Source organism: Papio anubis, chromosome 10 (assembly GCF_008728515.1).
Source record: "Papio anubis isolate 15944 chromosome 10, Panubis1.0, whole genome shotgun sequence".
NCBI lineage: Eukaryota > Metazoa > Chordata > Mammalia > Primates > Cercopithecidae > Papio > Papio anubis.
In genome coordinates this window covers 103877589-103987214 of record NC_044985.1, presented here as the reverse complement: position 1 = coordinate 103987214, position 109626 = coordinate 103877589, and the positions used below count along the sequence as shown (strand labels likewise).

General features: G+C 42.1%; 3 long non-coding RNA genes across 4 annotated transcripts; 2 read left to right on the top strand and 1 right to left on the bottom strand.

Annotated features, from left to right (window-relative positions):
- Positions 1-40394: 40394 nt before the first annotated feature.
- Positions 40395-89720, bottom strand: LOC116269193. Of its 2 annotated transcripts, none has more exons than XR_004176645.1 (3): positions 88450-89720; positions 78211-78279; positions 40395-42060 (listed from the first exon to the last, which is right to left on the bottom strand). It is a non-coding gene; the product is annotated as an uncharacterized LOC116269193 (long non-coding RNA). The 2 variants fall into 2 exon arrangements; XR_004176644.1 differs by lacking the exon at positions 40395-42060 and adding an exon at positions 67561-70762.
- On the top strand, positions 45876-58026 carry LOC110740945. Its single transcript, XR_002516293.2, has 3 exons — positions 45876-46267; positions 54217-54295; positions 57949-58026. It is a non-coding gene; the product is annotated as an uncharacterized LOC110740945 (long non-coding RNA).
- LOC108581420 lies at positions 88738-92381 on the top strand. The gene is made up of 3 exons (XR_001893614.3): positions 88738-88795; positions 90607-90682; positions 92366-92381. It is a non-coding gene; the product is annotated as an uncharacterized LOC108581420 (long non-coding RNA).
- The last annotated feature ends 17245 nt before the right edge of the window (positions 92382-109626 follow it).

Below are 109626 nucleotides of genomic sequence, written 5' to 3'. Positions count from 1 at the left end.
AAAAAAAAAAAAAAAAAAAAAAAAAAAAAAAAAAAAAAAGAAACTTCAAATCTCAAAAACTCAAAAAGATTAGGGAAGTTACACCCTTCCTTCTACCCCAGGTCAGTGGGTCAGTGGACTTCTGCCTTTTTTATTCCTTGGGACACTGCCCAGTCCCCTATAAGCTCTCTAAAATGCCAATTTGAACCTAGCTAGGGGTCAGAACTTCAAATGCCCGTGGGGATCCAGGGGATCATTTGATTCCTTAAGCATTACAGCATTACAGTCACACTATCTCTGGCCTATGTAGTTTTTTTTTTTCTTTTCTTTGAGACAGGGTCTTGCTATGTTGCCCAGGCTGAATTCTAACTCCTGAGCTCAAGCAATTTTCCCCCCTCAGCATCCCAAGTAGCTGGGTTTACAAGCACATGCCACCGTGCCCGGCCTGGGCTTTTTCATGGCCTGTGATAATTGCCTGAAAACTGAAAAAAAAATATGTGTGTGTGTATGTGTATATAACAATATAATATATGTATTCCACAATATAAAAAATAAAAATGAAAAAATGGAAATTATTTTCAAAAATAAAATTATACAATCCTTACTAAACCATTTATGACCAAAAAAGAAATTCCATATTTAATGTGGGATATAGATTAAATACATTTCATATGATGTGAAGCAGGACCTTTTAAAGTAAGAATGCCTAGAGCCCATGAAATTCTTAGACAATCTTAGAAGCAAGCAGGAAATTAAAAAAATGGAGAAAGGTATAAAATAATGATCAGCAACTGACACTGAGCTTCCGTGTTGGCTCTGGAAACGTGGCAAGTGCATGTTCCTTCTGAAGGAGACACTTGTCACTTCGCTCTAGCTAATTATCTCTCGGGAAAAGGGTTTTCATGTTGCCAGTAGTCCAATTTCCAAGCAAAGTCAGGCATCCGGATTCTTATACAGAATTTCCAATTTCCAAATGTTGACAGCCGATTCAACATTTTAATCTACAGTCTTTCAGCCACAAGCAAAGCTGGGCCACACTGGCCTTGGAAACACGAATGCAGATCACTAATTCTTATCCAAGATAGAAAACATAAAAAATGTCCCCGAGCAGTTGAAACATGCAGTTTCTCTACTATGCAGTGTGGGGTTGGGGTACAGGAATGAGCAGGAGCCCCTACTATAAACAACTTAAACCTATATCTATAGGTTCAGAATTAGGTTCAGCATGAATATTATAAAATTATTTGAAGAATAATTAGTTCGATAATGAGTCTGCAGGTGAAAAGCAGCTGTTTTGCCCCTGGGCTTAGGGTCACTGTCTCTGCTGTGTGAAGAGTCAGCAATAATTAGAAGAACCCACGGTGCCAAACTAAATTAAAATTTTTCAAACCGTTACTCACTGTATGATATAATTCTGTTTCATGTTCCCAGGATGAGAAAACTCAGATTAAGTCTCTGTTCATTACAAAAATAGGCTAACTAATTTAAGGCTATGAACTATCTGTTTGTCGATGGTATTGAATGGTTTATATCTACTGTAACAGATCATTTCACACTAAAATAAATGGCAGTTGATCATATGCCAATGATTTATTTAATAGCACTCAATTGTGCTGAACTCTGAAAATTTAATGGGTCTCAGTGGACCCTCCTGCTTGCTATTTTTCTGAAAATAAAATATTGATGTAATTGGATTTCCCACCCACATTGATCCTTGAATGCACAGATGAGATCAGTTTAAGCAAAAATTGGGAAATGAAGAATTTGTGATAATCACTGAATAGTTAGTTAACTCAAGATACTGGGGGTACATTCAATTAAGCTGCCCTGAAATCCATAGAAACCTTTGCATGATGGTTTCAAAAGTCCTAGGCATTGTTGTAGAATCCAAGATAAAAGAAAAGAAATCTACAAATGAATATTTAAAAGCAAAGAGAAGCAGCCTTCAAAAAGACTTCATAGATCATCTCCCTGAGATACCAGACCAACTGGTTGGCTCAGTTTAATGAGGAAAATGTCACAAAACCAGTTGTTCAGCATCCTTTGGGAGAAAAATAAAAGTTTACAAATTGAATCTTCCACTTTTCCACCTAGTATTTTGCTATTGTATTGACATAGCTTTAATCACACCCTACCAGCGGCCAATTTCAGTGATGTGATGGTGTCAGCAAGAGCGCAGAGTTGAGCTTTTAATAAGACGGGCTTACCCTAATGAAAGTTCTTTTGGCCTTTCCTTTTAGTTTTTCTGTTTTCTTTAGTCATCAACCACTGGACTAATCCTGTTGATAGAATGATGTTGCCCGATTTCTTAAACGTCTTCTCTGATCCGATCCAACTTGAGCAATTGAAATACTTTCTTTCATCAGCACTCAAAAGGTAGCTTTAGCAACAATGACAATAAAAAGGCTGAAATCCCTGCAGAAGTTTCCCATCACTCCTAAAACGAGATAAACAACTCCCTGGAGTATTTAAGTTCTGAGCATTTGGATAATTAAATATTTTTTGACTTGAACATAGACCATACCCTCACAAGGGTATTGGTCAAATGGTGCCACCCAAAGGTTATTTTGAGATCTACCAGTGTTTTGCTATTGCAAACAAAAATGGCTCCCTTCCCTCACCTTCAGCCCTACTGTGTGAATAAATCTTCAGGCTGGAGTTGTGTTCCTAAAGTGATATGAATAGTGGCTTGTAAATTAGACCACATTTTAACTACACGGGATATCCTAATAGTTTAAAGAAGTTTGCTGTGAATTGTTTTTAAAGTGAATAATATATTTTCTGTGAACTTGGATTAGATTTCCTTTAAGTAAATTTACTTTAAAAGAGTGTTTTCCCCCAGACCCCAACAGATAAAATGTGATTAAGAATACAAAGTGGGCTAGGTACAGTGGCTTACACCTGTAATCCCAACACTTTGGGAGGCTGAGGCAGGTGGATCACCTGAGGTCAGGAGTTCGAGACCAGCCTGGCCAACATGGTAAAACCCCTTCTCTACTAAAAAATACAAACAGTTAGCCAGACAGGGTGACGTGCATCTGTAATCCCAGCTACTTGGGAGGCTAAGGCAGGAGAATTGCTTGAACCTGGGAGGCAGAGGTTGCAGTGAGCCGAGATTGTACCGCTGCACTCCGTCCCCAGAAAAATAAATAAATAAAAATACAAAGTGCAGGCCGGGCACAGTGGCTCATGTCCATAATCCCAGCACTTTGGGAGACTGAGGCAGGTGTATCACTTGAGGTCAGGAGTTTGGGACCAGCCTGGCCAACATGGTGAAACTCATCTCTACTAAAAATACAAAACTTAGTCGGGTGTGGTGGTGTGCGCCTATAATCCCAGCTACTTGGGAGGCTGAGGCAGGAGAATCACTTGAAACCTGGGAGATGGAGGTTGACGTGAGCTGAGATCACACCACTGCACTCCAGCCTGGGTCACAGAGCAAGACTTTGTCTCAAAAATATACACATACAAAGTCTGTAATCACATAACCTGGGTCTTAGTCTAGCTCTTTTTCTGACTGAACCTATCTGAATTTCCCCATCTGTGAACGGAGGGTAATGATCATTTTTACTTCCCAGACTCTTCAAGGAATTAATAAGATTTTTATTTTTAATGTCAGGGTGTTTCATAGACTATTACAGACTACTAGTGCTATACAATATAATTGTTATTAATTTGAATTTTGGTCACAGTGTGGAGGAAAAATAGTGCTAGCTGGTCATCAAAGCAACTGTAGGGTGGACTGAAATTTCCAACCTGATCCTTCGAACATCGATGGGAATAACCTTATTGATTTGAAGAGATCTGTGACAGTCACTCACCTGGCCCCCAGTAGTCCCTTAAAATGTCTTATCAAAAACCAGTTCAGCTGGAGCCTCCCTCTGAGATTGTATCGAGTCTCTGAACATACACATAGATGCAGACCGCTGGCATATTATTAAATTAGCTCACGAAGGAGTCCCTTGTGTTTCCCAGGGCAAACTAAAGAAAATCTAGTTTCATGTTTTTAACATTTGAGTAGTTCATTTTTTTTTCTCTGAGGAATCTTATGCACATTCTGTACAGTAAAGAGGTAATTGGTAAATATTTTAGATTTTATTTTTCCCACCTGATCCATGGAGAAATGTGAGTGTGGTGGGCAGGTAGGCATCCAAATGGCAACCAGGTTAGATGGGAGAGCTTATACAAATTAGTATGCCAAGAGTCTAATATTAGTATTGGTATTAGACTCTTGCCCATAATATTACAGGCAAGCCAAATGTATTCCTCCAATTGTATTCTGAAAAAATGTACCAACACCTTGTAAAAGTCTGAATCAAGGCTGTGTAAGGGCATTTTCTGAAGCCACTTAATGGGAGAAGAATGACTAGTAAAAAGAGGTCTAAAATTAGTTTCTTATACCAAGTCTCCCCAAGAAATGGTAAAACCAAGCACTCGGGGGGTCTCCACCCTGTTCTCTACTCCACTTCCCTGAAGCCTTATGTAATGTGTGAGAGTTATTTCACCGATGTTTTTCTCTTTGCTCCACCAAGAGAAAAGAGAAAAGAACTAAAGAGGAGTTGAGCTTTAGTTCCAAGCCTAAAAGGTACACAAGTTGAGTTACATGCTTTAATCCAAACCCAGGTTACGGGTGAAATGTGTTAAATCATAGGATAAAGATTATCACAAAATCCAAAAAAAAAAACACCACGTTAGAACATTAATACTGGAAAGCATTTGAATAAACCTTTGAGTAGCCTGGGTCAGTCCCCTAGGGATTGATCATTCTGAACTAACTGACAAAAATTAACCTGAGTATCTCCAAATCTGAAGACTTTAAACTCCCGGATACGGAAGACTCAGCCTCGTCAACGTCCTGCCATCAATGAGACTCTGCCCTGGAAGGGTTTCATGCCCTGGTAGCCACATTCATGCTGCACCATCTACAAACACCCACTATTTCCATGGTGTCTTTCACTCTTCTTTTCATTGCAACCAAGTCTTGTATTTGTACAGCTTTTGTATTTATGAGGCACCTAAATACACATTATCAGAGTGGGATTATTCATCATTGACAGAGGAAGAAGTCATTTCTGAGGGCCCAGGTAATACCTCCATGGTTTACATTACAATGAAGTAGTGGAACATAGTGTAGAATCCTTCCAGAGGGGGGTTTCCAAGCACTGCTTAGACCACATGGCTGCTGACGTATCTGAAATTATAGGGTTTACTACTATAGAGCACCTGAAAATGTGTCGCCCACAATGCCTAAGATAATCTGGAGCAAATCATACACATTGAGCTAATACTCTCTGATTTCCTTGGACCATCTCCCAGAGCCCTCACACACCCAACAACTAAACAATCCCACCACACTCTCCCCTTTCCTTGTGATGATTCAGAGTGTGTTCCGAGGCAGACCCAAGGCTTCCCTCACAAACAGCTCCATTCAGTGACAGAACCAGCAACTTTCAGACTCAACACCAAGACAGCAGACACACTATTGAGAGGATGTGTCTCAGAGAATCCATCCAGCCCCTTAACCTCCCTTCCCCCCACCTTTGGATCTCCACTGTTGCTTATTTTTTCCATTTCTGACCTGCGGCACAAATCCTCCCATTCTGCCTTAGCCCTTGGTTTTGTCAAGGTTGTCTGCTCATTCACCTATTTTGGTCCCTCCACTTAGTGTTGTCTTCCGTGCAACAAAGTCCCAATGTCCTCTGTGGCTAGAAAGAATTATGGGTTGTTTTTTTCAGAGATGGGGTCTCTGTCACCCAGGCTGGGGTGCAGTGGCGTGATTATAGCTCACTGTAACCTCAACCTTCCTAGTAGCTAGGATCTCAGGTGCATGCCACCATGCTCAGCTAATTTTCACGTTTTTTGTAGAGATGAGATCTTACTATGTTGCCTAGGCTGGTCTCAAACTCCTGGGCTCATGGGATCCTCCTGCCTCAGCCTCCCAAAGTACTGAGATTATAGACCGGAGCCACCACGCCTAGACAGAAATATTTTTTAAAAAGCAGGATTATCTCTGCTCACATCAACCACAGTGTTATTTTGTGTTATTTCAAGGGTCTAATCTGCATACTTCCCAAATCTCAGAGATGCATGCCTGAGGTCCAGAAAGTGGCTGCTGCATAGAGCCTGCTGAGCCAGGTACAGGAGCTGAGCCAGGAGCTAGCAACCTGGCAGGTCCTTAGGAGGTGGTGAGCACACAGCCAGCACCCAGCATCTGAAGTCTTTGAAGTCAGGCCTGGGACCCCAGAGCCTAAAGAAGAAATGGGCAGAATTTGCCACAGCTGTCGTTCATCAGTGTCTTCTCCAAATTCTGGATTTCCAAATAGATTTTCAAGTACCTGGACACCATTCTCCAACATCTTCACAGGCCTAACTTCCCCTTGCTCTGGTGTTTACTCAGATATCAAATTCTCAGGGAAGAATCCCCTAACCACACTGAATAACTGCCAAAGAGCAAGCCTGGCCTCTATCTGCATCACCTTCTAGCCAACTGCCAACATTATTTGCTTTCTGGCGTTGGATAACTTGCAGAATTGTTTATGTTTTTCTCTTTATTGTCTCTCTTCCACAACTAGGCTGTGAACTCGATGAGGACAAAACCTTTGTCTATCTCATTTATAGCTGCTAGAAGAACCCCTGGCATAGATGGGGTTTTCAATAAATATTTGTTTAAATAAATGATTAAATAGATGATGAATGAATGGATGAATTGGTTGTGAATGAACAAATTTACTACTACTGATGCCCTTACATGTGCCAAGCACTGTATTGAGTATTTTTCATACATTCTCACAGGGATTTCCATAAAACCAATTTTGTATTCAGGCAAAGCCTAGTAGGAAATTCAATACATGACCCAGAAAATGAACCAAAATGAAAAGGCCAAAGGAAGCAATAATAGATTCCCCAGCTCTTCTTTCCCCCTTCAAAGTCTCTTATTATCTCATTTAATTATCTTACCAATCTGCTGGATATGAACTAGCATCAGTTCCATTTTACATATTAGAAACCTGGGGTTCAGGAAAATTAAATGACTTGTCCAAGGTCATATAAGCCAAAAAGTCACAGGACAAGATTATAAACCAGTTTCGTCTGACTCTACTAAAACCCTCTTTAAAACATGATTCTAAAGAGGTTGAACCTTCTCTGAAATCCTGGGGAACTCTTTCCAAAATAGGTTAACATGAGGCTGGTATTTTCAGTGCTTGTTTAAATAAGATTGCAATAGCTTATTGTAGTGTTTAATAATTAATTGCTGTAGGTATATGAAGAATGACTTTTTCTTAATGAAAATTTTCAGGATGATATTATAATGTTAACATTCTCAGAAAGTACTCTCATGTGACATGGACCTCAACGTTAACGGCAGAAAGTATATTCTTTTTTTTATCACTTATAATTCTTGAAAGCCCAAGTATTTAAGAATCTTTATTGAGGCAAATTCTATCGTATGAGAAAAAAGCTACTTGGCAGTTTCTAAGAATTTAATAAATCTCTCCAAGAAAATGCTAGTTTCAAAACAAAATTTCAAAAGGGACTCAAAAATACTCCGTTTTCTTGTATTTGCATTACAAATAAAGAACCCACCCCCCCCACCCCCCCACCCCCGCCTTTTTTTCCAGCCGGCTGTGAGAAACCAGAGAAAACAAGAATGTTCATTTTACATTATTTGGTGAGTGGTATTGTGTTACCTTTTTTTCCTTTTAATATGAGAAGCCCACAGATTTCATGGTGCAGATTCGCAGCTCCAGAACTCTTGCTAAAAGGTCTGTGGAATATCACTTTCACCAAGCCACATTACCTCAGAGTCATCTGTTTTTGAGATGACCTCCATGACAAAGGAAGACAACCAAAAGAGTGGTGCCTTGCAAGACCTGCTCCGGGCACCTTACACCTTACACTCATCTGCTTTTTACCCTTACTTTTGGCCATGCATTTCTCAGTGTGTGTGCGTGCATGTGTGTGTGTGTTAAAATATAGATAACATCAAATTTAACACTTTAACCACTTTAAGAACACGGTCCAGTAGCATTCAGTACATTTACATTATTGTGCAACCATCACCACCATCCATCTCCAGAACTTTTTCGTTTCCCAAACAGAATGTCTGTAGCCATCAAACAATAACTCCCGGCTGGGCACGGTGGCTCACACCTGTAATCCCAGCATTTTGGGAGGCCGAGGCAGGCGGATCATTTGAGGTCAGGAGCTCAAGACAAGCCTGGCCAATATGATGAAACTCCGCCTCTACTAAAAATACAAAAATTAGCTGGGTGTGGTGGTGGCTGCCTATAACTCAAGCTACTCGGGAGGCTAAGGCAGGAGAATTGCTCGAACCCGGGAGGCAGGGGTTGCAGTGAGAAGATCACGCCATTGGACTCTAGCCTGGGCGACAAGAGTGAAACTCTGTCTCAAAAAATAAATAAATAAATAAATAAATAACTCCCATTCCTTCCTCCCTTCCACTCTCTGGTAACCACTGTTCTACCGTCGGTCTATATGAATCGAACTATTTTGGTACCTCATATAAGTGGAATCATATAATAGTTGTCCTTTTGTCATGCCATGTTCATCATATCTTTGACCTTTATTTCCTCTGAAAAAAAAAGGACATTCTCTTGTGTCCTCAGTGAAGTTGTACAGAGTCCTGGCACTCTGAAAAGGTTATTTTTATTATTTAATGCTGGGTTGATATTCAGTAGTAATAGTGCTAATGGCTCTGCAATATTTTGACAAACAAATTAAGATTGTATCATTTGGTCTTTCCTCCATTAAAAACAAAAAAGTTGGGGAGGGGGGGAATTAGTAAGCCCCTTTCTCAAGGATAAACGGACAATATTTGACACAAGTCATCCTATAGAACTATCTAGAAAGTCAGGAACTGCAGTCACAGAGAATTAAAATGGGAAAAGACCAAAAGAAATAATTTTTATCCCTACAGCCTTTTGTGAGCTTCTGTAACTTTGTTCATGAGTTTTACTTTGTAACCTTGTCTGTTTCCCCTGTGATGGTTAGCAAGAAAAAAAAAATAGAGAGAAAAAGAATCTTCCTGCAGCTGGAGGTGGAGGTTAGATGTGGAGAAAAAGCTTGAGAAACAGCAAAAAGTTGGGAAGCCTGATGTTCTCATCCACTTTGTAGCCGGTCTGGGAAAATGAAAGCGCCAGAAGGAAAAGCAAGTGGTGGTAGGGAGAGGCAAGCAGGTAGCATCCCAGGGCCTTTGAGGAGGAAGAAGGCATCCCGGAGACTGTGGCCCGGGATGGAAGACAGGCCTCTTGGGCGGCCTAGCTGGCAGCTATGTCAGCCTCTGTTCAATTCAGGGGCAGCTCTGGTACTCAGATCAGGACAACCCAAGGTAAAAGTCTCTGCAAGGAGTCAGAGCATGCGGTTTCCTGCGGTGCTACATCAGATGCCAGTTTAGGAACCAAGAGATGATTCTAGTTCTGGATCTTCCCAGCATATCTGCATTGGAACTCTGGTGCTTGGACAGAATTCAGCCTGCTGGTATTGGGGGCAGCAGGGAAAGAGGGCAGTGGCATTTGAAGAATCCTTTCCAGTTTACCACCATCCCCACCACTTCTAACCGCATGGTGCTCAGGCAGCTTCTATTCCTGCATTCACCAACTCAATGCAGACAACCAAGAATGGATTCTTAAGTCTTGTTTTGGGTTGACTTGTGCCCTTCAAAAGGTATGCCGTAGTTCCAAATCCCGGTCGGTACCTGTGAATGTAGCCTTATTTGGAAATAGGGTCTTTGTGATGTAATTAAGTTAAGATGAGGACACTAGAGTGGGTCTTAATGCCAAGATAACTAGTGTCAGCATCTCTCTGTGCCATGAGCACTCCCTGAAGACTTGGGGATGATTTCTAAAAAAATTGTATTGTGTTTCTGCCAACAGGGACCTCTCTGCCTTTCTGTTCTACTATATGGATAACATAAGATGATTCATGTAAGAATGCAAAAATGGAGAAATACAGTGAGGTATACAAGCATTTTTTACATTGTGCTCTTCCTGTTCACACTTCAAGCATAGGAGTTCTTTGCCCACCCAAGATGCTCATGACATGGGCAGAGGAAAGATCGGTCAGCCCTCAGGTTTATGATCGGTTAATGTAGAAAAGAACTGCCTTGTTCCTCACCCTCTTCCCATTTCCCACTTCTATTGGGGGCCCCAGTTTGCCACCATGCAAGGAATTGGATCTACCCATGGTTTCAGCCAGCACAGTGGGAAACATACAAGGAGACTTGCCTTAGTTTCCCAGGGCTGCATAACAAAGTACTACAAACTGGTTGGCTTAAAGCAACAAATTGATTGTCTCACAATTCTGGAGGCTGGAAGTCCAAAATCAAGGTGTCAGTGGGGCCGTGCTCCCACTGAGGCTCTGGGTAGAATCATTCCTTGCCTCTTCTTAGCCTCCGGTGGTTGGGAGGTAGACCCTGGGCTTTTTTTTTTCTTTCTTTCTTTCTTTTTTTTTTGAGACGCAGTCTCACTCTCAGGCGGGAGTACAGTGGCATGATCTCAGTTCATTGCAACCTCTGCCTCCTGGGTTCAAGCCATTCTCATGCCTTAGCTTCCCAAGTACCTGGGATTACAGGCGCCCACCATGCCTGGCTAATTTTTGTATTTTTAGTAGAGACGGGGTTTCACCATGTTGGCCAGGCTGGTCTCGGACTCCTGACCTCAAGTGATCTGCCTGCCTCGGCCTCCCAAAGTGCTGGGACTGCAGGCATGAGCCCCACCCCACCGGCCAACCCTGGCCATCCTTTGGCTTGCAGCTGTATCGCCCCAGTCTCTCCCTCTGTCCTCACGTGGCATTCTCCCTGTATGCTTGCCTTCACGTGACATTTTCCTCTTCTTATAAGGACACTCATCATCTTGGCTTAAGACACACCCTAATGTCCTCATCTTAACTTGATAACATCACAAAAATCCTATTTCTAAATAAGGCCACATTCATAGTTCCTGGGGTTTGGGACTATGTCTTTTGAGGGGCGCAATTCAACCCATGACAAGACTCTGACCTCAAACTCTTGCCTCATCTGGGGCCCAGCTTCTTTGCCTGGCTTCTGACTTGCTGATTCCAAAATCCTTTCCAAGACTTACCTCCTGTTACTCTTTTTTGTATTTTTGTTCTTCTTGGCTGACAAATCAGACTTGTATTCACTGCACCCAACCTGAAAAATCAATTGATCCTTTGCCATTGGCCTGACTACCCAGATTTTGAGGCTAATACAGTTGGCTTCAGGGAATAAGTCAGATCTGTCTGCATCGCGAGGCCTCAGGTTCTGCCACAGCCACTGTCTCTAAGTCCACCCCGGGTTCAGCCCTTCTCTGGCCCACTAGCCTCCTGAGACCTCCCTTCACTGGATCCAAAACTGGCTTCTACCACCTGCTAGACCTGGCACAGTCCAACCAGAGCATTCATTTTCCAGAAGTGAATTTTTCAAGTTTGCTTTTTATACATTTCAAATAAGGATCACATTCATGATGGTGAAAACGATAATCCCTCCACCTGTACCCCATGCAATTCTCATACAGCTTTAGACATCCATATATAGTTACCATAGTTTCTCAAACTAATTTTGAGAAGCAGAAAAAAATTAGTTAACTTTACATTACAGCAAGGCAGGAACTAAAATAGACTAGCGGAGGGGCCAGTTATGAGAAATAAATTAATTCCTTCAAAGATGAAATAATTAAATTAGTTCAGGTTTATACTAACAAAAATGTACATGAAAAGCTGCAGCAATTTTCCATGTTTTGGATCTTAAAATAAGTCTTAGCCACAAAATACTAGATTGCAAATTTTGCTTTAATTATCAGATTAATTCTATCAATCTTCTATTTACCATTTTGACAGAGACCTGTTCTAAAGTAAGATGGGCCTATAGTAGCAACCACAGCTAATCCAATAACCCACCACCCTTGATCTAAACAATAGTGCTGGGTCAGCTTATAGAGAGTTTAGTATCTCTCGGGTCCACAAAAAGACATTTTCTAAGAAGCCACTATTTCCATTCCTTCAGCACAGAGAGATGGCCAATAGTAGAATTAAATAGGCTAAACTTGCCAGGAGTCATGTCATTTAAAAGCTGCAAAATATCCTGTTGCTTACAATTTATAAAAAGATTAACAGCTTGGCCATGCTTACAGTCTACAGACATAAACTTAATGACATCATTAGAATCTTCCAGTTGACCACATACATGAACCAAAGGAATAAAGCTAACAATTTTCCCACTACTAGTCATTCTGATTATTGATATGTATGTGTGTGTGTGTGTGTGTGTTTCTCTCATCTGCCTGATCCTCCCTTGTGAAATTTTAAAATAAATCATCTTCATTAAATAGAAAGGAACTCGGACAGTACACTGACCATCATGCACACGCTTTGTTGCAGTCCAACCCACCAATTCTCCGGCCACTATTTCTGCTCATGGGGCCACCAGAGTCTAAATGGAATATTTTCATCCCCTGCCAGGAACACATGCCAGTATTTACTAGTACTTATGCAAAATAATTTTCCAGAATCATTTTTCAAAAGCTGAATGCTCAGTTGACTTATAAAGTCTAAAATGGATTAATAGGAAAGAAATAGACAGTCCCAGATGTACAAGTTATCAATTTTATGCACAGGATGAGTAAGCCTTACGTATTTCAACTAAGAATTACAATAACCCCATTTCTCTCAGGAGAAATGGTGGCTGCAGTAAAAATGAAGATGTGCTTTGTTTTACTTGCATAACAGGAAGTATTCTTGGCTGAATTAAAATGATTGGCATGAAGGCTTAAAGATGCTGCCTTACTAACTGATTTGCCTTACCATCAGTTAGTAGCCATGCCTACATGACTACAGTGCGCTGAATGATGTAAGTCTTCTTTGTATTCATTTATTTACTTGTTCATTAAACCAACACTTACTGAGCCCTTATCATGTGGAAGGCATTGAACTAGGACCTCTGAAATCCAACAAGAAAGTGTTCCTTCTTGCAAGAAACTCATCGTCTGGGCCTTTTACAATCCTCATATGTATTGCCTTTGAATCAGACAGGGTTTTTAGGTTGTAAGCAACAGGAAACTTCTCTACCTATCTTTAAAATACAGAAATCTTCAGAAGGATGAGGGTGAGCTCATAGAATCCAAGAACAAGGCAAAGAACAAAGTCTCAGAAAGGACAGGAGCCAGATCCCTTTTGGGTTTCTAGGTTGTAAGAAAAATGCATGGAGCCTTCAGGTTGCTTCTCCCTAGTTCAATGCTTTATTTTTTCAGCCTTTGTCACACCACTGGGGATTTTAGTCAGCTTCTGTTGTGCCACATAGCCACCTCTTTACCACATAAAGGTGGAGCACCTTGATTGATAGACTCACTAAGATTGTTTCAAAAGGAGAAGCAGCAGTTCCCCGAAGCAAACCCACGCGCTCCTTTTAGAACAGGCAATGGATGCTGGGCAAGCAGAATAGCCCTGGCCCAGCCTTTGTCCTTCCCATATCCCAAAGTGCACTTCCCCTATGGCTAAGGCCACTTGATCCTTCACCCGAACATTAATTTTTCAGGCTTTGAGAGATGCAGCTGAATAGCTCAGAAAATTATTATTAGTTCATCTTTATGTTTGATGCATTTCCAGCACAGGGTTCCATCTTCTTTCCCTATATTGCCACCTCTGCCCTGAATACCTGTGCAAGTATTCTAGTCCCTACCAAACTAGGCCTGCTCCTCTTCCCAGGCCTGACCTTCCTCCTTACTTTCGTCTAAAAACTGGAATTCTGCACTTGAATCTGGGCTATAAAACTGGATGGGGTGCAGAGGTTCATGCCGAATCTCGGCACTTTGAGAGGCTAGGGCAGGAAGATGTCTGTAGCCCAGGAGTTTAAGACCAGCCTGGTCAACACAGTGAGATTCCGCCTCTAAATAATAATATTAATATTAATAATAAAGCTAGCCAGGCATGGTAGTGCCATCTGTAGTCCCAGCTACTCGAGAGGCTGAGGTGGGAAGACTACTTGAGCCCAGGAGTTTGAGGCTGTAATGAGCTATGATCATGCCACTACACTTAGCCTCGATGATCAAACAAGACCCTGTCTAACAAAAAAAAAAAAAAAAACTGGTAGTTAAGAAACATTTTTGAATCAGAAAAGCTATGTGATTTTGAATGAATTATACCTTGCTGAACTTCAGCTCCTCATCTGTGAACAGGTACAGTAATATTTACCTTATTAGGTTGTTGTGGGTATTAAATGAGATGAGTATTTTTAATTACTTTGAAAAATGTCTGCACCTAGTAAAATGCTTAATAAACCAGCCTTGATCCTTCAACCAAACATGTTTCAAAATTTTACTTATTGTCATATTCCTGCTATTTGACTCCCTGGGTTTCAAACCTCTGCTTACATTAATCACCAATCCCCGACTGCTCCCATGCTTCAACCTTCTATTTCCCACACTTTGGATTGACCCTAGCAACTGATATCTAGACTGCCTACTGGTGGCTGTGGCCTCCTCTCCCAGCACTGCACCCACTTGGTTCACCCCAGCGCCTTCAAACCAAGTTCCCTTCACTGCAGCTTGATGGGCTCAAGCACAAACCTCTCTCTGCCTTCTCCCCACTTGCAGCCTGACAGGCCTGACCAAGGGACTTGACCCCTTGGATTTACTCATCCTCATTAGGACTGCTGTGAAAACAGTTGGTCCTCTTCCAGAGAAACAGCTCTCCTGGGACCACTCAATACTCACCACGTTGCTAAGCAAGTCTTATTTATTTATTTATTTGCTACAATTATTTGGATGAATCCTTAGCTACCTAAATCCTAGAGAGGACTTTTGCCCTCTTCAGCAAATAGTTTATCTAAACACATTGATCACTTGGTATGTGCCAAGCACTCAGGTAAGCCACAGGGCCAGAGAGATATGTAAGACACAATCTTGCATCCTACTAAGAGATAATACCAAGACAGAAGAATCACAGACAGAGATGCCATCACTAGTCATCTCTTTCCATTTTAACTGCCAAGCCATGCTGACACAGGTAGCCAAAAAAATAAAAAATCCTAAAGTATAGATAACTCATCGCTTAGGCTGAGTTCTGGAATATTCTTTGTCGATTACATTTGCAGAGAAGTACACCAATCATAAATGTGCAGTTCAATGAATCTTCACATCCAGCACCCAGATGAAGAAATAGAACATTGTCAGAATGCCAGCAGCCTTCTCATCCTGTCTCCCATCCATTTCCCACCACTAGGAGCCATTGGGCTGACGTTGCATGGATGCACACAGTGTGCGCTCCTGTGTGATTGGCTTCTTTCATTTATCATTATGGTTGTAAGGTTCATTCACGGGGTTGTATGTACCTTCAGTGTGTTCATTCTTATTTTTGAATGATACTCCTTTCTATGAATATTTTCTACTTTACTTATCCATTGTCCTTAAATGGACATTCTTTTTCCAATGTTTGTGGTATTATGAATAGTGTTGCTATTAACATTCTAGCACAATGTGTTTTAGTTGATATAGGAACTCCTTTCTGTTAACATCTAGGAATGGAATTGCTAAGTCATAGTATATGCGTAAATTCAGCTTTAATAGATAGTTCCAAATGGTTCTCCTCTTCTGCAGGTGTTTTTGAAGAAGATGATGCTATTCTAGAGAAATAGCAGTTCTTTCATGGAGGTTTCACTCTGTGGGATCTAAGAAGCTGATGCTAGGACCTGCACTCATAGCTCTCAGTTCAGTTCCCCTCTTTGTGTTGGCTCTTTGTGCTCAGGGGAGACTGTTTTTATTACCTGCTGAGCAGGTGCAAAATGCCAGCATCAAATTGAGAGCTTAGGTACTCCCCGGGAAGGCTGGTGGAAATTCCCCACAGCCGAGGATAGTTTAACCTGGGCTTCAGGAGCCACCTGGCGTCAAGTGAGGGAGGATTTGATTGGAGATAAGGTGGGGAAGGGTGGTATAAAGAGTCAGGTTAGGAAACCAGGACATGGGATCCAAAAACAGGCTTCCAAGACCTGAGAACTGCCTGGGCAAATACTGAGGAATAAGTTGAGAGTGAGCATGTAAGAGGATAGTACTGAATAGCCAAGGAGAAGGCAGCATGGGACAATACCTCTGGCCAGAGCAGTTGCCCACCAACAGCTGCCTCTTCTTCGTTTCCCACAGTGTGGTAGTGGGTAGGTGATACGGTTTGGCTGTGTCCCCACCCAAATCTCATCTTGAATTGTAGCTCCCATAATTTCCAGGTGTGGGAGGGATCTGGCGGGAGATAATTGAATCATGGGGGCTGTTTCCCCTATACTGGTCTCCTGGAAGTGAATAAGTCTCATGAGATCTGGTGGTTTTATAAGAGGTTTCCCCTTTTGCTTGGCTCTCATTCTCTCTTGTCTGCTGCCATGTGAGACGTGCCTTTCACCTTCCACCACGATTGTGAGGCCTCCCCAGCCACATGGGACTGTGAGTCCATTAAACCTCTTTTTCTTTATAAATTACCCAGTCTTGGGTATGTCTTTATCAGCAGCATGAAAGCAGACTAATACAGTAGGGGAGCAGCCAGTAAGGAGCGGGACAAAGCAGACATCACTCTTTATTTCTTTGCTAAGTCCTCAAGGTGACTGCCTAAAAGACCAGACCTAGTGGCTGAATTGCCAAAATCCTTCTCCATGTCGCCAAATCTTTGAAACATCCATGTGTACTGGTGCAATCTATTTGGAAAGCAGTACAGGAGTAGATAATTATCTATAAGGTATATATACATATATACCCTTTAATGCAGTAAGCCACTTCTGGGAATTTATTGTAAAGCTATCATTCAATACATAATCAAATGTATTAATCTGCTCATTATTGGTATATTTATATACTAAAAAAAGAGGAATAATCTAAATATTCAAGAGTAGCAGACAGTGTATCAGTTTTATTGACTGTTATAAACCATTAAAGCTAATTAAAATTAAATTTCTGTGCAAACTTGTTTAAATTAAAATCTCAGGATACAAAATTGTACAGGCATTAAAATCACAATGAAATAAACATGCACATGGAAGTGAACAACAATTTTAAAGGAACAAGGACAGTAGCTAACACTTATGCCCACTCTACACTAGTGCTGTGCTGGGTGTTTTATACAAATGACTGCATCTTCTCAACAACTTTATGGGGTCAGTAGTAGTACCAATTCCACTTCACAAATGAGGAAACTAAGCCACAAAGAGCAAAAGTAAATTTTCCAAGTTAGTAAGCAACAGGGCTCAAATATTTTGTCTTCCAAGTCCTTAACACTTAAGCCTTTAACATGAAAATACAAGTAATCACAAGGAATGGGACTATTAGATTTCTCCATTTTTGTATGTCTTTTAATATCTTTATAACTAAATCAGGTAGGACAAACATTTGAGTATATATTAAGTCTCTTGTATAGAGCTAAATTCTCTCACAGGCATCATGTCACTAAATGTTTACAAGAATCTAATGCCATTGGGATGGTTATCTTTATTTTAGAAATTAAAAAATAAGACAGATGTTATCTAAGTTTTTATTAAGACCTCAACCACAAATACAAGAGAACAAACCTTATGAGGTTCCATAAATCAACATGGGAAGTAGAAGCACACAGAGAAAATCAGCCTAAATAGGAGGAAAATTAAGCTCCTCTTCCTGTGAGAAAGGAGTATGGCCGAATCATAGAAAAATTTCACAGCATAACACTAAGTAGTACACACAAATTATCTGAATTTGTCCACTCCTAGAGGGAGAAAACAACAAATGGTTAATTGGGGATTTCTGGTTTTCCTTGAGGTCATTGTAAGTCAACAGTAGACAATCACAGAGCATGTGAGCTCCAGGACTATGGAAAGAGATTATACAGAGGTTCTTTGAGGATGTAAGTTTAAAAACCTTTGGTCTTGAAATCAGGCTAAGAGAGATTGTCTTAGTGCTGATACAGTAAGATTTTTTCCAGGCCTAGAATAGGGGGATTGGGCATTAGACCTGGATCACATGCCTCAATGAGTGTCAAAATTATTGAGATATATATACATACATATGTGCATGCAAATATAACATATATGTGTATATACATATATACATATATGTATAGTTTACAGATGTTAAAGTAGCTGGAGTTATAAAATTCAAAGAGCACCCCCTCCCCGTAGATTGCCAAGACCACCAAACCTCTGACACATCTCCATATAATTACATGAAAGACCTGGTGGAGTTTCATCACCAACCTGCATCTTCATCTCCTTTATATCTTCTATTCTAATGTGTTGGCTTAGAAGGAAACCAGAGCAAAAGTAACCTGACACTGGGTCCCAGGCAAAGTTTTGCCTATCTTTGAAATCAAACTGACCTCCAGCTTCTGCCCTAACTCACATCTATCTTTATCAATCACCACTGCATCTCCAACATGCAGTGCAGTGCCTTAGCACACAGTAGGCATTTACTGTTGAATAAACTACTGTCAGATGAAAATAAGAAAGAAAAGCCATAGTCCTATCTGCCAGGAGCTCATGAACACTTCAGAAAATGATGATTGAAGTTAAGAAAGGAGCCCACTAAATTGTACTCTACATACATGTGCCAAAGTGCATAGTGCAGACATTTTGTATACTAGAGGTCTAGCAAGGGAAATGGTTTGTGAAGAGAGATATGAGTGAGAGCACGTGCACTGCCCTGAACTCTGGAGTGCACATGCTATCCCTATGCTGCTTCTAGCCAGCTCTGGGTAATTGCAAGTCTCCTCACTTCCCTGAAGTTCTCAATCAGCATCAAAGAGTCACAGCAGAGATTGGAGGGCACTTAAAATCCAAGAATGTTAGAGCTGGAAAGAGGTTACTTAATCTAACTCTCTTGTTTTGCAATAGGAAAACCAAGACTGTGAGGATGAAAGCATTTTTCCCAATATCATAGGCTATTCCCATAGAAGCCAAACCTAGAACTACTTTCTTTATACCACAGAGAACATTTTGCTACATCTCAGTGACAGGAGTCAGAGAGCAGCATTTGAGAGGGCAAAGATGGAGAATCAGCACAGCCAGTGCCACTAACTTGCTAGAGATGGCAAAAGAAAAAAGGCAGTCGATCTGGTTCCCCAGTGTAGACATAGCCCAAAGGCAGGCAGAATATAAAATCCTACAGGCAGACCTGGAATATATAAATCAGAACAATTGGGTATAATAATTCAGCTATCAACTGTTAGCCCAACAGAAAGACATTTCCTTGGGAGGAAAAGGGAATAGAAAGAATGCTTTGTTATGCATTGCACTCAAACCTGGTGAAAACATCAAAATAATCTCATTAAACAGTAACACACTTACTCAAGACAGACAAAGGGAGTTCATAACGGTTTTAAAAATCTGTTTAAGAAATTTCACTTAATCCTCTCCTTTGGTAGACTTTTGTTGTTGTTGTTTTTCCAAATTTGCCTGTAGGCTAATACTTACATCATTTTATTTAGGGCAAGGGCCTGTTCCTGCAGTTTTTTAAATAAATGTTCCTTCCATGACTTGAAAGGACAAGTTGGTATTGATTGAGTCAAACCTTTCCAGTTCATCTGGTGACAACCTTTTCTGCAAACCTCAAAAGGTGACCTATCTTCTCATTCTTTAATAAGCAGTAGTTTCTTTTAGGCTAGGAGGTAATAAACAAGGTCACTTTTAACACCAAAGAAACATTTACATAAACCAACAGCATCCAGAATGTGCAATTAAAAAAATGAATAGTTAATGAGTCTGCAAAATTATATGCACCCCTTCCCAGAGCAAATCTTACTGAGTGATGAGTGATGGAGTTTTCCATGGTTGAATCTCTTTTTTAATTGAGTAAATAAGCTAAGGTAAGAATTAAAGCATAAATTAAAGCATAAAAACACAGACAATATGTGGAAGAATGGGGGATAAACATGTTCCAGTAAAACAGTAGGAATATTTGTTTTCTGGGTTTATGAAAATGATTGTATCTCTTTGTTATTTAACATTGTGTGTCTGTGCATGCACATGCACACAAAACAAACTGTAAAGTTGGTCTTGGAATCACATCTGTTTTGCCTAATTCCTGCACTCTCCATTTTCATTCCTTACCACTCCCACCAAGAAAAAATATACTTTATTATGTGAATCTGTCATCCACTAGATGTGGTGCATTGTATTCTAGGTTCCAACTCTCCACCCATCCTTGCACTCTTCATTTTGTTCAGCATGAGACTCACTTTGGCCAATAGAATAGAATAGATGTGATGGTGTGGTGTGCCAGGGCCTTGAAATGCCTTCCAAGTTTCTGCTTGTCCTTTTGGGTCTCTGCTACTGCCTTGGAAAGAGCCTACCCAGGCTAACCTGCTGGCCCAAGAGGAGGATGAGGGATACACAGAGTAGAACAAATCTGGCCATGCTCAGCCTAGAGGGACCATGTGTTCCAGCCAAGATCAGCAGAGCCACCCAGCCAAGTCCAGCCAAGATCAGCAGGCCCACAGCCAACCCACAGGTTCTGGAGCTATAACAATAACATAATAACTACTATGTTATATTGTAACTATAATAAATGTTTTAAGCTCCTGAGTTAATGAATGTCTTATAACACAGAAATAGCCAATATTTCTACCATGCACATGAAAAGTACAAGTAAAAATACAGTATAATAATCTTATACAGTATAATAATCTTATAAATGATCTGTTGTTGAACAGATCTTATAAGTGAACAACAGGTCACTTTTAAGATTATTATACTGTATAGGACTACTATACAATGGTGATCTCATTATAAGATGATTATACAATGATGGTCCCATAAGATTTTAATACTGTATTTTTACTGTACCTTTTCTGTGTTTAGATGCACAAATACTTACCATTGTATAACAATTGCCTACAGTATTTCATACAGTAACATGCTGTACAGGTTTGCAGCCTAGAAGCAGTAGGCTGTATCATATAGCCTAAGTGAGTAGCAGGCTATATGATAAGTTTGCGTAAGTACAATCTAAGATGTTCACACAACAACATTGTCCAATGACATATTTCTCAGAACATATCCCTGTCATTAAGTGACATGTGACCATACTAGATTTGTTTTAAAATTCAACAAATGAAAGATCTCATCCTAATGTATATCAAGTATGGAGAAGACATTTCCTTATCAGTGCTTTACTTCTCCCATTTGTATGCAAAAGCTGATACTAGCTGTTACCTTTCCAAGGTACCACGATGATTAAATGTCACTAAGTTTCTCAAGCTAGAAAACTCACACAGCGGAACACAAAGGATTATGCTATGACACATTGAAAGGTGAAAGAAAAAAAGAGAAAGAAAAGGAAAAAAGAAGAGAGGTAGGGAAAGAGAAAGGGAGGAAAAAGAGGAGAAGGAGGAGGAGGAGGGGAAGGGAAGAGAAGGAAAGGAGGGAGGGAGAAAGAAAGGAAGCAAAACTCTTCCACTCTAGAGGTCATTGTATTACTTGAAAGGACACACATTAAAGTAGTGACTAAATGCACACACCCAGGTAGATAACAGGTATTTGTTAAGATTGATGGGGATGTTATCTCATTACAGGTAACTCCTTTGCATAAGAGCATATAGGTTAAATACAAAATGATGTTTAACTTTCTTTTGTTTATATTTATATAAATATGTTAGTAGTATGTGTTACAAAATTGTGTAAGATTCCTATAATTCTGACATGCCTAGGTATATGTTATCTTTAATAGTGGCTGTCCTAAGACTTTTGTCATTCATAGACAATTTTGTCTTGCTTTGATCCCTTTCAAAAGGTAGGGGACTCTGATGGCTACCTTTGAATGCAGGTCTCTGATAACTTTAAAAATTGTGCTATTGGAATAGAGGAAAGAAACAAACTTCCAGGACTCTCATGGAGAGCTGATGTGTTAAACATTGATAATCCTCTTGTTTTCAGAGTCAAGAAAACTTATCTCTTCTGAGTTATTTATAACTTTCAGAAAGTGAGTAAAATATACTCCTGGGAGTAAAATTTGAAGCATATTGCTTTCTCTCTACCTGATTTCTCCAGAATTTAGAAATGATTTGTGAGTGTTCTCGACTTATGGCAGCATAGTGCAGTCCTGTTTTTTGTAACAGGACACAATTGGAGAAACTTGTTACTTCACCAAGCCTTTGACCAAAATGGCATGCTTTCTTTAGGGAATCAAAGTTGACTTATAGAGCCAATAAAAGTCTCTCAAGAAAGCTGGCCTCATACCTTGTCTACACAGTCCCTATACAGGATTCCTGACCTGTGGTAAGTAAAGAATGTCACTTTCTGACAGGCCCAGGAGCCCCAAGTTACCTTGGGACCTTGAGGTGAGAAATTCACAGGTGCTTGCAGGCATAGACAAATTCGTGGCTGGGCTTCAAGGCTTTTAAAAAGTATAGTCCGGGATTCCTTATAAAACAAAGTTTCAGCAAACCCAATATTAAAAAGAACCTATGTAAAAATATTTAATAATTAGTCTTACTGTGCTTTATGCAAATAACAGGCCAAGTATAACAAGATTACAGTTTATTTTGCAAACAAATCAGTCCTATCATGATTTCTTTTTAATAAAAATGGGGACTGGGGAAGGAAAAACATGCTTCAAAAAAACTATAGTACACTTATTGTTGTTCTTCTGTTTTTTTTCTGTAGTTTGGAGTAAATCCTAAATTCTTTGTGAGCTACAAGTCCCCAAACTAACGCTTTCAAGTCTTCACTTTTAAAACTGGGAATTGCACTCCTTATCCTAGTACTCATTATTTATCTTATAGTATGTTGTTCTCTTGAATGTGGTACTGAAACTATAGATGATGATACCAATGTCTTTGTCATGCAAGCCTTGGAATCCCAACCAGGCCTGCGTGAGTATGTTCAGTTGCAAAGCAGTTCCACTCCTCTCACCTTGGGGTCAACACCTACCCCAACTATGCCACGTGTCAGCAGGAAGAAGGGTGGTCCTCACCTTTTTCCCATCTCCATTAACCAACACCTTAAGATTAAGGTGTTATAAAACCCAAAGGGAGGGATTGAAACTGCCATTGCAAAATTATAACTAAGACAATGAAAGAGATCTGACCTAACCAACTCCATCTTGCTTCTAACCTCCAAGCTCTCCTTGTTCATTCCTGGGCATAGGCTGAACTAATTTTGGGAGGAACTCAGTTTATAGTTCACAGTTTGAAACAAAGATGATAATAGCCCTTTCCCTAAACAAATCCCTTTTTTGCCTGGGAACTAGACTGCCTTTGTAGGACTAACAAATTAGCCACAAGATTCAAAATTATGGTTTAGGAGTTATGCAGCGGGAGGCTACAAGATTCTGATTCTGATCCTCCCCAAATTGCTCCTGGGGATAAAATCACTATAGTAAAACCTACAGGGAGTGCCTTGAGATATTTTGTAGACCGTGTACTTGATGGATCAGCTGGCACCACCCAGATCCATAGACTGGCTCTTCTGATCTTGTGCCCCCCTCCCCAGGAACTGACTCAGCACAAGAAGACAGCTTCAACTCCCTATGATTTCAACTCTGACCTGACAAATCAGCACTCCCAGCTCACTGGCTTCACCACACCCACCAAGTTGTCCTTAAAAACTCTGTTCTTAAAACGCTCAGGGAGACTGATTGGACTAATAATAAAACTCCTGTCTCCCTTTAAAAAAAAAAAAAAAAAAAGGAACATATAGATTAAAGATATATCTAAAGATATATCTGAATGTCCCAGTTGAGTAGTACCCCCTAGAAACTATAACAGTGGCGTCTGCTAAGTGAAGCCCAAATTTCTTCTTTTCTTCCAGGCAACAGCTAAGAAACCCCCACGAGGGGTCCGCCTCCAGAATTTGAGTGACAACCTCAGGTTGCAGTCTTGTTTGGTGAGTGACTGAGGCTGCAGTATCCTTTGCTCAGGTGTGACGGGCACAGCAGATATCTCATGCTCAACATTACGTAAGTGAAGTTGGGCTGAATCCTTAATTAATTGCTAACCTGCCCTGACCACCACCTAAGGCCTTACGGCCCACGTTGCTGATGAGATAACTGTTGGCCAGGCCCACACTGCTAAGATAAATCGTACTCGTGCTAAGCAGCCATCACCTGAACATTTAATTGACCAGAGAACGCTCTGTCAGGAAGAGCTGGGTGTCTCCCACTTGACAAATCCAAGCACAGAAAGAGGCAAGGTCAGGCATGTCTTTATCAGTCGAAATTGGCACCATCACATCAAGCTGAGAGAGGCAACAAGGTTGGAGATGGAGTGCCACGGGAGCCTCTAGCCCAGTACCAGTATACACAGACATACACAGAGGACAATTTATAAACCACGCAAGCAATCTCCACCTCTCCACCACTGAATTCACTACTTGTTTCTGAAGTTCTTAGGTTAGGTTTCCCTCACTCTTAGACACGAACAATTCTTCCCTCCCTCCCACCAGAAGGTAACCTCTAAGATTCTGCCCATCCTGGAGCTGATAATAAAAACAAACAGGCTACACCCTCAATCAGACATTCTCATCTACATGCAAATACATCTAAGGTGCCAGATCTATTTCACCTTGTCAGCGTCTTTTCTCTATGTGCCAGTAAGCATTCCCTATGCAGCCACCCAGCAATTAAGAGAACCTAGTGTCCACTAATAAGCTCCCAGATACAAAAACATAAGAAAGTTTACCTAGTCTGGGCTTATGGAAATATATCACACTTGATAGCTGAAAGCAGAGGCAATACGCTGCTAACATTGCTGGAGAAAAGGGACTTGTTTCCCAGGTGTCCTTGCGGGATTAATGGAGGGAGGCCTTCTTCACCAGGCAACTGTGAAGGTGGCTCTAATATTCACTCCCTTTATTAACTAATGCTTCCTTCACAAGGTAAATAAACCCTTATATTGTCTTAGGAGAATAGAGAGAGAATCATTCACAACTAAATGTGAGTGTAATTGGGTTGTTTTGTCCAATAGAAAAAGGTTAATGGTGACAAGAATGGCCATTTGGTTGGGTTGGAGGATAAAAGGCCAGTGTGGAGCACTAGGCTATGCTGGAAGAGAAGAGATTTCCAAGTGTGGATTCCAGACTTTCCAGTGTCTGTGAGGTTGGGCCTGTGTGGACCCACACACTGAAGGTGCAAGGGATGAGAGCAGGAGGACAGCAAAGTGGGAGAGGGAGGCAGAGAAGGACAGTGCCAGGGAGCCATTCACATGCATCTGTGCTGGGTTTTCCATACTGGGAATGGTCACAGATGTGCCCAGCATCTGTTAGTGGGGCCTAGAGCACCCAGAGTCCTTGTGGCCATCACTAGCCACAAACAACTGCCTCCTTTTAACCACCTTTTACCATCCAAATACTGCCATTTTTTATGTGTGCCATGATGTGAAAAAGGTTAGAAAACCCTGCTGTAGCCTAATGGTGTAACAGAGTAAATGGGCTTTTAAAAACATCTCTCTCCATTTTTACTACAGTTAGCCACTTCAGAGCCTCTCCTAAAGCCAGTCATCCCAGGTTTCTGCATCATCATTTGTGCCCCTATCTTCTCATCTATGAAATGAGATCATATTAGATGATCTTTAAGGTTTAAGGTTCCTGCTGGCTCAAGATCTCTGCTGTCTTCCCAACCTTCACATTCTGCAAAGCTCTACCACTCCCTTCCATGGTTCCATCCTGGAACTCAGCTTAAACTCCACTTTCTCAGAGAAGCCCTCTAAGGCAGACTGGATTAAACCCCTCTGCCATATTGTACTTCCCCTTTGAAAAGTCTCAGCGCACTTGCAATTACTTCATCCATTCATTCATGAAGCAAGGATTTGTTGAGGGAGAATCCTGTCCTACAAGTGCATGGGCTGAGAGATCGGACTGACAGATTTTGATCCCGGTGCTGCTTACTATCTGGATGACCTTGGGTAGGTTACTTAACTTCTGCGTGCCTCACTTAGTGACAAAATGAAATTAATAAAGGTGTCTACATCTCAGGGTTGTTGTAAGGGTTAAGTGAGTTAATGTGTATAAGGCACAGTTCCTGGCATAAAGTAAGGACTCAATAAGTCAGCATTTGTGAGTTGGATGATGATTTCTTTATACAGCACAGTACGAAGCTTCTATCCGATGTCTTTCTCTTGTCAGGCTGTAATCCACATTTGCTTCTTTGGCACCTTGATCTGCAGTGCCTTGCACAAAACCTGGCATATAATCATATAACAGAGGTTTAAAATAGTGGTTAAGTGAATTAATGGACACGAGTAGCATGTTTTGTTTTCAGTACCATCAAATTTCTCTGTGTGCTAATTTTCACAGTTTAAATTTTCTGCCTCCTTAGCCTAAACTGAAGCTTGCTTTGTTCACTGTCTTTGCAGAGAGCAAGACCAAATGTAAATTTCTCTGTTCACAGGAGAAATATTACCATTTGGGGAAGTTGCATGAATACCTTTCCCCAAGTTTCTTTCTCCCAGTTCCCCACTCTAATTGCCCTTTAAGGAATAACAGTTTGGGTAGCTGAATATCATAACCCACAAAAGAGGAAAATTTTTAAATTTATGCATTGGATTTCCAGATGTGGGCAACTCTTGTTTTTGCCTAAATGCTATTGACAATTTATGGTTGTCTTTGGAAAATCATTTGATAATGATCCAACTATCTAGAACCTCTTTGTTTTATGCCTGTTAAAAGAAAAGAAAGTTATTACCCAGGAAAATTTCCAGACTGCCATAAAAGCAAAGCAATTGCTGCCAAGAACCATCTGCCATAAAAGCTCCTCTAACAGCTTCTTACCTTCATGTATCTGTAAAGCACCCCTTTTAAAAATGAGGAAAGGCCATCAATCATTTTTTTTTTAAGGAGCAAAAAGTTTAATAGACAAGAAAAGGAGAGAGAGAGAGAAAGAGAGAGAGAGCTTCCTCATGCCGAGGAAGGGGGCGCCCAAGAGAATTTCCGGCCATCAATCATTTTTGTTAAGGTTAATTGCAGATGTTTAATACAGAAGTTCAATATTACAAAGTATGAAATAAGGTATGTGGCATTCTAGAATTAAATAGAAGCATTTCTCAGATAAGAAAACAAGTGTCAAGGCTGTGGAACCAGAGGTGCCACTGACATGTCGCAGGACCCTCCACAAGTGTTCCCCTGGGCCGCCTTCCCTCTCAGCACCCACAAAAGCTACAAGAGGGTGTCTGCTGGTAGTCCCAATGACTTTAAAGGGTTTTTATGAGAATCAAATGAGATAAGAGAAGTGAGAGCACTTTTAAAAATTACATGTCATATGAAATAAAAGATGTAAGGGTTTTTTTCCTTTTTTTTTTTTTTTTTTTTTTGAGATAGGTTCATACTCTGTCTCCTAGGCTGGAGAGCAGTGGTGCCATTGTGGCTCACTGCAACCTCAACCTCCTGGGGTCAAGTGATCCTCCCACCTCAGCCTCCTGAGTAGCTGAGACCACAGGTACATGTCACCATCCCTGGCTATTTTTTTTTTCTTTAATTATTTGTTGGCACAAGGTCTCCCTATGTTGCCCAAGCTGGTCTTGAACTCCTGACCTCAAGTGATCCTCCTGCTTCGGCCTCCCAAAGTGCAGTAATTACTGGCATGAGCCACTGAGCCTGGCCTAGGACTTCTTAATGAGAGTAAACAAAACAAAACAAAACAAAACATCCTGTATTGGTAGTTTCATGTTTATGTGATATTCGAAGCCGTTGTAACAAAGATGCAGTAAAATAAGGGGACTGGGCTCCAGGTCAGTGGTTCCTAACCTACTTAATAAAACAGAGGTTTAAGTCCTTCTGTGGGCCTACTGAATCAGAATTTCCATAGACTCATTGAATCAGAATGTGTGCATTGGACCTGGGAATCTGTATTTCAGCAAAATTCCCAGGAAACGCTGATGAATAAGGAAATTGCAGACATACTGGGCTGGATGATTTCTAAGCTTCTCTGCAGCAGGAGAAAAAAGCAAACCTATTATCCGTGTTACCACCGTTGTTCATGTCTGCCGCCACCACTAATAATCCTTGTGTCAAATTGCACTCTGTATTATTACTGTGCCTGACCCCTGCCAGTGCCCAATCAGAGGAACAGACTGCACCCTGCTACTGGCATCAGCACCACCTCCCTCCACCCACGACAGTAATAAAAGGAAGGTACCAACGGAAGCAGGGAGAGACAGATCCCCCTCCCTCTGCCTGCAACTGGGGTTCCAATCTGAGTGTGAGTACCCTGAATATGGGGCATTTCACATTATAACCATTGTTTAAAAGATTCTAGTGGAAACTGGAAATTTATCCAAAACAAGTGAGCTATTGGGTCTCCCTTCCTCCTTCCCTCCTTTCTTCCTTTAATGTTTATCTATGGTGTACATACTATGTACCAGGCCCCGTGCTAAATGCTGGGGAACCATGCTGGGCCTGGTCCAGGTACAGCCTCGTTCTGGTAGGGCAGATCCCACATGATGACCCCCGGGATGATGCTGTGAGGGAGGGGCACTCAGCTGCAGAGTCCATCACAGAGGAATCTGACCCCATCTGGAAAACTGACCCATGAATTATAAAGATGAGGAGAAATTGATTAGCAAAGTCAGTTAACTAGCAAAGATAATCCAGGCAGAGGAAACAGTTTACACAAAGGTCCTCCTGGACTGAGGCCAGGGTGGCCTTCCCAGAGAATGAGGGAAGAGTGAGTGACATGCAGTGATACCACAGAAGCTGATCAATGCCTTGTGGGTCGTCTGTTTAACATTTTGGATTTTATCACTTGAGCAATGGGAACAGCATGAAAGGGTTGTAAGCAATGCAGAGAGAGGAGTTGACAAGAGCACTCTGATACCAGGGTGGAAGCAAGCTTGGACACCAGGAGACAATTAGGGCTATTGAGTCTGCCCACGTAATGTGGCCATGGCAACAGCTGTGGAGCTGGGAGGAAATGGACAGTTTTAATGGATAAAATTAGCAAGGGATGAATTCGAGTTTTTATTGGGAAACAAAAAGATCACAATGTATTCAGTTTGGCAAGAGAGCAAGCACTTGTGGGAAGGAGTCAGAGGTGTCATTGCAGTTTGAAGAAAGAAGCTTGAGAAATTGTGATCTAATCCAATACACGAGGAAGCTCTGACTCAGAGACATTAAGCCACTTGTCTAAGATCACAGTTTGGTTGGGTGACAGAGTGAGGGCTGGAACACTCTGGGCCCCAGGACCAGCATGGGTGATCATCAAGGTGGAGAAATTCAACCAACTGGGGCCAGATTCAGAGTGGGGCTAATACTAGGCTCTGCAAAACTGTTGCAAAGAAAAGAAACATGTTCAGTGGCCCTAGGGCCCTCAGCTGGCTCGGACCTGATAAAGCTCCATGCTACAGCACACCACTATGAAAACAAAGATTGTGTGAAGAAGGAAGCTGATGGCACTGTCTTCAAATAGGAGGACTACAGCCCCCTTCCTTTCACCTAGCGAGAGTCAAACAGCATCCCTTGTGTACAGGACAAATGCAAGTCAACTAGATCTTGCTCACGCTCCCTCGTGACACTTACTGTAATCCCCCTTCCCATCCACTCATGGGGGCCTCTCACACCTACTTTTCCAGATGTGTTCCTGGGGCTGAGGGAGCACACCTGGGTGCACAAGACCCCCACCCCCACCCGTGCAAGTCTTGGGGCTTTGCAGACAATTGCACTAATGGAGGCAAGAGGCTTCCCCTGGTGTGTATTACACTCACCTTCAGCCAAAAAGATGAGCACAGTCAAAGGAGTTAGAGATCCCGGTGATATCTGAAACAACTCGCCCCTCATACGAATTGATATCATGGCTGCCACAAGATTAATTGTATTTTTCCTGGAACAAAGCTGGAAATCACTCAAAGAGCAATAAATGCTAAAATCTGTCTATGCTCTGCCAAAAATTCAGACAAAAAGCCAATAAGGCAAATTTTACCTTATGTGCTTGAATGGATTTTTAAAAAAATAGATCTGTGCTGAATGCAATGGACTAGATCAGCCCAGGAGCTCAAAAGAGACTGCTCACTTTGGTTTGAAAAGTGAATTCTCCTGGGTCTGCAGTACTTCAAACCACATATTGGCATATACCACCCAAGAGAATCCTTAGCCTATATATCCTTATTAAATTTCATGCAGAAACAATAGCTTACCAGGTGTGTGGACAACACAGAGGTTCCTAAGATCACCTCTTCTTAAAGTAAAGCCTCATGCCTGTAGTCCCAGCACTTTGGGAGGCCAAGGCGGGCAGATCACGAGGTCAAGAGTTCAATACCAATCTGGCCAGCATGGAAAAACACTGCCTCTACTAAAAATTAAAAAAAAAAAAAAAAAATTAGATGGCCATGGTGGCGCACACCTGTAGTCCCAGCTACTCTGGAGGGAATTTGTTTGAACCCAGGAGGTGAAGGTTGCAGTGACCCGAGATCGCATCACTGCACTCCAGCCTGGGTGACAAGAGAGACTCTGTCTCAAAAAAAAAAAAAAAAGTAAAGCCAAGAATGTAAAGTTTATGGTAGCAGGGTGAAGAAACCTGTTAGCTGCAGCTACTTTGGGGTTTTGAAAACATTTCAAGGTTTGATATTGCAAAACTTCATCCTGGAACCAGATCAAAGGTTTTCAGCTCCTCAGGGTTAAGTAGATGGTGATAATAACCTATGTCTTCCATGTATAAGTCAATTGACAGGTTATAAAGAATTTTCATACATTATCACATTTCTCCACCTAGCCACCATTTGGACATTATTAATGTCACTTTACAGGTGAGAGAACTAAGGATCAGCTATTTTAAACTGGCCTGTAGAAATGTATTAATATTAGATAGAAGGAATGATCAGACATATATATAAAGACTGCCAAACATACAACTGTGTATACAATGTATAAACACAGTCAGGGCTCCAGCAGGAAGTAGATGGCAAGCTCAAAATGGAATAATTTTAAGAGGTTTTATAAGGAATTATTTACAGAAGTGGGGGACAGGTGTAAAAAGCACACAAGGGATAGACTGGTACTCCAGAAGTCACAGTGTGGCTGTTAAATTCACAGTCTGAAAGTGTATGGAGAGGAAGCAGGTGCTAGAATCTAGAGAGAAAGAGCTGTAAGAAGAGGGCCATCTTAGGAGGTTCCATGACCTTCTGTCAAAGCAGGCAGCAAGCTGACAAAATAGATATAACCAATTGCCTGGGTCCCAAATGGGCCAAAACCAAGAGGAAGTCAGAGGGCAAAAGCACAAGTGAGGAAAACCAGATTCTTAGCCTTCTAGAGCAGAAAGCAGGATAGAGAAAGGTAAGGAATGGATCTAGAGAGGCAAAAGAAAGATACCCAACCCAGATGTCTTCAAAGTATTATTTATAATTAAAAACCAACCTATATACCCAACATTTGGAGAACAATACACAATCTTTCTTACAAGCAATAGAATATTTGTATAGCCATGACAAACCATTATTATTCTTAATGAATAATGATAATTTAAGTATGCTCACGATATAATAAAAATTCAGGAAATCTAAGTATTTTTTTAAAAACCTGCACACATAGTATGATTCTGAATATGGTTGAAAGAAAGGCTGGAAGGAAAGACACAGAAATGTGAACATCACTGGGTATTATTTCTGGGTTGCAGAATTATAGTTTATGGTTATCATTTTTTATTATTTTTGTGTTGTGTGTTTGTTTTTTCAAATGTTCTATAATGAGCATATATTATCATTATAACCTGGAAAAAATATATATTTGGCAGATTATCTTAAATTCTTCAGGAACTCTGCAGAATAAAATGTTAAAAATCCTTGGCTCTATGTAACTCTTGAATCCTCAACACAAGGAGAAACAGGAAACAAAAAAATCATCTGTTCTTCTATTGATATCAAATTACGTGTTGGTTATTCTCAGAACAGCTCAAAGTCAGTTGTTTGTTTTATAATGTATCTTCATGGCAATCCTGTGACAAAGGAATCATCCCCTCCTTTTGCAGACAATATGACCAAGGCTCAGAGAAAGTGTATCACCTATACAAGTTCGTGCTACTAGAAAGTGACAGACCTAGGACTTGAACCAGATTGTCTGATTCCAAAGTCAACACTTGTTCTGAGGAGGGGCTGGGCCATCTCCCGAACACCCCGTCCTCCAAAAACCATCTCTCCTTGACTAATTAGGACTCTAAAGAACTATACTCCAACAGACATTTCCCAAAGACTTCCTGGGCATTTGGAGCTAACAATTAAGATCTAGAAATTCCATGCAGCACACAAGAACAAGTCTTGTCTAGTGTTCTGTTCATAAAGTCTTCAGAATAAGACGTCTGGTGATGTCAGGCTGGGCGCAGTGTCTCACGCCTGTAATCCCAACACTTTGGGAGGCTGAGGCAGGGAGATCCGTTGAGGCCAGGAGTTTGAGACCAGGTTGGCCAACATGGTGAAAGCCTATCTCTACTAAAAATACAAAACTTAACCAGGCTTGGTGGTGGGTGCCTGTAATCCAAGCTACTCAGGAGGCTGAGGCAGGAGAATCACTTGAACCCAGGAGGCAGAGCTTGCGGTGAGCCAAGATCACGCCACTACACTCCAGCCTGGACAAGAACAAAACTCCGTGTCAAAAATAAAACGAAGAAGTTTGCTGCTCTCAGTGTCACACAGCCAAAGATGTATTGAGCACTGACTCCATGCCAGGCACTGAGCAACATGCTTTTCTACTCATCTCATTTCATCCTCACAAGCTTTTGGGGAAAGCCTATTACTATCTCTGTCTTATCCAAAAAGACATCAAGTCCCAGAGAACTTAATATAATAACCTGCCCAAGATCAAACAGCTAAGTAAGTGGCAAACCGGGATGTGAATGCAGATTTGTCTGACCACAAAACCCAGTCATTTGGGGCTTATTAATCAGATGGGGAGGTAGACCATGCTTATTTGAGAAAGTCATAGAATAATAAATCAGCCATACTTATTAGTTCTTAATAATAATGTCTCCCACTGGCTTTCATGATACTCAAAATCCTACTGCAAGGACATCATTCTATGATGTAGCTCCTTTCCCCAGCATGAATTAGATGTCTCTCCTCCATGCTGAAATGTGATCTGCCCTTGTGCCCAAGAAGAAGAGAGGGACACAGACGTTGGTGAGCATTCATAGTGTCTACAACAGACAGAAGAGTAGCCCCTTCTCTGAGTCCTCAATCCCAGAGCCCATCCCTGAGAAACAGAGGGACCAGAGGTTTCTAAAATGGTTCAGCAAGAGACTTATAATTAGCCTTCACTCAAACCCCTTCCTCTGCTCTCAGCACCATTCCAGAACATCCCCACAAAGAGGCTGGCCTCCAGTGCCATGCACAGCCTAGTACTAGGCAAGGCACTAAAGCCTCTTAAAGAGCCCCAGGCACAGAATCTCAACTTTGTCTTTCCTAGTTTCAGGAGCTCACAAGAATTAACTAGTAGACATGTGATCTGCCCTTCACGTGTCTACTCCCTGGGGAATGGCAGCAAGGCCCACTGGAGGCATCTCTCGTTCCAGCTTCTCCAGCTTCTCTCTCACCCCTCCACTCCAAGTCCATAGCCAGAGTTTACTCTTCTCCCCACAGGGCCTCTGTACATTAAGATTCCATTTCACAGTGGGGTGAAAGGATAAGATGTATCTTAATTTACCTGGTGTTCTGCCTGCCTAGCTTATTTAGATTTTCAGCCTGCTGAGAAGGAATTGGGTCTAGCTTAATGATCAGTTCAACACTTAACCTGTTGCTGACACTTGAAGGTGTTCTAACTCAGATGAAAATTCAGGGACAGCATTTAGGCAGGTAGCCCAGGCATAGGAGATCCTCTCTGGCTCTCTGTCATTACTTAATTTTCTGCCCAGCAAAATCAAGGAAATAGGACTTGGAATAAGATTAAGTCTGAACTTCAAAAATGTCATTCCTTGAATTCCAACTACTGGTTTTAATGCTTTTTGGCATGGGCGAGGCCTCATATTTCTAGCCTGACACCCAAGCTTTGTGGTCCCCACAGCTTCCAGGAGCTTGGTGGTTTCTCTGCTGCCTACCCTCTACAAATTATTAGAAATTAATTTGACTTGGTTCAGCATTATCTGACAATTGCACTGACCCCCCTGTGAACCTTTCTGGCTAATTTACATCCCCGCCATGTGGCTTAATGTCTCCAATGCCGGCTCACATTATTTAAAGCTCATGCCAATTATAATTTTTTAATACAGTCTGAAAATCATGCTGTTACTTAGCAACAAAGGTCACTTCAATAAATAATATCTTGTGAGCCTATTGATACCCTCGATTCTTTTTTATGGGGATTGAGAGTTAGTGGTGAGACCTTTCCCAGCTATTGCCAATGCCTGAACTTTCGACAGGTGTCCACTGCCTGTGGTCCCTTCAACATGTGCAGGCTCAGCTGCCTTTCTCCTCACTCCAGCCCCTTTAGGGCAGTGACTGGGTGGGCCTGGACCAGCTCCCCTCTTCCCATCCCCCACTCTTCAGTATCCCTTATGCCTGGGGGCCTGTATTAGTCCTTCTCACTCTGCTACAAAGAACTACCTGAGACTGGGTAATTTATGAAGAAAAGAGGTTTAATTGACTTGCAGTTCTGCAGGCTGTCTAGGAAGCATGGCTGGAGGAGGTGAGCAGGCTCAGGAAACTTACAATCATGGTGGAAGGTGAAGAGGAAACAAGCACGTCTTATCAAGGTGGAGGAGGAGAGAGAAAAAAGGGGGAGATGCTACACACTTTTAAACAACCAGATCTCATGAGCACTCCCTATCATGAGAATAGCAAGTAGGAAATCTGTCCCCAAGATCCAACCACCTCCCCTCCTCCAATACTGAAGATCATAATTCAACATGAGATTTGGGTGGGGACACAGAGCCAAACCATATCAGGGCCACAATAGAAAAAGTGGTTAATATGTAGATCCAAAGGGGAGTGGGATTTACAGACATCAAGCTAAAGTCCCAGAAAACTTTTATTTCAGAAGTCAAGGGTTGGATATCACTATTGATATGGAAGATCATGACTTTTTTCTCCTTGTAGATTCCCATTTTCCCCTGGGAAATGATCTTAGCTACAGGCACATTGCATGGGTGAATCTCTAGTGGACAACCCCAGGGGCAGTCAGGGGTTCAAGATTCCACACCATATCTGAACCCCAGACTTAAACCCCAAGGGCATCCCCCCTTGGTGTCTCCCAGGCCCCCTACAGGACGCCTTGTCCTCCCTTTTCTGTTCAGAAAAAAGAAGCCTCCTTCCTCCCTGGGCAATGGGGAGCTATAAGTCCCCATTGCAACTTGGGAAATTCACCACACAGGGTTGTTAAGAAACTGTAAAGTACTGTATATATACAAAGAAATCCTTGTTATGAGCACTCAAAGAAGATCCAGCAAATCTTCACGAAGCCTGGCAGTCTCTAGGGAAGGCAAGGTCCAACTACTGTCTCTGCCATCTTCCCACATCCCACTACTGTTATTCTGCAGGTCAATCTCAGACAAAAAGCCACCGACTTTCGGTTTAGTCCTCCCCATCAGAAGCCTCCATTCTTGGAGAGCCAGACTAGGATTTTCTTCTTAGGGTTTGACCTTCTTAGGGTTTGAGGCCTCTCAGCTGCCTGCACAAAGGGGATACGGTTTTACACTACCAATTCATCTTCTTCGTTCTGTAGAAATCAAGCCTGGTGTCATTAGTTCACATTAATTCATTGTCAAGTACTATGCCAACCACCTTACATATCTATTTAATCTAAGGGCATAGGTACCATATTATTCCCATCCTATAAACAAGGAGCTGAGACACAAAAGAATTCCGTATTATTTGGCTAGCATGTATCAGAGACAAGATTTGTAAGCAGAGATTTTCCCTCCTAAAATCCATGCTTGTAACCATTTCCCTTACTGCAAGTATAAAATCACTCTCTTCCCCTCACTAGCGATAACACGTATTTTAAGGGCCATGAACTCAGACCAGACTGGAAAATTTGGGATGGTCCTACCTTCTATAGCTAAGCTATGGAACAAAATTACAGGAGATCTTGTCCTTTCAGTCTCCTTATCCAAGATGAATCCCAGCAAACTGGACCTGCTAAATTTCTCACTCTGTGGCCAGTTTTTCTGTTGTTGTAAGGATCCAGCCTTAGTAGCATATTCACTGCACACCGTCCATTTGCCAGGCACTGTACTAGGCACCAGAAGGCATGTGGGGAGTATACATAACCAGACAGATAGCCTGTTATCATCCAAACCTACGTATTCTTGTCGTGAAACATCCTAGCAGGATAAAGAATCTAACTGAGCAGGATCTTAGCACCATTTGACTTTATCTTCCTATAACTCACTCCACTTCATTCCCAGGGACTGTAGAGAAATGCAGCTGTCACACAAACAACTTTCTTTCCAAACCAGCACTTTTCATATCCAGGTCAACAGTCTGTAGAGGAAGGGCTCACTTCAACAAGCACCTGCAGGACCTTCCCAGATTCACCCTCAGCCCTAAACCACCAGCCTTGAGACCAGGCCAGAATGTTCCATTGTACAGGGGAATTTTCTTCCATTATTTCATTTGAATTAAAAATTATTTGAGATTCTATTCCAAGGCCAGGGTAGCCTGAGGCCTCTAAAAAGACAGCTGTTTCAACCTGCTCATCATCCTACAGCATCTGCAGCACATCACTCAGAAAAAGAGTGCAGCCCACAGGCCTCTAGCTCACCCTCTGGCAGGACACATCTTCCCACAGTCATCCATGGGACCAAAGCCAGCCACACCATCAGGAACCACCAAGAGGCCAAAAGGCAGGCAGCCATCCTCTCAAATACAATTCATTTCAGTATCTCTGCCTCCCAGTCCTGCTTTCTCTCCCTGCCCTGTTAGAGTCCTGCATCCTATTTAACCTGATTTCTAAAATGTGTTCATTATGCCTCAGCAGTTTGCATGTTTTCTTAATCTTTACCTTATCCTCACTCATTGGTATATAACAGCTATCATAAAACAAGGTGTCCATGTTCTCAGCTTGTCCATTCATTCATTCACCCACTCATTCACCAAATATTTATTGGGAGCTATTTATGTCAGACTGTACAAGATGTTGAAGACACAAATGAATAAAATACCACCTTTGTACTTGAGGAAGTCGGGGTCAAGAAAAGGAGGCAGACATGTAAATCAATCATTGTAATATATACAATGAGTTTGTTCAAAATTCAGAAATAACCCAGAAAAAGGTGGGACAGACTGGGGAGGAATGAAGACACCTACACAGAGGAGGGAGAGAAGTGCAGTGCTACACTTTAAGAACTAGAGAGAGGAGGGTTCCAGAAAGGGGAATTGATATAATCAGAAGCAAAAGGACATAAAAGAGTAAGATGGGTGGCCGGGCGCAGTGGCTCAGGCCTGTAATCCCAGCACTTTGGGAGGCCAAGGCAAGCAGATCACCTGAGGTCAGGAGTTTGAGATCAGCCTGGCTAATATGGTGAAACCCCATTTCTACTAAAAATACAAAAAATAGCCAGGCGTGGTGGCACGTGCCCGTAATCCCAGCTACTCGGGAGGCTGAGGTGGGAGATTCACTTGAACCCAGGAGGCGAAGGTTGCAGTGAGCTGAGATTGCACCATTGCACTCCAGCTTGGGCAACAAGAGTGAAACTCCATCTATAAAATAAAAATTTTAAGAAGTCAGATGGGTTTAGGAAACTGCTGTAAGTGCTGCATTGTCAAAGTGCAGTATATAAAGTACAAAGCACAAAGGAATGTGAGGGGAGACAGGCAACAGGGACCAAGTTTTAGAAGGCCTTGTGTGACTCACCAGGGACTTTGTTTAGCAATAGCAATTGCTGACTATTTTTCAAGTTTACTATAGGCCAGCCCCTGCACAATGCAATGCACTGGCACCACTTCATCTGAGTCTCTTATATACCCTTCGATGAGGTAGGGAATACTTCTAGACTGATACCATAAAGCAAGTGTCAGCAACATTCCAAAGCCAAATTTTGACACTACAAGACGATTAAACTATAGGCCAACATGCTCTAACCTAATGCTGTTATTATCATCATTTAAGAGACTAGCAAACCATACTCAACATGTACATGTTCCAACAAGATCATACAGGCCATTGGGTGAGGATTTATGACTGGCAGGCAAGGTTGGTTCAACAGGCACAAATCGGTAAATGAGGGCCAGTGAGAAGGCAAAAGATGATGGTAGTTTGGACCAAGGTGGCAACAGTTGAGGAGGAGAAGCCATCAGGGTTTGTTGATTGTCCGGATAAAAAAAGATCTCAAACAAACAAGCTAATGGTACCCTGAGGGAACTAGAAAAAAAGAACAAATGAAGCCCAAAGTTAGCAGAAGGAAACAAATAACAAAGATCAGAGCAGAAATAAATTAAATGGAGACTAGAAAAACAATAGAAAAGATAAACAAAATTAAAAGTTTGTTTTTGAAAAGCTAAAACAATGGACAAACCCTTAGCCAGACTAATTAAGAAAAAAAGAGAAGACAAATAATAAAATCACAAATGAAAAAGGAAACATAACACAGAAATTGACAAAGTTGATCATGACAGAGATCTTACTATAGAGAAAATGACATGCCAACAAATTGGACAACCTAGAAGAAATGGATAAATTCCTGGAAACATGTAATCTGCCAAGACTAACCCATGAAGAAACTGGAAATCTGAACAGACCAATAATGAGTAAATAGCATTTGAATACAGTAAAGATAAACAAAATTAAAAGTCATTGTTCTTTGAAATAGCTAAAAGCAATTGGACAAACCCTTACGGACCAGACTAATTAAGACCCAAAAAAGCAGAAGACAACCATGAATAAAAATCACAAATGAAAAAGGAAACATAACACAGAAATACAAAGGATCATAAGAGACTACTATGAAAAATGACATGCCAACAAATTGGACAACCTAGAAGAAATGGATAAATTCCTGGAAACATGTAATCTGCCAAGACTAGAGCCCATGAAGAAACTGGAAATCTGAACAGACCACATAATGTAGTACAATTGATTTGACAAGGGTGCCAAGATCACACAAGGGGGAAAGGACAGTATCTTTTAATAAATGGTACTGAGAAAACTGGATATTGACACATAGAATAACAAAAATGAACTCTTATCTTGCCTTTTATACAAGAATCAACTCAAAATAAATTAGAGACTTAAATATTAAGACATGAAACTATTAAACTACTAGAAGAAAACATAAGGGAAAAGTTTCATGACATTGGTCTGGGCAATGATTTCTGGAGCACAACCCCAAAAGCACAGGTAATAAAAGCAAAAGTAGACAAATGGGATTGCATCAAACTAAAAAATCTTCTGCATAGCAAAGGATACAATAAATAGAATGAAGAGACAACCCACTGACTGAGAAAATATTTGCAAATTATGCATTGGTTAAGAAGCTAATATCCACAATAAACAAGGAATTCAAACTATTTAGTAACAAGAAAACAAATTACCCAGTTAAAAAATAGGCAAAGGACTTGAACAGACATTTGATAAAAGAAGTCATATAAATGGCCAACAGATAAATTTTTAAATGCTCAATATGTCTAATCATAAGAGAAATTCAAGTTAAAATCACAATGAGATATCACCTCACACCTCTTAGATTGGCTATTATCAAAAAGATAAAAGGGTTGTCAAGGATGCAAAGAATGGGGAACCCTTCCTTATACACTGTTGGTGGTATTGTAAATTAGCACAGCCATTTTGGAAAACTGTATGAACGTTTCTCAAAGAACTAAAAATAGAGTTACCATATGATTCTACAATCCTACTACTGGGTATTTATATAAAAAGGAATCGAAATCAGTTTGTCAAAGAGATGTCTGTACTCCCATGTTCACTGCAGCACCATTCACTATAGCCAAGATATGGAAACAATTTAAGTGCCCATTTGGGTGAATGGATTTTCTAAATGTGATATATATATACAATAGAATACTATTCAGCCTTAAAAAAAAAAAAAAGAAAAACAGAAAATTCTGTCATTTGTGACAACATGGGTAAACCTAGAAGACATTAAATGAAACAAGATATTAAATGAAACGAGATAGTAAATGAAGATATTAAAGATATTAAATGAAATAAGAAAGGCACAGAGACACCAAAACCATATGATCTCACTTATGTGTGGAACCTACACATGTTGAACTCATAGACGTAGAGAGTAGAATGGTGGTTACCAGAGGCCAGGGATGAAGGTGAGGGGTCAGAAAGGGAAGATCTTGTTCAATGGTTACACAGTTTCAGCTAGAGAAGAGGAGTAAGTTCTGGTTTTCTATTGCATAGCACATGACTGTTAATAGTTAATAATTTAGTTATAATTAGTTAATAATAATGTATATTTCAAAATAGCTAAAAGAGGATTTTAAGTCTTCTCACCACAAAGAAATAATATTTGTGACAGATATGCTAATTAGCCTGATTTGATCATTCCACAATGCATACATGTATCATAACATCATGTTGTACTCCATAAATATGTACAAATATTATTTGTCCATTCAAAATAAAACTTTAATAAAGGACAGTGCCAGGATTTTAAAAGAAAGAGATTGCATTAACCAAGATGAGGAAGTTTCTGGTAGAGTTGTTTAGCAGATTATCAGAAGCTCAGGTTTGGAAATGTCAAGTTTGAGGTGCTTACTGGACCATCTGAAATGATCAAGTAGGCAACTGGAAATATGGGTCTGTGGTTCAGGGGAGATGTTCAAGCTGGAAGATCTATTTGGAAGCCGTCAGCAGACAGACGGTATAAAATTCATGTGACTGGATAAGATCACCTAAAGAATGTGTACAGATTGGGAATGAACCATGGGGCCCTTGAGATTTTAGAGGTCAGAAATCTGCAAAGGAACCAGCAAAGGAGATTGGAAAAGAGTGACTGGAAAAGTGAAAAACAAGAGGTAGGCATTGATTTTAGCAAAAGAAACATCAGGAGAGGAAGAAGGAAGAAGAAAAGGAGGAAAAGAATTGTTATCACTTCCCACATCATTTTCTTGTCTCAGGCACCCCAGTTTCCCATCTGCCCAGTGTTGTCAGCCAAGGCCCAGACCTCAGTGCAGCCATGACTATCTGAACTACCAGGCACTTAATTTCCAGTGGTTGCTTAATTATTCCAATATCAGTATGTTTTTATTGAGTTAATAAGAAGGTTTCATTGCCTGAATTATGTAATGGCATACTCTTTGTAATCAAAGAATTCTCTAAAGGTAGGAATAATTTTATTTGGTTTTGAAATCAGGGCACTTACCATGAAAATAATTTCTGAACATTTTGGTACTTTTTATCTAATTTCCTAAAATTATCCATTTTAACATCTGTAAAAGGACTCTCTTTTTTTCTTGCTGGAAGCCCAAAAGAAACCAGTATTTGCACCTCCCCAAAGCAAACTTATCCTCTTTGATTACATTTGCCAGCCAATGAATTAACAAAGCTGGTAGCTCCTAAACAGACATAAATCTCACCTATTAGATGCTGATGCAAAAGCAAACATTCATCAATAGAACATCAAATTGGCAGTCCAAACACAGAGAAGTATAATCAAAGGCAAAATTCTATTACTAAAATTTGCCCCTTGGCTTCTAGCTTTTATTATAAGTTTTCTATCCAGTATAGAAATACAGGTCACTGTCATGATCCTCAGTTCACTCACACACACTTTCGTTTCCTTTCCCATTCATAACATTCTCCTCTAAGCAGCATTTTCTCTTCCAAATCTGTTGTAAAAGAAATTATGACATTTCACTGAATGCAGAGTCAAAGATCTATATGAACAGATATGTGTAATATAAGCATGAATGAGTTCCATATGTCTTTTGAAAAATAAGGTTCTACTAGAGCGAGAGGCCATCCAATATTAATCAAACACACATGAATTTTACTTAACACTCTGCCAGTGGCTTTGATTTCTGAGAAAATCAACATTTTAGTCTATGTAAATAATCTTTGCCTTTGAAAGAAACAAGATAAAATTATGTTTTTCCTTTTCTACAACAAAATTTTCTCCTTCTGGTTTGAATGCGCCAACTAAGGTCAATAGGAAAATCTTCGACTACCATCCAACACTCACCTTCACTTGACCTTGATTAATATCGGTAACAGTTGACAACATGTGCTCTGACTGTCAAAGTCTTACTCCATACCTAAAGGAAAGGAGAAAGCATTTCTGCACAATGCAATGGACCTTTTGCATTCATTCAAGTAGTGACACAGTGAGAACTGCCACAAACTACGTTCCCGCAGGTGGTACTTTCCTGGCAATCCCCAGATCATACAGCATATCTGTAAACCCCAAGGGATTCAGTGTTGTTGTACCCTTTTTACCTAGGAAACAAACTCCCAAGCAAAAGCAAAATCACCTTTTTTTGAGACTCCATCTCAAGAAAAAAAAAAAAAAAAGAAAAGAAAAAAGAAACCATGGATGTAATACATGTAATACATCATTTCACGAAGAAAAGCTTCCATCACTTTTTTATAAAACTATGTCTACGTCTCTGGCAGCTATTTGGTTAGAAGTCTTTTGAGGTGTGATCTTGACACCAATTAGTATTGCCAGAGGAATTGTTGCAGATGACTTCAAGTTCCTTGTGGAGTCCCACAGACTGGCTTCAGCCACGGCCTTCCTCAGCTATACAGCAGCTTTGGGAAATGGACAGGGTGGGAGAATCCTGACACCTGGCTCGGAAGCGCTCCACCTTCATAACTAGCTGTGCAAATGACGTAGCTCACTGCTCCCCTATGGAGCTGTACTTTCGTAGTTCAAAACTGAGGTTTTTGTTCCAGGTAAGACAATCTAAATATTCAAAAACAGAGGAAAGACTAAGTAAGCCATAGCACATTCAATAGAGGGAATACTCTAGCGCTGGGGTAAAACATGAGGGAGATCTATTAACGCAAGCATGGAAAGATTTCCAAGACACACTGACGACTGCAAAGGGAAAAAGAGCAAATCAAAGAGCCAAAACTGGCAAGATTTTCCCACTTATAGAAAAAGCAAATTCCACGTAGAAAACTGTAAATTTCCATATGTTTATGGAAAAATACATATGAATACGCGTCTGTATTTATAGATATATATAGGTTGAGTATCCCTTATCTAAGATGCTTGGGACCAGAAGTGTCTCAAATTTCAGATTTTTTTCATATTCTGGAATGTTTCCAAATACATAATGAGACATCTTGGGAATGCAACCCAAATCTAAACATAAAATATATTTATATTTCATATATTCCTTATACAGAGAGATTGAATATGATTTTATATAGTATTTTTTAATAATTTTGTGCAGAAAACACATAACTCATCACACAAGGTCAGCTGTGGGATTTTTCACTTGTGTCTTCATGTCAGCACTCAAAATGTTTTGGATTTTGTAACATTTCAGATTTCAGATGTTGGATTAGGGATGCTCAACCTGTGTATACATATGTGTGTGTGACATACTTGTCCATGCTAACACATAGGTGTGAAGGGATAGTTATGCATCATAAGGAAACAGCAGTAATTCTCTTCAGGGAAGGGAGTATGGTCAGGGTGAGTTAAGAGTGGAATTTTTTTATCCTGCATTGTTTGGCACTCTGGATTGTTTTTTAACAATGAGAATGCATTTAAGTGTTACTTGCATTACATTTTAACAACAGCATAAAATGTGTGAGATTACAGGAAAGAATATCTAGAATATAAATAATAAAATATAGAATATAAATAATATGAATAGGAGTAAATGAAGAGTGCCCAGTTGTTTAATAGGAGTGTTGAGCCAGATAAATAAGACACTATGTATGAAAGTCATTTATAAATGGGATAATACTATACAGACAAGGACCGATATTTTGCATATGTGGTCAGGGTGTGCTATGAGTAGTGGCTAAAATTTCACACTCTAGAGTCAGATCATAGGATTTAGAGTCTCAGCACACCACATAAATGAGCTATAGGTCTCAGGAAAATGATGAGAAATTCTCTGTACCTCAGTTTCCCAATCTGTAAAATTGGAATCATGGTAGTAATTACTCCCATACGACTATGGTCAGGATTAAAACAGTAGTACACTAGAGGGTTTAGCACAGAGCCTGGTGCATGGTAGCCCACAGGATGAATGAGTCATATTTATTAACACCCAACTTAAAGGATATCTGGAGGCCTCTACATGCCAAAATGTACCCCTCTGCTGCCTCCCCATTCATTGGAAAAAGTCCACAATAGTCACTGTTTGGCTTAGAGCCTCAGAGACCGCTGTTATGAAAGAAATGCAGTGCTCATCTGAGGAAGGTTAAATATTGATATTACAGAAATATTTATAGGGCAGCTATGACATGCAAGCAAGGCACTGAGAAGGATTAAAAAGAATGCCAAAGAGGTGCTCTGTGATCTCAGGGAACTCAAAGAGGTAAGACATAAATGCAAGAAAAGTGAAAGAATATACAAGAGATAACAGCTCAATGCTGTACAAGAAGTGTCACAACCCAGTGCATGATTAATTGCCAAACAGTGATGCAGGGGAGGATTACAGCCATGCAAAGACCAGAGAGAGAGCTGAGGGGAAACGATCCAGGACTGCCCTAAGGAGAAAAGGAATCTGCACCAATAATGGGATGGCTTTAGATGAGCAGGGAGGAGCTGGCGGGCGGTGGGAGGTGGGGGGGCGGGGTGGGGGCCTCCCGGGGTGAAGGTGGAACATGAGCCAAGTCAGGAAAACAAGAAACCCCTGAGCATTATTAGGCGAAGACACAGGGATGGATACCATGAGTGAGGGAGTGAGTCTGACTCAAAGGAGTTAAGCAAGGGGCATGCTATGAGTAGGAGGAATGCAAGGATAGCCTGGAATCTGAATATGGAAGACTTGAGATAGATCAAGAAGTCTGAGATGCAGCCTGTAGACAACGGAGGGTCACGGAGGTTCCAAATGAGCAAAACTGGTGACAGCCATGTTTTGACACTAGTCAGGAAGCAAGGGGCAGGATTCCAGGGCTAAGAGAGTGAACCATAGGAGAAAAAAGACTGAGGCCTGTTGTAGTGACACAAATGGGCCATCTTGGTGAAGATCCTTAACTAGGATGTGTCAGAGGGAAAATCAAAACCACTGGTCCATTTAGCAGTCAAGGAACCCACAAACAAATGGTAAATCTTTTCTGATCCTTTTTCTATGATCACCTTTACTCACATCAGCTTGTAAGTCTAGTTACTGTAAGGAGGGAGACTGTAAGGAAAAAGAGCAGGACAGCTAAGTTTAGAGGTGTCAAAAGAGAAAGGAAATCTCAGGAGCCAGGCATAGTGCCTCTGAAGGCAAAGTGTGCATGGAAGTGCTGGGCTCCAAGGGAGGCAGAGAGAAGCACAGAAGAGACAGAGATCTGTTATAAGAGGTTTGACCCATCCTGGCCAGTGGATAGTCTGGGCTCAGCTGAGGTCAAGTAAGCAGAATCTCCCAAATATTGGGATAGCTATGCCTGTGTGCATAACCTCTATGCTCAGTGAGGTTAGAGTCTAGCGGGTCTCAGGGATGTGCTCAAATATCTGTAATGCAGAACCCAGGGTTTACTACCATGAAAAACAAGCAAGCGCTTTGTGAGCTCAGACAAAGAAAGGTCTACCGTGGATGGACTGGGGAAGGGGGCTTACACCAAGTGAGATGGGGTGGAGGAGGTAAACTTTAGATGGTCTTTGAAAGTAAATAGGCTTGTAGGCCGGGTAAGGTGGCTCAGCCAGTAATCCCAGAACTTTGGGAGGCCAAGGTGGGCAGATCACTTGAGGTCAGGAGTTGAGACTAGCCTGGGCAAAATGGTGAAACCCTGTCTCTACTAAAAATACAAAAATTAGCCGGGTGTGGTAGCAGGTGCCTGTAATCCCAGTTACTCAGCAGGCTGAGGCGTGAGAATCCCTTGAACCAGGGAGGCTGAGGTTGCAGTGAGCCGAGATCATGCCATTGCGCTCCAGCCTGGGCAACAAAGCAAGACACTGTCTCAAGAAAAAAAAAAGAAAGTAAGTAAATAGCCACTTAGAAAAGAGATGAATTCTAGAGAAAGAAACCTCACAAACAAGTCCTATCTGCAGAAAAGCCTTGCACTTGCTTGAAAACAAAGTAGCCCAGCTCTGCTGTAGTAAAGAACAGAATGAGTCATTAAGCTGAACACACAAAGAACCTGGTGATGTGTCTGTCATAATGAAGAGTGGAGAGTCACCAAATGGTCTCCATCAGTAGAGGCATTGGTGGCTACATATTTGGAGTCTAAATCTGACCATGAATGCTAATCCATGGTGGGCAGCATGGAGAGGAGAGAGGCATTGCAAGAGAAGTGCCTTATGATGAAGCCTCCATCTAAGGTGATGGCAGGAGCAATGGAATGGATAAGGTAGGTATGAGCAGACCAGAGCGCTGATTAGACACAAGAGTGAAAAGAGAAAAAGGGGAGGAAAATATGTAAAGGTCAGTCAACTAAATCTTAGTTGACTAGGAGCGAGATCATGTTTTTGTTCATGTTGGATTTGAGGGGCCCACAGGAGGTGCAGGTGGGAAGCACAGCAGGCAGCGGGAGATGTGAATGCTGAGCTCAGGAGAGCCATCACAGTCAGAGATACCAATATTTCAGTTATTCCTGCAGAGTCCTTAAAAGTGGCTATATGAGTAAATAGGTCACTGAGAGATTAAATATGAAAAAAGAGAATAGGTTGAAGAGGGAACTCTCTGGAGTCATTAGAATTTGGAAGCACCAGGAGGAAAAGAGCAAGGGAAGGAAGCAGATGGTGTCTCTTCTCCCTACCTTATAGGACAGGATGTCCAAAGTTGCGGCAGCCATCTTGCCAACATGAAGTATCAAGTATGCAGGAAAAGCTAAGGGACTCCCAGAGAGGTCAGGCCTCCTAACTGGAAAGTTCAGTTGTGTTTCTTCAATCTGAACCTTCTTGTGCCTCCTCTCTACAGCATTCGTCAGTGCTGACAACCCCACATGAGGTTCTTGCCCTCTAGAGTCCCATGGCACTTTCCCTCTTCCTGCCTGTCCCTCCTAAGAACGTAGTGTGGCAATTGAGTGGTGGGCAGAGAACTGGCCTAGTAAGGACTGAGTAGTGATCGTGTGAGTGAGGTAGGCAAAAAGGGGGCACAAATGACAATTGAGAATACAGGGAAGCATAAACTCAGGGCAAGTTGAGGAGTCGAGAGAGAGTCAAATGAGAGAAGTAAAAGGAGTGGGATGGTAATGTATTAGTTATCAACTGTTAACACTTTAGGTAGCATGAGATTCACATATTAGCTACTTAGACATTTTGTGGCCAGGCACAGTGGCTCACGCCTGTAATCCCAGCACTTTGGGAGGCCGAGGCAGGTGGATCACCTGATGTCGGGAGTTCAAGACCATCCTGGCCAACATGGTGAAACCCAGTCTCTACTAAAAATATAAAAATTAGCTGGGCGTGGTGGCACGTGCCTGTAATCCCAGCTACTTGGGAGGCTGAGGCAGGAGAATCACTTGAACTTGGGAGGCAGACGTTGCAGTGAGCCAAGATTGCACCATTGCACTCCAGCCTGGGTGACAAGAGTGAAACTCTGTCTAAAAAAAAAAAAAAAAAAGAAATTTTGCAAGCAAAGCAAAGTAATTAGTTGCACCTGAGATGTGATCATGAGCTCATTGTTTATACCATGGGGAAGGGAATGCAGAAAAGTCCCATTTGTGGGGAGAGGAAGGAGCAGAGGAAAAATAAAGCAAAATGCCACTGAATGTATTTCTTCTGAATGCAGAAAAATTCCTTTGGGAAGCTACAGAGTACTTCATGGGAGCACCAAGACTTGGCACAGAACATGAGGGCATCTCAGGAACTAAGGAAGGTTGACTTGGAAAAGCCACAGGGAGCAGAGCAGCCAATTGGCTCAACATAAGTTTTATGAAGATCATCACCAGAGATAAGCCAAGAGTCAGAGTTGGAGAGTTTCAGAGTCAGCCAAGTTCACGGCCAAAAGTAGGTCTGTGAGGGTTGTTTGAAGAACTAAGCATGCCTCCCCATGGACCAATACATTGACATAGGACCCAGAGCTTCCTTAGCACAGGAGCAAGACATCCTCAACCTCATGTACATCTTCAAGATCTGCATCTTCAAGAATCCACATGTGAAGGTTGAGCCAATTTTGAAATTCTGAAAGGGGTGCATAGTAGGCAGGGAGATGAAGAGAGACCAAGGTTGTCTTTGGAGTGTCCGGGGAAATCAGATCCTGTGGAATCAGCCAAACCTTATTGCTTATGCCTTAATTTCTGCCTCTGTGTCACTTTTTCTCTGGGAAGTTTGGGTGTGACACTTCTTCAGTACAAATATGGGGTCCTCAAATGCAAGGGTGCAAATGTGAGGGAAGAGTGAAGCACAGCTTATTAAAATCCAAAGCACATTTATTGAGCACATACTACATGCTCATCATTGGACTTGGCTGGGGAATCAAAGACAGACCAAACACTGAGTATTCCAACCAACAACAGCTGCCTAACAAACCACCCCAAAATGTGTGGTCCAAAACAACCACTGTTTTAACATGCTCATGTTTCTGGGGGAGTCAAGGAATTAGTGAGAATACAAAGGAATAGATCAAACAGCTTGAGAAGACTGGGATAGCCTTGCCAGAACCATATGTCTGTGGCATAGTTTCTGGCTATCTGTTAGATTCCTCGGTTCTTCCGTGATATGGCCTCTTCTAGTGGCTTCCTCACAGCATGGAAGTCGCAGGGTAGTTAGACTTCTTAAATGACTAGCCACAGATCCAGAGAAATGGAAATAAAGAAAGAAGAACCTATTAGTCCCCTTAAAGGCCAGGCCCTGAACTAGTATAGCATCACTTCCACCATGTTCTGTTGGTCCAAGCAGTGACATTTAAGTAAAGGGAGGGAAGGGATTGATGGCAGTCATCTTGTGGACAAACTGCCACACCACACTTGCCTGTGAGGAGGTGAGAGGCTGGGAGCTCTGTGAGGGCATGGCCCACATCTGTCTGCATACCCCAATGCCTACTACACTTCCTGACACATAAGACATGCACAGTAACTACTTACTAAATTAATAAGATGTGCCCAGCAAGACTTCATACCCCAGTTTATCCCTCAGCAAAACATGTGTGTACCCTCAAAGAGATGTACTTTTAAGAAACACTGTGGAAATTTGGGTAGGAAAATAGCCCTGACTTCTCTAGTTCGGTATTAGTAGGCCACATTTATCAGAAATTAACCAACTTTCCACACCATGTGGTCAGAAGTGGTCTTGTTACCTATCTGCAGTTCTACAACTACATACAATCATCAAGATGTAAAACCAAAGTGCTGTTCAATTGAACACATAATACTCTTGACAGAGGTCCTGCTCCACTCTTTTTCTGTGATACCCAGCTGAGATGGACAATACAGAAACCTCATGGTTTCCTTCATCCCTGTCACACTTCAATATCCCATCAGAGTCAGCACTAAACAGACAGTAATGTGCTTCCTTATACAGTGGTCGCACCCCAGGCTTACTCAGTCCTCCAGAGCCAAAGGTGCCTCCCAAGCAAAAGACACCAGGCTGCATCTCACCATTGTGAGTGAGGAATGCACACTTCCTACAGAAATGAGAAAGAAATCTAAGAAAGGCAAACTTTCAACACCCAGCCAGGGAGTCCCCCTCTGCCTTTGCCATGTAACATTCCTCAGGCCTAGAGGGTGAGAGATGGCTTGAGTTGCCTGAACGTGTCTTTGGTGCATATATGATGGCGGGCGGGCGTGTGTGTGTGTGTGTGTGTGTGTATCACAAAATCTTGCTCTGTTGGCCAGTCTGGAGTGCAGTGACATGATCTTGGCTCACTGCAACATCCAACTCCCGGGCTCAAGTGTTCCTCCCGCTCCACCTCAGGAGTAGCTGGGACTACAGGCACGTGTCACCATACTCAGCTAATTTTTGTATTATTTTTGGTATAGATGGTTTTGCCGCATTACCCAGGCTGGTCTCAAGCTCCTAGGCTCAAGCGATCCACCCATCTCGGCCTTCGAAGTGCCAGGATTACAGGCATGAGCCACCATGTCTGGCCCATAGATGATGTTTTTTATGCATGGCAAGATCTCTTTTTTTAAAAAAAAGTCAACATTTACTGAGCATTCAGTATGGATCAGACACTGTGCAAATTTCTGTTCACAAATGATCTTCCTGAAGCCCCAGAATCCTATGAGATACATTATAGTTTTGTGCCCATTTTATAGCTAGGGAAACTGAGATTTAAAGAAATGAGAAATTTGCTCAACTCACACCGTTGGTGGACAGCAAAGATAACATTTGTACACAGGCAATCTAAATCCAAAATGCGTCTTCTTTAGCCTCAGAATACTGCCTCTTCTTTTTCCCTGAGGCAGGTAAGTACAGAGCTGGTTGATGGCTGAGATCACTATTAATAAACGGCGGGCTGACTGGACTCTTAGAATTAGGGCTGATAATGAGGATGCAGAGTTAATGACAAATCAAGCTGCTTGGCCAGTGATATCCTGCTGAGGCCCCTGAGGTTCTTCAGACAATCCAATCTTCCATTTAGCCAACCAGATAGATAATGCTGTTCCCACACAGGTCGGGAGGGTGCCCTCCATGAAAGTTAATCTCTATGTGAGAAGGGAAAATTCAACTCCCTGCCAAAAACTCAGCCCTGGCTTCTTTTCCATCACGGTACTTGAACGAACCCACCATAGGCTTTTTCTTTCTCTCTTGTCAGGAAGCCAAGAGTGGCATTTCAAAGGACACGTTTACCCCTAGCAATTTCTCTCTTCCACCACCATGTGCTTTCTTCTCATAAAAGAGGCCAGACAGTGAAGCTGTAAACCCAGCTGGTGAGATTGACGTCCTGTTTCTCCTCCGTCCCTCCGGTGGGTATGGCTCAGGAGCGGTGCATCATGAACAATAAACATTTAAGTGAAAATGCTTCAAGACAGAGATAATCACAGTTTAACAACAACAACCCCCACCCCCCAAGAAAAAGAGAAAGTAAAAGATTTTAATTGATCTAGCAGAGCGGTGAATTTGAGAGAATCAATGGCATACAAATAACAGAATGGACAAAACTGCAAGGAAAAAAATCTCGACCTCGGGTTTCTGAAAAGCTCTGCCTTAATGCTCTCCAACATCTGGAGCACATACATGGGGAATGGACTGTCTCTGTGAAATGTACCAAACAAATCGGCTCCTCTGCTCCTTAGTTCAAACACTTGCATTTTTACAATGAATGGGAAATCTACAGCAACCACTGTTATACCACTTACATTTTAAAAAATCATCAGGTAGACAGATTACAGAAAGTGAAACAGAGTTTCACATATGCTACAATCCCATCGTCTCTGCCAAAAATGAACCGCTAAAGGAAATCCCAGAAGTTTTATATTTGTCTGCCATCTTTTGTTTTCCTACACCTATATAGGACTGCAAAGGATAGAACTTCAGTAGGACCTAAGGCGAGCTGACTTCACCAGACTTGAGATACGGCAAATTTTAAGAGAAATATGTATGGGTTTCTCATTCCCTCTATTTTCTGTGACAATGGACAGAATAACTTTTCCATTCCCCAAATTCCAAAAATGAAACATAAAGTTGATAAGTGTTTTAATTGTCAAAATAAACATACAAAAACTATAGCACATCTAGGGGTGGTGGACTACTTGCCAACTAAAAAAAAAGGGTGTACTGATAGCTTAAAATGGAAGAAAAACATTTTTAATTGTTTTCCTTCAACTTCTCCACAGAACTTAAACACATACCTATTTTCAGGAACTGAGGTTAATTTTTCATATCCATAAAATGAAAGTATTGGATTAGATGAACGCACAGCTGCCTTCCCAAGTGAAACAAATTCTATAATTTTAAATATATATGTATACATATATATGTGTGTGTGCATATATACATATGTATGTATATATACATGTATCATACATACACACTATATAAAATGCATACATAAGCATACATATGTGTATATATGTGTGCATACATACATGTGTGTTTATACATATATAAGAAAAGAGTTACTTTGCTGACACGTCAACATGATTTTGATATAAAAATGTATTTTCCCTTGCATCTGATATGCATTTAGTCTCTCTGGGCTTCAGTCTTTGAATCTGAACAAAAATAAAGACTTGGACTCATGGGTGGAAAATGGGTTTTGACCTGCTTGCCAAATCCTATCCTTTGCCAGGGTCATTATGTTGAAAAGCATCAGTGAAGCTATGCCTGGGCTCAGCATAAAAGAGTGCTTATATTTATAATGAGTATTTATAATGAGTATTTATATATAGTGAGCATTTATGATGAGTAATTATAATAAGCCATATCACAAGGCAGATCATACACGATATTTCTATTGCTCTCAATCAGCCTATTAAAGTCTAAATTCTATTCGCTTTGTGAGAGAGTTATTGTGGGGACGAAGAGAAGTCAAGAATGGGTCTACACACTGGAGGTTCACAACCAAAGAAACAGAGGTCCAAAGAAATGAAATTCCTTGCCTGTAGTCAAAACTTGAATTCCAGCATTCTGAGTCCAGAGCCATTGTACTACACCACCCCACCTTCCTTAAATGCTATCAAACTCTATGCAAGGGAGTGCCTACTTGTGATCAATGAATCAGTCAAGGTCCAGCCAGGAAGCAGAAACCTCTCCTCTCTAGGTATTTTAAGCAGAGGAAATATTAAGGAATTAATAACAAATAACTGGAGAGCTAAGAAGCAAAACCGGTGAAGCAACCTGGGGATTAGGAACAGCAGAAAGTTGCTGTCATCCTTAGACTGAAAGAACACAAGGAGAAGGTAATGTTCCCAGAACCAGTTTAGCAGCTTCCTGGTAAGAGTTGGAACTATGGAGGGAGAAACGGTGGGGAGTTAGAATCATAGAAGAGGTGTAGCCATGATGAAAAAACGACGGCTTCTCCCTGCTCCCCTACCTCTAGTTTTCTGTAAGTGTCTCCATTGACCAAACTACTCATATGTCAGTTACCAAGAAAGCCTGGGAAATACAGCCACATGATTGTAAGCAACAGCAGTTACAGACAAAATAATGTATTGCTAGATAAATAGATAAATATAGGCATGATTTCAGACCATGAGGTTTAAAAAAAAAAAAAAAAAAGCCTAGACTATATCCATATCCTAAGGATAGGCCCAATGTTTTCTCCCTAATCCATTCGTGTTTTCCTATTAATATATGAAAACATATCCCCTCTCCCAAATGGAACAGGAAAGAATATTTTCTTTGTACTTGAGTCTCTTGCCTCTAGCTTCACAGTCAAGAGGTACAGACTGGCATATTACCTATAGAACTCTCAATGGAATTTTGCATAGATGCCAAACTAAAAACAATCTCCTATCCAGATCACTCCAACTCTTGTATGAAGGTTTAAGGCATTGAGAGAAGAGGAAAATTACCAGAGAAGGAGGCCAAAGAAAATGAGCCGTCCTCAGAGACTCATAAGCTAAACGAAAATGTCTTCAAAGCTATAGATTGAAGGGAGTTCTGTAGCTGGAAGACCCCCAGCTTCGGAGTCAGAGAAAATGACTGTCAAAACATGATCCTGGCTGTCTAGATCAGAACCACTTTGAGACTCTTGTTAGACACCTAAACTCCAGACCCATGGAACTAGTAAATCTAGACATGGAACCTGAGTATTGTATCTTTGGCAGAGGCTCTAAGATATTTTGGGAATAAGGATGCCAGGAGTAGGAAATCCTTGGCATCAACCAAAAATTCAGGGTGTAGCTACCAGCATTCCTTCTAAGGTGACCCAGTGATGCTGTTTATCGATTCATGTCATCTGTAGCTGTCAAGGGTGTATTGCTCTGTTTGATCATCCATAAGAAGGTCTGCTCATTACCCAGTCCTATTCCTAGGGATCTATTCCTCCTCCTGACTGTTTATTTATAGTTCTTCCTTCCCTTTTCCCCTTCCCTGGGGAAAAAGTATGGGGCCTGACAGTTTAGAAAGCTCGCTTCCCTTCATCCCTACAGTCCTCCTCCAGTCTCTCTCTTTTTTGCTTCACAATGATCTCCCCAAGAGACCCCTTCTCCTGAAGCTGGGGGACCCAACCTGCCAGCTCCTCATTTCCCACGTCACCCTAAAGTGGCAGAGGAGGTGGATATAGTAGATCTGGCTGCCCCAGCTGCTGGTCTGGGAGGCTTGTCCATCACAAGTGGGGAGGTCCTCTCCCCTCTGGGGTTGACTGAAGTTAAAGGGGCTCAGGGAAGGCCCTACAGGGAAGGGATCGGGATGCAGCATTGTTATTTGTGTCTCATGTAACAGTGTTTCTTTTCCTTTAAACAATCGACAGGGGCCACCTTCCAGGGAATGGAAGATGAAAAGATGGTGAGATTACCTGCCAGGACCATTTAGGCTTTAATGATTTTCACGTGAGTGCTCCCGGAGACGCTGTACAGCAACCGAATCATAGGATGCTGTTGTAATAAAATTAAAATTACTAAAATAAACTGCTGGGCATCTGGAAAGCACCGAGAACACAACATATTATGTAAACTGACATCCAAACATTGTACACCTACATGGCCCTTGAGTTACAACCAAGGCATTATGCACGCTAAAGAGTTCTTTTTAAAACTTTAATTTCCTGGTAAGTGGATTTTTATCACTAGGTAGCCAAATCATATTCACTATCAATTTTCTTTATGTGGTCCAGTGTTTTATAGTTTCTTTATGTCAGATTATCAAATTCACATTTACATACATTCTAGAGCTGCGAATACCAAACAGGAACTATTCAAATGAAAAGTAAAGGTGTTTACACATATCCAAATAATAGATTCCCCTCCACCTCCTTTTTTTCACTAGCTATGTTGGAATCCATTAGAAACAGACTTAAGATAGGATTAAAGATCTACATATGAATACTTTGTGACTATGAAAATCAAGCTCTGTGTATCACTCTTTAAAAAAAACACTAAACACCAAATGACATTCAGTTTGATCATGAATATTGATAATATTATATTTATTTTAAATATAATGTATTCATCAGTACTCAACCAAAAGTAAAATTAAACTCATCAGGATCAGAATAACTGTTTGGTTTTGCAAAAGTCAAGGACCCTCGTTGGGTGGCTTAATGACTTCTTGTTTGTGTTCTGTTTGCATAAATTATCCATCAAGTACAGCCATTACACCGGATGCAGCATGGCACTTGCAGAGGAATGAGAGCTGCATCAGGATCCTCATTAAAGGGAAATGCGATTGGAATGGAGTCATCCTTCCATGTCTGGCAAGGATCTGCTGCCTCCATCCCTTTGCACCAATTCCATTTGAAGTTGGAACTGGGCTCACAGACCTGGATTTTTAAAAGCAACAGATGCAATCAAACAATAGATGTTGTAAGATACAGCCGCTGCACCCGTAGCCAAATGCAATAAAGAAGGGGGAGAAAAACAATATAATGGGTTTCAAGGCAATCAGATGAGTCTCTGAGAATACAGGTGCTGGATAATTCTCTCTCCGTTCATCTAATTGTTTATGTACCACAAAAAAAAAAAAAAAAAAAAACACTTTTCTCAATTTCTATGGATGCTCTTTCTACATCATGGTATTACAACCCAATAAGCAGGGTAGGGATTGGACCCCAGTCATGCTGTGTGTATACTAATTAAGTAAGACAGGCAAAAATAACAGCAACCCTGTTTCACATAGCACAAGCATCGTGTTCCAGCCTGGACACATCCTGCAGCTATTCCAATGTAATTGTATTACTTAACTCAGGAAAGCCTCTGAGAATGTTGTTTTCTAGAACGAGATGATGCAAAATGAAGTTGTAGAGCACAAGAGAAGCCACATAATAGGAAGAGAGTAACTTCCCCACAGAGCGATAAGATGGTGTGTTTCCGAGATGTACAGAGCTGAGCATATGTTGTACTGGAATAAAAAATGCAGGTGAATCCAACGGAAGTGAGAAACACACCACTTCTTATTGCAATCTTAAATAAAATTGCCTGTGTAGCTAGAGACAGATCTGGTTTGGTTCACAGACATTCAGTTCTGAAATAAGAAATTGAAAAGCAGTATCAAATGATGATCATAACTGTAAACTGGCCTCGGCTAAACCTGCCTTCAAGGCTGGGACACTATTACCAGCAGCTTAAGCTTGTCACAAATGTTACATGCAAGACAGCATATCCGTGCAAGATCCACACAGCTGGGGCTCAGAGTCAGGCTATAACTGGCTCAGACTGGTCTTTAATACTCTAAACTGATACCAAAAACAGCTGAGATGTGATGTACTTAGTTATAAGTACATCCTCAGGCCTAGTAATACCTCATAATACGACCTTACAGATAGGTTCAAGTACATGAAGGGACACCGTACACACAGGTGACAGGAAACAGCTGTGTTCCATTTACACAGGGGACAGGAAAAGAGGGAACGACATTTGAATTACAACAGGTAGGTGTGACAGGTATAAAAAAACAGAAATGAGGACAACAAGGTTATTAAATAGGAGCCACATTATTAGGACAGTGCAGGAGGAATGGACCTCAAAATCTCGAATGTTAGTGTTATGCATATGTGATGAAATGACATGTTGATTAGAGCAACTTGTACTCAAAATGTTTTTCATAAAATATTGTCTGAAACAATATGAAATGGCCAATGTTGTAAACCACAAATGGCCAAATATCAGCAATTTGATGTGTTCCAATTCAATATTTCTGCCTTAAATAAGAACTCTGAACAACACCCAATGCATATTACGTTATCAATAAATATCTGTAGGGTAGATGACTGATAAATGAATTTTCAAATATTTTAAATGAGAATGTTAAACTGAAGGAGCAAGAGTTTTCTTGGTTGTTTTACATATAGAGCATTCTTGTTGTATGAATTTCTTTTTTGCACCTGCATTGATTATTTTTCTGTCCAAGGCATCTTCTAGTTCACCTTTGAAGTTACACTTACTAGTGTCAGGGACTTTGACCATCTGTAGACACTGCTAATAGTCATCTTCTTCATTTTTTTAGGTTATCAATAATGATGGTTAGTAAAAATCAAGCTCATGCTTTTTCCTAAAGTTTTTGAATATTAATTGGAAAAACAGACACCAGGGGTTTCAATAATCACTGTTTGCTTTTGGGTCTCTGTATTGGCTTAAAAATGTTAAAGGAAAAATGGTCGCCTTCACTAAAGAAGCCTGAATTCACTTTGTGCAGCAAGCTTGTCCAGACATACGGTAACGTCTGAGTATCCTAACATATGCCAACTCCATTCTTTCAGTTACATAAGCCAAACCCTTGCAAATGATCCTTGTTTTTATTTTTGCATTTCACTCACATCCCATATCCAACTGATCAGCAATCTAGAAGCACTACCTACAAAATATGTCCCAAATCCAGCCATTCCTGAGCATGTCTTCTGCTATTCACTCTCACCCGCACCCCAACCCCTTCCAAGGCCAAACCATGGTCCTTTTCAACCTAGATTATTGCAAGACCCCTAACTCATCCTCCTGTTTTATCCTTAGTTTCCTTGCCTTATTCTTCATAAAACAGAAAATCTCTATTCTCAAAAGCTTCCATTAACTTCCTATTTCACTTGTAGTAAAAGCCAAAGTCCTTACAATGTTCTAAGCAGCCCTTCCCAATTGCACCATGGCCTCTTGTCCCTTCCCTGACTTTACCTCCTGCTTCTCTCCCCTTGCACGCTCTGCTCCAGCCACACTGGCCTTCTCCAGACATTCATGCAAGTCTCAACTTCTTCCCCCGTCATCCTATCCCAAATAACAGCTCAGCCTCCACCAGCTCTCCATGTCTCCCCTCTCTGCTTTTACTTTTTCCCCTAGCCTTTGCGGTGGTTTTAAAACATATCAACAAATTCTCTGATATTCCTTCCTTTCAAAGATGGAAGCTAATTTCTCTCCTCTTAAGTATGGGCTTTACTGAGTGACTCACTTTTAACAAGGACAAGGAGGCAGAAGTGATGGAGTACTGCTTCTAAAACAAGCTCATATAAAGCTATCGTGACTTCCTCTGGCGCACTCTCTTGCTCTTAGATCACTGATACTAGATTTGGACATCAGTTGCCATGTCAGGAGGGCACCCAAGCAACTCTATGGAGAGGTCCACATGCAGAAAAATGGAGACCTCCTGCCAGCAGCCACAGGGTGAGTCATCTTGGAAGAGGAGCCTCCAGCCCCAGCCAAACCATTGACTTACCACAGCCCCAGTCAATATTCTGACTTCAACCTCCTAAGAGATCCTGAACCAGAAACACCCAGCTAAGCTACGCTCAGATTCCTGACTCACAAAAACTTTAAGGAAATAAATTATTATGGTTTCAAGCATCTAAGTTTGGGGATAATTTGTTACACAGCAATAGCTAACTAATACAGCTCTTATCACTGTCTAGGTATATAAATCTTACTTGATTATCTTGTTTATTGACTGTCTCCCTCAAGGACTGTAAGTTCTGTGACAACAAAGATACTTATCTATTTGTGTTCATTACTATGATTGCCACACCCAAAAATATAAATTAATATTTTACTTATAATAATAAACGAGGTGGGTATCTAAGATACCCACACATTAATGGATCAGGGATCAGCAAAAACAGGACATTCAAACACATACTTACTGTGGTAGCAAGAATATATATTACTTGGGTTCAGGCAGTACAGACAATGATTACACTTGGCAGTACAGCAGACACCTGCCACAGGTATGCACAGGAATAATGACTACAAAGGGGATCCTATTTTCCTACTGAATACTAAAGATGTGTTTTCACACAAAAGCAAATCAACCAGTAGATAATTTGTGAGTTGTTCATTCTTCATTCAGGCACACAATGGAATCATCAGCAGAACTTTCTAAACCCACACATGCCCAGACTTCAATCCCAATGTCCTGATTGATCTGAAGTGAGGCCTTGGCATCTTTAGCTGTAGAGAAGTCCTCTAAATTATTCCACTGCACAACCAACACTTAGAACACCTTCACTGGGTGGTAAATAACTAAAGAAGGTAGGCAACTCCACAGCCTGCTAGTCCTGGAAGCATTTCACATCAGGGCAGCAACCCTGAAATCCCCGTCTTCATTCATCCATTTGTTGATTATATATGTGGATGCTGGGCTTTTTGCTAGGCCCTGAAGAAATGCAGAGCCTGTGCTGGGCACAGTGGCTCACGCCTGTAATCCCAGTACTTTGGGAGGCCGAGGCGGGCAGATCACAAGGTCGGGAGATCGAGACTATCCTGGCTAACATGGTGAAACCCCGTCTCCACTGAAAACACAAAAAATTAGCCGGGTGTGGTAGCGGGTGCCTGTAGTCCCAACTACCTGGGAGGCTGAGGCAGGAGAATGGCGAGAACCCAGGAGGCAAATTTACAGTGAGCCAAGACTGCACCACTGCACTCCAGCCTGGGTGACAGAGCAAGACTCCGTCTCAAAAAAAAAAAGAAAGAAAAGAAAAAAAAGAAAAGAAAAGAAAAGCAGAGCCTGGTGGAGCTCAGGATCTGGTGAGAGATTAGACTCTCACCCAATGAGACGTACATCCCACAAAGCCTGTTGTTAGCCTCCTAGCTCCACCCCTGCCCTTCCCCACAGAGCCTGGACTCACCCCACACATACCCTGGGCTGAGGACAGATTGGGCACACATCATCAAAGAGACATAAGCTGGGCAGCAACTAACAACAAGGGAGAGCTGAGGTTACCCCAGGAGAATATGTCAAGTGCAAAAGAAAAGAGCTCTCAAGCATCCTAAGGAACCCCAGAACTTAAGGACTGACAGAGAAAGAAGGGCCTGCCAAAGGAAACTAGAGAGCAGGTTTCCTAGAGCTAAGAGGAAAACCAGACAGTAAAAAGTGTTTTAAGTCAAAGGCACGGCATACCCAAGCATGAGGTGGCCAGGCCCCATGTCTCTGCAGTAAGGATTGATGTCTGCATTGTTGTTCAAATCTGTAAACTGAACATTTTGTAAAATGCGTTTCATCTAAACAAGGAGTAACTTCATCCTAGTAACTGATAGTTTATTTAACCCTTGGCTAGCAGAGATAGCTCACAGCTAGGAGTCCTCTAGACCACAGTACTAGTCCTGGTCTGCTACTAACTCTGGAGTCTTAGAATATAATTTAAATCATTTCAGGATCTGTTTCCTCATCTGCTAAGTAGTAGTGAAGGAAGAAATAATCTTTAAAGAGTTGTTTTTCTTTCTCATTCTACTAAAAATTTTAACAGTCTATTAAAAATTATGTATCTGAAGATGTATGTGGGTCCATTCATAACCCAATATTATTCTCTGAGAACTGGAAGGCACTGTGTACAGGGGAGAAATTGTGATTTGACTGGATTGGTAAGGGAAGCAAACACTGGAAGGCGTATGCTAATGTTCAGAGTAGTCGCTGACAGCCTTATCCTTCATTTGGAAAGTATTTCAATACCAATTGGATGAGTTAGAACAAATATCCCCGGGCATTCTAGCAGTACCAGAGAACTGTCAAGACAGAGATTAGACCCAGGAGTTCATTTGGGTTACACAATGCCCTGGGCGTCTAGGCAACTGACAACACAGAGGGCTGGCCCTCCTACCTCCGTGTTCACCAGCTCATCCCTGGTTTAGGGAGGGCGTCTGAAGTCTGCAGACCCGCACCGGCAGCACGACACAGCGGCTCTCCACCTCCAGGCTTGGCATAGGCAGGAACGGGACTGATGCTGCAGCAGGTGGCAAGCTGATGGCTGTGGAAGTTTGCAACTCCTTGTTCCCTTTGCCAATTAATTCCCAAGAAGGAGTCATTTTAAAGAGAGATTTTCAGCCCACTCTCTACTCCTTCTGAAAGAAAAAAAAAACTGAGATCCAGAAAAACAGAACAAAATGGGGACCAGGAGCAGTCATTCCCAGCATACTCTAAAGCAAGGTTTCTCAGTCTCAGCACCGTTAATATTCCGGGTTGTATATTTTTTTATTGTGGGCTGTCCTATGCATCGTACGATGTATAACAGCATCCCTGACCTTTACCTACAATATGTCAGTAACACCCCTGTCTCCAGCTGTGACAAGAAAAAATGTTTCCAGACATTGCCAAATGTCCCCCAGATTTGTCCCATTGAGAAACATGACTCTAAAGAATGTCACCCACAAAAGGTCCTAGACGAGCCAGGCTGGCTAAAGGCAATATTACCCACCTTCAAAGTGAAACTTCAATCAAAATTCTCTGCATATGGCCAGGCACGGTTGTTCACACCTGTAATCCTAGCACTTTGCAAGGCCAAGGCAGGTGGATCACCTCAGGTCAAGAGTTCAAGGCCAGCCTGGCCAACATGGTAAAATCCTGCCTCTACTAAAAATACAAAAATTAGCCAGGTGTAGTGGTGTGTGCCTGTAATGCCAGCTTCTCAGGAGGCTGAGGCAAGAGAATCACTTGAACCCAGGAGGTGGAGATTGCAGTGAGCTGAGATAGCATCACTGGACTCCAGCCTGGGTGACAGAGCGAGACTCTGTCTCAAAAAAAATAAATAAACAAAAAATTTTATATATATATATATGTATATGCATAAGTTTATGTTTTTTATGCAATTAAGAATAAATAAATAATAAAACTTCTGCAGATAGCTCCATCCTGCTCTGTTTTGAAAACCTATATCTTGATATCGAAAGCTCCAGCTTATAGCTCGCCTTTAGGGAATTCCACAGCACAAGGGGAACCTTCACTCTTATGTTTCTAGCCTCTGTGCCTCATCCCTGCCATTCTGTCTTGAACTTCTTTGATGTGGTACTCAAGAACAGCCTGTATATGAAAGGAAGTTCTTCTGACACAGAAGAACAGACTAACAATCAGAATACCTAAGCTAAGGATCCATCTACATCATTTCCTAGCTGTGTGACCTCCAGCATATCACTTAAGCTTTCTGAAACTGTTTACATATCTGTAAAATGAGAGTAATGCATCTGCCTTGCCTTTCTCAAATCATGAAGCTCAAATACAAGGCATAAAACATCTGTAGAATACTATACAGTGGTTAGGAATCAGTTCCTTATTATTTATGATTATTATTGTTGTCATTACAGCATCCCAGGTCTGTGTTAACACCGTAGGAATTTGAGGAAGCTCTGAAATGCCAGTCTTCTTTCATTTTAGTGCTAACTTGACTAGAAGTCCTCTCCGCTTAATGTCCCAAAACATGAAATATCTCCAGGCAATTTCTTCATGAAAGATTGTCCACAAATTCCAACAAATGTCAACAAATATTCATGTAAAGGCTCTATATGCTCTCAGGATACATCAGTGAACAAAATAGACTAGGCTTCCTGCCCTCAAAAGGCTTACTTTTTACATGGAGGGATATAAACAACAAACAAACAAAAACATGTAATACATAAGTGAGTTACATAGTATGTTAGAAGATGATTAATACTCTGGAAGGAAAGGCAAATAAAGTAAAAGGTATAGTACCAATGTGTGAGTGAGGAGTGGGAGGCAGGTTGCAGTTTTAAATGAGGCAACATGTTTGGGAAGTGAGATTTGGGCAGAGGTGAGGAATTAGTCATGCGGTCTCTGGGGAAGAGCATTCTGGGCATAGGGAACAGTCAATACAAAGTCCCTCAGGCTGGAGTATGCTTGGTGCATTCAAATGCCTACAAGGAGGAGATCATCATGACAGATGCGGAGTGAGGAAGGAAACGAGGAGTAGAAAATAGGGTCAGATGAATCGCAGGGAGTAGCTGAGGCAGTGCACAAATGCAGAGGGAGCTCAGCTTTAATCCAGCCATTGTACTAGGCACTGAGGATGCAAATCCAGTAACTGGGTTCCTGCTGCAGGGAGCTCACTAACCTCCAGAGGAAAGTGTTACCAGAGAGGAGGAACAAAGGGGCTCTGAGCAAGCCCAGCTGAATTCTTGGATGCTGGCCTTATAGAGGAGTTCTTTATAAGGAATGAAGGGGTTCATGTCTGTGTCATAGTTCTTTGTTCAACTAGAAATCACTGGGTCATCTCAGATGCTGTCTGTGCCACACACTGCTCCACCACTACCCTCACAAAATGGTGACATGTCTTGCACATGGGACACTTGGTGGCCAACTCAGAAAGGGGAATATTCATCTCAAGTGACTTCCCCTGCTCCTGGGCAGATGTTCAGTCTGATAGAAGACAAAATACGAAGGCTCTGGCTCAAGGAGAACAAGAAGCGCTGACATCAAGTTCACCTGTACGATTTTGGTCCACTGACACTTCTACTCCCAAGCAGCATCTGAAGGGGCCTATGCCATGCACTGATGGGGTGCCAGCAGCTCACCTCCTGGCTCACACCATTTCTCCCCAATCTCCTATGCCCCACAGGAGGAAGCCACGGGCCTTGAACTGTAGCTTCCATGCTGGATGCAACTATATCAACCCTGCATCTTCTTTCCTAAGTTATTTGCAAAGAGGCAGCTGCATTAGAACACACAGTTGGCTTTGTGCCTGAGGGAGAGGCAGTCTATAGCAGTAGGGGATGTGCCTCTCCCAATAAAAATTAATGGAACAAAACCCCCCTGTGTGCTACGTAAGTTTTATCTCCCAGGGAGTTTACATTTCCATCGTTCTCCCACCAAACCCACCTCCTGGGTTCTCCTGTCCCCTGGGTGTCTTTGGCATAGGTCACAGGACCATTACTACAGGGAAAGGGGCCGAGAGTAAACCAGACAGGGGTTTGCACACATGCAACACACATGCACATATACACACTCACATATGTGCATACACATACACTTGTACACATATGTACCTTTTCAGTTTTTTTTTTTTAACAAGTGAAATCATTAGCAACCTCATGGAGGAAAAGAATAATACCAACAAGGCAACAGGAGATAATTATATGGAAGGATAGAAGAAAGCCTACTAAGAGTTTGCAGGAAAAAAAAAAGTCAAGAGACTCTGATTTCCTTTTTGTCTTGGTTTCCACACACAAGCACTCCATGTGAGCATTTTTGTGGTGAAGGATTCAGGAAAGTGTGAAGCATAGCGGACAAGGAACCCTTGACCTCCTAGCTCTCACTCCCTTCCTCAAAGGTAAAACCTTATTGTACTGAATTATTCTACTATCAACTTGGTTACTTTAGGAACAATATTTCCCAGAATTGCCTTCCTTTTATGGGCTAGAGTTGGCCAAAAGTAAAGTTTCTTGAGATTTGGGAGACAAAAGTGAAGCAGCAGTCATTACATTCTAAAGGTTGTTGTTGGTCAAAGGTCATGAGAGACAGAGCAGAGACGCCAGCCAAGTCCAGTTTATCATTGTCTTCCCCTTTCCATTTCCAGCTTTTCTTTCCAACTGCCAAGTTCTTGACCAACAGTGAGTCTAGGCAACCTCTGGATGCTTCATTGTAAACATACAGAGATGGAAGCCATGAACAATTGACAATCTTCCCCAAACCCCCTTTGCATCCTGTTGCAGCAGCTGGATATGCTAGCTTCTAGATTTCCCTCTATACTCTTACCCATCTGCTGTACCAGAGCAGGGGAGTAACTGTTCTCCGATCCTTCAACTTCCCTTTTTGGACCCTTTCCTGCTCAGCTCTTACCATAATTGCAAGAACCAATTTCTACAATAAAATCCTTATTCCATAATACTTTATATTTCCGCTTCCTTGACTGACTCTGACTGATACAGCTATCAACAGTTTGGTGTGCACCCTGTCACTTCGTTTTCAATACAGAGGTATATACCCAGATATTTCTCTGTCATTTTTCTTTAGATGTGATCAGATTTTAAAAGTTCGTGTGTGTGTGTGTGTGTGTGTGTGTGTGTGTGTGTGTGTGTGTGTGTTAAACTTAATAACACCTTGATGAGATTTCTGTGGCAAGACACATAAATTAACCTCATTTTATGGCTATGTAGTATTCCATTATATGTAAGATTTATGTAACCATCCCCATATTGATAAACAGCTAAGTTGCATCCAATTTTCTACACCAACAAATAACACTGCAATGAACTTTTTAGATACACTTCTTTATAGATATTATGCAAATCTTCTTTAGGGTTAGGGTTGATTCCTAGTGGTGGAATAATCAGTTGCATATATTTTTAATGTCTATAGATATTACCAAATTGCTTTCCAAAAGACTGCATTTTCCAAAATGTTCTTGCCATGCCAACAATTTTGCCCATGTTCACAAAACAGGGCTCTTCACTCTGGTTTCCCTGGAGATCCATGGCTTGACAGTGCTCTGCCTGAAGGGCAGAGGGCAGTGGACACTTCAAGGCAAGGTTGTGGACATTTGGAAAGCAAGAGGTATGATCGTGACAAGCATAATGCTTAGAAGAACTATACAACTGGCTGGTTCAAGACTAAAAGAAGAAAATCAGAGAGAACTGGCATCCACGTGAAATGGGTAGGATGAAGTTAACAGTACAAGGAGAAGACTCCTTTCCTTGTATGATTCCAGAGATTTCCCAGCTTCCCCCAAATCACTGCTCACGCATGCATCCATGGATATCCATGCACACAGACACACGCATACAAGCACGCACCAGAATCTGCTGCTGCAGCTTAAATTTTTTTCAAATATTTTCATCCCACAAATAGACCTAAGGTTCAAATAAAAATAATCCGTGTCAATAAGTAGTAGTTATGTGTGGGAACTTTGCTAAGTATTTTACATGCCTTATGTTAACCGAGGTAGTGTTATTTCCATTTCACAAAGGAGAAAACCAAGGTTCAGAAAGATGAAGCCAAAGAACTAATGAGTTGCAGAGTACGGATTTGAACTCAGCTCTGCCTGACCAAACAATCTTTCACCACTACACTGCCTCCCCAGGAAAAGGTAATGAAGCCCCAACTCCACAGCGAGGTGTAGATCGCTTCTGCAGTACTCCTTCCTGAGAGCAGATTTTCCTAGGGGAAAGGGCATTGGGCGTTGCAAAAGACCAGTTAGAGAAAGAAGAGAAGGTAGAGAAAGAAGACACCGAGGGCATAAATCCAAGAGTCTTCTACTTCCTGGGCCGGTGAAAAGGAGACAAAGTTAGATGAGCCCCAAGAGGAATGAGGGAGATGACCCGAGCAAGTGGAAGGTTGACTTTCCCAATTGGTATGACAACTCCTGATTCTGGTGTTAAGAGCATGGCAGGAAACTGGAAGTGGTACCAATGAGTCATTTCTGCCAACTCCCTCCTCCTAGTTATCCTATTGCTCCAGGACACATGGCGCCTACCCCATGGCAGGTGATTTACATACTGGAAAATAATGTGATCCCCACACAATTAGATAATTCCAGAGGCCAAGACTGACAGCCTCGGAATAAAGAGCTGGGGAAGAAGCACAGGGGCTAATGGATGATGAGGTGCCAGCTCAGGGGCAGGGCAGAGCAAGGTAGGTTGTGGGATCATCAAGGAGACTAGCGACATGGATGAGAGGCTTCATGAGGAAGCACAGGGGACACCACAGGGAAGAGTGCCAAGGAAAAATGCACCACCTCCCACTTGCAGATCCAACAAAAGATTATAGATTGGGGGCCAGGGACAGCAAGGAACACTGTACAAATTCCTGAGAACCATGGAAATCCTAAGAAAATGACTTAAGCAGTCTACCCTTTCCAGGAGGCCCACAGAATAAATTGCTTCACAGGGTTCTATTCTACTCTAAAAAGTCCTGCCCATTTCAAGATAAAGAGGAAACATGCCCCTGGGAATTAATTATTATGGAACAAAGAGGGAAAGCAAAAGGGTAAACACAGCTTCAAGGGCTTTGAAGTGCCAGGAACAGGGTACCACTGTGATGGGGTGCTGTGGGCATGGCAGCACACTCAGGGGGGTGAGGTGAAAGAACTGACTCGTGGCATTTTTAACTGGAGTGGCAGCCTGTCCTGTTGCTGTCCACCTCAGGGCCCATGCAAGGCCTTGAGAAAGGGCTGAAATGGGAGGCAGACGAATTAGCCAACCACGCCCTCATCTCTGCAGAGACCTGTCGATGCCAAGAGATGAACCGTTCCAGCCACAGCCACAGCCACCATTATTTGCACTAAACTCAGAGTTAAAGAAGACAAGGGGGACCAGGCCTGATGGAATGGAGAATATTCGGAGTGGGGCTATTTATCATACGGAACACTCAAAGGCCACCTAACTAGAAGCAATGAGACAGCATTGATGGAATATTATACAGCCATTAAGGATGAGTTATGAACACTAAGTAGCAATTTAACACGGAAAGTTATCATAAGATGTAGCATCCACCATCCACTGATGAGTACAAATACACTCTCACACTTGTGTGGATAAACATCACAAGATCTCAAAATAGCAGCAGTCAGAGTGAGGGGACTGTAGGATTAGGGGTGATTTTTTTCCTCTACTTTCAACGTTTTCCATATGTCAACAGACTGTCATTACTATAATGTGGGAAAATGAAGATGGAAAGTGATCTGGCCATGTACCAGGGTAGCCAGGATGAACCTAGATCTCTACACAGTGTTGATCCAAAGTGAACGTGAGTGCCAGATGCCACACAGGCACCCAGCATGAACAAATACACACAATGCACACAACACAAACACACGTACCACACACACCACACATACCTAATACACACAACACATACATAATATATGCCACATGCAACACACACATATACATGCCATACATACACACAACACACACCATACAAGCAACACACACAGACACACAACACACCCACATGCACCACAGACACAATACACACAACACACATCATACATACAACACATACATACCACACACACCCCCAACATGCCCCACAGCGGCATATTCATGTGCTTTTTTTGCCACGTGCTTTCCACGTGGCTGTCAGTTTCTGTAAGAATTTTGCTGTCAGGGATTCTGGTTAGCCAGAAGTTTCCTATCCAAGTAGGGCATGCTGTGAGCCAACAGGGAGCCCTAAGCCACTTCCCACTCCACGGGTTCTTTATTTACTTGAGCACAGTGTCCTGGACTTGCCGATGGACTGGACATATAGTGAAAATCCTGTGGACTACTTCTAGAAAAGCCACGTCCTTGGTTTGGGAAAACCCAGCCCTCACGTGTGTCACGCAGGAGAACACTCCTTCTTGTTTCTCTCGCACAGACTGACTCCCACAGCTTTATTTGCTCCAAGCAGGTGAGCTTATACACGTGAAGTCAGTTTGTAATGGTAGTGTTCTCACTTATGCAGCTGGTATCAGGCTTGCTGGAGTCTTCCAATATTCAACATTAGGCATGGTACATTGCATGTATATAAATCAAATTAACATACACCGTCACTGCCCGGTTGAGCAGCTGTATTCTTTGTGTTAAATTTCATAGTTAAAATGAAACACTTTTCCATTACTAGATTGCAGCTCCGCTGGGCAACTGCGACAGTTACCTGCCAGAATTAAGCTTCATAATGCCAGCTCTGTCTCAAAATGGCAACTGCAAAGTAGATTTACAAAGTGACTGAGGAGTTGCTAATTGCCTCCAGAATAAAACATTGATGTTGATTCAAATCACCGAAGCTGAAGTTTCTATAAACTCAACACTGTAAGTAAGTATATGCCTGGCTCAGTTGGTTAGAGTAGGACGCTGTGAAGGCCAAGATTAAAGTTCAATGTGTGGCCTAATTAACTGGCTCCATTTATGGTCAGAAAGTCCCCACTCTCTTGCATATGCATGCTATGCTGACCCACATTGTGCACCTACTACATGCAGTGCACGTTACAGCATTCCATGCATTCATTTTCAAAAATAAACCATAATGGATGTTATTAGTCCCATGATAACCCAGGAAGACTGTGACCTAGTGGCACAACTAATAAATGACATGATCAGAGCTCAAACCAGGATCTGACTGAATCCAACATCTCTGTTCCTTCCTCTTTGTCAAACTGTCGTGGATGGTGCAGTGCAGACCCATGACTGCTGGAAAAAGTAAAACCACTCAAAGCACATGCTTTGCTGGTGATAGATTAATAGTGGCATCTCCCTGCAGAACATGTAGCACGGTTATTCTTAGCACACTGAGTGCCTGCCCGTAGGACCCCAGACATCCTTTTGCCTGTCACGTGTGGTAAATATGGTCTGTGTACAAGGCCTAAGTAACAAGAAACAAAGCTTCCACTCCACAGCCCCATCAAGCCCAGATGTCAGAAATATGCCTTGTCTTCTGACAGCCTGATGCTTAACAGTTAGGTCCTAGTTGCATGTTCCCTCAATTGGTATTTCACCTCTAGGTGGGCTCCCAGGCCCAAGTAAACAACCTCCACCCTGCGCCACCCATACCAGGCAGAGTTGATTTTAATCTCTGTTCAATAACAGATACGCTTTCGGTCTCCTAACCGGACCCTGACCACTTAAACCCATAGCATTCACAGCTCCTTGAACCTGCCCGAGACTCGAGCCTCAAATCATGTATAGAATTCCTCATTTTGAGAGTGTTGACACTATGAAAGAAAGGACAAGCAATCAATCCAATCTACACAGAATCTGTAGAGCATAAAACTCTATTCTTATGAGGGCAGCACACATTTCTGTTTCCAGGGCCAAGAGCTGTAAATCTCTTTATATGCATGCAGAGTCTGTGCAGTTACAGAAGAACCACCATGGGTGAGGAGGCCTAAGATTGGACAGCTCTAGCTAAAGCAATTACCCAAATATTTTGGTAGGCCACAGAGTAAAAGAATTATTCATTTTGGACCAGAGATGCTTTTCTCTGCCAAATAGCCATTTTACTGCACAGTGGTAGTACACATTTTCCACTCCAGAGAGATCAATGTGGCAATTAAGATGTTCAGCAGAGCTGGCCATTTCAAGTGCAACCTCAGTGGGTGACCATACCTTGTGGGTGTTGTTTAGGAAGGCTCAGGGTCTGACCCTCAGCATGGTGAGTTTATGGAATGATCAGATCCCGAATGTTGACTCAGGTGTTCAGAAACTTGACTGATACGGTCAATGTAAGCTTTCTCTCAGCAGAAAATACACAAGCTTTAGGAACAGAGCAATCTGGGCTGTGCCAGTGGATGTGGCAGCTGTGTAGTTTGGCCAAGTCACTTCACTTGTGCACTAGGCAGCCCAGTGTGATAGCAAAGATCACAGACCATGGAGTCCAAGTGTGTTCTAATCCCAGCTCTGCCATTACTATCTGTCTAACCGTAGGCAAGTTACATGACCCTCTCTTTGCCTGAGTTTCTTCATCTGTAAACTGGGTTTAAAAGTAGTACCCTTGTTTCCTTTTGGGGTGATAAAGATGTTTTGGAAGCAGGGAGAGGTGATGGTTGTACAACATGGTGAATGTATTAAATGCCACTGAATTGTTCACTTCAAAAAGGTTAATTGTATACTATGTCCATTTCATCTCAACAAAATAAAATTTAAGTAGTACCTACATCATAAGATTGTTTTAAAGATTTAAAGTATGTAAAGTTCTTAGGGCAATATCTGGCCCATAGTAAGTGCTATGTAAACATTGGATTATTATTTTCCAGGAAGTACACTGAGCAATTTGTGCACATCAAATTCTTACAACCACCATGAGACAGATACTGCTGTTACTCCCATTTTGCAGACAAGGACACTAAGATACCAAAAAAGTATCTGAAGTACTGTTCCAGTTACTATATCTGTGTAAAAAATTACCCCAAACTTGTGCTCTAAAGGAGTCATTTATTAGTGTATGGATTCTGGGGCCCAGAAGTACAGACAGAACATAGCAAGGATGGTTCATCTCAGATCCACCATGTCTGGGGCCTCAACTGGGAGACTCAAAGGCTGGGGGCAGGAATCATCTGAAGTCTTATTCACTCACGTGTCTGGAGTTTGATGCTGGGAGCTTCAGTTCCTCTCCACAGGTGTCTCTCTGTGAGGGTTTCCTCCCAGCATGGTGACGGGCTCCAAGGGAAAAGGCCCCCAAAGAAGGAGAACCTGGTGGAAATGGCATCATCTTTACAGTCTGCACTCAGAAGTCAGGCAGCATCACTTCCACCTCATTGTATTCATGGAGGTAGTTATGAAGTTTTGCCTATGTTCAAGAGGAGAGAAAACAGACTCTACCCCTTGAAAGGCTAGATTCTAGAAGAGCACGTGGGAGCAGAAATGCTGCTGTGGCTATTGTCGGACAAGACACTCTGCCACAGGTATCTTCCTGAGGCCACCAGGCAGTGAGTGATGGAGCTTGGGATACAAGACTTTGATTCCAGAGCCCGGTTCTTATCCACTGTGTGTTGAGTTGCAGTGTTTTTATCTGTCAAATGGAGACAATAACATCTTCTATGCCAAAACCCTTTAAACATAAGTTAACATATCGGGGGCTTTAGTTTCCTACTCTTTAAAATTAAGTTAATAACAGTTCCTATTTCTTTGGGTTTCTGTGAGGATTAACCTACTGTTAATAAGTAACAGTGATAAACAGACTGTAATATTCGTATCAACTGCCAGTGCATTCTCTTCCCAATGGAAAAGTCTACCTGGGAAACCAAATGAGGATCAGAAGTTTCTTTGCTTAGTATGATCTGGAAGGATTATGCCTGCTCACCCAGATTTTTTTTCAAATACATTCATAATTAAATTTCACCTATTTCTAAAATGAATTTTACTCAGCTTCTTTTGCTATATCCAATCTCAGTATATGAAATGCTGTATTATGATCCTCAGAAGCAAAACTTCCAGTTTCAGAAAGTATTTAAGAAAGTATACATAGTATGTGGGAGAAAAACAAACAAACAAACAAAAAACACATAACAATCTAGACCAGAAGTCAGAAGACTTGAGCCCTAATCTCAATTCTGGTTAATTTGATGTTGCTTTAGCCTGAATTTACTGAAGCGTAAAACAAAGATAATAAGTCTTCCACAAATTTGCCTTATACTCTTAAGGTGTTTTTTTTTTCACACAATACATTTTATTTTATAAACCACTTTGTACATTTTATAAAATTATGACTATTTTCCATGCCTTAAGTTTCTAACCTTATCATTTGTAATGGCTATGTTAGAATGGGTGAACTAGCATTTATTTATTTAAACAGTTCTCTCTTTTTTTTTTTTTTTTTTTTTTTTTATATGGAGTCTTATAATGTTGCCCAAGCTATAGTGCAGTGGTGCAATCTCAGCTCACTGCAATCTCCACCTCCTGGATTCAAGAGATTCTCCCACCTTAGCCTCCCAAGTAGCTGAGATTGCAGACACATGACAGTAGCTGGGATTACAGATGCATACCACCATGGCCGGCTAATTTTTGTACTTTTAGTAGAGATGGGTTTTGCCACGTTGGCCAGGCTTGTCTCAAGCTCCTGACCTCAGGTGATCCATCTGCCTCAGCCTGCCAAAGTGCTGGGATTACCGGCGGGAGCCACTGTGCCTGGTCCCAGTCCTCTCTTGTTAGATATTGAAGGTTTTCCATTTCTTTACTATAAGTAACCTTGATGAGTATCTCCATAGATAAGTCTCTAAGTGTATCTACTCTTATTTTTTTTTCAACTTTTAAGTTCAGGGGTACATATGCAGGATGTACAGGTTTGCTACATAGGTAAACATGTGGCATAGTAGCTTGTTGCACAGATCATTACATCACCTAGTTATTAAGCCCAGCATCCATTAGCTATTCTTCCTGATGCTCTCTCCCCCACTACCCCACTTCCTCCGACAGGTTCCAGTGTGTGCTGTTCTTCCCACGTGTCCATTGTTCTTATCACTCAGCTCCCACTGATAAGTGAGAACCTGCTCACTTAGATTTGGACCTTCCAAGAGGAGCAGAACTTTCATTTCTGCCCCATACTCGGTAGACAGAATGGCTATTCTAATTCTTTTTTCTCAACCTTATTGCCACCATACTTCATGTGAGAATTGGATGACTGCTCGACTTACATTAATTATTGTACAATATTTTCTCCCCAGTGAGGTTTCTAGAAACACCCTGGACATAAGCAAAATTTTTAACATCTATTAGGAAAGATTAATTTCTAGGAAGAGTTCTGCACACAGCAAACCTCCTCCATTTTACACGAACTCATTATCAGTTTCCCTTCCAGCCAACAAGAATGCTTCTGGGTCTTGCTTCTTAATTCTGGAGGTTGTACTTTATTTGGGCCCTGTAGCTCATGTATAGGCGACATTCTACTTTAGTCAGATCACTAAATGAAGCAATTGAGTCACCACCACCCGCAGTAATAACACATCCTGACAAAAACATGAAAGATAGTGTATCTCTGCCTTAACTCATGCGGGTATCAGTAGAGGGGAAGAAAGTAAATTCTTTTAAAATACAGACAGAATCTTTTATCAATGAAAAACTGTCATCCGGTCTTTCTTATCTCTTTGTGCAGTGACAGCAGGATTTATCTTTCTTAGAAGCAAGCCTCCAAATGAATATCATGCCTGTTTTGTCAAGGTGAGTAGTTTTTCATCACGGGGCAAGTAGACTTGTTTTACATGGGCGTTGTGGTGCACATACACATTTGTCATCAGTCCCTATGCCCTCCAAGGTGTCCTGAAGCCTGTTACACTAGTCCATTGCTCTCACCAACAGGAGAGGCCCCGTGTGCTCAAAAGACCCCAGGTGAGAAAAAGTCTCATGATTCTAGGGCAAATTCCTCTGCATTCTGTTATAAAGGTATAACAGATACATGTCATTATAAATTTCTGCAAATCCACAGAATCCAGTATAAATTTCTGCAAATTCAAAAAGTGAACTCTAATGTAAACTGTGGACTTCGGCTGATAATGATGTGTCAGCGTGGGTTCATCCATTGTAACAAATGCACCACTCTGGAGAGGGATATTGGAAATGGGAAGGCTGTGCATTTGCGGGTGAAGAGGTATGTGGGAAATCGCTGTATCTTATGCTCAATTTTGCTGTGAACCTAAAATGTATCTAAAAACAAAGTCTATTTTTTTTTAAATGTGATACAATCTCTGCACTTGGCCATAGTAGCTCCCTTGTAGCTGCTAGCCTAACTGCTGAGAAAAAGCAGGGCTGGAAACTTCTCCTTTATTGGATGAACAGTCCAGTCTGGAAACAACGGTATGAAGAAGTTTTTCCTCCAGCCAAGAGAACTCTGCTATTAACATGTCTCTCTAGGTACCAGCAAAAAGCAATTCATTGTTTCCATTTTTTTTTATTTTAAAAAATGCTTTTACTTTCCTATTAACCCAACTTGAGATTTTCTTCTAGATGTTTACTCTCATGGTAATAACAGAAGAGTATCCAATATCAGGATAATACTAATAGCTAACATTTATTGAGCATTTACTGCATACCAAGGACCATTCTTGGCATGATATGTGTTTTAAGTCATTTAATTATTACAATAGGCTGTGAAGTCATATTATCATTGTCCCCATTTTACAGAGGAAGAAACTGAAACACAGTAGCCTGGGAGGTCACATAGCTCATAAGCAGGAGAGCCAGGATATGAAGCCAGGTAAATTGGTTCCAGAACCTATGATCTCAACCACCTCTTTGTTTTGCCTATCAGGAAGCTCCACCGTGGTATTGCCTTATAACATGACTACTTTCCAAACATCCCAGAAGAGTTACATCCTGATAGTAAGGACTTCCCCGGAGACCTCCACTGTGTCTCTTCTCTTTAGCTCGAAATGGAAGACGTAGTTCCTATGAAGCCCAAAGCGAGACCAAACCCAGTGTGACAGGGAAAACTCCTCCCACTCAGGCCAACCCACAGTGTCCTTCATGGAAAGTTTCTAGTTGACAAAGCTTAGAAGTGCTACCAGTTAGGATTTGTGGCTAACTTAAGCCAAACAAGGGAATGTATTAGAAGAATGCCCGAGAGACGTACAGAACTGAAGGAAGATGGAATTCCAGACCTCAGATAGAATGGGAGCCACAGCAGCTCTGGGGACTCAGCAAAAGGGGCTCAGAGACAGCCCTGTGGAGCAGTTCCAGGAGAATGGCTGTGCTCTCACTGCAAGCTGCCCTGTTCTCATGTGGCTCATAAACAGATGTAAATTCCCGGGACAGGGCATCTTGCTGGTTGACCTTGGGTCATGTGCCCAAGCTTGGGGGTCCTTTACAGGGGCCTCCAGAGCAGCTGTGTAGCTAATTCTGATCACAGAATTACTCCCCAGAGGATAGTCAGCCCACACTCTGAGAGATACTACAGCTCACCTTGTTACTTTCAAGTTTATTTTATAAACCAGGCAATCCTTTACAAAGAATAGCTGTCATTAGAAGTTCAAGTTATCCTGGAAAGAATGTAGGACAAGTATTGTTTTCTGTTCTACAGACCAAGACTCTGAGACACAGAAAGATTAATCTCCAGGAGATACTCGAGTTTATGTTGAATCTCAGATCTTCTAACTCCGGAATGCCACTTTTCCACCTACTTTGTGCCCTGCAGAGCTAAGTGCAAATGCAGGAAACTTTTTATCTCTTCATGGTTTAGCATTGCGAAGCTTTATTTCCCCTCCTTCCTCTCTCCACCCAGCATACATAGGCACGCCTGCACACACATTCATTCGGTAGCCCACACACCACCAGGAAGGAGGTAAGCTGCACAGTGCAAGGACCCCCCCTGTAGGGAAAGAGGAGAAGATTAAACCACTGAACGTTTGTGCCATGGCTTTGTCAATGGTGACGGAGCCCGGGCTGCAGGATCTGCTTTCTCTTGGCAGAGATGCCCAGGAATGTGATTGCCAGCCTCTTCTGCATGTGGCTGCCAGCCATCCCGGGCCATGAGCAGGCTCTCGTCACTCACATTTGTGTCTGTTTTCCTAGAGCAGGACTGGGGGAGAAAGATTTTATTAGATGCAGCAGAGTGCGTGGCTCACGGAACACTTGAGTGGTTCTCAGTCAGGCATGAACCGTCTGCAGCTGAAGGTTCTGGGGTGGTGGCAGGGAAGGAGCCAGGCAGCACTCTCCCTTTCACATCTGGGAGAGCACCTGGGTGCACCCTCCAAAATGCAATCCCAAAGGGAGAATCAGTGCTGATTAGGACCCCATCAGAGTTAACAAAATAACATTCAGTTATGCTAATGGACGTCGAGGGTTAGTTCATCATTACTGGGGAAGCAGATTGGCCTAAGAGAAGCTCAAGTCATAAAATACACTAAAAATCTGTCTTGAAATAGGCAGGGGAAGAGACAATTTATTATTATTGTTTCTCAGTCACAAAAAAGAGAGAGAGAGAGTAACAGTGAATGAAGGTCACTGTTCCCTTTACAGCTGATCGACTTACCTTTCTCTTTGTTCCTGTGCCTGTACAGTAAATTGAAGTTGGAAACAGAGGCGCATATTGGATGATTTTCTGTTGTTACTTTCATTTTCCCCAAGAGGAGAAGGGACAGTCCATTTAAAACAACTGACCTCTTATATCACAGTGATTCTTGTTTAAAATTCGAACATCATTGGAAACATGTTTCAGCAGAACTAACACGAGGATTGTGAGAACCACATTATCTCAAAAATAAAAATCCCAAATATACATTCAGTTCAGTGCTTTAGAGTTTTCCAAAATGTAGATGTATAATAAGATTTTAGTATGCTTACATATATACTATCTACATATATATAATATATAAACATACACAGACAATACCATATATATGTGTGTGTCAATTATGTATTATGGCCACAAATATTATACATCTTTGCATATGTAAGATATATGTAAAATATTTGACCCTCGCTCAAACTCTGGGAGGTAGATGGATGAAATTGAGATTTACCATTGAGCGACTTGCCCCAAGACGTAAAGCTAGAAATGGCAGAGCCATTCAAGTTGGCTTTTCTGATTCAAGACCCAGTATCTTTCCACTACTTCATTTTTTCCCATTTTTTCATATATTAGCCCAAGACATATTAAGAGGTCTCAAAAACTTATCCTGTGGCATGCATGCCTAAGTGCATTGGTGGCACTTGCCCCTTGGTGTTATTGGACAGTCGGCAACAAAATGTCTACAATCAAACAGTATGTAAACAAACCCCAGATTGGTATAGATCCCTCAGGAGCAGGAAGTTCAGGGTCAATAGCTCTGGAAACATGGATAAATATTTAAACCAACAGAGGAATTGTTCCCTCTGGGAAGGTGCTTAGCTTCGAGAGTGCTTAAAGTGTGCAAGAATGTGCAGATAGGAGCCCAGCCTCATCCCAGGACTGGCCTGGGAAGTGGAGGGTGAGAGGAAGTGGAGGGGTCTTCATTTGGGCCCCTTACCCATACGTGGGTCTTCCCTCTGGCCACATCCAGGCTTGTCCTTCATTCTAAATAAGTCATACTCCTACAGCTCTCTCAAGGGTTTAAGCATCAATGATGTCCGCCTTAGTATGAATATCCAAATTTGTGGCGCTCTGAGCCCGTATCTGTTCTCACAGCACTGCAGTCTTTCCTCCAAACCTCCCTTGGTTATTTTCGGGAGGCCCTGGGGACGTTCCCGTGCTCCTGAATAAATCTGTGGAGTTTCTTTTCTCTGGCCTCCTGGACAGGGGCTGGGCCTCCGTCTGTGTGGCTAATAACTTCAGTGAGATTCTGCAGGGCTCGGTCTATAGGGCTCACTGGGGCTACCCACACAGGGACCCCCAGTACCAGAACTATGTGGAGATCTGTGAGGAGTTTGGAGAAAAGAGCCCTGTCCCCATTTCTGTATCTCTGGGCCCTAAATTCCCCTGTGTGTATGCCCAGGATCTCACAAGTCAACAGGGACCCAGTTTTTCAGGCCCTCCATTCAGATTTTGTAGAGAGATAGCCAGTCTTCTTATCTCAGAGAATTCCCTCTCCATGGTAAAAGTCCTACTTCTCCTTCCAACCCAATACCCACCCATCCCAATAATAATTCACGTCAGATCCGCAAGCAGCAACGCTTCAAGCTGAAGCTACCCGTTCCTGTCATGCATGCTCTGAGAGGTCTGAGAAAGCTGCCATTAGGAAGGTCAGAGTATTCATGGAGGGCTTCCTGGTGGAGGTAGCAGTACTTCCAATTCTTAAAGGAAAGACCCGGACGAAAAGATAAAATAGAACATTTCAGACCCAAGAACCACGTGATCCTGATTTGTTCACAGGAGTTCAATCGAACATACACCTTGAAACCACATGTGAGCAGGCAGAAGCAAGCCATCATAAGAAAAACAACATTAGCTATTGGAAAAGCAAGGCGCTTTCCATACTGACCAGCTTTCCTCCCACTGCAAGGGTATTTTCCTTTTCTAAGCACAATTCCGTTTCCTCTTTTATTTGCTGAATGCATTTTCCGACTGCGCAATCCAACTCCTCTCAGAAAACACAAAAGAAAATACTGAATCTAATATAACATGTCCTCACCTCCCTTGTGGTCCTTCACTGTTCTGCTTTGGATATCAACGTCAAATGGTGAATCAGGATGGAGAGGATACTCTTTGGAATATGAAACTCTAGAAAGCTTACCGTTTGGATAGATGCAGAATCTACCCCCAAAATCTCCTGGCCATTGGATGTATCAGCGTCACAAGGTCCCTAGGGAGAGAAGAGATAAGCCTGAACCCCAGCATTCTGACGGTAGTGCGGGTCAGGACTCCAGAGCTGAGGTTTCACAATAGCCAGGCCGTTTCTCTGGGCCCCAAACACACATTCTCACATGTTAAAGCTTCCCATGACTTTAATGCAAGTTCCATGCATGTACGGCTTGCAGGATTGGACCCTATGGGAGTGTAAAGTGACAACATAATAGAGAAAAATCACTTTAGCAGGCAACAGTGACAGCTGGGCATGCATTAAAAAAAGGGAAAAGGCCTCAGTTTAGACAAATTACTGAATGAAATGATCACATGAAAAGCCCTTTTTACGGCTGCCACTAAGAAATCCAGAAAATATAAAACGTGAAAAAGTAAATAAAGGAATTTTTGAACCTTTTTTTCTCATTAAAGGTGTGGTAAATAGTTAAAATCCTCTAAAAAGGTCCTCGGTGTTCTGAATCATGGGCTCAAATGGAAAAATGGGGCTATTTGGGTTTTTCATGTCAATTATTATACAACCAATAAAATAAAAACAATAAAAGTGCTCCAAAAATCCTGGAAAATTCCAAAGCCTATTTCAGAGTCTCCATGATTATACTCAGATCCTCTCATTTCCATGACTTTTGACATCTCATTACCCTGCATTATACTTTTACAGACTCATTTTCCAGCGTATATAAAAATGACTTAAGGCCTCCTCAGAACCATCTCAATTACCTAATTGATGAGTTCTATCAGCCACTTAAAAATAAAACAGGCATCCTTAATAAAAATCCTTAGCGGGGGAGAGAGGATAGAATAAAGCCCATGTTACAAAAAAAAAAAAAAATTAAAATATACGAGGCAGCATGATATAGCAGGGTAGCAGCACCCAAGTGGGAGTTGAGATATCTAGTTTCTGGGATTGATTCTGCCGCTAATTTGCTGTGTGATTTGGGGCGAATATGAACCCTCCTTGGGCCTTGGTTGCCAGATCTCTAAAATGAGGGAGTTTGAAAGGATGTTCTCAAGGCCACTTCATGCGCTGACAGGCTATGATTCTGAAAGCTTCCCATGGGAAGACCCCTTTAGACCATGTGCTCATGATCAGTCATTTTCAAATTTAAAGACAAAAACATTTCTAAATTTTCCCTTTTTCTGTCTACATACTCAGTTACAGAATTAAGAGGGGCCCCAAAGAGGGCCAAATATTACAGTGATGCTCTTCTGAGCAGAACTCAATTTTAAAAACTCTCAAGACTATCTCAAATGAAGTCCAAAGGTATTTTCAAAAAGGAAAAGAGAATTTTGGGAATTCCTTAGTTTGCAAGATGGAAGCACCTAATCCAAGGGCCTCTACAGTACATGTTTAGCTCCAAGAGCCAGGCTAGTCTTAGGCAAAAAGTGCTTGAACCAGCCTATATCCTAGCCAGGGACACACACTTCAGGAAGAAAGGAAATTATGACAAGTGATTAACCTATGCATATTTAGACTGTGATAAAATAGATACACAAGAAATACTTTATCCAACGATGAGGGCATTTTTAAAGCTCTTTCTTCTCCCTGAGTTTGGAGAGATGGAGAAGGAAAAGATGTGGTCAGGTAGAAACACTTTCAGCTCATTGACGTTCCCTTTTCCTAGGATCTAGGCCAGTGATTCTCAACTTTGGCTGCCCATTGGTATCACGCGGGGAGCTTTTTAAAAATATTGACAGGTGCAGCAAACCAACATGGCACATATATACCTATGTATCAAATCTGCACATTGTGCACATGTACCCCAGAACTTTAATTAAAAAAAAGAAAAGAAAAAAAAAAGTACTGACGACTGGGTTCCATCCTCAGAGATTTCAATTTAATTATTCTGGCATGGTTGCCACCTGGGGAATTGAAATTTCTAACCACTTCCCCAGCTAACTCAGTAATCTAATCAGGCAGCCAACTTTGAGAATCCCTGGTCAAGTCCCTTGAATTCAGTGATTCTCAAACTTTAGCAGGCATCAGAATCACCTGGAGGACTCATTAGACGATCACTGCTACTGCCGGGTGTGATGGTTCATGCCTGTAATCCCAGCACTTTGGGAGGCCAAGGCAGGCAGATCACATGAAGCCAGGAGTTCGAGACCAGCCTGGCCAATATGGCAAAACCCAGTCTCTACTAAAAATAGAAAAATTAGCCAGGTGTGCTGATGTGCACCATAATCCCAGCTACTCGGGTGCTGAGGCACAAGAATCGCTTGAACCTGGGAGGTAGAGGTTGCAATAAGCTGAGATCACACCACTGCCCTCCAACCTGGGTAACAGAGCAAGCGAGACCTTGTCTAAAAGGAAAAAAAAAAAAAAAAAAAGATTGCTAGATAGATGTCACCCCCAGAGTTTCCGATTAAGTAGTTATGGTGCAATGCCCCCAAACCGCATTTCTAACATGGTCCCAGGTGAGGTGCGTCTGATGGTCTGGGGCCCACACTTTAAGAACTAGTGTCCTAATCTATCAACTTCACTCAGAGTGACGGGAGTTCTGCTCACGCAATGCAATTCATCATCTTCTGTGTCCTTGATCTTCTCACAAACCACTCATCTGTAGCCAAGCCAGCCCTATTGTTATGAGCAACCTATCAGGATTCAGGACCTAGGTGTAACTAGAGCACAGCAGAAAATCACTGGCTGCTTTATCCACTTTTACATGAACCGAAGGAAAGAGTTTCACTCTCCTGAGAAGATCACTCCTAGTGAACATCACACAATGCAATTATAAAGAGGTAAAATAGACGATAGCATGAGAAGAAACCCAAATGCCAGAAGCACAGTCCTTGATCAGTGGGTGAAGAAGCCTTGTTTGGCTGGAGGCCCAGGGCCTCTTCCTTTTGGAACCTTCATCTGCTTACCCATGAATGATGGCTAACCTTGTCTTCTTCCATGGCCTAGGTTAACGTCTGTGCTCACAAAAACATAGTCCTGCTATTGGGCCTGTGACTTCTTCCCAATCACTTGAGGTCCATGTTCACCCCATCTGCATGATGCTTCCTCCTACAGGGGACTGAACACCTGTCCCCACAAAGCAAAGGTTCAACATTAATCTAGGTCAGAGCAAGCTCAATGGTAGTTGGGAAAGCCTTTGGTTTCAATAGTACTTTAAGAGCAGTCCTGGAGATAGCTGTGAGGACTGAAGGGAAAAGAGTTCAACTCTTCTTCTCCATGTGCTGCTTCATCTGTTCAACGTCCCAGCCCAGGGAAGGGCAGCAGTCATGAGGAGGGTAAGGGTCTCTGCCAGTGGGAGTGTCTGAATAAGTCACCATCCAAAGAGGATGGGCTGAACAGGGAATACCAGGCACAAGTTGACAGAAGTGATCTGGGGTTCATAGCAGAGGATGGGAGGCCAGAACTAGCGTCCTTCCGTGAGGCAATGAGGATAACCATTCCCAGGTTCTGATCCTCCAGGTAGGGGGCTGGGGACTGTTAAATGTGCCAGTTTAGCCTAGCTAAGCTAAGAGCTGGGCTTCTCCTGAGACTTGGCCATAAAAGTGGCTTCCTATCCCTTTTCACTCTCTGCTTGGAACTGCCTGGGAATTTTCCTTCTGAGCAAGGATACTCAATTGGCTGTCAGAAACCCACATGAGGATGTGAGAAGCAAACAAATATTTTGGATGCTAATAGAGGGCCTAGAGGTTGTTACATGTGTCTTATTTCTACCTATTTCTACCACTGGAGATTGGAGGTGGTGGGTGTGGAGGGCACTCAGGACAGAGAAGCCAGGAGGGAGTGACAGAGCACAAAGCGCATGCATTGGAAACATGGTGGAAGGTGATGGGGGATGTAGCAGGTGTCATGGCTCCATGATATGAGATCAAGCATTGACCCTCTCAGAGGGTGAGAGATACCCAGGGCACTGAGCTCCTAGCCAGAAGAAGGGATGAGAAAGAGGTAGAGAAACAAGAGAAGAAAAAGGAACAGAAATGGAAAAAAGAGAATTATGAAAATAAAATAGATACCAGAAAATCCAAATGGTCCCTTTATATTTAGATGTATTCATTATTGAGGGAAAATTTACTACAGTGTAAGATGACAATTGCACAGTGAGAACAAACATCGAAAATATCAATTATCCTTTTAAAAAGCCTTTTGAGCAACAAGCCAAAACCCAATGGTCTCTCTATCTCTCACCGTCACCACTGACTCTAGTCACAAGTTAAGCATGCCAACATGACTAGTCTCCAGTAAGGCCTGTGGTGACAGTGATATTCCAGCTTGATTGAATTGCTTTGTCCAAAAAGACATGGAACACACATTTTCTTGCCCATTTCCTTCTGCATACATGGTGAAACACGTTCACAACAAGGTTGAGCCTATGACATGGCATGGAGATCTAAATAGACTATGTCCTGATGTTGTCTTTCCAGCCACCACTTCTAATAAGCCCACTTGCAGGAAAGGATAATCCCTTAGCCCTTGGGTTGACTTGATTCACTGCCCAGCACAAAGAACAGCCTGAGACACAAGCCCACCTACCAGTGGTTTATTTTTAGAGGTGATCTCAAGGAATAGGAGAAAGGGATTGAAGAATGAAACTGGGAAGAAAGACAGGTCAATACATTATATCCTTGAGTTGGGCACAACTACAGAAACTAGGGCTTACTCTGTGCAGAATGTCCCTCAGAACTGTCCACCTGAGGGACAAAAGACAGTACTTAACACCAGCTCCTGTCCCCCATTGGCAAGGATTTCCCCATCAGACAATAACTCACTCACACTTCCAGGCAATATATGCCTAAGTGTTCGGTGGACTCCTAGAGTGTCCTACACCTCATCGTCGAGAAGCTCCAGAGAAGCAAGTGAGGAATGCACAAGATAGCTGGGTAAGGTTCTCTCAGGACACACCTCCATGAAGCTGTGCCACAGCAGCATATGGCGGGCAAAGAGGAATCGGGCCAGGCATGAGGGACGTCCTAGCCTTCACACCTCAATGGAAATGTAAGCCAAATGTTACTTCTTCCAAACATTTTTGCTTTTTTGTTGATCATTCATGTCAATGTATCCATCAGCATTTAGGACTCGGATGTATTTAGCAGCTAAAGACCTCTAAGAGTCTCTGACATTAAGTGCCCCTACTCTGCTTTTAGGTATAGATTTAATGTAAAGATATTATCAGGGTTCTGCAGTCAAAGTTGAGAGGTACAGCACATCTCACATGAGGATGGCATTAGCTTACACTATCCACATTTGAGCAGTTGAAGCCTCTACATCAAGCCTAATTGTGGATGTTGTCTTCATGCCCAGTGAGATGTGAATTTGAGTGAAGAAGTCCTGCTGATCACAAAATTCTTGTTCGCCTCAGTATAAAACAACATATCTCCATCTCAAATTAGGAGGAAAGGTCACCCATCCTTAGGTGGGTCACCCTCCCGTCACATGCAAATCAGCTCTATCCTCCTCACTCCTGACTCTGCCTTGCTTTGGAGAGCCAGTAGTCATAGCCCCACCCTGAAAGAGCTCTAAAGCAGCCCAAAGACACGGGCCACTGATAAAATATTTCAAGGCATGTCAAACATTTCACAGAGCCCGTATTATATATATTACATATAGCCTGATGATCAGGACAAACTCTGGAAGGCCTTGTCTGACACTTCTGCAGTTTAGATTCCTATCAGGTCATCCCTAGTCTATCCCAGTCATCCTCAAACTAGTCTCCTGTTTGCACTCTCCCCCACATCAAACCAGCCGCAAAGGGCTAATTAGTGTCCCAAAGTGCTGTTTGCAGCGTGTCAATCCCAAGTGAGTGCCTTTGGGATTATGTCATTTCCAGGTTCAAATAACATTTTGCATTCCCCATTGCAGAGAGAGTAGTAAAAATGCCTTTGTCTGGCATTGAGACCTTAACCTAACTTTCCAGGCTTATTTCCCTTAACTGTTGTGCACAAACCCTCAGGTTCAGATCATAAGAACATTCTCTCTCTCTGTCTGTCTGTCTCTCTCTCTCTCTGTGTGTCACACACACACACACACACACAACCTACATACACACTGACCACTCAGAGTCGAGCCCAGCCTGTCCTAAGCCATCACTGTGCTCCTCATCCCAGAGCCCACTTCAAGTCTTTGCCCCCGGAGAGAGTATGTGGAACCTCTTTCTTATCCCTTATTTCTGGTCCCAGCATCATGAGTAGGAACACATTCATCTGTGTAAATACTTGTTGACCACCTTTGCTGCACCAAGACCTCAAGATTCAAGTGAATAAGAATGGTTCCTGGCTTCAAGGAGCTTCACATCCAACTGGGGAGAGAAACATGCAATCAAATAAGTGTAAGACACTGGGATGATGCTTAGAGAAGAGGAACAGAGGACTCCCAGGAGTGGGAAGATTAACCGAGAAAGAGAGAACTCCTGATTGAAATTCTGAAAAGAAGCAATTTCCAAACAGCCAAGGGAAGGACGGGTGTTCCAAGAAGAGGAGCGACATGAGCAAAGGCATGAAGCGAAGGCCCAAAGGAGCACAGCAGATGCAGGGAGCCACAGAAGCAAGAGCATGGCAAGGTAGACTCAAAAGGTGAGTGACACAGCAACCATGCAGACCCTGAATCCTGGTTAGGAGTCTATTCTCATTCTTCAGGCAACAGGGAACCGTTGCGGAGTTTGGGGGAGTGAGGGGTGTGGGGCGGTAATCAGATTTGCATTTTAGAAATCTCATTCTACGTGACTGTGATACAGATGAGGTACCCAGGACAGAGGCAAAAAAAAGACCAGTGAGGACATTATTGGGGGATGCAGGTAAGCGAGGAGATCGTGAACCAGAACAATGGCTGAGGGAATGATCTTGATAGGGAATGCCTTTGGACACTGTTAGGCATTGGCTAGGCTTCAGAGTGCAACTGGGCAACTTGGACAACTTATTAAGTATTCCCTGAGTTAACCAGTGGTTTGTGATTAGGGTCAAGACACAACACCACAGGACCCGTGTTCACAGGAGCATACCCAGCCTCCTTAACAACTCTCTTACAAACGACCATTCAGTCCCAGCACATCCTTAGAGAGGTCACTGCTTGTATTCATCAGGTACTGTCCTCTGTGCCGACAGAACACAAGATCTTTCTTCCAACATACATTTTTGTTTACTGGACTCATGATTAGCATCTCTTAATGTTGTGAAACTCAACTGGATTTTTCATTTTATTTTTTAGCAAATGTAATTTTATGTATTTGTTTGTGAAAGGCTCTAGCAAAAAAACTAAATCCTTCTGAACAGCCTTTGACAGATTGCAAATCCTGAGCAATGGCCAGGACAAGAGAAGGTGGTGAGGAAGAGGGGTTTCCCTGTTGGGAAACATGGAGAAGAAGGGAGTATGTTATTCCTCCCATTATCTTTCAGCTTTTGAAGATAGGGAGGGAATAGGACATCCTCAGATGTAACGCAAAAGAAGAAATGTTTGGAATATAAGCTCTGTGGGGGTAAGGACTATGCTGACCAGTGTGCTCCCTGAGCAAGGTGCCAAGCACATCATAAATATGAAATATAGGCAGGGAAGGAGGAAGAAAGGGAGAGAGGAAGAAAGGGAGGGAGGGAGGAAGAAAGGCGGGGGGAGGAAGAAAGGGAGGGAGGGAAGGAGGAGAGAAAAAGAAGAACCATTCATTGTGATCAAGGAATGGCGTTTGGCAACTCATGACTGTCCTGTAGCTGCTGCCCGTTGTCTACTCATACCCACACCTCACATCAGGCCCAGGAAAGGACACAAAGGACTAAAGCAGCTCAAAGTGCATCAGAGTGTCTTTAGCCACTCCTGCCTAAGGGGTTCACCACTCACTCAATGGGTTACAAAGTTCTGCTTCTGAACATATAAGTCTTTTGTAAACACCGCACTGCTTTACCCTCTGCCTGGAATGATCTTCCCCCAGGTCACAGCTCAAATATGACCTCCTTAGAGCAACCTTGACCCATCCCCACATCTACAGTAGACCTGCAGACATCATCATCTCCCCATCTGTTCTGTTCACAGTGATTATTCTGATCACTCCCCAAATTATCCTCTTTATTTGTATGTTAACTTGTTTATTGACTATTTCTTCCCGGTAAAATGTAAGTTCCAAGAGAATAGAGATCTTGTTTTCAGAGTTCATCACTGTATCTTCCAGTTGAGAGCAGTCCCTGACACATAGTATATTCTCAATCAATATTTTACTGAATGAATACCAAATCAAAAAGATGACACACAGCAATAAGGATGGATCTGTATAGTGCTTGGTGAATAAAAATGCAAGGAACAGGCTGGGCATGGTGGCTCACACTGTAATTCCAGCACTTTGGGAGGCCAAGGTGGGCAGATCACTTGAGGCCAGGAGTTTGAGACTAGCCTGGGTAACATGGCGAAACCCTGTCCCTACTAAAAATACAAAAATTAGCCAGGAGTAATGGTGCATGACTGTAGTCCCAGCTACTAGGGAGGCTGAGGCACAAGAATCACTTGAACCTGGGAGGCAAGGGTTACAGTGAGCCAAGATCACGCCACTGCACTCCAGCCTGGGTGACAGAGAGAGACTCAGTCTCACAAAAAAAAAAAAAAAAAAAGCAAGAAACAGAATGAGATCTATTGAAAAAATTCCATTTATGTAGATTAGAAATGTAGGTATATGAGGCATTAATACATTTGCAAGGCATTAAATCATTGACTATGTTGAGGACAGGAGAAGACTGAAGCATAGGAATTTTAAAGTGACACACATACAAACACACAAACTAGAAAGAAGTCACTACTCCTCAGGGATTGATTATGATCATAGCCATGACCTGAGATATAGAAAAAAAAGTAGAGGCAATATTAGAAGTACTTAACATTGGACTCACACTGGGTTACTAATTTATCAGTTTAGATAGATAATAGATGACAGATATTAGATCATATAAATAATAAATAGAAAGATAAATAGACGAAAAGATAGATTAGCTAGACAAACAGATGATAGAGATAGAAACAGGTAGGTAGGTAGGTAGGTAGGTAGACAGACAGATAGACTGCTTAGTAAACTATTTATGCCATGATATGGATTTGCTTCTCCTCCAATGACATTTTGGTTGTTACAATAAAGTTCCAAATAAAATTCTTCCTCCAGGTACCGTAGAGGAGAGAGAAACAAAAGGCTTGGACAAGTGGGCATGAAAGTCAAGATTCTGCTCCCCAGAGACAGCAACCCTGAGAAACCACCCTCCTTGTGGGTGAACAGAGCCTCGTCCTGCTGTGGTTCCACACCCGGCTCACTGCATGCCCCTCAGGAACTTAGTCAGACCTACTTTCCTTTATTCATCAAACTGTTTCAACCGATTTGTTTGTATGGTACCCGGATGTTAGGGAGCATTTTAGGAGCATGAGACCAAAATGGTGTGCGGGGATCCCTGGGACATAGCGTTAGGAAGCGGATGGGAGCCGATGATGAGACGGGATGCACAAACCACACAGGGGTCCCTGTAAGCCACAACTGGCTGTGTAGCATAGATATAAATAATCCCAGACTCAAATAATGTTAGAGCAAGGTGACGCTTTTAGCAATCTAGGCAGGCCCCCCTCCCATCCTGGTTTGCACCGTCTTGGAGAAACATGCATTTACACCGAGTAAATGGCAGAGCCAGGGCGGGAAATCTGTTCTCCTGACTGCTTCTCCAGTGCTCATTTCTGGAACCTGAGGATAACACTGTTTCCACACAGTCCCACTGCTGATATGCACAGTAAGGACAAGAAGCCAGTTTGCCTTGCCCACCCCAAAGGAAGTTGTGTGCTACACTTTTGAAATATATTAAGTTTTTTCCACCTGAAGTGAGTCCTTTCCTTTTTTACCTATTCCCCAATGTTCTAGACATGCAATATTTTTACTAGTAATACATACTGGCTACAGTGACTCTCAAAATATATTTCTTGGTTCTACTTTTTGATTCTAAAAGTATCAACAAGTAAATATACATATATATGTCTACACACATATGGGCATCTATATCTATATAAATGCATATACTTTCAAATTTCCACATTTATATACAGTGCAATCAGGACTGCATTCTACAGTTATCACTGCCCCATGCTCTCAACCATCCTTATTATGTTTGATGTAGAAAGGAAAGGAAACAAAAAGGAAACTCTCCACTCTTAAGATAACTTGCTGGTGACCCCTGGTAAATGACAGCCAAGCAAGACTTCAAGGAACTTGTTACTTACAGCTTGAATTTCAGGCAAACATCCTCCTGCATTTCTAATGAAAAACGGATTCTTCTCCCTTCTTTTGAAGTGCTCTTTGGGAATTGTTTGAGTGTTCTTTGCAATCTTTTATACCCAGCCTAAGGACTCTGACAAACTCTCTCTTTCCCTTCAAAGGCTTGTTAACTATGTGATGAATACACCTGTCACTTCCAATTCTAACCTTACTTTCTGTTGTGATGGCTGTAGAATCTGGTATCTATGGCAACTTTTCAGTGGCTCAACATCGATTAAAAAAATGATTGGCTTATCAGGGTTGCCTGGTTGATTGATGGAAATGATCAGTTGCTCAAAATAATCATGACAGGTAAAGTCTCTTAATTAGCTAGTATTTGCAAGATTCAGAAATTTTAGATTTCATTATTTTCTTTATATTATTTCCATGCAAAAGTAACTGGGATCTAATTCTACTAAAGTAGTTACAAGTTCATTTGGACTGCCTCGATGAAGGGAACTTGATTCAATTCACATATTTTATTTAGCAGCCAAATGGCTCATTTTGTCTACTTTAGAAAATTTACTCTTTGATTTTCTAATATCTCAGGGTCAGAGACTAATTTATGTGTTTTAAAAAAAAAATTAACTTTGGTACTAAAAAAAAAAAGGAAAATTTAGTCAGGTTTAGAGCATCTGCAAATGAATTCTAAAGATTTTTATTCGAATTCTTCCCCAAGTGTGTAAAACAAGGAAAGACAGTATTGTAGGGGAGAAATGCTAACTACAGCCTGACTTTCCCAGGAAATGTAAATGCTTCATCTTTGAATAGAACGTTTTAAATCAGCATCTTCAAAAGTACAGTGATATATCAGTGATTGTATACAAGATAAATTTAGGTAGTCCACAAACTTTCTTAATAGCCAAGTGGTTATTTATTTTAATGTGACGGTGCTGTTGTTCAAACATTTTTTTAAAAGTGGCAACTTCATATGGTTTTGCTTAGTATTTTATCTTTAAAAATAACTGTATTCACTTGCTAGGACTGCTATGACAATGTACCACAAATTAGGCAGCTCAAACAAACAAAAATCTATTGGTTCACAGTTCTGGATGCTAAGAATTTGAAATCAAGGCGGCAGCAGGCCATGCTTCCTCTGAAACCTGAAGGGGAATCTTTCCTTGTCTTATCCCAGCTTTGGCATCTGCCTGCAATCTTTGGCATCTGCCTGCAATCTTTGGCATTAATTGGCTTGCAGATGCATAACTCTAACCTCTGCCTTTGTCATCACATGGCATGGCATTCTCCGTCTTCCTTTTTTTTTTTTTTTTGAGATGGAGTTTTGCTCTTTTTGCCCAGGCTGGAGTGCAATGGTGCAATCTCTGCTCACCGCAACCTCTGCCTCCGGGTTCAAGTGATTCTCCTGCCTCAGCCTCCCGAGTAGCTGGGATTACAGGCATGTGCCACCATGCCTGGCTAATTTTATATTTTTAGTAGAGACGGCGTTTCTCCATGTTGGTCAGGCTGGTCTTGAACTGCCGACCTCAGGTGATCCACCCGCCTCGGCCTCCCAAAGTGCTGGGATTACAGGCGTGAGCCACTGCGCCCGGCCTCTCCATCTCCTTATAAGAGCACCAGTCATATTGTATCAGCGACCCATCCTATTTCAGTATGACCCCATCTTAACTGATTACATCTACAATGACCCAACTTCCAAATAAGGTCAAATTTGGAGGTAGTGGAGGTTAGGACTTTAACATACAAATTTGGGAGGGACATCATTCAACTCATTAACAATAACTAGCCCATTAAGTCTGTGATTTCACAGATAATATTGCTTAGTATGAGGCTAGAATAGCTTTTGTTTTTAAGTTACAGTTGATGCTTTTAAAACTAAATAGGGATGGCATGTGAACACGGCAAAATTTGTCAACATTGCACCGGGAACGACAGAAGCTGGAGAGTGAGCTTAACTGCAAAACCAGCCATAAATGATCCCCCGCCCTGTTTCCTCATCCCTTTACAAAAATGTTCCCTTGCAGCAATTCCCGTCAAGAGGCGGAGTCTATTTCTCTAACCCTTAATTCTGGCTGCCCTTATGGTTTGCTTTGGCCAGATTAGCAAGTGTGCCCTAAGAGGAAGCTCGAAAAATACTTGCTCATTGTGCTTGCCCTCTCTCCCAGGCTGCCCTGCTGACAGATGAGAGAGATGACACGAAGTAGAACTGAGACAACCAGCTAATGATCAGCAGCCCTTAAGGTGACCCAGCTGCAGACTCCAGACACAGACTTTTGCCCCAGACAAGGCTAGCCAGCCCCGTGTCCACATTAGCAGAGCCATCTAGCTGAACCCAGCTGAAATTGCCTGCAGAATCTTAAGCTTAAATGGGATGGGATGGGAAGGGAAAGGGAGGGGAGGGGAGGGGAGGGGAGGGGAGAGGAGGGAAAGGAAGGGGTGCTCTTTAAAACTATCCATCAAACTTTCTAATCAGTTTTCTGTTTATTTTACCTGGTGATTACAACAGATAGCAGCTTCACCAATTTTATAGGTAATTTTTTTCATCAAAGCTGCTTTTAGGGTATCAGAAATGTTGGTTGGGGATGAAACACTGTATTGCTCAGAGTTCTCTTAAAGGGACAGAATAGGAGGGGTGTATGTGTATGTGTGTGTGTGTATATAAAGGAGTTTATTAAGTATAAACTTACATGATCACAAGGTCCCACAATAGTCTGTCTGAAAGCTGAGGAACCAGGAGAGCCAGTCTGAGTCCCAAAACTGAAGAACCTAGAGTCCAGTGTTGAAGGCAGGAAGCACCCAGCTCGGGAGAAAGATGTAGGCTGGGAGGCTATGCCCATCTTTCCTTTTCATGTTTTTCTGCCTGCTTTATATTTGCTGGATGCAGATTAGATTGTGACCACCAGATCAAGGGTGGATCTGCTTTCCCCAGCCCACTGACTCAAATTTTAATCTCTTTTGGCAACACCCACACAGACATACCCAGGATTGATACTTTGTATCCCTCAATCCAATCAAGATGAGACTCAGTATTAACCATCACAAACACTGAGATAGTTGGAAGGAAGGTGGGACTGCTGGACAAGGAAGGTATCTTGCAACATTTTGCTTTGAAGTCCATTTACTTTTCTCCCCTTCTCTCCTTGGCCTGTGAATTCAACCAAAAATAACGTCAGAGGCAGAGAGAAAGGAGCCAGGCCTACCAGGAGCGCTGCAGATGAGGCACATTTTCACCAGCATCCCCTGTCTTCCTGCAAGATGTTTTCTGCTTGGTCTGATATCAGAGAAGCCAAGGAAGAGATTTCCATAAACTGTAACAGCCTCCCTTATTGGTGACCAAACCATGGGGCTTTATGGTCATTTTTGATCATTCGTCCCAGAATCCACCCTGGAAGAAATGTTTGAGACCCAACTCTAACAGCGTCATGGAAAGATAATTAGACTCTAAACTGCTATTCCTGAGATGTTTTTAATCCCCAAAGGGACCCACATTTCCTCTTATTTCCTCCCAATTGCTTTTTCTTACTCTAACCAGAGTGATCTTTCCAAAATACAAAACTGATCACGCGACCTCTGTTTAAAAACCTTCCAGAATTTTCCAATTACTCTTGGAGTAGCAACCAGATTCCTTAAGATACCTATGTGGCTATATTTGTCTGCTCCATGTGCCATAACAGATACCACACACTGGGTGGCTTAAACCACATAAGTTTATTTTTTCACAGTTCTGGAGGCTGGAAGTTCAAGATCAAGGGGGCAGCAGGGTTGGTGTCTGGTGAAGGTTCTCTTCTTGGCTTGCAGATGATCAACTTCCGTGTCCTCGCATAAATTCCTGTGTGTGTGTGCGCATCCAGATGTCTCTCTCCCTCTTCTTATAAGGACACCAGTCCTGTTGAATTAATGACCTGTGACCTTGTCTAATCTTAGGTATCTCCATAAAGACCCTGTCTTCATAAACAGTCACATTGAGAGGGCTTCAAGGTATGAATTTGAGGGGTGCATAATTCAGTCCATACAATGGCCTTGTTGGGCCTGTACTCGGGCCACCTCTCCAGAACCCTCACATGCCACTAACACTTACCCTCTACCCTCCACCACTCTGGTTTGTCCCTTTCTTAGATTGCACCAGTGACCTAACAGTTGTGATTTTATTCTCATCCAGGTGATGGCTTGCCCTCATAAGAATGAAATCTCCAAGACAGCAAAGAAGAATTATATCTAGTTTTGCTCATCAGTTTATCCCCAGGTTCACTACTTGGCATATGGGCCCTTGATAATAGTTTGTGGAACAAATGAGAAGTTGAACAAAGGGCTTAAGATGTATTGTAACTGTGCAGGTCAACATGAAGATATAAAAATTTTCCTACCTCGTCACTTATTCAGGCAATCAACATTTATTCAGCACCTACTGTGTGCTAGGTCCAGCGAATACAAGGATAAATAAGATAGGTAGATATCAATGCAACTCCTCTGCAGGTTATTATCTTATTGAACCATATTTCCTTTTGCCTTTATATTCAATCTTCAATCTATTTTTGACTAGGTATAAACAAAATATCACAATGCTGAGCCCTTTTTAAATTACGTAATACTTATTTAACTTTGCTGTTTTATTACATATATTACTTGAAAATCCTAATGTCCAAAATAAAAATTATTCCACATCATTAAAAGTTTCAAAGGCAATTATCATGTTTTCAGAGATGTGTCCTAATTGCGGTCCCAGGAAAATGACTGTCAATAAAATAAACTCTTTATGGTTTTATGGGTAGCTAAAGAGAGAAAATATAATACAGGTAAAGATTTTAAAATATAAAAATAACTGAAAGATACATACTAATTTTAAAAAGCATTCTCCAGGATTAATGTGACTATTAGATGAGTCACCTTTTTTTCATAACATTATAATATGAAATGAATTGGGAGGAAGCAGAAACAAAACACATGTATCAAACACACACCAATGCTTCTAAAATCCTTGCAAAATCTAATAAATTTAATAAGGGCAGAGTTTAGGAGCATTTACTGGCCCCAAAACTTGACTTCAGGCTGGGTGTGGTGGCTCAGGCCTGCAATCCCAGTACTGTGGGAGGCCAAGGTGGGCAGATCACTTAAGCTCAAGAGTTCGAGACCAGCCTGGCCAATATGGTGAAACCCCGTCTCTACTAAAAATATAAAAATTAGCTGGGTGTGGTGGCGGGTGCCTGTAATCACAGCTACTCGGGAGGCTGAGAGAGGAGAATTGCTTGAACCTGGGAGGCAGAGATTGCAGTGAACTGAGCTTGCAAAACAAAAAACTTGACTTTGTAAATTCCTTTAAATTGAAAATTGTAGTTACTATTTTGATGTTTACCTGAGTTCTGCCAGGCTCTCAGTTGGATACTTTACAGATATTATTCTAATCCTCCCAGTCCGACATATAGAGTAGCAATCCTCACCTCCATTTTACCGAAGGGAAAACTTTGGATCAGAAAGTTTAAAACACAAAAAGAAGCAGAGCTGGAGTTCAAGGACAACTATATTCAAGACAAGACAAACTCCAGCCAGTCTGACCTCAGACATTCTCTGCACAATCCCAAGCTGCCTCAAAGCTATTAAGAATAGGTTCTGGCTGACTCCCTTTGTGGAAAATCTGAGATATAAATAAGTAAATTAAATGAATTAAAGTAGGTTTTTATCTCTATTTTGAGACTGGGAATGTGATTCCTAAATGTGTCCTGGAGCCCAGGAGAAAGCAAAAGTCCTAAAGCCATTTGTGCATCTCCATGAAGCAATTCAGACAATTTCCCCTATAAGAGTTATTTTCACCTAGGCAGACAGTGATCCAAGCATAGCCTCATGCAAGGCCAAACGTCTTCACTAGGAGAGTTGGGGACTGATCTTCTCTGATGTGACATCAGGAAGGGTGAGGTCACACTGTGAATCTGCCCCCCAGCCTGCTACAGACCCTGGTATTTCCATGAGGAGAGCTATCCTTTTGGTTAAGCAGTGTCTACCAGGAATCCTTTTAAAATGCACAGGACCCTAGTAGAATACTTAAGTCATTAATTCCTTAGCTCATTTGGTTTGAGAGCAGTTAGCCAATTGCCTGTCAGTCCATAAAGGAAGACAAATTCAGCATGTAACTGGCTTTCCCTTTCTTACAAAGTTGTCAGGGACCAACCCTAGCTGTGACGCAAATAGATCTTCCTCATTTTGCTACCAGTAGGAGTTCTGTGTTTCAACGTTCCCTTCTGTAAAATGGGGATAAAGATAATCACCACCTCATAGGGTTGCTTCAAGGTGAAATGAATCAAGCAAGCAGCAGACGCTGTTCTGCACACTAAGCACAGTACTGAAAACTGTGCCTGGTAGGCAGTGATCACTCAATGTATGTGAGTGTTTTAACCTCCTTAGACCTTAGTCATTTCATTTCTAAAATGAAAGTAATAATGCTGTAAATTGGAAATGCCCGACTTTCCTTGATTTATCTAATAAATATCTATTGAGCGCCTGCTATGGGACAGCCAAGATACAACAATGACTACCATGTACCCATTTCCTACTTTCATTGAGCTTGCACTGTAGAAGGAGAGACAGATATTATTGACAATTATGAACAGTCAGTGACAATCAACAGACAAACATTTAGCCACATTGTTGCAAGTGCTTTGAAGAAAAAGAACTGGACCAGTGGGACTTTGGGTAGGTCTTTCTGGGAAAGCAGGCTTCTAATTAAGTTGAAGGTGAGCTGTTGGGCAGATGAAGAGTTGGAGGAAGAGATCTCCAGGCACAGAGACCCTTGTGGGTAAAGCCTTGAGGCTGAAGCTGAGCATCCCAGCAATGGTGAGAAATTCAGTAGGAGTCGCGAAGAGAATGACTGAGGGTGAGAAGGTGAAGGCAAGACGAGGTCATGTGCAATCAGGGCTTAGAAGGTCATATTAAAGATTCTGAACTGTATCCCGCAAGAAATACAAAGCTCTAGGGTTGTGAGCACAGGGGGATATGATCTGATTTTTCAACCTAACGTGACTCTTACTGCTGCAGAGAGACTGGGTTAGCTGGAGAGAAAGGGTATTAGGGACGAGGAAGATGGGCTCCAAAGCCACTGTGATCATCCGAGAGAAGAATGGTGGTGGCCAGAAGTGGGGTGGTTGGTAGCAGGAGTGAAGAGTGGGCACAACTGGGAATTATTTTGGAAGTGGAATCAGCAGGACAGGCACATAGAGAAAGGACCCTGTTGTATCTCCCTCCCCTTCCTTCCTTGTGAACAACCCCATCTGAATTACATGGAGTGACCAGAGTGGCCCTGGGGTCCCAGAGAGGGACCGTGCTGTGGGACTCTAGTTCACTCACTTCTGCAAACTACAAGGACAACCATATTCAAGACCAGTCTGGATTTGTGTTTCCAGAAACAAGGGTCAGTTTTCCGTGGTGAAGGGAGTTGTCTTGGGCAAAGGGACTGCAGACTACTTGGGGTCCATTCTGAGCATGCGTCAGTCTCCACTTCTAACATTATTTATCATCAGGGATCATGAACACCTAATCGCAGGGGAGTGTAGGAAACCTTCAGTGAGGAAGGAAAAGCAGATTCAAGCTCAGTCTCAGGACAGCAAAAAGCGTTGTTCTTGTGAGAGCAAGCACGTGTTGGCCTCTGCTATGGACAGAGGCAACTGTGGCCAACTCATGAGGACATGGATACCTTAGATCACTCCTCACCCACACAACAAGAGGCCACATGGCTTGTGAATGCAGCAGAAGTGAGGTGAGCTGGCAAATGCTTTCAGGATTCCCTGTTCTTACTGGCCTTAATCTAGCCTCTCATTCCTCAGAAGGTACCAATACCTCCAGAACAATTCTTTTATCCTTCCCTTCCCTTTCCACCCCTCTACTCTTTCCTATTCCCTCTTTAGATTCTTTTATAATAGTAGATTAATGTGAATCCCAAGTTTTAAGGTTTTCTCATCAGATTGGCAGAAGTTTAAAAGACTAATAATATCAAATGTGGAAATGGATGCCAGGAAATGCAACATTATCATTCATTTAGGGAATGTGTAACTTAGTGATGCCTTTTTGAAGAACAATTTGGCAGCGTCTATGAAAATTTTAAGTGTACATCTTTTGGCTGAGCAATCCACTTTCAGGAATCATGCATTAAAAAGTACTTGCTCATGTGCACAGAGGAGGATGTTAAAAGTTGTTTATAGCTGTTTATCGTATAGTATAATATAGTACAAAGCTGGAGACAATTCAAATGACCATCAATTGAGAGCAATTTAAATAAATTGTGGTATTATGGAATACTATGAAACCAGTAAAAGAGGGAATTTTGAACTTAAATGATTTCCGAGACATATTACATAAAAACAGCAAATTGCAAAGCAGTTAGAATACTGAGTGCTCATTGATTTTTTTAAAGAAATATGTATAAGGAGGGATACAAGGATGTAAATGCACGAAAGGAAGCTGGAAGGAGGCACTACGCTACGGGCAGTGGACATCTCTAGGGAGAGAAGCAGTGATTAAATGGGGGTAAAAGGGGGATATCCATGATCTCCCAGATATATGAAATACCTGGAACAAATTCATAGAGACAGCAAGTAGTGTAGTGGCTACCTTGAGCTGCAGGGAGGAGAGAATGGGAGTTACTGTTTACTAGGCATAGAGCTTCTGTTTGGGATGATGAAAAAGATTTAGAGATGGATGGTGGCAATAGTTGCAGAACAATGTGTATGTACTTAATGCCACTGAACTGCACATTTTTAAATGGTTGAAGTGGTAACTTTTATGTTAAGTATGTTTCATCACAATAAAAAATGATTAATACAAATAATTTCATCAGGATTTATTTCCAGTGCCGGCATCTGAAGACAAGGAAAGACTCTTCATTCATAACTAATGGCCCTTAATGCCAGGAGGTCACTGAGAGATCAACACATAGGCCTTCCACTCATCAGACTCCACAATCAGAATGCTAACAAGGTATTTACAGGCTGAGCTTCGGTCCAAACTCCCAGGCTCAAGACCCTTTGAAAGGGTCTGCTTTACTGACACAACCTTCCGAACTCCCTACATCAAATGGTGTGAACTGAGGGACAGACTCATAACTGTCATTTAAGAAAAAAAGAAAGAAAGACCACAATGATTTAACTGGGTTCGCAAATGCTCCTACTTGGAGTCTCTAGCTAAGTGAATGCTCCAGCATTTTTATAGCATGCATTTGCCTCATTGCCGAGCAGTGGCTGGCTTTCTCCTTCTGTCAGCTGGCTTCTTGGAGACAAAGCCTCTAATGATACCAAGTCATCTCTGCAAATGAGACTAGAATTAAACTACCTTGTCCCCAGACATGTCACATTTGGCATCTGCACATCATTACTCGAAGCTCATTCAACAAAGCAGAGGAATAACATTGATTATACTCAGCCAGACCACTTTGCAGAGAGAACCAAACAAACACAAACAAACCCAAGTCTTGTAATGTTTCACTGCTCTTCTATAGGCATCTGTCAGAATTAAAAAGAGGAGATGTTTATGCTGGGACAGGAAGACCGGGTCAAAGGTGAAGGGAGAAAGGCTCCAGTACTTACAAAGAACCCAGGGCAGGAAGGCAAATGTCATTGATAGAAAGTCCATCATTGCCACAGGTAACCAAATATTCTCAGCCTGTGATTTTTACAGGCAGGTGATTTATGAATCATGACAAAACAGAAGGGACATACTTCAAGCTAATGCCCATTTAGATGAGAGGATAAAACCCTGGTGTTTACTCTCGGCACTCTTAATATCTCAAATGAATACTAATCGGAGATGTTTATTGAAAATGAGAACGATGCCATTTTTCCGCTGTATCTCATGTCATCTGAACGACCTTGCACTTGAGAACTGCAAGGCAGGAATTTATTCGGTCTCCAGGAAATTGTGAAAGTCTAAATTAGCAAATTTGAGCTATCCAAGCACCACTTGAAAAATATAGAACAAAGCACTGAGGAAGAAGCAAAAAATAGCATTTGGCAGGAAAAGGGGCACAGCCTAAACTTTTAAAAACCTGATATTGCTTTCACAACACAAAAGAGTAAAGGAAAACTGCGTTTTCTGTTAAAAATATAGGTTGACTTCAACTCCACATATAGGATGACCTCTCCCCTCTCAACTGGTCCAAGAAGTACTTAGAGTTCCAGAGGCCTTAGTGTGCCCTGCCCTGCCTCCCCACTCACTGCAAGAATGCCCTTCACAGCCATGCCAGGGTCTCGGAGCTCACCGCCTCACCTTGTGGGGGACCCCTCCCCCCTCATGAGCTGAGATGAAATCTCTCCCCTTAGAGTTTACATCCCCAGCGCCTTCCACTCGGCGCGGTGCACCAACACCAAAGTCATCTCCCTCATATCTGTTACTGCCTTTAAACACGGCTCTCATTTTTCCCTTCCGCAAACACTTCTCCAGGTAAGACATCCTCCGGTGGTCGGGCAAAGTGACTTTTCCAAGCACTAGACCTCTGCCATGAAATCCTAGTCAACATTTCCACCCCTTTCAGCTGAAGAGTTTCTTTGAAGCTTACACTTAAAATAGCAAAGATCTCCCTTTCCCCAACTAATACCACTCTGAGCTGTTAATGATCAATTGCCCTTGGTATGCAGGAGACTGCCTAAGGCAGACTTTGAAGTGAAAGGTTAGAAAGGAGTGGGAGAAGAGCAATAAAGTATCAGAGTATCACGCTAGGAGGCAGAAGCAGTGAACACACAAAGATGAAGAGGGAGAGATGATTAGAAATAGCCTCAATCACAATTTTACCTCAGCTGGATATGATGCACACACATGCACAAACACACACACACACACACAAACTCATTAAGTATCCCAGACAAGCAGCCAAATAGCTCAGTACACCACCTGACATCTTCCTTCTGACCATTAATGGATCCTGCATTTTCTCCATTTTAACATCTTAATCGCTTACCCATCATCTTCTTTCCATATGGGTTTAGAGACAGTACTTGGTTAAAGAGCTTCAATCTCTTACAAGCAGCCCAATGAAGATAAGTGGAATTATCAAAATTCTCTGTGAACTAAAGCCTCAGACTGCAGAGATTTCTCACATTGAATACTTTCTAATTGTGACCAGGAGCCAGATGGAATAACCTAATAAAAGTTCAAACCAGGGGCAGGCAGAGCTATAATGCATATGGTCAAGTGGTCTGTTCTGATATGGAAATTTCCTTGGCAGAATTGAATAGGTTCTATAGGCATTCTCCAGACTTTAATCTCTCTGGCTGATTTTTCAATTGCAAGTCTCCATCACCATCCCCCTCCCTAACCCCAAATCTGTGCTATAACCCATCAAATCAGCTAATTTTTTCTCAAGTCCTTTTGTTTTTACATTATTAGGAAAAAGCAAAGCCCACTTCTGACTGCAAATGTCAAACACAAAGTAATCATTTATTTACCTTTTGTCTAATATAATTAAAATGGGAACCTTTTTTCCCCTTGCATGTTGATAAGTCTTCTAAATATCTCATCACTTCAACTGGTTTTCTTATATTGCACTAAGTAGCACAATGCCCCCCTTTCTCAAGTAAGTGGTGATAAGGCGAATGAAAGGGGAGTATTAAAAAGGATAGAAGGAAGTCAGCTATGGATTACTCTGTCATCTCCTTTGGTAAGAAAATATTATGAATTTGTTTCACTTGCATAAGCAACTTTACACAGCACTTTCACACAAATGACCTTGAGTCTCCCAACACACTGCAGAGTGAGCAGAGAAGTAGTTATTGTCCCGTTTTAAACACAAGAAAACTAAGGATCAGAGAAGTCAAGGAATTTTTCCTATGTCACGATGACTCTCAAACCCAAACACATAGTCCAACTTGTATTTGGGATCCACCTGTCACTTTTTTAAAAAACTACTAGGACACCTGCCTGGCTCTAGCTTTCTTGCAAAAATAGAGATCCTAAGAAATTCCGGAAACTCTGGCTATGCCAACTCTCCTGACTGTGTCCCTCTCCTATTGCCCAAGGTCAATGCTAACACCATCAATATTTATCAAAGTGTTTCATTGTGTTCCGTTTGCCACCTCTTCATTCAGCCCTCATATGGGCAAGTCACCTGACACATCAGTTTCCACTGAAGCATTCTCAGTGAAGCTCAAGGAGATTGAGTAACTTGCCAAAGTCCAAAACTAGTCCGTGATGGCACCAGGATATGAATTTAAAATTGGTGTAATTCCAAGTCTTATTATAGGCATGATAAAGTGGGATTCAGGGATTCCTAGAAATCCCTGATGCTACAATTGGGAAGTTACATTCTCTGTGTACATCATACTGGAGTCGAGAATTCTCAGCACGAAAGAGTCTCATGAACTTTATAATCCTACCATGCAAGATCCCCAGAGAGAAACAGTTTTGCACCTGGTGTGGCTCCTGTCACAGATGATAGTCTTTGGAGACAAAGACACCTAGGCAGAAGTAGATTTGCACCTGGAGGGGTCCCTGTCACAGGTGATGAGGGTACAGTTTCCATGAAGACCTTCAGGTTGCGGCTTTGCCCAGAATAAATCTCAGAACCTCGCTGTGAACCAAATGACTGACCCCTCTCTCCCCATGCCTACCACCCTGGCTCTCGATGATGTGTTCAGCCTGAAACCGGTTCATCACCAGCTGGTACAGCCTGGTATGCCCAGACTCCGCTTCTGCCAAGATCCTTCCAAAGTAGCTAGAGAAAATTACACTTAGAGCATATCCTCAAACAAACGGAAAAAAAAACCATTCTAGATTACTCTATGAAAGCCCCTAATTCAGGTTAACATTGTGTTAAGCACAGATGCATGTCAAGACCCGGTGCATGGCTACCACTGGATGACAATGCCAATCACTGCTTACTGCGCTCCAACTGCATGCCACACACTGTGGTAACCCCCTGAGCAACATTATCTTATTTACTCCTCATTAACCCCAGGAGACGTATATTATTATCATTCCTATTGTCAGTGAGAACATCAGAGCCTATAGTGATGAAGGAATTTGCCCACGGTTAAGTAGCAGTCCAGTCAGGATTCAACTCCTGTCTGCCCGATTAGAAGTTCTGGGTTCTCACCTGCAGTATTATCATTAAATCAACTGGGCCTAGCCAATGAAAAAAACTCAGATGCTTGAGATGGGCTGGAACAAAACACAAATATTCAAGTGCTTATTTCAAACTCCAAGTCTCCCCAGTGATGCTGGGTCCTGGCAAACAGACACTGAAAACAAGCTCCTTTCCAAAGTACTTTCTGCTCTGGGCCAACTCTAAATACCATATAACCAGACTTTCTCTGTGTATTTTTGGAACTTTCTCAGGCATAACAGGAATGAAAACACTCGTCCACTGTAGGGGGAAATGGAGATGGAGTGTGGAAGAGACGCTTAGCAAGCAGTGCTGGCGTCAGGGTGGGTAAAGGGAAGGGCAGCAGGGCCCTTCCTCCCTCTTTTGGGTGCAGTGAAACCCACCCCAGCTGGCCCAGCCATTTCCCTGAGCTCCTTCTCTTACTTCTTCCTCCAAAGCTTTCTTCATCCTTCATTTTCTACCTCTGTCATCTTGAGGCAATGTTCCTTTTCCCTTGACCATGGCAATCAATGAACTGAAAGGAGACACAGAGAAGAGGGTACCCAGACGAGGGGGAATTGCATTCACAAGATGGGGTTGGGGTACCTCTGAACTCATTTGTAAATCTCCACTAAGAAAATAACAAGGCAGTGGCAGGAGACACAAAGCCCCTCTGGCCTGGAAATACATAGCTCTGGATTCTAATTCTGACCAGCTGGGTGTAACAGCTTAAGCCTCTGTTGCTTTGACTGGAAAATGGGGGGATATGGAATTATCTTTCAAGTTCCTCCTCAATTCTGCATCCTAGAATTTCATTATGTGAACTATGGCCTAAAACATTATCGTAAAATAACTGGTCCCCTCTGATGAAATTATTCCTACATGAGACCCAAACACCATTAACCACCCTCCTCCATGGGAATTGCTGATTTGGTGACTCGTTTAACTTGATCGCTATTAAATCAGGATAGATGATTTAGGCCTTTAAGGTGGATCATTTTTTTCCTCTTGAAATCTCACTTAATCAAACAAATCCCATCATTGCCAAACTTCTGCTTTGAGTGGCAGGGACGCACCTCATGACGACGCTATTTTCCCATGTGGGAAGGGTTTCCAAGCAACAAGCGTGAATCATGTTTTCCATCTGAGTGTAAAATCCACCCCTTCTGGAGAACGTTCTGGCTTTACGTTATTTCCACACTAATGTTGACTTTGTCAGACTTCTCAGGCAAAGAGACAGTAAAGACAAATAAGAACAAAGTTTAGGTGCTAGGCATTAAGTGTTTTCCTTTCAATCCATCTTCAGGGTCAACAGCTTCTCTTCCCAGGAAGGACAAGTCCTCTTGCTTTTAGGAGCTTATCATCCATCCTGGGCAAAGGTACAATCTGTTAACAAAGAACTATTGTAATCAAAGGAATTTAACAGAAAGGTTTCTTTTGCTGCTTGCCTGGGAAAGAAAGTTTTTCTTGCCCTAACTAGTTATTAAAGCACTTATGTTTAAACCAGGGATATTTCAATGACATCAGAAGACGACCGACCTAAGCCTTTGTGAAAACTAAAATTGCCACTTGAAAATATTCTGTTAACTTTCCATTTTCTTGCATTTCCGTTTTTTAAAAATATCTTGAAACCTTCTCTTAGTGGCTATCCTGATTCAGTTAACCGAAGGAACTGTTTTTGTTCTTTAAAGAAGGAACATAGGAACAATAATATTCTTTGACCTTTGTTGAAGGTAGCTATTTAGAATTTGCTAAATTAGACAGGCTGAACATTTCAGTTCTTTTGGACACACTCATCTGATAAGTCTTTGATGCATATCTCTATCGGTTTGCAGTAAGGGCAAAAATTAAAGGCAGGTGGGGGAAGCAAGCGGAGTGCCTAAGAGGCAAATCTAGAACATGTTACAATATTGTTATTATTGGCCGGAGTCAGAGCTCTGCATCTTTCCCCTACATCAGGAGTTTGTTTGGCGACACAGAGGGAGGCCTCTTATTGGATTCATGTCGGGCTGACAGTGGGTAGAAAAGAATGGCTCAAGATGAGAGGAGGGAGAGAAAGAGCATATCCTGGAGGCCAGAGAACAGTGTCAAAGGGAGGAGGTTTGTACAAACAAACTTCCTGGTTTGTTTGGACACTGTAACAACTTGTGCCTTAAATATAATAAAAGCTATCATTATCAGTGTTTAAATTAACAGCCCACCTTGAAGGTCAAAATAATTGTTTTTCTGCTACTTGGGAGATATTTATAAAGTTGGATCCCAAGACTGGAAGGTAACTTCAGAAATTCCAAATATGATTAAAATCAGAGATTTATCCCCAAAAAGACAATTCCTTGCTCTGCTCTTGTGTTTGTTCCCTTCCTCCTTGTCGTCTCATGGAAGTGAGTGGTTGGAAAAAGAAAAAAAAGATGAAGGGAAAGGGAAAACGGATCGGTCAGTTTAGAGAGCCGACTTGCTCCTCCTCTCCATCATCAGTGTCGGGAGGTATCAGCAGCTAGACTCACTACCTTGATTTTTCTGTCTTCCGTACAGGAAAATTCCCCCTTATTTTACTCTTCAAATTTATTCATATTTCCTTGTCAGCAGACTTTACCACTGACTGAAACAGAACATTGTAAGAGCTCGAAAAGGCTCAATTCATGCTCTGAGACTCAGACGCATCCCTGGGGAGAAAGGCTTGCTGTCTCTGTCAACGTCAAGGTACAGGGCTTTTGCATACAGGAAAAGGATATGGAATTTATTTCACACACCTCATGCTTGCACTGTTTGTGCACAAATTTTGATATTCACCTGGAAACAACTAGAGCACATGTGTTGGCTCAAGAGCAATCTACTAACAAAGTCCTGCTGGCCCTCTGGAAGCAACAACCCCTCGTTTGCTGACTCACTCCCAGAAAGCCATTTCTAGGAGGTATTAGCCAACACCCCAAGTGCTGGAGGCTGCCCGGGGGCTGGAGTGTTGGGAACAGTCCAGGATATAGTTAAGGTAGACTTGGAGATGGGACACCTGGCTATGAGGAGTTCCATTATGTCGCCAGGTGCCCTCAAACGCTCAGAAACTTGACACAGAGTCACCTCCACCATGTGCACGCCAAGCTGAGAACCACTTTTTTCTCCTGCTCAGGCTCCAAGCTTTGGACCCCACCCCCATGTGACACTTGACTTTTGCTGCCACTCAGGGCTCCAGGGAGCCACAGAAGCTGGCACAGGACAGGATGAGATACCTTTCACCTCTGTCGTCTGCCACCCTTGTGCTCCAAGCTCTACTTGTTTTTCTGTTCTCCATGGCAGCTACACCATTTTACACTCCCACAAACGAAGAGTTGTGCACAAAGCTTCCAATGTTTTGACATCCTCACCTACACTTGTTACTTTCTGTGTACAAACTTCGCTTTCACAGTGCCTCCCATCTCCTAACTCCTACCACCGTAATAAGAGCTAACTTTTGTTGAATGCTTCCCTCAACCCAGGGGCTTTCTATGGATTATTTTAACAATGAGGAGGTTGAGACAGGAAGGTTATCTAATATAAGCAACCTGCCTATATTAGTCTGTTTTCATGCTGTTATAAAGAAATATTGCCTTTATAAATTACTGGGTAATTGACTTTAATTGACTCACAGTTCAGCATGGCTGGGCAGGCCGCAGGAAACTTAAAATCATGGTGGAACGCGAAGGGGAAGCAAGGCACCTTCTTCACAAGACAGCAGGAAGAAGTGCCAAGTGAAGCAGGGAAAGAGCCCCTTTTAAAACCATCAGATCTCGTAAGAACTCACTAACACGAGAACAGCATGGGGGAAACTGCCCCCATGATTCAATTACTTCCACCGGGGATTGTGGGAATTATGGGGATTGCAATTCAAGATGAGATTTGGGTGGGGACACAAAGCCTAACAATACTATTGCCCAACATCACAAAGCTAGCAAACAGGGATTTAAAGATAGATTTTTGAACTTCTCCAGCTATGCCCTTAAACTGTATCCTACCCCCTGTTGTTGAGATACTGATCACATCAGGGTTGCCCTTGATATTGATCTGAAACCTGCGTAAAAATTGGGCAGGGGTGGGGTGGGAGGTGGAGGTTCATGCCACAACCCTCAGGATGGCCCTGGCTAGAGAGTGCATCACCTATCTTCCCTCAGCGCGGGATCCTGGATGGTGCCATCAGTATCAAAACCACCTGGGAATCTTGTAAAAGACCCACACTCCTGGGCCCTGTCCCACACCTGCACAATCAGATCACTGAGGCTGAGCCAAGGATCTTGGTGTTTAGCAAGCTTTCCAGGTGATTCTTATATACACTACCATTTGAGAATCACAGATTGGAGAACCACAAAACTTCCCCCAAATCATCTATGGAACGATACTTGTTGACGCTTTTTTTTCTTGGTGGGGGGAGGAGTTTGGGGAGGAATTTCTCATGTTGATCTATGAAGCATACCTATAGTGGCAACGAATGCATTTTAACAGAATACATCATCTGTTCCCTGACAAAACATTTTTAGGCAAGAAAAACATTCCCCCACCAAAAAAAAAAAAAAGAAAGATTGAAAAAGTGGAGAAAATTCAGTGAACTACAAGGCTATTTGGTTTGTTTTGGTTTTCATTAGCTTTGTTTTGTTTCAGTTCGTTTTGCTTTGTTCCCACCCCCCCCCCCCCCCCCCGCCCACCCCGCCGAAATGTTTTGATGTTGTAGCCTGCAGGGCCCACATTCCTTAAAATGTTTTTGCCCTGCAATTTCCGAGAAAATCTGGAGCTGGTGGTCCACAGAAACAATGCCAGGGTTAGTCCCTGGGAGCTGCCCACAAGCTCCCAGCAGCCAGTGGGAGAGAGGGTGGCAGCATGACCCCTTGTCAATAACCAGATATGATCAGTCTTCCGGGAAGAGGTTGTATTTTAGAAATATTGTCATGGAAATGTAGTATTTCAGACCCAAAAAGAAATGTAAAGATTGTGAGGTGGAGACCCCAACTGTCATTGTCAAGGACTAGAGACAGGAGGAGCCCATCAGCACTGGGAACCTGGACTGGGGTTTCTGACTTCTAGTCCAGATTCTGGAGAGACCCCACCAGTGTCTCCTGAGGGTCATTTATTTGTGCAGCCTGTCACAGTTTCATTTTCCTTCTGCCTCCCCTTTCCATCTGTGCTATTATTAGCCTTCTCTTAAAACTAATGTTTTTAGTCCAGTTTATTCAAGAAGCAAATTTATAGAAGGTCCCAATCCTCCCTATCTGAATCCCCCAGAGAAGAAGGACCAGACGAATTTAGACAAGGCAGGGGATGTCCTATTACTAAATTCTAACTAGATACGTCAGCCCCCTGGGGCTCTAAGCCTGGGGATCCTGCTGCTTCTTTGTCAAAAGGGAAGATTACTGAGAGGCCAAGACAGGTGGATCAACTGAGGTCAGGAGTTCGAGATCAGCCTGGCCAACATGGTGAAACCCCCATCTCTACTAGAAATACAAAAGTTAGCCAGGCGTGGTGGCATGTACCTATAACCCCAGATACTCTGGAGGCTGAGGCAGGAGAATCGTTTGAACTCGGGAGGCCAAGGTTGCAGTGAGCCGAGATTGCACCACCGCACTCCAGCCTGGGTGACGCAGCGAGACTCCGTCTCAAAAAAAAAAAAAAAAAGGAACATTGGCAAATGCCAGAGAACCATTAAAACCATGAACCATGCTACTGATTAGCTGAGGCTTGCCTTGATTCATCTGAGGATTAAAAGAATTGAAAAAGGGATGTATTTAAAATATAATTTAAAATCCACTCTGCTTGTGGTCCTCTCCAGCCCACCAGTGTGGCCCATTGTTTGGTTAAGGATGCCTGCACTTTGACAGCCACACCACACACCCCTGTGGCCTCAGGTTGTGTTCTACCTCTCCCCCTTGACTGTTTCTGTTTATGCTGTGCAGAGACACTAGATCCTGTCACACAGTGGATTGGCAGTGGTCACCCTTTCCAGATAAATGCATGAATGAAGAGGCAGGTTTCTCTTTTCTTCCCCTGGTGGTGACTCTCATGCCCTAAAACAATGAAATGTACAAAGGTGAGATGTCTTAAACCACCCTTCAGCTCAAACATCTTACTTGTTTCCTGCTCCCTATAAAACAAGATATGATATAAATCAGTCTAGCATTTAAGGCCCTTCACCACCTGATTTCAGCATGCTTTTTACAGAATCAAAGTCCTTCAGAATTAGGATTAGATCTGGAGTCCTTCTGTTCCCATGGAGTCTCCAGCCAGGCCTCCAGTACTTCAGAATCAACCAGGGGCACCAAACCCACCAGAGGCAAGTGCTTCTCAGCCTAGCTGCCCCTGGGAATCACTTAGCGAGCCTTGCAAACTCCCAAAGCCTACACTGCTCCCAAGACCCATCGAATCAGGATCTCTGGAGTTCGAACTGAGGCATCCCTAGTTTTAAAAACATCTCAAATAATTCCACTGTGCAGCAAGAGAACCACGACCCTGGGACCACACTTCATATCTACAGAAACATGATGTTCACAGGATGGACCCAGGAGTCTGTATTTTAAATAAACACTCGGGGAATTGTAATATAAAATCAGATAGGAGAACTAGGACTAGTCCAGCTCCCATAGTCTATAAATTAAGGAACAGAAGCCCCAGGCTCAATCACAGAGCCTACATTGAAAACTAGTTAGTAGCAATACTAAAAGCAGAATCCATATGTCCAGATTCCCTGTCCCATGCTCCTTCCATGATGCTATTCTGCTTTCTAACCTTTCCTCACTCCAACTTTCCCATACATCTTCTGCTCCAGCCGGGCCCATCTGTCCATTGACCCCTAAATACATTGTGGCTTCTGTCATGTTAGTACCACTGACTCCACCTGGAATAGTCACACCATTCCTTCCAGCCTAACTCGGTCCTAGGCTTGGCTTTCTTTAAGATTGGTCCCATTTCCTGCATAAGCTTTCTTAGCTGCCACTCCTGCACACTCCACCTGTCCCTTCCCTTGACCCCTGTAGCACTTACAGCCACAGCTTAGCATTGAGTTATTCTGTGGTAACACAGACTAGAATGTGCCAGAGGCGAGAGACCATGGCTTATGCTCATCTCACATCCGCCCAGTGCACTCAGAATAAACACTCAGCAAATGCTCCTCCATTCCCAGACAGAAAGCCTCAGGACTCATTCAAGTATACCTTGTTGAAAATCACCTTTTAGGCCCCTTTCAGATATCTGTTGCAAAGAGCAAAAAATAATTCCTTTCTGGGTTTCCTTTCTCCTATTTCCTCTTAAAAGAACGGCCTTGGGTTTATGTCACTTGCAATTAAGTGACAGTAAACTTGATGCCCAGAGTATCTAACATTTCAAGAGATCAGCATGACATATGCATAGATATTATGCGTGTCTTCTTTTGTGTGCTGTCTTTCAGCAAATGTCAATGGCTTTTCAGAATAATAGACAATCCTGGGCTATTGCCACAACTACACATGTACTGCCAAAAACCACTAAGTTCTAGAAATATGCAGAAAATCTCCCTAATGCCTTGGTAAATGAAGGGACATACAAATATGGCAGCTCTCATCATTTACAGCTCTTAGCTCAACTACCATCTTCAAATCAAAAAGCACTGAAGCTTCCAAACCTGGAGCTCAACTTTAAGGTTCCTCATCAAGAAAATTCTGCAGTTTCTCAATGGTTTTTATTAGAGCCATAGTAAGCTGTATGGATATTTTCTGTGTATAAAAAGTGACTAAGCACGCCTGTAATCCCAGCACTTTGGGAGGCTGAGGGGGGTGGATCACGAGGTCAGGAGATCGAGACCATCCTGGCTGACACAGTGAAACCCCATCTCTATTTTAAAAGATACAAAAAATGAGCCAGGCGTGGTGGTGGGCACCTGTAATCCCAGCTACTCGGGAGACTAAGCCAGGAGAATCGCTTGAACTCAGGAGGTGGAGGTTGCAGTGAGCCGAGATCGCACCACTGCACTCTAGCCTGGGCGACACAGCGAGACTCTGTCTCAAAAAAAAAAAAAAGAGAGAGAAAGAAAAAGTGATCAAGATGTAAATGACCTTGTGAGTGGTTTACAAGCCAGAAATCTATAATGGTGCAGTCACTTGGAAAAATAATCTGTCATTTCTTCAAAAGGTTAAACATAGAGTTA